At 39.7% G+C, this 144,179-nt stretch overlaps 2 protein-coding genes across 5 annotated transcripts; one reads left to right on the top strand and one right to left on the bottom strand.

Moving 5' to 3' along the window:
- The first annotated feature begins 51,754 nt into the window (after positions 1-51,754).
- Positions 51,755-94,305, top strand: SNAPC3 (small nuclear RNA activating complex polypeptide 3). Of its 2 annotated transcripts, XM_032392415.1 has the most exons (10): positions 51,755-52,143; positions 52,871-52,948; positions 68,303-68,387; positions 75,770-75,874; positions 77,954-78,103; positions 86,149-86,231; positions 87,521-87,685; positions 91,090-91,197; positions 92,399-92,564; positions 92,597-94,305. In XM_032392415.1, the coding sequence occupies exons 1-9, from the start codon at positions 51,827-51,829 to the stop codon at positions 92,544-92,546; spliced, it is 1,239 nt and encodes a 412-aa protein (XP_032248306.1). In that variant the 5' UTR covers positions 51,755-51,826; the 3' UTR covers positions 92,547-92,564; positions 92,597-94,305. The 2 variants fall into 2 exon arrangements, with proteins under 2 accessions (XP_032248306.1, XP_032248305.1); XM_032392414.1 differs by lacking the exon at positions 92,597-94,305 and having other exon boundaries at positions 51,756-52,143; positions 92,399-92,576.
- Positions 94,306-96,436: 2,131 nt separating this feature from the next.
- On the bottom strand, positions 96,437-136,479 carry PSIP1 (PC4 and SFRS1 interacting protein 1). 3 transcript variants are annotated; one of them, XM_032392315.1, is made up of 16 exons: positions 136,325-136,479; positions 135,578-135,791; positions 132,377-132,453; positions 120,249-120,387; positions 117,864-117,968; positions 116,911-116,973; positions 111,733-111,829; positions 110,724-110,799; positions 105,010-105,238; positions 104,049-104,167; positions 101,303-101,358; positions 100,640-100,710; positions 100,323-100,424; positions 99,991-100,204; positions 98,837-98,948; positions 96,437-98,029 (listed from the first exon to the last, which is right to left on the bottom strand). In XM_032392315.1, exons 2-16 carry the CDS (start codon positions 135,647-135,649, stop codon positions 97,969-97,971), a joined length of 1,593 nt encoding a protein of 530 aa, XP_032248206.1. In that variant the 5' UTR covers positions 135,650-135,791; positions 136,325-136,479; the 3' UTR covers positions 96,437-97,968. The 3 variants fall into 3 exon arrangements, with proteins under 3 accessions (XP_032248206.1, XP_032248208.1, XP_032248207.1); XM_032392317.1 differs by lacking the exons at positions 96,437-98,029; positions 98,837-98,948; positions 99,991-100,204; ... (1 more) ...; positions 100,640-100,710; positions 101,303-101,358 and adding an exon at positions 101,376-102,752 and having other exon boundaries at positions 136,325-136,477; XM_032392316.1 differs by lacking the exons at positions 96,437-98,029; positions 98,837-98,948; positions 99,991-100,204; ... (1 more) ...; positions 100,640-100,710; positions 101,303-101,358 and adding an exon at positions 101,377-102,672 and having other exon boundaries at positions 136,325-136,477.
- Between the last annotated feature and the right edge of the window lie 7,700 nt (positions 136,480-144,179).

Raw genomic sequence — 144,179 nt, 5'->3', positions numbered from 1 at the left:
AAGCGGATTAAATATTGCTCTTCTCTCATTAGGTTTTTAAAATTAAAATGACCTTATTTCTTATCACAAAAGCAATGTCTTGCATGATAGAAAAATCTGGAAATGCAGATAAGTAAAGTGAAGAAAAGAAAAATACCCTTGAGGTAACTGTACTTCTTGCTAATAGGTCAACCGGTGAGGCAGGGATGGAGATACACTGCTGGCTGGCATAGACAGAAATGTTTGTCAAAAAACACTGGGGATAGGGGCGCCTGGGTGGCTTAGTCATTAGGCGTCTGGGTCCTGGGATCGAGCCCCGCATCGGGCTCCCTGCTCAGCGGGAAGCCTGCTTCTCCCTCTCCCACTCCCCCTGCTTGTGTTCCCTCTCTTCCTGTGTCTCTCTCTGTCAGATAAATAAATAAAATCTTTAAAAAAAAAAAACACGCTGGGGATAAAGGTTCAGCAGTGAGTGTGCTGGCAATGTGTTAGGAATCTAGTCCTGGCTCACACGTCAGAACAGCTATCAGTCCCAAGACCAGTTTCGCCGCATACTAGTGGTTAAGAGACATCCAAATGAGTGTCTGCCTTTTCGAGAACTTTGCGATTTGTGGTGTATAGTAGACACCAATAAATGTCCCATGAATATTAGCCAAATTGTTTGTTTTAGGAGACAATGAACCATTTCTCATAATGTTATCACTGGTCCACTTACCCTTTTAATAATAATTTCTTTTCAAGATAACTCCCTTCAGATTCTGTCTTTTATTTCATAGCCTCAGGATTATTCATTTTGGATAAAGCCAAAAGTCACTCATAGCCGATTTTAGAAAATCCTGGAAGGGCCCAAAAAGTTTCGGAGAAGCCACAGTATGAGCCCAGGATGCCACAGTGCTTTTTTTTTTTTTTTTTTTGCATTACCGGTAATGTCATGGTACATTACATTACTCACACATGAAAACAGTGGGTTGATTACACAAGATGGTCTGTTCTGATGGATCACTTGTGCTACGGGGATGAATTCTCGATTGTCACAGAAGCTCTTCAACATAGGTTGTGCCTATGATTTTGACAACTTGGGGATTTGGAACAGTGTTCTGCCACAGACATCATTATATTTTTTTCCAGGTCATGGCAGAAAGCCCAAGCTTACTGCCTCCTATTAAAAAAAGCAGCACCAACAACAAAAGTCCCTTTTTTTCCACCTTCCTTTAAAATAAGAGAAGGAAGGGTGCCTGGGTGGCTCAATTGGTTAAGCGTCTGCCTTCAGCTCAGGTCATGATCCCAGGGTCCTGGGATTGAGCCGCATGTTGGGCTCCCTGCTCAGCAGGAGGCTCCCTTAATAGCCTCTTCCTCTCCCTTCTTCCCCTCCTCCTACTCATGTGTTCTCTCGCTCAAATAAATAAATAAATAAATTTAATTGAATAAGAGAAGGATATTCTTGGCTACTCTGTTCATCCCTCAAGTGAGTGGCCAAATCTTCAGAGAAATATTTTCCCACTCAAAGTTTTTTTTCCAAAAAAAAAAAGTTTCTTTAAATTTAGCTCTTATGGTTCATTTTAAATTATAATTATTTAGTGTTCACTCTTGTAGGGGAGGAAAAAAAAACTTTTCCCTCTTCCTTTTAGGTTCAGTAAACGGTGCCCTGCAAATTAGACTGAAAAAAAATAGGTTAATAGAAGAAAAAGATTTATTATGTATGCATGTGGGGATGGGTCTTATGGAATGCAATGAAAACCGCAAAAAGCCCTAGATAGTTATATACCATTTTTTTTTTTAAGATTTTATTTATTTATTTGACAGAGAGACACAGCGAGAGAGGGAACACAAGCAGGGGGAGTGGGAGAGGGAGAAGCAGGCTTCCCGCGGAGCAGAGAGCCCGATGCGGGGCTCGATCCCAGGACCCTGGGATCGTGACCTGAGCCGAAGGCAGACGCTTTAACGACTGAGCCACCCAGGCGCCCCAGTTATATACCATTTTAACAAAGGGCAATAAATTTTTGAAAAAGAGAGACCAAAAAAAATGACTGCTTCTAGGGACAGTAAATTGTGAAAAGGTAAATATACAGGGAAACTAATGGAAGATAAGGGTTATTTTATTTTTTTAAGATTTTTTTATTTATTTGACACAGAGAGACAGCGAGAGAGGGAACACAAGCAGCAGGAGTGGGAGAGGGAGAAGTAGGCTCCTGGCTGAGCAGGGAGCCTGATGCGAGGCTTGATTCCAGGACCCTGGGATCATGACCTGAGCCGAAGGCAGACACTTAACAACTGAGCCACCCAGGTGCCCCACGATAAGAGTTATTTTAATAAGATTTGTGTGTGCAGGTCCATCTAAGTGCCCACTTTCTATCTTCTTATGGCCATAAAACATCCCCAGGAGAGGGGATTTATGGCAATCCTCATTTCTCAGAAGTTTCTGTTCTCAGACAAAGGAAGCTCTGAGACAGCTTCTCTCTGCATCTATTGATTCTCAGCTGTCTTCAGCTCAAAATAAATATGCAAAGATGGCATACTTGGGGGTGGCATACTCTGATTCCTTTCACTCTCATAATTAATCATCTATTTGAATACCCTGAACCTTAGAGAATGGCTTTCTACAATGTCATAGACATCTTTCCCATCACCCTTTTAAAAAGAAGTTCCCTATTTTCTTTCAATCATTTACATTGGCTACAAACTTTTGCTTTTATTCTTAATTGTCTTCTGTTAAAATGTCAAGCGTCTTGCAGTTACTTTCCCACAGAACTGTGTATTCCTTCATTCAAATATCAATTACTCATGGAACTCAATTACTCATATCAATTATGCATGTCCATTCACCATAGGCTCTAGCACAACCCAGAGCAACCAGGGAGTGCCCCACTCCCACTGTGACCACACCTTCTTGGCTTTTATAAACCATGTTAGAAGATTATTTCTTCAGAGATACAACTTAAATTGGGAAACTTCAGACTATGTCAACAATTCTCAATAGCCTTTTTTTACTTTCAAAATATCTTCATTCAATTTCATTCCTACTACATAGTATTATGGGACGAAAATAGCCATGAAGGACAAAATAACAACTCTAGCCTGGGTTGAATTTGCACATAGCAAATCAGTTTGTAAGTAAGTTGTAGTAGAAGCAACAGTTCCTGATTACAATGATCATTTGTTTATGGACATTGCTCAAAACAAGAAATAACTTTACAGCTGTTCTTTGGTTGGCAGCATTAATAAGTGTGGTTGGAGGGTGGCAAGAAGGAGAACAAGTCTCATAAATCAAAAGGTTTATATAAATCTACTAAGTTAAAAAAGAAATCAGGATAGTGGTTACCTCTGTAGGAGTAGGGAGCCACACAATGAACTTCAGATGCATTATTAACTTTTATTTCTTTTTTTTTAACTTTTTTTTTTTTAAGATTTTATTTATTTGACAGAGAGAGACACAGCGAGAGAGGGAACACAAGCAGGGGGAGTGGGAGAGGGAGAAGCAGGCTTCCCGCGGAGCAGGGAGCCCGACGCGGGGCTCGATCCCAGGACCCTGGGATCATGACCTGAGCCGAAGGCAGACGCTTAATGACTGAGCCACCCAGGCGCCCCTTAACTTTTATTTCTTAAGCTCCATGAGAAGAAAGAGAAGAGCAAGAAGGAGGAGTTTGTTATGGGGACAGAAAAAGGGCCAAAACTGACTCCATCTCAGAGATTCTGATTCAATTGTTCTGGGTTGGAACTAGATTTGGCTTTTTTTGGTAACTATCCAAGGGCAGCCAGAGTTGAAATGGCCCGCTGACAGAATAGCTGTTAACTAGGAAGGAAAAAAATTGGTCAATGGTGCCACCATTTAAAAGACACTTTACTTGCCATTTGCAACGACGTGGACGGAACTAGAATATATTATGCTAAATGAAATAAGTCAGATGGAGAAAGACAAATACCATATGATTTCACTCATATGGAATTTAAGAAACAAAACAGATGAACATATGGGAGGGGGAATAAAAGAGAGAGGGAAATAAACCATAGAGACTCTTAAAAATAGAAAACAAACTCAGGGTTGACAGAGGGAGGCGGGTGGGAGATGAGGGAAATGGGTGATGGGTTTTAAGGAGGGCGCTAGTTAGGATGAGCACTGGGCATTGTATGTAAGTGATGAATCACTGAATTCTACTCCTGAAACCACTATTACACTGTAAGTTAACGAACTAGAATTTAAATAAAAATTTCAAAAATAAATAAAGTGATTTTAACCATCTGTCATTTTTGCAAAACCAAAGGCAATCAATGTGGTATTTGTTTTTCCAAGTGTTTTAAATACAGGGGCCCTAGTGGTCTGCATCGGGCGTTGTGGGGTTGGGGGGGGAGCAGGTCTAAATTGGATGCTTTCTAGAGTCACCCATGTGATTTAATACAACCAAAGCAAACAGTGTATGGAGCCCCTTGGACAAAAAAGAGTTCAACTCATGAGACATTAATCAGTGGGAAGAACTGCTGTTCAAGCAGTTCTTATGCTCAGGAGGCTCCCAATTGGTAAAAAAGGAAGGAACGATTATTTCCATGGACAGTGGGTTAGAAGGAAGACATTTTATAAAGTTTTTAAAAATGTACTTACCATTGGGCGCCTGGGTGGCTCAGTTGGTTAAGCAACTGCCTTCGGCTCAGGTCATGATCCTGGAGTCCCTGGATTGAGTCCCGCATCGGGCTCCCTGCTCGGCAGAGAGTCTGCTTTGCCCTCTGACCCTATCCCCTCTCATGTGTTCTCTCTCATTCTCTCTCTCTCAAATAAATAAATAAAATCTTTAAAAAAAAAAAAGTACTTACCATTTATGAGGCTTCCTAACATACAGAAAAAATGTGGGGAATAATGTAACATATATGTGGATCTAACTCCCAGATTTATCAAATCTTTACTTTATACTATATGTACTTCAAATATTGTTAAGAAATGACATATTACAGATATTTTTAAGGCCCCCTGGGTACTCCCACTAAAAATGTAACTACTATTATAAATTTGATGTTTGTACCCAGGCACTTCTGAGGCAGGTTCGTATTCTTTTACTATTTGTTTGTTTGTTTATATTTATTATAGTTTACGTATCCATAAACAATATTTGGTATTATTTTGTAACTTTTAAACTTTATATAAATGGTATCATGGGCCACATGTACATGATTCTTCATAACATTGCTTTGAGATTTAGCCACGTTGGGGCGCCTGGATGGCTCAGTCGGATAAGTGTCTGACTCTTGATTTTGGCTCATGTCATGATCTCAGGATTGTGAGATCGAACACCTTGTTGGGCTCAGCACTCAGTGGGGAGTCTGCTGGAGATTCTCTCTCTCCCTTTCCCCCTGACCCTCCTGCGGCGCTGGCATTTGCACACTTGCTTTCCCTCCCTCTCTCTCAAGTAAATAAATAAATCTTTAAAAAAAATATTTATCCATGTTGATACATGTAGCTATAGGCCATTCATTTCATCACTGTTCAGTATTCTTTTATATGAATGTATTATGATTTATCCATTCTCCTGTTAATGAGTATACAGATTCTTTCCAGGTTTTTGTGATTAACAAGGAACCCTTTAATGCACTTTTATGCACATGTCTCCTTGAGCACAGAAAGGAGAGTTTTTTCGATGACACATACCTAGAAATGGATTTTTTTGGGTTGAGGGATATGAATATTTTCAACTCCACTAGACATTGCCAAATTACCCTCCAAAATGGTCATACAAACTTACATGTGCCTGAGCACTGTGTGAGAGTACTTAATGTTCCAATGCAAGTTACCAACCTTGAAAAACTTTGTCTGGGGTGCCTGGGTGGCTCAGTCGTTAAGCGTCTGCCTTCGGCTCAGGTCATAATCCCGGGGTCCTGGGGTCGAGCCTCGCATCGGGCTCCCTGCTCGGCGGGAAGCCTGCTTCTCCCTCCCCCTCTCCCCCTGCTGTGTTCCCTCTCTCGCTGTGTCTCTCTGTCAAATAAATAAATAAAATCTTTTAAAAAAATAAAAACAAATAAATAAAAATAAAAATTTTGTCTAATTTTGCCTCTTTAAAAATGTTGCCTCTGAAACAGTATCAGTTGTTTTTGTGTGTGTGTGTGTTTTGTTTTGTTTTAATTTGCACTTTTCTGTTTACAACTGAGGCTGGTCATCTTTGCATACATTCATTTGCTTCTCTTGCTTCCTCTTTTAGGAATCACCTATTTACATTTTTGCCCATTTTTATATAGGATTTCTTTTCCTTTTTAAATTGATTTCTAGAAGTTCAATACGTATTTTGGATATTATCATTTTCTCAATTGTGTGTGAGTTGTAAATATCTTTGTTCTATTTGTGACATCTTTTCATTCATATTTGAGGTCTTTTTTGTCCAGAAGTTTTCACTTTAATATTCAAAACATTCAAAACTGGGGCGCCTGGGTGGCTCAGACATCTAAGCGTCTGCCTTCAGCTCAGGTCATGATCCCAGGGTCCCTTGATCGAGCCCCACATTGGGCTCCGGGAGCCTGCTTCTCCCTCTCCCTCTGCCTGCCACTACCCCTGCTTGTACTCTCTCTCTCGTCAAATAAATAAAATCTTTAAACAAAACAAAACAAAAGAACGTTCAAAACTGATCGTTACCAGAGGGGAGGGTCAGGGGTAAAATAGGTGATCGGGATTAAGGAGTGTACTTGTCCTGATGAGCACCGGATGTTGTAGAGAAGTGTTGAATCACTGTATGTACACCTGAAACAAATATACAAATATTACACTATATATTAACTAACTGGAATTTTTTTAAATTTTTTTTTTAAGATTTCATTTATTCATTTGAGACACAGAGATACTGAGAAAGAGAGAGAGAAAGCATGAGCAGGGAGAGAGGCAGAGGGAGAGGGAGAAGCAGGTTCCTCACTGAGCCAGGAGCCCGATGTGGGGCTCGATCCCAGGACCCTGATGTGGGGCTCGATCCCAGGACCCTGGGATCATGACCTGAGCCGAAGGCAAATGCTTAACCATCTGAGCCACGCAGGCGCCCCTTTTTTTAAATTTTTTTGAAGATTTTATTTATTTATTTGACAGAGAGAGAGCACAAGTAGGCAGAGCAGCAGAGGGAGAGGGAGAAGCAGGCTCCCCACTGAGCAGGGAGCCCAATGTGGGACTCGATCCCAGGACTCTGGGATCCTGACCGCAGCTGAAGGCAGATGCCTAACGGACTGAGCCACCAGGCACCCCAACCAACTGGAATTTAAATTAAAACTTTTAAAAAATATTCAAAATGTTCTTTCAGAAGTCTTTCCCTGGGACGCCTGGGTGGCTCATTTGGTTGGGTGTCTGCCTTCAGCTCGGGTCATGGTACAGGGGTCCTGGGATCGAGTCCCGCATCGGGCTCCTTGCTCGGTGGGGAGCCTGCTTCTCCCTCTGCCGCTCCCCCTGCTTGTGCTGTCTCTTTCTCTCTGTCTCTGACAAATAAATAAAATCTTAAACAAACAAACAAAAATGTCTTTCCCTATATGTTTTATGCTTATTGTGTCTCATCTAAGAAATCCTTTCCTACCCTGATGGACATTAATATATTCTCCTATATTAACTTCTAAATTTTCTTTTTTTTAAAAAAAGATTTTATTTATTCATTTGAGAGAGAGAACGAGCAGGGGAGAGAGGCAGAGGAAGAGGGAGAAGCAGGGAGCCAGATATGGGGCTCAATCCCAGGACCTGGAGATCATGACTTGAGCTGAGGGCAGATGCTTAACCATCTGAACCACCCAGGCACTCCTAACTTCTAAATTTTCTAAAGCTTTGCACTTAACAATTAAATCTTCAATCCTTCTATAATTTAACTGCTTGTGGTGTGAAGTGAGGATCTAATTTTTCCCACATACGTAACAAATTATTCGAGCACCATTTATGGAACAGTTCAATGATCTATAACAGTAACTCTGTCACATCAGGTTTTCATGAAAATAGATCTGTTTCTAGGCTCACTTTCCATTCTATTGGCCAAATTGTCTATCTTTGTGCCAATATCATACTTTCATACATAGTAGCAACAAATTCTCTCATCTTCCACAAAAAACATTAATTTTTTTTTTTTTTTTTTTGAGGGTGCCTGGGTGCCTCAGTCCGTTAAGCATCTGACTCTTGATTTCGGCTCAGGTCATGATCTCAGGGTTGTGGAATCGAGCCCTGCATCAGGCTCCGCACTCAGTGTGGAATTTGCTTGTCCCTCCTCCTCTGCTCCTCCCCCATTCAGTCTCTCTCTCTCTCTCAAATAAACAAATAAATAAAATCTTTTTAAAAAAATAATTTTTTTTTATAAGGAAAGCAATTGCCAAAGTCAGATTACATCCTGGAGTTTTATATCACATCAGGTGTCATACATTGTTTCTGCAGAATGCCAAAAGCTTGGATATTTATTGTCACCGAATGCAGTTCTTAGAGGTGGCCAGCCAATCTATCCTTTCATTCTTCAAATTCAGTGACAGGAAATTTACTTGTTCTATTTCTCTGAACTATGGACATTTCTAAATTTCTGTTTCTGCATAGATTATACAGTCACATGGTTCAAAAACTACAAAGTAAAATAAAAAGGCACATAGTCTCCTTCCCATATCCCCATCTGCCCAGGTTCCTCCCGTCCATAGGTCATTACTTTTCTTAATCTCCTTTGTATCTCTCCAGAATCTCTTTATGCATATACAAATATAAATATGGATCTTATTTTTCTTTTTTTCTCAAAAAGGTATCCTCCACCTTTTTTCATATACAATATATGAAAAAATATATGAAAAATAATATATGAAACAATATATTAAATATATTTATGAAACAATATATTGAATATATATGAAACAATATATGAAAAATAATTTAAGGCTCTTTGCACATCAACACATAGACAACGTCCTGATGACTTTCACATGTCATCTTATTTTATGTGTGTGTCTACGTACGTATGTATGGTTAGCCAATCTGTCACTGATAGACTTTGGGCTGTTTTCTTTTCTTTTTTTTATTTTTAAGATTTTATTTATTCATTTGACAGAGAGAGACACAGCAAGAGAGGGAATACAAGCAGGGGGAGTGGGAGAGGGAGAAGCAGGCTTCCCGCTGAGCAGGGAGCCCGATGCGGGGCTCAATCCCAGGACCCTGGGACCACGACCTGAGCTGAAGGCAGACGCTTAATGACAGCCACCCAGGTGCCCCTGGGCTGTTTTCTACTCTTTGCTTTAGCAAATAATGCTGCAATAATGAACCTTGTGCAAACATCTTTTTTCCCATGGGTAAGAATATCTGTAGCATAAATTTCTAGAAGTCGAAATGCTGGGTCAAAGGCTGTAGGTGGCTCTATGTGTCGGTCATTTTGGTAGATGTTACCAAATCCCGCCGTAGGCACTGTACCAGTTTACAACTCCCACCAGGCTGTATCACAATGCCATTTCCACACAGTTGCACCATAGAACACGTTACCAGACCCTGGGTGTTCTGCCAGTCTGAAAGATGTTCACATTCTTTGCTCCTTCTGTTGTGTTACTAGTCTTCATCTTCTCGATTTCTAGCAGGTCTTTATGTACTAGGGACACCAGTCCATTATCTACAATATAGGGTTGCAAATGTTATTCCCAGTTGTCTGTCTTTTCATTTTATGTACTTTTTTTTTTGCTTTTGCTTTTATTTTCATGTAAACTTTGCCTTTATGTAATCAATTTATGAAACTTTTCTTGAAATCTTCTGGATTTCAAGTCATAGGTCAAAAGGCCTTTCTCACACCAAGGTTTCAAAGGATTCCCTTCTGTTTTCTTCTAGAACTTTCATGGTTTTATTTTTCACATTTATTATTTTTTTTAAAGATTTTATTTATTTATTTGACAGAGAGAGACACAGGGAGAGGGAGAACACAAGCAGAGGGAGTGGGAGAGGGAGAAGCAGGCTTCCCACAGAGCAGGGAGCCCAATGCGGGGCTCGATCCCAGGACCCTGGGATCACGACCTGAGCTGAAGGCAGACGCTTAATGAGCCACCCAGGCGCCCCTATTTTTCACATTTAAATATTATATCCCTGAGGGCACTCGGGTGGTGAAGTGTTGGACTCTTGATTTCAGCTTATGTCATGAACTCAGGGTTGCGAGATTGGGCCTAGATCAGACTCCATGCTGGGTGTGGAGCCTGCTTAAGATTGTCTCTCCCTGGGGCACCTGGGTGGCTCAGTCGGTTAAGCGTCTGCCTTCGGCTCAGGTCATGACCCCAGGGTCCTGGGATTAAGTCCTGCGTCGGCCTCCCTGCTCAGCTAGGAATCTGCCCCACCCCCACCCGTCCCCCTGCTCATGCTCCCTCTCCCCCTCCCAAATAAATAAATAAAATCTTAAAAAAAAAGATCGTCTCTCACTCTTCCCCTACCACTCCTCACCCTAACAAATAAACAAATATTATATCCATTAAATATTATATCTAGGAATTTATCATGGGATAAGTTGTGAGGTACGGCCCTAACTATTATTTTTCAGATGCTAGTATTATGAGGCTTTATAATATGTTTAATATCCTGTATTGTTATCTTTTATCATTTCTTCTATTTTCAGGTTTTTCTTACTATTTTTTATATACAATTAGGATCAAGTTTTCCAAACTAAAATATTTTCAACAAAATAAACCTATTGAAATGTTTGTTGGGACTGAATTAAATTTATAAACTACCTTAGGGAGAATTAAGGTATTTATGGTACCAAGTCTTCTTTTACATCTTTAAGAATTTTTAAAAATTTTCCTCAGGAGCGCCTGGGTGGCTCAGTCAGTTAAACGTCTGCCTTCAGCTCAGGTCATGATCTCAGCGGCCTGGGATTGAATCCCACACCGGGCTCGCTGCTTAGCAGGGAGCCTGCTCCTCCCCCTGCTTGTGTTCTCTCTCTCTGAGACAAATAAATAAATAAAATCTTAAAAAAAAAAAAAGGTTTTCTTCATATAGGTCTTAGACATTTCTGTTTAGTTTATTCCAAGATATTTTAATTTTGTTATTGTTGCTATTGTAAATGGGGTTTTTCTTCCATTTGTTGGATTGCGATTTATATATATATATATATATATGTAAAGCTACTAAGCTTTTACCTAACTTATTTTATTGGGTAGTTTCTTTTTCAATTATCCTGGGTTTCCCATGTTTACAATCATAACATCCACAATCAGTGATAGTTTTACTTTTTCTTTTCCAGTTTTCACATCTCTAATTTATTTCTCTTGTCTAACTGCACTAGCTAAATTTCTGGCACCCTGTTCCATAACAGTAGTGATAATGCACATCCTTATCTTGTTCCTGACTTTATTAGAAATGTTTCTAAGTTCTGCCATGGAGCATGATGTTGGGTTTTCAGCTGAGATCAATCCATTTTGCCATGTTAAGGAAATATCTATTTATTCAATATTGTTATTGAGCATAGTTTTTTAATTTGGTCAAACGTATTGTCAGCACCTATGAAGATAATTATATAAATTTCTCCTCAAATTAATATAATGAAATATATTAAAATATTCCAATATTGAAATTTCTAGAATAAACCCTAGCCCAAATTTCTTTTCCTCTGCTTTCTGGCCACATCCTCCTTTTCCTCATCCAGCTCCTTCATAAGTTCTTATATTTCTGCTTTAGGTCTTCTTTTAGAGAGGCGATTTCTTGTATTTTAAAAAAATTCATAGCAAAATGTTTGACTATTTTCAACATTATCTTTTGTTGCATCTTCTCTGGTTAGTTTTGCTGCTATTTTTCGCCTTTCATAATTTCAGTATCTTGGTTTTGGTGTCATGCCAATTCCCTTTCTGTGACCCATTATGGAATGAGTTGAGTTTCCCTGGCCCAGCTATTTGTAGTAATTACTTTCAGGGAGTCTCTTTTTGCTAGCATTTTCTGAGGTGAGCTCTCACTGAACCATTGCATTATTTTCCACATATCTTTGTTGCACACCATGAAAACTTGCAACCCTCTCCAATTTTTTTCTTTCATTGTTACACATTTCATATTTATAAAGGCTAAACTACCTGGACTAGCAACATTAATATGAATGACACTACTTTTTTTTTGCATAAATAAGATGCCCAAATAATTATTTTCTGGTTTCTGGTTTCAAATCCCCACTTGATGATGGGTGGGGAATGGTAGACGAGAGTCTTGTTTCCTTTGACAAAGAGGAAATAATTTTTTTTTTCTAATTATAAAGTAAAATATTTTAATTTTTTTAATGCGGACAATATGGAAACTTGGCTCTGTAATTCTACCATGAATAATTTATTACTGTTCATGTTTTGTTGTTCTAGGCTTTCAAGCCTTTTTTCTAAGCATACTCTCAAAGTATACACGCTCACATGCATTGTTTTTTAAATGGAATAATAGCATGGATTCTGTTTTGTAGCCTGCTTATCACAGCCCTCTTTCTGGGTTAATAAATATAAACCTATAGCTTTTCAGTGGATACGACATCATTTATATCACCAATCTTCTATTGATAATTACTTAGGTGATCTCCCGTTTTTCACTACAATAAGTAATATTTCCATGAATGTCTTTTGCTCTTGTCTAGTTGTTTTCTTTTGTCTTTATTGAAGTATATTTGACATACAATATCCTATTAGTTTCAGGTGTCCATCATAGTAACTCGATATTTTTATACATTGCAAAGTGACCCCCACAATAAATCTACTCACCATCTATCACCATACAAAGTTATTACAATAGTATTGACTATATTCCCTATGCTGTACACTGCATCCCCATGACTTATTCATGTTATAACTGGAAGTTTGTACCTCTTAATCCCCTCCATCTATTTTGTCCACCCCTAACTCTCTTCCCTCTGGTAATCAATAGTTCATTTCCTGTATCTATGAGTCTGTTTGGGTTTTTTTGTTTGTTTATTCATTTGTTTTGTTTTTTAGATTCCACATATAAGTGAAATCATATGGTATTTGTCTTTCTCTGTCTGACCCATTTCACTTAGCTTCATACCCTCTAGGCCCATCCATGTTGTGGCAAACGGCAAGATTTTACTCTTTTTTATGGCTGGGTAATATTCCATTGTAATATTTCACACATCTTTATTGGTTCATCTATTGATGGCACTTAGGTTGCTTCCATATCTTGGTATTATAAATAATGCTGCAATGAACATAAGGGTGTATACATCTCTTCAAGTTGGTGTTTTTCTTTTCTTTGTATAAAAACCCAGAAGTAGAATTGCTAGATCTTACTGTATTTCTATTTTAACTTTTTGAGGAACCTCCATACTGTTTTCCATGGCAGCTGCACCAATTTACATTCCCACCAACAGTGTATGGGGGATCCCTTTTCTCTACATCCTCACCAACACTTGTGATTTTTTGTCTTTTTGATAATAACCAATCTAGTTATTTTCTTAGAATACATTAATAATTAAGTAGAAAAGTACTAGGTCAAAGGGTATAGCTATTTTAAATACCATGAGACATGGAGGTTAGAGGGGGTCCCCCACAACTCTCTGTATATCTGTATAAATAAATGGGATGTTAATGGAGCCCTGCCCCCCACCATGTCATTATCACTGTCTGATAGTCTGTGTCTCCTCTCCTGGCCCTCCACTCTCTTCCTCTATTTATTTCACTCTCTTTTTTGGGTTCCACCCTGAGTCCTCAGGTCCACTTCCAGATTCCTATTTATAAGCCCCCATCCTCTCTGCCCTGGACTTGGATGTGAAACTTGTCTCAATAAACCCTTTGGAGTAAAAAAAAAGGAGGGGTGGGCGCCTGGGTGGCTCAGTCGGTTAAGTGTCTGCCTTCGGCTCAGGTCATGATCCCAGGGGCCTGGGATTGAGTCCCGCATCGGGCTTCCTGCTCCCTCTCCCTCTCCCCCTCTGCACACCTCACCCCCCACTCGTGCTCTCTCTCTCTTGCTCTCTCTCTCTCAAATAAGTAAATAAAATCTTTTAAAAAATCACACACACACACACACACACAAAAGATGTACCTTCTTCAAAGACATAAACCATCCTAGTTTGTAGCTACGAATAAAGACACATTTACTTCAGTATTCTTGTCTGGCTTGTCCTTCACATGCCCATTTCCCCTTCTTCTTCACCAACCACACCCAAGTTTAGTAAGGGCAGCAGCGGGTCAAGCCATAGAAAACTACATTTCTTCACCAAGGATGACCAATGAGGTGTGAGGGATTGTGGGTTGGGGCTTCAGGGAAAGCCCATTAAAGAAGGCTGATCAGGTGAGACATGACATACCCTTTTTTTTCCCCCTTTGCTATGGGTTGTGTTTTGCTCCCCCTACCCCCATCCCCGCATTCATATGTCAAAGTCCTAGTTCCTAAAAGTGACTGTATTTGGGCATAGGGTCTTAAAGTGGTAATTAAGTTAAACCAAGGATTATTAGGGTGGCCCCTAATCCAATATGACTGGTGTTTTTATAAGAAGAGGACATTAGGACACAAACACGGATGAAAAGGGAAGACCGTAGGGACGCCTGGATGGCTCAGATGGTTAAGCATCTGCCTTCAGCTCAGGTCATGATCGCAGGGTCCTGGGATCGAACCCCACATCGGGCTCTGTGCTCAGCAGGGAGCCTGCTTCTCCCTCTCCCTCTGCCTGCCTGTCTGCCTACTTGTGATCTCTCTCCCTCTCTGTCAAATAAATAAATAAAATCTTTAAAAAAAAAAAAAAGGAAGACCGTGTGAGGACACAGGGAGAAGCCAGTCAACTATAAGCCAAGGAGAGGCCTCAGAAGAAACTAACCCTGCCCATACCCTGATCTCTGACTTCTGGCCTCCAGCTGTGATAAAATAAATTTCGGGGGGCGCCTGGGTGGCAAAGTCGGTTAAGCGTCTGACTCTTGGTTTTGGCTCAGGTCATGATCTTGGGGTCATGGGATCAAGCCCTCCCCCCCCCAGGCTTTCTGCTCAGCTCGGAATCTGCTTCTGACTCTCCTTCTCCCTCTACCCCCTCCCAAAAAATTAAACCTTTAAAAATTAAATAAATCAAAAATTAAATGTCTGTTGTTTAAGCAACCAAGTCTGTGGTACTTTGTTAGGGTAGCCCTAGCAAACTAACACACCTTTCCTCCACTTTCCTACCTCAAAGTCGATGTAGTGGAATCAGCTGCATCGTGGAACCATGAAAACCTTGTGCTTCTTGTTCAGAACGTAGGGCAGGAAGTTGGAAAGGAGCCAGGACATGGATGACACCATGCAGCACTCTAGCCTACATTGTCGACGGCTCTGTTGTTGCAGATCTTTGTATCAGCAGCCAAATGCAGAGCATACCTGCTTACCGACTGTGTACTCTTTCCTCAGCCGGATCTCTAGCCTTCCTTGCAAAATCCTCCGTCTCCCTCCTCTCTGATTTTCTGGGACTCCTCAAAAGAAAGCCTCACATGCAGCAACCTGCTGGCTCCAGGTCCTTCCTCTCTTCTGTCTTCCCCTGTGGACAGCCCCGAGTGTTAGGTCACACGGAGGACCTCCCCCACGGCCACTGCAAGTGGAAACCAACCCCAAATGCATTATCTCCCAAATCTAACCTTCTCGTGGCCTCTGCCCCCACCCTGTGCCATCCTCTGCCTTAGGCCCTGAAGACCGTGCCTCATGACCCTGGAGTCTCTAACAAATCAGCTCTTCCTGCCTCCGGCTTAGCCCACCTTAGAAAGCCAGGCAGGAGCGCATGCACCACACCATCCTCTGGTCTTATGCCCTTCTCTTCAACTTCCAAACGCCTCCCTTCAATTACAAAGTAAAGTCATCTTTGATTTGCTTTTCTCTTTCCCAGAATGTCTGCACCAGGAGAAGCATTTATGGAAATCAGTTGCACTTAAATCAAAACTCTCTGAAATTCCAAATACCAGGACCTGAACTATAGTATTCAGAAGAAAGCCTGATTTGAAAAGATCAGACTAAGTTGACATTGGCCCAATATCGCTAGTTAATGTAGTAACTCTAGTGGAAAGGTTATATCTGTGAGAGCCCGAAAGCATTTTGGAACAATCTCAAAGTCCACATTGTCTTCTGTTACTAAGAAATGATTCTGTCAGAGCAAGGGCAGAAAGCATTAAAAAATTTCCTAGCCTGTTTGTTCACCTTTCTCTCTTGAGTTTTGGGCAATCACTTCACCATCTAATTATTTTGCAGCAGGACTTTTTACATCTGAAAAAAAAACCTCTTTTCCAGGTTAAAGGGAAACATACACTAAAATTCACAGTGGCTCTCTCATGGAGGAAGGATTGTGAATTGTTATTTCTTCCTTATACTTTCCTGTAATTTCAGGTTTCCATAATGAGACCACGTGTGTGCTATAAAAAGAATAAGGTGCAGGGGTTTTTTTGGCTTTTTTGTTTTTTTTAAACACAGGAAAATCTGTCTTCCTTTCAGATTTATCTTATAAAAACCTAATTCAAACTATTAAACATTTCTATTATTTCCTTCCCAGATGGAAAAACGGATGTGCGGCTGCTGGAACTTATCAACACCGCTAACATGATCATTGGATTCTAACCTCCTTAGCACCAAAGAGTTGCCTTCCCCCATTTTGCGTACTTGTTAAAACGAATGTTTTAGACACTGTGAACATAATCTAAATAATCTAAATCAGACAATTCAAAAGTCTAAGACTGGAAGAAACAGGTGGTGACTACAGTAAGAAAGTCAGTCTCCGAAGTAGCTCTTACACAGTATCCTGGAGAAACTGAGCATTCGACAACATGGAACAGTTTGTAAGACTTTTCTTTTTTTTTTTTTTAAGATTTTATTTATGTATTTGACAGAGACACAGCGAGAGAGGGAACACAAACAGGGGGAGTGGGAGAGAGAGAAGCAGGCTTCCTGCCGAGCAGGGAGCCCGATACGGGGCTCGATCCCAGGACCCTGGGATCATGACCTGAGCCGAAGGCAGACGCTTAACGACTGAGCCACCCAGGCGCCCCTTTGTAAGACTTTTCTAAGACGGCCTAGGCAGGCATTTTTTATTACAAGAGATTTTTTTTTTTTTAAGATTTTATTTTTAGGGGCGCCTGGGTGGCTCAGTTGGTTAGGCGACTGCCTTCGGCTCAGGTCGTGACCCGGGAGTCCTGGGATCGAGTCCCACATCGGGCTCCCGGCTCGGCGGGGAGCCTGCTTCTCCCTCTGACCCTATCCCCTCTCATGCTGTTTCTCTCTCTCTCTCTCTCAAATAAATAAATAAATAAAATCTTTAAAAAAAAAAAAAAAAGATTTTATTTTTAGGAGCACCTGGGTGGCTCAGTGGGTTAAGCATCTGCCTTCAGCTCAGGTCATGATCTTGGGGTCCTGGGATCGAGCCCAGTGTGGGGCTCCCTGCTCAGCAGGGAGTCTGCTTCTCCCTCTCCCTCTGCCTCTCCCCCTGGTTGTGTGTGTTCTCTCTCTCTCTCTCAAATAAATAAATGAAATCTTTGGGGGAAAAAAATTTTATTTCTAAGTAATCTCTACAACCCAATGCGGGGCTCGAATTTACAGCCCTGAGATCAAGATTCTCACACTCCACAGACTGAGCCCACCAGGGGACCCCACAAGAGAATTTTTTAAGTCCAAAGAAGAAACATGCTGAAAGCCAGCTCTCTCCACCCTGCACAGCTTTCTTAAACAGCGGTGGGAAGTCATGCTTGACTTTATTTGAGATCATTTTAGAGAAATGTCTAGCTCTCCTCCCTTCAGCTTCCTCCTCTGTAAAGAAGGGATGGTAACACCAAGAGAGGTGTTAGAAGAATGAGATGAGATGTTCACCCATGTATTCAATTAGTAGTAATTTAATTTCAATGTGAATAATCGAGGAGCTGATTAAATAGGGTAATTCCCCACCCTTTTGCTTCTCATTTTTTCCTCCTACTGTCGGACCTGATAACTTCAATCCCTCGCATTTCTCCATCTATGTGTGTAGACAGTGGTATGATGGTAGGAAAATCAGTCAATTTTGCTTCTACTTCAGCAACAGCAGATTAGGGAGGACTACTGAGCAAATAAGGACTTTTATCCATGAGCTCCCCATTTCATTTATCCATGCTCTCCCAGTTTTTTCAAGCCTCTAAGATTCTTTATACTCAGTGTACTGAACCAGGATATTGGTTGGGGGAAAAAAAACCAAGAGGCAGCTCTACCAACAGAAGCCCAGAGCTGGAGCTGCTTCTGTGCCTTCCAGTGCGGGGCGGGGGCTGAGTTAAAAGCCCCATGGCTGCCTTTGGCTCCTCCTGGTCAGGAGAGCCTCAGCCTCCTGCCCAAGCCTAAACCTGATGGGAAAGATGATAGCCAGCAGTGACTGATAACCTATAACTACCTACATCCCGTCCACTTCTCACTTAATATCAGCTGATTTGGCTGAATCATATGAAAGAAATTGCCATTCCTGTAAACCAAAAATGGTTGAGTAGTTATAATTTCATGTGGCTCAATCTAATATTTGTCATTATTAGTATGTCTATTCTATAGAGAAGGAAACTTTTTTCCTGAAAAAGCCCTGAATCTTTCCACTCTTGCTCCTGTGTCACTTGAAGGTAAGAGTCCAGCCTGGGAAACACCGTTTTATAAAGGGAGGCTCTGTACAGAGGTGGCCGTTCCCACCGCTTTAACCCCAACCCACTGGCCCACGGTCCTGCTCCTTCCTGGGCCCTGCTGGCCTCCCAGCTTCATCAAACCCTGAAAATTACACTTCTGAATTAGCCAGTTTCAGTATGAACAAAGAATTACTCAAAGCATTCTTGTTTGCCACATACAATAAAAGTAATTGGATGGATATCCTGCATGTGTTCCTGTACCTAGATTTGTCTGATTCACAAATTCTCTCTTTCTGGGGTTCTCATGCTTACCTGCTCGATTAACAAAATGTGATTATTCTACTACTTGTTAAGATGGTCATAAGTTTGGAAATCTCTGCTAAAGCCCATTATTCTCTTCTCTGAATTTCTGGAGTACTTACTAGACATCTACTCATTTCTGCAACCTTTATTGAGCACTGTGATGGTTACATTTATGGTTAACCTTATGTGTCAGCTTGGCAAGGCTCTGTGCCCAACGGTCAGAGGCTTGTCTAGATGTTGCTGTGAAGGTATTTATGGATATGATTAATGTTTATAATCAGTTGGCTTTATGTAAAGCAGATTAGCTTGATAAATCCTCATCCAATCAGTTTGAGAGCCTTAAGAGCTAAGACTGAATTTCCCTGAAGAAGCAGTTTCTGTCTCAAGACTGCAACCCAGGGACACTGCCTGAGTTTCTAGCCTGCTGGCCTGCCCTGCGGATTTCAAACTCAGGACTGCAATAGCGCTGTTACCCGAATTTCCAGCCTACGAATTTCAGACCTGCCAGTCCTCACAATCATCTGAGTCGATCCCTTAAAGTAAGTCTATCAGCTATCTATCTAGTTAGCTATGTAGTTCTCTTATTGGTTCTGTTTCTCTGGAGCACCCTAACACAAGTACCCACTGTGCGCTGGACTCTGTGCTAATTAATGAGGATCCGGATAAACCTATTGATGAGACAGCCTCCCTTCAACACAGAATAAACATGTTAAGAGAAAAATTATAACATCTTAAGGTCAGGGCTATTAGAATGAGAATAAATTGGTGTGGAAACCACAAAGGAGATGACCTATTCTGCCTGGGGGTAATTAAAGAAGTTGTGCTTATGGAGAGAGGTGATATCTGATCTGGAGCTCAAAGGGCAAGAAGGCATTCCCAGGGTGTACAGGCGCAGAGGAGGTGTTATTCAGGGAAAGGCATTATGGGAACCATGCACTAAGCCCAGGGGCCTGTGAATCCAATATGGTGCCCAAATATTGCAGGTATACATTACGAAGTACTGGGGGGCCAGGATAGAGAAGATTGGGAATCTTTCTCCCTTGAAACAGATCAATGAAATTCCCATGTGAAAGCTGCCTTCTCTCTACCGGGAGAAGGAAGACGTTCTTATCACCAGAGACAGGGAATTTGGGGCTGACAAATATGGACAAACAAACCTTGTGCAACTAACCCTTATCTTCCAGTTATTTCTTCATGACTTACTCCTCCTAGCCCCAACCCCTTTGTCTTGTCCATTCTTCACAAATTAATTGTTCATTTGTCTAACAGGTATAAAAGCTTCCTGCTCTAGTCACTGCTTTGGATCTTCATTCCCCTGTGAAGACTCCCATGTACATGTAAAAATCCAATAAAATGTGTATGCTTTTCTCCTGTTCGTTTGTCTTTGTCAATTTATTTTTCAGACCCAGCCAGGAGTCCTGAGAGGGTGAAGGAAAACTTTTCCCTCCCCTACACTGGTGACTCCTATGATCATTCTGGGAGGTAACATGGTAGTACTTAATCAAATTTAATAAATATATTCCCTATGTCCCAGCAATCCCACTCCTGGTAAACTACACCAGAGACATTCTCACAAAGGTGACATGAGGCCATGTGGACAGAGATGTTCATTGCAATGCTTATGTGGTAGAGAGAAATTTTAAACCCTAGATCTGAAGTGGAAACAACTCTATGCAGCAATTAAAGGCAACATGCTAGATAAACAACAACATAGATTTTTAAAACTTAGGGCTGAGTTCTTAAAGATTTTTTTTTAATTTATTTATTTGACAGAGAGAGAGACAGCAAGAGAGGGAACACAAGCAGGGGGAGTGGGAGAGGGAGAAGCAGATTCCCCACCAAGCAGGGAGCCTGATGCAGGGCTCGATCCCAGGACCCTGGGACGGGCTGAGTTTTTATAAAGGTAGAAAAGAAAAAGGTGGGGCACCTGGGTGGCTCAGTCAGTTAAACGTCTGCCTTCAGCTCAGGTTATGATCTCAGGGTCCTGGGATCGAGCCCCACATAAGGGCTCTCTGCTCAGGAGGGGATCTGCTTCTCCCTCTATGCTCTCCCTCTCTCTCTCTTTCCCTCTCAAATAAATAAATAAATAAATAAATAAAATTTTTTAAAAAAAGAAAAAAGAAAGAAAAGAAAAATGTTTCTGGTAAAAGAGCATTTATGTGAACTGAAAAATATGCACACAAAAACACCACATATTATATGAGAATACATTCAAGTTCAAAGATACATGTTAAGGGCACTTGGCGAGCTCAATCAGGAGAGCATGCGACTCTTGATCTCAGGGTCGTGAGTTCAAGTCCCACACTGGGCATGGAACTTACTTTAAAAATAAATACATAGGGTGCCTGGGTAGCTCAGTCATTAAGCATCTACCTTCGGCTCAGGTCATGTTCCCAGGGTCCTGGGATCGAGTCCCACATCAGGCTCCCTGCTCAGCGGGAAGCCTGCTTCTCCCTCTCCCACTCCCCCTGCTTGTGTTCCCTCTCTTGCTGTGTCTCTCTCTGTCAAATAAAAAAATAAATAAATCTTTAAAAAATAAACAACAAAGATACATGTTAATACATTAAAATGGTTGCTGGTTGGAGGAAGAAGGAAATGAGAGTGGAGAATTCACCCATCAAAGGTGGACAAAGCTGGTATTTCAAAAATGAAGTTGTATTGGTCAGAGTTCTTAGTTGCAAATCACAGAAACCAACTCTGGTTGATTTAAACATAAAAGGGGAAAACATGTAAGGCTACTGGATAGCTCTCTGAATTACCTGAAGGTCCCAGAGGCTATGCAATCAGAATCATAACCACAAGGGTGCCTGGGTGACCCAGTCTGTTGAGCCTCTGACTCTTGATTTCAACTCAGGTCACAATCTCAGGGTTGTGGGATCAAGCCCCGTACTGGGCTGGGAGTCTGCTCGAAGTTCTCTCTCCCTCTTCTTCCCCCCGCCCCGCCTGGCTCACATGATCTCTGTCTCTCTCTGTGTCTCTAAAATAAATAAATAAGGATGCCTGGGTGACTCAGTTGGTTAAGCATCTGCTTTTGGCTCAGGTCATGATCCCAAGGTCCTGTGATCAAGTCCCACATCGGGCTCCTTGCTCGGCAGGGAGCCCGCTTTTCCCTCTGCTTGTGCTCTCTCTCTCTCTGACAAATAAATAAAATCTTAATAAAATAAAATAAATAAATCTTGGGTGCCTGGGTGGCTCACTTGGTTGAGTGGCTGGCTCTTGGTTTCAGCTCAGGTCGTGATTTCGGGGTCATGGGATTGGGCCCCAATTGGGGCTCCGCAATCCCGGCTAAGTCTGCTTGAGATTCGCTCTCCCTCTCCCTCTGCCCTTTCTGCTTGTGCTCTCTCTCTCTCTCTAAAGTAAATAAAATCTAAATAAATAAATAAATCTTAAAAAAAAATCATAACCACAAATTACACCACGGAATTGGTTGGGTGAGGCCACCACAGTTGTAGTCTTAGAGGACTACACTGCTTGTATTGCCTGAACAAGAAGAAACTGAAGGCTGTGGCCATGTTCTCCCTTCTCAGAGGGAAGTCCAATGCCCCATATTCTTTGTACCAAAGGATGGATTCAGCTATGGATTCATTGTCTGGGGCAGATGTATCAGAATGACCAAGCCTGGGTCACGGGAGGTGCCCTATCTACAAAAGAGGCTGGTGATGACTCTGTTTTTAGCTCCCCCACGTGGGATGTAGTTTCTGCCTCCCTCCAAGACTCACAGAAATGAGAGAGATTGTTCAGTAGAAGGGGGTCCTATGATGCTCAGTCAAAGGATAGCAAAAGCTTCCTAATGGAAGGATGGCCAACAATGGTAACTTCTGCACTGAGTTCAAATTAGAGTCCACTGAACTTTCCAACTAGAAAGCCACTGATAACATTTTCCAGAATTGTTTCACTGGAATGCTAGAGGTAAGAGACAGATGGTAGTAAGATGAAGACATAATCAGTGTCGACTACTAAGGAGCTTAACTGTGAATGGAAGGACAGAGGGGTTCATCTGTAGAAAACAAGTAGAATTAATGAAGGGATTTGGCTTTATTTTTTAAGATAAAATGGAACTGAGCACATTTTAGGCTAAGGGGAAGGAGCTAGCAGAAAAAGGTTGCTAGGGTTAGGCAGAGTCAACTGCTCCTCTGAAAGAGGAGGAAAAAAGTGAGGGAAAAAAAGTATGTGGTAGTTAACTGTGTGTTGGGTAGCGCACGGGGTGTCTATTAGATGGCTGTTAGGTAAGCAAGAATAACTGAGGGAGGCGGAGCTTGGGATGTTAACCTTGAAAATAAAACTGCCAATTATTTTGCCAGCAAAAATAGGTTTCGGGGGCTGGGGGCACCTGGGTCTTAGTTGGTTAAGTGTCTGAGTCTTGATCTCAGTTCAGGTCTTCATCTCAGGGTTCTGAGTTCAAGCCCTGCGTTGGACACCATACTGGGTGTGGAACCTACTTTAAAAAAAAATAAAAATAAAAATAAATAACTAAATAATAGGTTTATTTGGAATAGCAGATAATTGCAATCTTGGACAAGCAAGCTTGTTCAGAGGTAAGTCCAGAGAGCAAAAGCAATGAACTCCTCTTTTATAGAGGAAAGTGGGGGGAGGGGGGGCGGCGCTGGGAAGGCTGTTATAAACAAGTCCATAGGAGTAAACTGGGAGTTCAAAGTATGGTGGCTTTTCCTTAGCTGAGGTGTGATGGTCTCCGGTTGGCTGGGCTGTTGGTGGAGTAGGAGGAGAACTTTCTTCGTCCTGCTGGGATGGTAAAGCAGCAGTAAGGTAGCTTCCATTTGCAAGCTACCCCTCTTCCTGTTGGGTCTGCAAACTCACCAAGAGTGGTGGAGCGGGAGAGCTCCCCCTGCTGGCTCCTGACTCCGATTTAAACAAGGTTTCCTTTTATTATTTTTTATAAGGGTCAGTTAGAGGCCTTGCGGAGAATGATGAAATTTTTTAACTGCTAAATAGAAGGGGAGCTGACCATCACCAAGTTAAAATATATATATATGTGTGCGTGTATATATATATATGTTAAAAGATGGGTAAAGTTATCATTGAAGATTATAAATTGAAAGTGGTTCTGATCGGCTTACTGATTGGTTTTTCCTTCTGCTGCCCAGGTGAGGAAGCAAAGAGGTCAGTGCTGGTTTGGTTCCTGGGGAAGAACAGTAGGACGCCAGCCGGGAGCTGCCTGGTGAGAGAGTCGCAAAAGTGATAGTCCATCAGGCGACAGATGAGATAAGAAAGGAAATGTGAACAGGTAGATAGAGGGATGAAGGTATTTCAGAGTTCCTCTGAGCGGGAGGGTTAGGGGTTGTAGAAAGAGCAAGAGCTAGAAGGATGGGGTTTGTGGTCCGAGTGGGCTTTCAGAGTTTCAGATTTTAGAGCTGGAATTAGGTCCAACGTGTGACCATTAAAAAACAATAACCTCTGGGGAAAAAAAAAAACCCAACCACAATAACCTTTGATATGAGGTGCAGAGGACAGAAATCATTTAGAGATACATCTTGGCCTGGAAGCCTGAGACTCAGGGGCACCTGACTGGCTCAGTCCTTAAAGTGTATGATTCTTGATCTCAGAGTCATGAGTTCGAGCCCCACGTTGGGCATAGAGTTTACGTAATAAAAAAGAAAAGCAAAGGAGAAGAAGCCTAAAATGAAGGTGGAAGTGTTGCACTCAGTAAGAACGAGTCCCTAGCCCGTGGACCAAGACAACCTGATGCAGCCAGATTCCTGCTCTTTATCATACCTACATGACATCAGCCATTCATGTCATCCAACTGCTTTCCCTTGTGCTGATTCTGTGCTCGCCCTAGTAATCCGACTGGAATCTGGCTTCCCACGTGGATTTTGCAAATAGGACAAAAATGAGTTGGTTAGCAACACAACTATTTGGTCATGGTAATTATAGATGTACTGGTTAATTAACAAACAGGCATGTTAGGTTTTTATATATGGATTTGGTCAGAGTCAGGCTCCCAGACCCAAACACATCTGGATGCCCTCACAATTGAATTCCAGAGCCTCAAAAGCTAGGTATCATCCCCTGGAAAGTGGCATAAAATACTGGCACCACTTGAAGTTAGATTTGGCTGACACCAGTCCTTCCCGAGGTCATGCTCCTGTGGTCCATGTCCTTCCCACAAATCCATCACTGATTTCTGCAAGCCACCTAAGCAGGAATAACACTCATCTTCTTTCTTTCTTTCTTTCTTTCTCTTTTTCTTTTTCTTTCTTTCTTTCTTTTTTTTTCTTTCTTTCTTTCTTTCTTTCTTTCTTTCTTTCCTTCTTTCTTTTTGTTTTTTTTTCTTTCTTTCTTTCTCTTTCTTTTCTTTCTTTCTTTCTTTCTTTCTTTCTTTCTTTCTTTCTTTCTTTCTTTCTTTCTTTCTTTCTTTCTTTTTTCTTTCTTACCAGAGTGTACAGACCAAAATTAAACTAATGAAGTTGTGGTGATTTGTTCTATGGCACCACACAAATGTATAAATATTATACACCTGCAAGTCCGCGGTGTGGCACTTCTAAAAGATATAGGGCAAAGAAATGGGAAGGGAAAGACCTGTCTGGTCATAAAATGACAAGGAAACGAACAGGTTCATTGCCATCCCAGTGTGACAAGGTTAATGATTTGGTAACAAGGCCGGAGTTAAGCAGTTGTGCAGCTGAAATCTCAGCTGGGCTCCACCTCCATGACCTACGCCAGGCGAACAAGCCTTTCTAGAGCTGTGACTAATGCTGATACCACTGAAGCTAAGTAAGCATTCTATTGAGTAGCATGCCCCGGTACAGGAGAAGAAAGTAAATCTACCTTCTACTCTCCTTGTAAATATATTTGTTGGGGCTATTTTTCCTCTTCCCCTTAAAGCGGGTTCTGTGGCTTTTCTAATTATTCTCAGATAATACAAGGTACCCTGGTCAATTTTTTAAAAACTATTTATTTTTTACATATTTTATTACTTTTACTATTCCACCTCTATCTTACTATCTGTGTCCCTAATGTCTCCAGAAAAATTATTAGGGAGCAGGGAAATTATTCCTTGCACCATTATGCTTAACCAGTTGGCAGTCTTTGGAACTGCTGGACAATTACGTATTTCTCTTTCTCTAGTGAGTGCTTTTAGGAGTTCTGTGACACCTCTGATTAAGTCAAGGTACTCCAGAAAATAGCATTTGCCCCAGATGGTTCAAATAGACTCTAAGAAACGACCTGCTGAGAGAGGTGTGTGCTGGGCTCTGGGCCACAGAAGGCATAAGGTCATGGTGGCAAGCTGTGACCACTCCAGGCGTGAGAGGACAAGGGAACGGCACTGGAGCCCCGAGAGAGCTGAGGTTATGTGGCGTAGTCCTGGAAGGATTCCCACACTGCCAATAGCACAGTACCAGTGCAGGGAGGCAGCAGGGAAGAAACACCTAGAACTTCCCCCTCTTGGTCTCTGATTTCCTGCCAGGGCTTCACATTGGCCAAACCCATCTGGAGCTAGCCAGCAACAGAGCTCAAGTACTAGAGTTCTCCAGGGGACTGCCTCCTGGGGACAATGAAGGAGCTAGGTAAACAAACAAAATAACCAATCCACCCCCATCACGGGGATGCCTCACCTCCACGTCCGCTGATGACAAGTTGCTTACTCTTTCCTAACCCTCTAGGAATTAATCCTAGCGAAGCTACCACTCTCCTATGTAGAGAACCACAGAAAATACTCACACATCCTGTTACATATAATATTTACTATTCATTGAGCTACTCTGAGCCAGGCATTGTGCTAAGATGCCCTACGTGCGTTCTCTTTACACCCCATAATAGCTCATGGAAGCAGATAATATCTAACCAAAGAGAATGACTGAGAGGAGGGAGAGAGACCCAGAGTGGTCAAGTGACTCACTCAAGCCTTGAAAACGTCTTTCTGTACCAAGTTGTCTCTAGAAACAGCAAACGTACTTCTTTATTTGTTATCATGTGTTTTGCCCTTTACCCCTCTTTCTCATCCTTGAAGTTGGCATCAGTATATTTAGCTTGGACACTGCAAGCGGCTGACCTTGGCTCTGAGATCTGAGGTTTCCGCTGGGAATTGCTTTACGTCAAGCTGGTTCAAGAAACCAAATCCCATGTGCCCTCCTTAATTAGCTGGCTCATGCTTTCAGCTCACTGGATGTTTTATTTGGAGTCCTTTAAGGAACAACGGCTCTTCTTCTCCCCTGAGTAAGAGTTCTTTCATGCATTAAGACATAATTTTTAAAGGGTTTCTCCCAAGGGGTGTGAACAACATATTCTAGAGTTATTTCATTCTGGAAAATTCTGAAATGGAAAATTCGGCTTTGCAAAGAGATTGGTTTTCATCACAAACGGTCTTCTTTCCTGATCAGAGCTTTAGGGGACCTGAATCTGGGCTTCTTCGCTCGGCTAAGGAAACACGCCAGGGCCAGCCTGTGTTCCACTTAGAATAATGCTCCCTGGGACTGTTCCCAGTGTGGAGTGACTCATCACTGGCAACCCTCTTCCAATATCTTAACTTCAAAAAGCAGCCTTACCTTGACTGCCGGGTATGAATAATAACACACCGATTGTGATAGTGGTTAAACCAGCCGGTTGGCCCCTAGAACCCTCTATCTAAACAGTCTCTTTTTAAGTCTGTCTCTTTAGTAAGCCTTACAGAGTTTCACTCTGAGCATTATTAAACACAAATTGAAGCTTGCTTGCTTCTTCCCTTTCTTTCTTTTTTATTTTTTAAGAAAATGTGTAGTGCTTTATTTGATATAGTAAGTAAATAAGTAAATAGGGCTAACTGGCTGGCTCAGCATGCGACTCTTGATCTCAGGGTCATGGGTTCAAGCTGCACATTAGGCATGGAGCCTACTTTAAAAAAAAAAGGAAATAGGACTACTTCTTTCTGTAAGGGCAGTATTTTTTACCTACGAATTAGTTTTACTGAGATGTAATTTACATACAAGAAAACTCACCCATTTCAAGTGTATAGTTTGGTAAGTTTTGACAAATGTAGACAGTCTTGTAATCATGACCCCAAAAAAGATAAAGAACATTCCATCACCCTCGTGCCAGTTTGCGGTCACTCCCACCCCCCCCCACCCCAAGCCCAGGCAACAACTGATCTGTTTTCTTCAACAGTGGTTTAGAAATAGGAATTCTTTTACCAGCATAATGCTGTTGAGATCCATCAATGTCTTTGCTTGTATTGGCAGTCTGTTCCATCTTATTGACGAGTAATATCCCATTACATGAAATGGAACTGGGTTTTGTGATTTTTTTTAATTAAAGATTTATTTATTTATTGGAGAGGGAGACAAGCAAACCCCCGCTGAGCAGGGAGTCTGACACAGGGCTTGATCCCAGGACCCCAAGATCATGACAGAGCCGAAATCAAGAATAAGATGCTTGGGATACTTGGGTGGCTCAGTCAGTTAAGTGTCTGCCATCGGCTCAGGTCATGATCCCAGCATCCTGGGGTCGAGCCCCGCATCAGGCTCCATGCTCAGCTGGGAGCCTGCTTCTCCCTCTCCCTCTGCTGCCTGTCTGCCTACTTGTAATCTCTCTCTCTCTCTGTCAAATAAATAAATAAAATCTTAAAAAAAAAAAAAAGAGTAAGCTGCTTAACCGACTGAGCCATCCAGGCACCCTGTGATATTTTTTATCACAATTTGTTTATCCATTCATCAGTTGGTGGACATTTGGATTATTTCTAGTTTGGGGCTATTTTGAATAAAGCTCTTGTGAACATCTGGGTATAAGTCTTCGAGTGGACAAATGTTTCACAGCTCTTGGGTAAATATTTAGTATTGAGATTGTTGGGATGCATGGTAAGCGTATTTTAACTTTATTTTTTCAATGTCCAACTGTTTTTCAGAGTAGCAGTCACTTCATATACATGCCAAAAATTAGTATTATCAGTCATTGAAATTTATCATTCTAGTGGTCTGTAGCGTTATCTTATCATGGTTTTAATTTGTGTTTCCCTAGTGAATAATGATGTTGAGCATCTTTCCATGTACTTATTTGCCAGTTTTTTTAGTAGCGAGATGTCTGTTCTAATATTTCTTCCCATTTTAATTGCATTGCTTAACTTATTGTTGAATTGTAAAATACATATACAAGTTTTTTTTTTTTTAAGATTTTATTTATTTATTTGACAGAGAGAGACACAGCAAGAGAGGGAACACAAGCAGGGGGAGTGGGAGAGGGAGAAGCAGACTCGCTGCCGAGCAAGGAACCTGATGCGGGGCTCAATCCCAGGACCCCGGGATCATGACCTGAGCCGAAGGCAGATGCTTAACGACTGAGCCACCCAGGCACACCCATATACAAGTTTTTTTTTATAAGACGTGCATTTCATAAATATTTTCTCTGTGAGACTTGTCGTTAATTTTCTTAACAGTGTCTTTGGAAGAGCAAAAGCTTTTCGTTTTGATGAAATCCAGCTTATTAACTTTTCTTTTTAGGGTTCATGCTTTTGTGTTCTACCTAAGAAAACATTGCCTAACCCAACACTGCAAAGATTTTCTCCCTTGTTTTCACCTAGGAATTTTATAATTTTAAAATGTTTATATTTATGATGCATTTCAGGTTAATTTTTTATGAATGGTGTAAAGGTCAAGTTCTTTTTTTATATGTATATATTTTCAAGTTCATCTAGCACCTTTAAGACTATCCTTTCCTGCACTGAACCTTGGCACTTTCGTTAAAGATCAATGACCATATATGTGTGGGTCTATTTCTGAACTTGATAGTCTATTCAACTGCTATCATTATACAAATATTACACTGTCTTAATTACTGCAGGTGTATTGTTGGGTCTTAAAATCAGAAAGTACAAGTCCTCCAACTTTGTCCTTCATTCTCAAGATTATTTTGGCTATCATAAGTCCTTTGCATTTGCACATATATTTGAGAACAAAATTATTTTCTACAAAAAAGCTGCTGGGATTTTCATAGGGATTTCATTCAATCTACAGATAATTTGAGGGGAAGTGGGATTAACATTTTAAGAATACTGAATCTGCCAATCTCTGAATAGGTATACATCTCCTAAATGTGTCTTCTTTAATTTCTCTTAGCAATGTTTTGTAGTTTTCAGTGTTTAGGTCTAATTTTATTAAATTCATCCCTAAGTAATTCATATTTTTTGATGATACTTTAAATCATTGATTTTTAATTTTAACTTCCAATTATTCTTTGCTATATGTGGAAATATAGTTTATTTTTTATTATTCATCTTGTGTCCTACAATCTCGCCAACTCATTTATTTCTAAGATTCCTTAGAAATTCCTATGTAGACAATCATGTTCTTTGTGGCACTTTTACTACTTATTTTCCAGTCTTTACACCTTATATTCCTTTTTCTTGCTTTATTAAACTAGATAAGACATCTAATACAATATTGAATAGAAGTGGTAGGAGTGGGCGCCTGGATGGTTCAGTTAAGTGCCTGACTCTTGATTTTGGCTCAGGTCATGACTCAGGGTCATGAGCTAGAGCCCCCTGTCAGCGTCTGTGCTCAGTGCAAGTCTGCTTGAGATTCTCTCCCTCTCCCCCTTCCTGCACGTGTGCGCGTGTGTGTGTGCGTGCACACGCACACTCAAATAAATAAATAATAAGGAAAAAAAAAGGTGGTAGGAGTGGGCATCTGCCTTAGTCAGTTTGGGCTGCTATACCAAAATACCATAAACTGAATTGCTTATCAGCAATAGAAATGTATTTCTCACAGTTCTGGGGGCTGGAAGTCTGAGATCATGGTTTCAGCACGGCTGAGTTCTGGTGAGAACCCGCTTTTGGGTTGCAGATGGCTGACTTCTTGTATCTCACATGGTGAAAAAGAGGAAGCAAGGTCTCATGATTCTTTATAAGGACACTAGCCCCATACATGAGGGCTCCACCCTCAGGGCTTCATCTAATCCTAATTACCTCCCAAAGACCTCGCCGCTTAATACCATCACATTGGAGAGTAGAGTTTCAATAGAAGCATTCATTCCATAGCAGCATCCTTGCCTTGTTCATAACCTTAAGGGGAAAGCATTCAGTCTTTTACTATGAAGTTAAAGTCAGCGATAATTGTTTGTAAATGTTCTTTATCAGATGAAGGGAATTCCCTTCTTTTTGTAGCTACCTGAAACTTGTCATAAATCGATGTTGAATTCTGTGATATGCTTTTTCTGTATGAATTGAGATGCTATAACTTTTTCCCCTTTATTCTGTCAATGCAATAAATTATATTGATTGATTTTTGAATGTTCAACCAACCAACCTTCCATTTCTACATAAGCTTCACATGGTAATGATGTATTTTCCTCTTATGTATGTTTCTTGATTCAATTTCCTCATATTTAGTTGAGGTTTTTGTTTTCTTCATGAGAGATATTGGTCTGTAGGTTTGGCTTCTTAAAATGATCTGGTCAGGCTTTGTTCCCAGGGTTTAGTTGGCCTCATAAAACAATCTGTTATGGAGACATATCTTATGGCTCAACATAAAGTCTGTCTTGGTGAACATTCCATGTACATTTGAATGTGTACTTTGTAGTTGTTGGGTTATTGTTCTCTAAATATCAATTAGGTCATTGACTAATAGGCTAATTGACAAGTTGGGTGATAGCACTGTTCAAATCTTCTATGATTTTTTTAAAGCTTTTATTTAAACTCTAGTTAGTTAATATACAGTGTAATATTAGTTTCAGGTGTATAATACAGTGATTCAACACTTACATACAACTCCTGGTGCTCATCACAGCAAGTGCCCTCCTTAATCCCCATCACCTATTTCACCCATCTCCCCCACCTCCCTCCAGTAACCCTCAGTTTGTTCTCTATAGTTAAGAGTCTGTTTCTTGGTTTGTCTCTTTCTCTCTTTTCTTTTTTTCCATTCCTCATTTGCTTTGTTTCTTAAATTACACATATGAGTAAAATCATATGGTATTTGTCTTTCTCTGACTGACTTATTTCGATTAGCATAATACTCTCTAGCTCTATCCACGTCATTGCAAATGGCAAGATTTCATTCATTTTGATGGCTGAGTAATATTCCATTATATATATACATACGACCTCCTTTTTATCCATTCATCAGTCAATGGACACTTGGGGCTGTTTCCATAATATGGCTATTGTAGATAATGCTGCTATAAACATCAGGGTGCATGTATGTCTTTGAGTTAGTGTTTTTGTATTCTTTTGTATATTTTGTATTCTACCTAGTAGTGCAATTGCTGGACCATAGGGAAGTTCTATTTTTAACTTTTTGAAGAAACTCCATACTGTTTTCCAGAGTGGCTGCACCAGTTTGCATTCCTACCAACAGTGCAGAACGGTTCCCCTTTCTGCACATCCTCGCCAACACCTGTTATTTCTTGTATTGTTGAGTTTAGCCATTCTGACAGGTGTGAGGTGCTATTTCACTGTAGCACTGATTTGCATTTCCTTGATGATGGGTGATGTTGAGCATCTTTTCATGTGTCTGTTGGCCATCTGGATGTCTTCTTTGGAAAAATATCTGTTCATGTCTTCTGCCCATTTTTTAATTGGATTATTTAGTATCTGGGTGTTGAGTTTTATACATTCTTTATAGATTTTAAATACTAATGCTTTATCAGATATGTCAATTGCAAATATCTTCTCCCATTTCATAGGTTGCCTTTTAGCTTTGTTGATTGTTTCCTTCACCTTGTGGAAGCTTTTTATTTTGATGAAGTCCCAATAGCTTATTTTTGCTTTTCTTTCCCTTGCCTCAGGAGACATAGCTAGAAAGAATGGCCGAAATCAAAGAGGTTACTGCCTGTGTTGTCTTCTAGCATTTTTATTGTCTTTCATCCATTTTGAATTTATTTTTGTGAATGGTGTAAGAAAGTGGTAGAGTTTCATTTTTTTGCATGTTGCTGTCCTGTTTTCCCAACAGCATTTATTGAAGAGACATTCTTTTTCCTGTTTGATATTCTTTCTGCTTTGTTGAAGATTAATTGACCATATTATTGAGGGTTCATTTCTGGGTTTTCTATTCTGTTCTATTGATTTATGTGTCTATTTCTGTGCTGGTCCCATACTGTTTTGATTACTACAGCTTTGTAATATAACTTGAAGTCCAGAATTGTGATACTGTGATGCCTCCAGCTTTGCTTTTCTTTTTCAAGATTGCTTTGGCTATTCAGGGTCTTTTGTGGTTCCATACAAATTTTAGGATTGTTTGTTTAACTCTGAAAAATGCTGGTGGTGTTTTGATGGGGATTGCATTAAATGTGTAGATTGCTTTGGGTAGTACAGACATTTTAACAATATTTATTCTTCCAATCCAAGAGCATGGAATGTCTTTCCATTTCTTTGTGTGTGTCATCTTCAATTTCTTTCATCAGTGTTTTAAAGTTTTCAGAGTACAAGTCTTTCACCTCTTTGGTTAGGTTTATTTCTTTTTTTTTTTTTTTTTAAAGATTTTATTTATTTGACAGAGAGAGACACAGTGAGAGCAGGATCACAAGCAGGGGGAGTGGGAGAGGGAGAAGCAGGCTTCCTGCGGAGCAGGGAACCCGATGCGGGGCTCGATCCCAGGACCCCAGGATCATGACCTGAGCCGAAGGCAGACGTTTAACGACTGAGCCACCCAGGCGCCCCTGGTTAGGTTTATTTCTAGGTATCATATCATTTTTGGTGCAATTGTACATGGGATTTTTTCTCGATTTCTCTTTATGCTGCTTCATTATTAGTGTATAGAAAGGCAACAGATTTCTGAACGTTGATTTTGTATCCTATGACTTAACTGAATTCATTTATCAGTTCTAGTAGTTTTTTGGTGGAGTCTTTCAGGTTTTCTACGTAAGGTATCATTTCATCTGCAAGTAGTGAAAGTTTGGTTTTTTCCTTGCTGATTTGGATGCCTTTTATTTCATTTTTTTGTCTGATTGCTGTGGCTAGGACTTCCAGTTCTATGTTGAATAAAAGTGGTGACCATGTACATCCCTGTCTTGTTCCTGACCATAGAGGAAAAGCTCTCAGTTTTTCCTATTTTTTTCAAAAGATTTTATTTATTTATTTGACAGAGAGAGACACAGTGAGAGAGGGAACACAAGCAGAGGGAGTGGGAGAGGGAGAAGCAGGCTTCCTGTTGAGCAGGGAGCCCAATGCGGGTCTCGATCCCAGGACCCTGGGATCATGACCTGAGCCAAAGGCAGCCGCTTAACCGACTGAGCCAACCAGGCGCCCCCAACCTTAGAATTGTTTATGGTGGAAGGGAAAGTATAGAACCAGTTACTCCAGGGCGCCTGGGTGGCTCAGTCGTTAAGCATCTGCCTTCGGCTCAGGTCATGATCCCAGGGTCCTGGGATCGAGCCCCGCATCGGGCTCCCTGCTCCGCAGGAAGCCTGCTTCTCCCTCTCACACTCCCCTTGCTTGTGTTCCCTCTCTCGCTGCCTCTCTCTCTGTCAAATAAATAAATAAAATTAAAAAAAAAAAAAAAAAGAACCAGTTACTCCTCCAGACTGTAAATTATGTAATAACACATAAATACTGCATATTATTACCAGCAGAAGTTAATGCTACATTTACATTTAGGGGTTTGTTTATTTGTTTGTTTGTTTATTAAATATAACATCTTTTAATAGCAAAACTAAAACAAATTCAGGAGGAAGACAAAGAAGAGAAAGCATAGCTTGCTACTAGTTCCAAGTTGTCACCCCAATGATTAGACTCCTATTCGACATGAGCAGCCATATAGGACAGTGGCTGAGTAAGAAATGGGCTGTAGGATCAGGCAAATCTGAATTCAACTCCTACCTTCACTACTAGCTCCCTGGGTAACTTTGTGTAAGATATGAATTTTCTCTAGACTTTAGTTTTTGTTGTTGTTGTTGTCGTTGTTGTTTTTAAAGATTTATATATTTGAGAGAGCGCACACGTGAGCTTGTGGGTGGGCGGGGCAAAGGGAGAGGAAGAGAATCTCAAGCAGACTCCCCGGTGAGTGCAGCGGCTGACACAGGGCTTGATCTCATGACCCTGAGATCATGACCCGAGCCAAACTCAAGAGTCAGTCAGTCGCTTAACCCACTGAGCCACGAGGGTGCCCCTAGACTTTACTTTTAATATCTCTAAAACAGAGATTAATAATAGTGTCAACAAGCCCTCTTGTTCAACTATAGACACCAGCAGTTATTTCTTACCATACTTTCTTGAGACATTGAGGAAGATGTTTTATAATGACTGGAATATTCCAACTCCCAGGCCAGAAAAGCCCTGATAGCAACAGAATACCTAGAAGACCACACCCCTTTCCACACCCCTTTCCCTGCCCATCATGTGCTAAACACATACCAACCCCCACCTGTGATCACTTGCTCTCTGCTTGCTCTCTTGCACACACACCCCTAAACAGCTTCCTGTAAGGACCCTAGGTGTCCATCTTGCCAGCAGAGAGGTCAGTTGTTAAGGCTTGAGCCTGCCACCTCCCCTGGCTGTCAGCACCCAATATCAATCTCTCCCTTTCTCTTTCCAAACCTTCATCTCTTGAGTTATTGGCTTCTCTTGCAATGAGTTTATCCAAGTTTGTTTGGCAATGGTGTCAGCAAACTCAGCCAGGAGCTATGCTTTTGATTTGTGCAGCCCCCTTGGACTTCCCCTGGATGGAGCAGTTGGCCACAGCAGTGCGTCAGGAATAACCCGTTCGTTTCCTGAGTTAGTGGCTATGATCGATCGTTGGGTAACAAAAGTACCTAGTCCCTAGGGTTGTCTAGAAGACTAAATGTACCAAATATAGTGCCTGGGACTTAGAAGCACTTGATAAATGATTGTTTCTGCTCCCAGTAAATTAATTTAGTTTACGTAGAACTTAGTTCTATTCCTTATTTTTTACCCCCATCTACCTACCAGACAAAAGCCCCACTCATACAAGGGTGTGTGTGTGTTGGGAAGTTGTAGAGTTGTTTAAGATTTTGTTCTATTGGCCTCACCCTGTTGATAGTGACACTATCTGCTAGGAATGCGTGGGAATTCACCATTGCCCATACTACTTGTGGTGACCCCCAGCAGATATTTCCCTATCAGAGCCAATATTGTGGCTGGACTGGCCCTGGTGGTTCTTATTGTGATTGCAAGATGCGTCTAAGCAAAAAACCATCAGGAAACTTTGAGAAACAAGATGTATTACAAATCTGAGAGGGTACATGGTGTGTCTGAAGGCCACAGTGAGGTCACAGGTAGCAAGACGGGGGTGGGGGGGCAAGCAAAGATCTGGGGCTCTGCCTTTATTAAGGTGGAAGGTGAGGTGCCCACAGTTTTGAGATTCACTCTATTGGTGAATTTAAAACATAAGAGCTGGGGCGCCTGGGTGGCTCAGTCAGTTAAGCGTGTGCCTTCAGCTCAGGTCATGATGCCAGGGTCCTGGGATCCAGCCCCACATCGGGCTCCCTGCTCCGCGGGAAGCCTGCTTCTCCCTCTCCCACTCCCCCTGCTTGTGTTCCCTCTCTCATATGTCTTTGTCAAATAAATAAATAAAATCTTTAAAAAAAATAAAAAATAAATGAAACATAAGAGCAAAAAGTAGGGTGCAGGAAGGGAGAAGCTGGATCCCTTGAGTGGTCAGTTATCTGGGTTACCCAGGGCTTTCTTTTTATTTATTTACTTATCTTTATTTTTAAAGATTTTATTTATTTATTTGACAGAGATAGAAAGAGACAGCACAAGTAAGCAGAGCGGCAGACAGAGGGAGAGGGAGAAGCAGGCTCTCGATCCCAGGACCCCAGGATCATGACCTGAGCTGAAAGCAGATGCTTAACTGTCTGAGCCACCCAGGCGCCCCTACCCAGGGTTTTCTCATAAGAAACTTCATGGGTGGGGCCAACAGAGTTTCTTCCCTAGTTGTTTTGCTCATAGCTGTGACAAAGCTGGAAATATGTTTATTCTAGAGTGACGTCTTTGGAATGGATGCCTCAGCAGTCAAAAGCATAAAGTCAGGCACTTACATTATGATCAGAAAGCTTAATGTCAGGCACTTAGAATACAGATTTCATCACAGAAAACTAACACTATAAAACTGAATATTAGATACACTCCACTCTTAAAAAATTCCTTCAGTCAATTTCAGGGGCCTTGAGCCCCAGCCTACGACTCTGTTACTGAGCCCTTACGCCACTCTCTTTCATCAATCCCTCCACCTCCAAATTTTCTGTTCTTTTTCTAGTGCACAGAAGTTTAAACCACACTTTCTACCCATAGAAGTCTTTCCCAATACAAAAACCACTTTTTTCCCAATAGGATTTCTTTTCTCTGCTGTTGATGTAGTTAACTTTTTTCACACCCAGTTACATTTGGTTTACATTTTGGAATTCTAAATAAGAATTTCAATTTGAAGAATGATATTCACTACTAAAAATAGGGGAGAAAGATTTAAAGTAACTTTTATGGGCCAATCCTAAAAAGTAAAGAAGGCAATATACCTTATGTCTGAGAAATTGTCGCGTGAACCAGACTAACACCCATGTTACACAAATTGGCAATGGCTCTGTGACCTGGAACCTTCTGGAGCACAGGTCCTGCCCTCCACATTCTTTCTTTTTGTTTAACCATACCCTTAAGTACACCTTCGGGGCATAGCATCCTTGATCCGCTCTGGAGATAGCAGTTCTTACAGGAGATGGGGTTTTGGAGATCTACTACTCATCTTGTAGCTGCCCAAGACCTGCTTTTGTATGTAAGTGCCCTACATAAACCATTTCTTGTCAGCCCTTTTCTTCAGTCTTCCAACTCCTTTGGCCTTTGGAGGTCATTTTGCATACACCTCCCTTTCAAGGAACAACTGTGTAGGTTAAGTTCAAAGTTTCCTGAGAATGCCAGACCATACTGATTGGTATTCAGTTCTGCTCCATTGAATCATACATCATGTGAAAAAAATTAGCAAAGGAATAAAGAAGGTCAAGAATAATACCATAATCTTTAAAGAGGCCAACAAAATGTGGCATCATCTTGTGAAACCATAGCTACAGAGCTAATTGAAGTTCTCTAAAGCAAAAGTGATTTGCAATGGCCTCAAAGGCTATGAAATCAGAGGCATGGCATTTTTAGAACAATGAAAGGGCCTCCATCGTAAGCTAATTCAATCTCCTCACTTTATAGGTGAGTAAACTAAGCCACCACTTAATTAATAACACAGCTGAGCTCAGAGTTGAGGTTTCCTGACTCCAAGTGCATTCTGTAGTCCATGACATCATGGCGGCCTTATAGTCCATATCAATACAGGCCTCCAGGAGCACGTGATGAGACCTAAGAGAATCTAGAAGTTGCTATGAAGAGGGAAAAATGAGCGTTGGGTCTGAGAACACTTTGTTCAAGTTACTATGCCCTCTGCTATAGTCTGAATGTTTGCGTACCCCCCATATGTTGGAAACTGCCCCCCAAAGTGATGGTATTAGGTGGGGGAGCCCTGGGAAGGACTAGGTGTTGCAGCAAAGCCTTTATGAATGGGATTAGTGACCTTATGAAAGAGACCTCAGAGGGAAAGTTTTCCCGCCACGTGAAGTTAACAGTGAAAAGATGACTATCTAGGAAGTGGACCCTCACTAGATACCTAATCTGGTGCCGTGATCTTGGACTTCCTAGCCTCTAGAGCTGTGAGAAATAAATGCTTATGGTTTAAAAGTCACTCATTCTGTGATATTTTTAAAGAGTTTCATTTATTTATTTGAGAGAGAGAGGGAGAGCACAGAGGGAGAGGGAGAAGCAGACTCCCCGCTGAGCAGAAAGCCCAATGTGGGACTTGATCCCAGGACCCTGAGATCGTGACGTGAGCCGAAGTCAGATGCTTAAGCGACTGAGCCACCCAGGCGCCCCTCTGTGGTATTTTGTTATGTCAGCTCAAACAAAAACAACTTATCTTCCTTGGCCTAAGTTAATTCATCTATAAAAAGAGGACTAATTCTTCCCTCAAGTGGCTATTTTGAGGATATTTTTAAATGTAATAATGCATATGAGATCACTGTCACTATGTCTGGGACACAGGGGGCACAAATGAACACTAGTATCCTCCCTTTTCTTAGTCACACTAGCACGCAAGTTGGATTCAAGGCCAAATAACATGAACAAAAAATCCCAACAAGCCCCCATAGTTGAGAGACAATGAAATACATAAGTTGTTGGTACACTTTGTTGGGATCAAGATAGGCTGGGCTTGTCCTTCATAGTGTCAGTTGGCTGATGAATGAAGAGAAATGCCTAGGTAACTGTTCTGAGATCTGCATGGAGCAATGGTGCATGCCAGGCCCAGCCTGGTTTCCAGTCTGTACATCCTTCTTACTGGCTTCCCATTCATATCCCAAGGGCAGACTCAATCCTCTTCTAGTTCCCAGAACCAATCTTGACCTGGGGCCAGAAGTGCTCAGATGACTCCAACTCCGTATTTGGCTGCCAGTCTAATTCTGACCTACTGCCCAAGTCTTGATGGCTGGACTTCTGTGTGTGCTCCTATTGGATTCCTGGCCCTACTGACCTGATTTCTACTTGTCCCTGGCCTCTTTATAATTTTGCTGTACACATCTGATAGAAAGCCCACTACCTTGTCACCTTGGCTGCTCTTGCAGCCAAAAATTATAATGGCTGCCTAAAACATCATGGTTACCCAAAAGGCCATGTCTATGTTACCATGCCATCATCTTGTCCTTAAGCTACATCTAAATGATCCAAGGAAAGGGAGCGGTAACCTAACAGGTTCTTGCCTGCAAACTCTGAGAACTTAGAGACAGAATATGGTAGGAGCTGAGTCACCCTGGCAATGTTTGGGAGAAAAGCCCACAAGCTCTTCCTGTTTCTGAAGGACCAAACATGTGACTACCCTTCCTGAGACTTGGCCTTTTAGCTTTGCCTTCTCTTGGGAGCTTGCACAATGAATCTAATTTCTGTTTAAGTGATAGAAGATCAGTTTCTGATGCTTGCCTCCATATGAGCTTTAACCAGTACACATCTCAGCTATTGACTATTTATCTGAATGCAGTGTGTTCTGCTGTGAGCCCAGGACTTCTCCTTCAGTCAACTGTCCCAGCCAGGCCAAATCTTAAAGCATAAAAATACACACTAGTATTTCACACTGATATTTGCCCCAGCTTCTCCATAGGATCATAATTTTTGGGAACTTACTTTAGTAATAGCAATTTCTTTGGTCATATTCATTTATTCATCCACCCACCCATCCATCCATCCATCCATCCATCCCTCTGTATGGAGCATCTATTGCACACAAGGCACTGTCCATGGTTCTGGGGTTACAAAAATACTGGGGCACCTGAGTGACTCAGGCGATTGAGCCTCCCACTCTTGATCTCAGCTCAGGTCTTGATCTGAGGTTCTTGAGTTTAAGCCCCACCTTGGGCTCCACGCTGGGTGTGGAGCCTACTTAAAAAATACAGATATAGATATCCATATTTATCTATAGCATTCCTGTTTTTCACCATTATAGACCAGTGAAGGTAACTGCTGTAACAATAAATAATCTCAGGACAAAGGGCTAAGGACTGTAGCGGAGGTACAAACATGGGCAGTGAAAGCACCAAGCTGGAAATGAATGTCTGTCTTCATGAAAGGGGTCAGAAAGTCTTCACAGAGTAGCTAATGTTTAAAATGAGTATTGGAGAAAGAACAAATTCACCAAGAGAAGAAGGGTAGTACTGCTTTAGGAAAACACTGTAAGAATGACAAATGTGTTAACCATTTAACTTTGCAATCCCATTTTGGAGATTTACCCTACAGAAATATATGTACTTGTAACAAATGACTTACATATAAGATTAACAATTGCAGGGGCTCCTGGGTGGCTCAGTCATTGGGCGTCTGCCTTCGGCTCAGGTCATGATCCCAGGGTCCTGGGATCGAGCCCCACATCGGGCTCCCTGCTCGGCGGGAAGCCTGCTTCTCCCTCTCCCATTCCCCCTGCTTGTCTTCCCTCTCTCTCTGTGTCAAATAAATAAATAAAATCTTAAAAAAAAAAAAAAAGATTAACAAATGCAGCATTGTTTGTAAGAGTTTGAGATTAAAAGCAATCCACATGTTAATTAATGAGCACTGCTTAAATAAATATGGTATAGCCACTTGGTGGAAGACTATGAAGCTGTAAAAAATAATGAAGAAGCTCTCTATTTATGAAAGCTCTATGATAATGAGAGATCTTTTTCTTTGAGATTTTTTTATTTATCTGAGGGAGAGCACGAGCAGGGAGAGGGGCAGAAGGAGAAGGGGTGGGAGAAGCAGACTCCCTGCTGAACACAGAGCCTGATGCAGGGCTGGATCCCAGAACTCTGAGATCATGACCTGAGCAAAAGGCCACCACTTAACTGAGTCACCCAGGCTCCCCTAATATGAGAGATTTTTAAGATACAGCGTTAAGTTAAAAAAAAAAAAAAAGCAACATTTAGTATAATACTGTTTTTGTTTTAAATGGGGTAAAAGAAAAATACACATTCATATTCACATTTATATGAAAAAGCTGTACACATAATATACATCTGATAAAAGTGGTTACTATTGGGTCTGGGGACAGTGGAAGGGGTGAGAATGAGACTTTTCATTGAACACTTTTTTTTTTTAACTAAAATATTATCTATTAAAAATGTGAATAAGGGGCGCCTGGGTGGCTCAGTCGTTAAGCGTCTGCCTTCAGCTCAGGTCATGATCCCAGGGTCCTGGGATCGAGCCCCGCATCGGGCTCCCTGCTCCGCGGGAAGCCTGCTTCTCCCTCTCCCACTCCCCCTGCTTGTGTTCCCTCTCTTGCTGTATCTCTCTCTGTCAAATAAATAAATAAAATCTTTAAAAAAAAAATAAAAAAAATAAAAAAATAAAAAAAAAATAAAAATGTGAATAATTTGGGGCACCTGGGTGGCTGATTGTTAAGTGTCTGCCTTCGGCTCAGGTCATGATCCCAGGGTCCTGGGATCAAGCCCCGCATCAGGCTCCCCGCTCGGCGAGCCTGCTTCTCCCTCTCCCACTCTCCCGGCTTGTGTTGCCTCTCTCACTGTGTCTCTCTCTGTCAAATAAATAAATAAAATCTTTAAAAAAATAAATAAATAAAATAAAAAATCTTTAAAAAAATGTGAATAATTTTTCAAAGAATACATTACAGGGAAACACTGAAGTTGGATATAAGGCTCAGAAGACTACTTTTTTTTTTTTTTTTAACTGCTCCATGAGTCAGAAACTTTCTGGCAAAAGGAAATCAAAAAAGAATGTCTTATTTCATCTCCCTCTTATGTGGGTAGTAATACTCTAACAGCAATTACATAATATGAGAATAGGCACCTTTAAAAACACAAACATGAGTGGAGACTTATGGCTGGTGAGAAAGCAAAACATTGTTGGCAGGGAGGCCTACCATCTAGATTTGGAAGCAGAATTTTGATTCCTTCTTATGTGGGTGTATTCATTCCGTTTAAACAACATTCCTTCTGCCTTATTCCTGAAAGGATGTGAAGGCTTTTCATTTAAAACACTGGGAAAATAAAACAAATAAAACTGTATATGCTGAAATAATCTCCCAATTAAAAAAAAAAATCCACCGAAAGTTTGGGCTTTAGAAGCCTCCCTTGTGGAGAGGGGAGGTTACAAGGCTAAAAAGTCTTTACCTACTCCAGGCAATGGGCCAGTGAATGTCATCCGACAGGCTTTTTTTTTTTTTTTTAAGATTATATTTGTTTATTTTTGAGAGAGAGAGGAAGAGGGAGCACGAATGGGGAGAAGGGGCAGAGGGGGAAGCAGACTCCCTGCTGAGCAGGGAGCCTGATGCAAGACTCTGAGGCAGACGCTTAACCGACTGAGCCAGGTTCTGCCTTAAACAGGCTTTTTATATATTTTTTCCATCCTTTCAAGCCTCGGTGCACCCCTCTTTAAAAGAAGAACAATAGGGATGCCTGGGTGGCTCAGTCGGTTAAGTGCCTGCCTTCGGCTCAGGTCATGAACCCAGGGTCCTGGGACTGAGTCCCGCATCGGGCTCCTCGCTCAGAGGGGAGCCTGCTTCTCCCTCTGCCTGCCGCTGTCCCTGCTTGTGCGTGCTCTCTCCCTGGCAAATAAATAAATAAAATCTTAAAAAATAAAAAAATAAAGAAAAATAAAAGAAGAACAATAATTCCCTCTTAGCCATTTCATACCACCTGATTATTATAATGTTCATTCGGACACTCAAATGAAAGAAGATATAATTAAGTAAAATCAGTGTCATTCAAATTAGAGTCTTGCCTAACATTTACCATTACCTGGTAATGAGAGTTCAGTCCTCAATTTAATAGTTTCAAAACCTTTGTTTTCAGTTCCCTAAAGGATGACCAAATTTGAGGGGATTGGGTCATTCTACCAAAATTCAGGAGAATCTTGGTTGTTGCAGACAGCTGTTGTTTTTGCCTGCCCATTGCTGACTGCCTTTCTTTGGGAGATTATTCTTCTCCGGTCCACTTGCCAACTCTGATTTGGATTTCGGTGGAGCTGTCATTCACAGTATCTAATCATGTGGCCACAGGGTGACCTACATCTGGCCAAACATAGTAGCTCATTCCTCTAGCCTCAGTCATTGGTTCCAAGGAATGGGACACTCTGTGGTGGGCATGTATTCCAAGCTGGATTAATCACCCTCTTGGGTTGTTGCTCTGGAGCTAGATGAGAGGGGGCCTTACCTCTCAGATCACAAAAGCCAGCAGCCATATGAACTATATGTGAATATTATAAAATTTGGAAAGCTACTCAATTTTTTTAAGTCATTTGCATTGTTGCCATTATGTGTGATTAAAAAATGTTTAGTGCTATGATTTTGCTTTGCAATTAAAAAAAAAAAATCATGGGGGTTTTGCCTGGGTGGCTCAGTCGGTTAGACGCCTGGCTCTTAGTTCCTGCTCAGGTCGTGGTCTCAGGGTCCTGGGATCCAGCCCAGCATCAGGCTCTGCACCCAGCAGGGAGTCTGCTTGGGATTCTCTCTCTCTCTCCCTCTTCCTCTGCCCCTCCCCTTTCAAATGAATGAATAAATCTTAAAAAAAAATCATGGGGATGTATAAAAATATCAAATCACTGTGATGTATACCTGAAACTAATAGGATATTGTATGTCAATTATACTTCAGTGAAACACACACAAACACACACACAAAAGAAACAGGCCGATTAAACTTTTGAGGTGGTAAAGTATACAGGACACCTTATAGAGTTTGGATAGAGCAGTACAGATTGGAGTGGGAAAGACTTCACAGGACTAAAGCACTTTAGTTGAATCTTACATGATCTGGATGAACAGAGGAATGGTGACCAAATTTTGTGCAGCAAAGAGAGCAAGCAAGAAGATAGACCTAATAAGAGCAAGGAGTGGGTGTCAGTAGTAGTGAAATGGGCCAAAATACCTGAGTATCCGAGAGTCTCAAAACTAAGGGAGGAGAAAGACCAGCACTGAGTTGAGGTAAGGGGTACTAGAAAAGGAGCCTCTTCCAGCCTGAGGTAGAAAAGGTGCCAAGGAGCAGGACGGGAGTGAGGTGCCTATCTCAGACTTACATGCACTAGACATAACTACATTCCTTCTTTTATTTATTTATTTATTTATTTGTTTGTTTGTTTGTTTATTTATTTTTTAAAGATTTTATTTATTTGAGAGAGAGAATGAGAGAGAGAGAGAGAGAGCACGAGAAGGGGGAGGGTCAGAGGGAGAAGCAGACTCCCCACCGAGCAGGGAGCCCAATGCAGGACCCGATCCTGGGACTCCAGGATCATGACCTGAGCCGAAGGCAGTCGCCCAACCAACTGAGCCACCCAGGTGCCCCTACATTCCTTTTTTTTTTTAATTTTTAAGATTTTATTTATTTGAGAGAGTGAGTGACAGAGAGAGAGAGAGAGAGCACGAGTGGGGGAAGGGGCAGAGAGAGAGGGAGAAGCAGGATCCCTTCTGAACAGGAAGCCTGATGGGGGACTCCATCCCAGGACCCTGGGATCACGACCTGAGCTGAAGGCAGATGCTTAACCGACTGAACAACCCAGGCGCCCCCATAATTACATTCCTAACTCCTGCTATCTACATAAACAAACTGTGTGTAACCTTACACCCCCCAGCAGCCCATCACCATGGCCACAACAGGTTAGAACAGAAATAGAGAAAGGACAGGGCTGTCTGCATGCTGACCAATGGCCTAGCATGAGCTGGTGTGCGGGGCTTTTCCCAAAAAGGGAGAACTGGGCCAATCCTCTCGCCTTTCCTTCTCCCTCTGGCTTTTGCTTTCTCTCTCTCAGGAGAGGCAGAGAAAAGTTTCTTATAACTCTAGGGGCTGATGTGAAATTTTATGAAGTAGACTGGAGGCCAGGCATAGGTTTGCCAGATAGAATAAAGAACAGTTAAATCTGAATTTCAGATTAACCATAACAACGACCATGTTTTTATAAGTATGTCCCAGGCAGTGTATGAGACATATTTATACTAAAAAGTTAAAATAACCCACTGAGCCACCCAGGCGCCCCTTCTTCTTCTTCTTTTAAGCATCTACTTATCTATTTATTTATTTATTTATGAGAAAGAAATTGAGAACAGAGATGAGGGTGGGTGGGGGAAGGAGCAGAGGCAGAGGGAGAAGCAGACTCCTTGTTGAGCTGGGAGCCCGATGCGGGGCTCGATCCCAGGACCCCAAGATCGTGATCTGAGCCAAAGGCAGACACTTAACAGACTGAGCCACCCAGTCACCGCATGTGGTTTTCTTTTTAACAGGGAGCAAAGCAGTGTAGATCTGTCTTTTTCTGCCCTAAGGGGGAAGGCAGTCCAGCTGTCTCTGATACTGGGAGCATCTGCCCCATGCTGCTGGTGGGTCTTTCGTCCTCTCTCTGCTGGAGCCCCACTAAGCCATTGGAGAGCACTTATAGTTCCTTCCTGGGAATCTTAGCTGCCCCATCTTCCCTGACCAGACACACAGTGTCCTAGGAGTGAGGGATAGGCTACCAACACCAAGGAGTCAGGCTGTAACTGTATTGGACTTTATTCTTTATCCTCCTTCATACCAGGGAGAGCCTTCCAGACCAGGTCTTCAAAAAGAGGGCATCTGATGTATATGTCTCCTCTCTCCGTCCTTCTTCAAACCCTCTCCAGCTAATATAGCCTCTCTTTGAAGCCCCAGATTAGGTGCCCCCATGCCCTTCCCACTCCCTCAGAAAACCCCTGCCCTCCCTGTCGGAGGACATTCCTCCCCTCGGGCTTTTGTGCGGACTTGCAAACTTGAGCACGTGAGAGGTTGCACTTTGCTTACTCACAGCTGACTTCTGGGAGGGTAAGGATCATCCCCAGTGTTTGATGTACTTGACGTCCTTAGAAATGTACCTAACAAGCCAGGCACACCTCTCTAAGGAGAGTAGTTTTTTCTCAGCTACAATGTCTAATCACAGACAAGGGAAGGATATTCTTCCTGAAAATCGTACTTCTTTGGCAAGTTGCAAGAGTAATTGTGTTGAGAAGAATAGCTTCTTTTTATTTTACTTATTTGACAGAGAGAGAGCATGCACACAAGCAAGGGGGGGGAGTGGCAGGCAGAGGGAGAGGGAGACACAGGCTCCCTGAGGGCTTGATCCCCAGGACCCTGGGATCATGACCTGAGCTGAAAGCAGACGCTTAACCAACTGAGCCACTCAGGCTCTCTGAGGAAGAAAAAAAAACCAGTTTCTTTTCCCTGGGTCTAGCTCACATGACCAGAGGTGTATATGGCTCTCTTTACCATCCTAGGGGATGGTGCCAGCTCTAAATAGATTCTTCTTTATTACATATCTCCTGCCTTCTAACCTAGCTAGAAGGTGAAGGTTCTTCCGACAATTTAGCAGTCTACAGAGAGAGGCAGTGAGAACCACCTGATAGAAAGGAAAGCAATGGAGAAGTGCACAATAAAAGCCAAAAAACCATGAGAGAAAATGTAGTGTTGATTCCTAGTATCAGATCCTATGTTTTGGACTTCCATAAAACCTCTACATGTATTTCTAAAAATAAGTACAGCAACCACCTTCATCTAGAAAAGGGGTCAGCAACTTTCTGTAAACGACCAGATAGTAAAGATTTCAGGCTCTGCAGCCCATACAAGCCTCTGGCAACCACTCAACTCTGCTATTGTAGGTAAAAGCAGCCACAGGCTATGTGAAGATGAATAAGCACGACCATGTTCCAATAAAACTTTATTTACAAAACCCAATCACAATACCATTCTCCGGTTTAAAAAAAACAAAACAAAACCAGGGCTCCTTGGAGAAATGGCTCATTCTAGACACTGGGCAGGGAATCCATGAGTCAGGAGTATCTTGTAGTGCCAGAAGGTAAGGGAGTGCTCAGAAAACAAGAAGACAAGGAACCTGTTGGAAAGGGACCCGGGAGACACAACCCGGAAGAGCTTCCCATGGCCAAAGCGAGAACTGTTTCAGCAACAGAACAAGTCAGTACTTTTAAAATGTAGGTTTTATTGTTATTCGTGTATGGTGAAGGCTAACAGAGCAGGAGACAAGTGGGAGTGGAAGACAATGTTGCACACAGTTCCTGAGAGGTGGGGCAAGCCACCCCATAGGGGCCACACAAGAAAGCACCAGCGCAGACTGGGAGCCAGAGTGAGCAGGGGGGAAATACGGGCAGGAGCCTTTATTGTGGAGTATGGAGGGGGGAAGAGAGGGAAAAGATGTTTTCATCCAAGATGAAGGCAGAATCTTGTGTCAGAGAGTATTTCATGATCTGATCCCACACACCTAGCCTTCAGTCATTTTATACCATTTCCAGGATCTACTCCCCTTACATGAGTGAATGTGTCTTATAGAGGAGCTAAGGTAACTTAAGCAGATAGAAGAATATCTGGTTGCAGAATCTTAGGATGATGCCAGTCTCATGTCATGGGAATCAGAAAATGCCCAAGTTCCCTCCAACAAAAATGGCCGCTTCTGGGGCGTCTGCCTTCGGCCCGGGTCGTGATCCCGGGGTCCTGGGATCGAGCCCCGCGTTCCGCTCCTTGCTCAGCGGGGAGCCTGCTTCTCCCTCTCCCAGTCCCCCTGCTTGGACTTTGTGTGTGTCAGGTGAATAAATGGATCTTTAAAAAAAAAAAAATTTTTTTTAAATGGCCGCTTCTCCCAAATCTGTTCCTCACATCACAGAACATTTTCTGACTATATTTTTTTACCACTGGACTTTCTTACTCTCTTTGTTCACTCACAAGAAATAGTACAGGTATTCTAAAGCAATTAGTTGGGGGCAATTTAGAGAATAAAAAGAAAGTCATTATGCAAATACATATTAACAGTTATTCAACCTTGAAAAGCATTGTTTCTTCAATGAAAGGGGATGCTAGATTCATGTTTTCCGCCTCAGTTGTTAACATTCCTTGTAATTAATGTCAGGCCTCTGAATGGTGATCTTATTCCTCACTAAATGGTTATTATTCTACCAACTGCCTTTATGACTAAGAGCCCTCCAGCTGTCTTTCCCAGTCACATCATTCCCTTTCTGTCCTTCCACTACTACTTTCTTTGGCAGAGAGAAACCCCCACGTGGTCCCCTGGCTTCAGGAAAGCCATTTTCCGCCTGAACACACAATCAGTGGAAGCAGAGAATCCAGGAACAGTAAGTACCAAGCAAAAGATTTTCTCTTCTTTGTATTATCTTTCTTTCTTTCTTTTTTTAAGATTTCATTTATTTATTTGAGAGAGAGCAAGAACGAGAGCCAGAGAGCACAAGTGGGGTGAAGGGCAGGGGGAAAAGCAGACTCCCCGCTGAGCTGGGAGTCCAATGTGGGGCTTGATCCCGATCCCGGGACTCCGGAATCATGACCTGAGCCGAAAGCAGATGCTTAACCTACTGAGCCACCCAGGCGCCCCTCTTCTTTGTATTTTCAGTGAGGAGTCCCCAACCCTTTTGTGGAAAAGAGCTGGCTAGTTATTTTCCTAAAGCCTCGCAATGTCTAAAGGGTTATGGGTGAGGACTAAGCTTCTGCCTCTACCCCTTCTCACTAGAAATGCCACATGCTTGGCTGTGGCCTTTCTTTGAATCTGGTGGGAATCCCTGCCCCACAGAGCCTGAAGGAAAGAAAGGTCAAGCACTTTGTGATTGTCATTTAAATTTCGAATTGAGGTATTCTTCCCTGCCAACTGTGGCTCAAATGTAAATGTAAACAACTGTAAAATCAATTGGCTTAGAATAAGATCACAAGCAGCTTTGGTAATTCATCAAGAGAGATTTATGCTCAATTGAGGTAATAGGTTGCAAAGGAGTATTTTTTTAGAGACACAATTTCTATGACAATTGAGTTCTTTGGGGAGGCTCTGCATTTAGGCAGACAGCGGAGTTCAGGGGGAAAAATGCCTATTCTCAGTTGCCTTCAGCTCAAAATACTTTTTGTTCTGCAGCGGCTACTATGGACCCCTTCAGCCTTATTCCAAGGAGAGGCTGCTTGCTGATAATAAGACTCAACTGAGTGCCATGTTGTGACTGCTGCTGGTGCTCACCACTAACCCTTTCCCCACTAATCTTTGGAATCCACACCCCTCAAGCTGCTGTTCCCAGTACCACACCTTACAGTGTCAAGAACCACCTTTCTCTGACATGCGTATTCTGGTCCTGCCCCTACCCACTGCTGCTCAGGAACCATTTGTGGTCTCCACTCCTGAAGCCAATGTTGCTAAATCCCCAAATGTAGGTTAGAATTCTTTCACCTGAAGTGTGACCTCATTCTCTGGAGAGAGAGCGCCCCCTGTTGAGAGGTTTGGACCAAGTCATTAGGTTGCAAGACTCCAACTCATGGGGCACCTGGGTGGCTCAGTTGGTTAAGCCAGGCTATGATCTCAGGGTGCTGGGATCCAGTTGGCTGTCCGCTCAGAGGGGAGTCTGCTTCCCCCGCACCTGCCGCCCCATGCGCCCCGTACCCCCTTGCCCCCCACCCCCCTCCATGCTCATGCTCACTCTCTCTCAAACTAAAAAAAAAAAAAAATCCAAATCAAACTAGCTTAAAATAAAAACAATCACTGGCTTACATAATGGCAAGTGGAGGGGGGGGGATAGATGGCCTTAGCACAATATTCTAATTCACATGACTTCTCTCCTTCTCCACCTTCTGACTTCGCTTCTTTAAACTCTTGGCCTTCCTTAACTCTTCCTTTGGCTGATATAGGCTATCTGGGGCACATCTTTAGGTCCTCAGAATAGAAGAGTTTCTTAGTTTATAGATAAATGCCCAGAGGAGGATTCTGCTTGGTTCTAATTGAATCCACTTACTCATCCTTGAAGCAATCACTGTGGGAAGGATTCTATGATTGGCAGCCCCAGGAGGACCAAAAGGAGTAGGGGTCAGTTCTAAGAAACAGGAATCGTGGCAGACAAAAATAGCAGATGTTTCCTACAACAATATATTGATAAATACCAGAACTCTTATAAAAAGACACATAACCTAATTAAAAATTGGCAAAGGTGGGGTGCCTGGGTGGCTCAGTCGGTGGAGAGTCTGCCTTCAGCTCCTGGGATCAAGCCCCGCATCAGGCTCCCGGCTCAGCAGAGAGCCTGCTTCTCCCTCTCCCTCTGCTACTCCCCCTACTTGTATGTTCTCTCTCTATCAAATAAATAAAATCTAAAAAAAAATTGGCAAAGGACTTGGATAGACATTTCTCCAAAGATATACAAATGGTCAATAAGCCAAGATGCTCAATATCATTAGGTATGATATGCAAATCAAAACCACAAGATACTACTTCACACCCACTAAGATGGCTATAATCAGATAATAACAAAGATGTGGAGAAATCTGAATGAATCCTCATACGATTTTTGGTGGGAGTGTAAAATGGGGCAGCCACTGTGGAAAACAGGCAATTCTTCACATGGCTTAAGGTAGTTAACATATATATATATGTATATATATGAAAGAGATGAAAATATATGTCTGCACAAAAAACTTGTACATGAACATTCATAGTAGCATTATTTATAATAGCCAAAAATTAGAAACAACTTTTTGATGAATGGGTAAACAAAATGTGGTATACTACACAATGCAGTATTATTCAGCCATAAAAAGAAATGACGTAGATACAGGCAAAATATGGATAAACCCTGAAGACAGTATGCTAAGTGAAAGAAGCTAATCACAAAAGACCACATAAACATGCCATTTATACTAAATGCCCAGAATCTGTAAATCTGTAGAGACAAAGATTAGTGGTTGGGTAGGGCTGGAGGAGTTGAGAGGATTCAGGCGATAGCTCAAATGGAGTTTCTTTTTGGAGTGGTTAAAATATTCTCAAATCGATTATGGTGATGTTGCACAACTCTGTAAATATACTAAAAGCCATTGAATGAGCACTTTATACGGGTTAAGTATATGATGTGTGAATAATATACCAATAAATAGCCAACCAGTGTTCCTTCTATATGTCCTGCTCCCTCCTTTGGGGTCTCTGAGCCATGGGGAAAGCTCCATCTGAAGCTAGACAGACAGTTCCAATCCTGCTTCTATTTCCTTACAGTTAACTCCTTCCTCAATAGTACCATGGGCATGATAATCCCTGCCTGGGAAGGTGATGATTTTTAAAAATACACATTAGGATTAATAATGTACAGTATCTGATACATAGTTGACGCTCAATAAACACTACTGTGAATGTGTACAGCAATGCATATGTATATACACAAGAACATGGGGGCTGTTGGGGAGATTTTTTCGTATCGGTGGTCTCAGCCCTCCCTGCCCATGTCTCTCAAGCTCTGGGACACAGGCAGCAGCGCAGAGCACGAACCCCGGTGCCAAGGAAAAGTCCCGCATCCCGGGCCGAGCAACGGCAATGAATGGGCTCGAAAGGCGTCCAGAGGCCGCCCTACCGAGCAGAGAGCGATGCCACGTAACCGCGGGGGAACCGGAACGCAACAACACAGGTTAGGTTACCCGGGACTGAGAGCCAACCAACCGCTCGCAGCCTCGCCGAGAACAATGCGCTCAGCCCTGCGCGCGGAAGCTCGCGGTGCCGCGCCCGGGGGCGTACCCGGCCTGGGGCCTGCTGGGAAATGCAGTATCTGAAGCTCTCCCACGCAGCCCCACTGCTCTTCGGAGCGAGCCCAGTGCAACTACAAGTCCCATCACGCTCCGCGAGGTCTTGATCGCCCGGCTTTTGCAGGGAAAGGAGTGGGGCGAACATGGCTGAAGGCAGCCGGGGCGGCCCAACGTGCCGCGGGATGGACGGCAGGCAGGACCCGGTCTCCAGCAGTGGGAGCTGCAACTTTCCAGAGTACGAGCTTCCCGAGCTAAACACGCGCGCTTTCCATGTGGGCGCTTTCGGGGAGCTGTGGCGTGGCCGGTTGCGCCGGGAAGGGGACTTGTCGCTGAAGGAGCCACAGGCAGCCGCGTTGCCTGCGAGCCAAGGGGTCGCCGACTGGGGCCAGGAGGATGCTGCGGTGGCCCGGGATCTGGGCTGCAGCCTGGAGGCAGCAGCCGAGCTGCGGACGGTGTGCGGGTGAGTGCGGGGCCGAGGGGCTCTTGCTGCTTCGAGCTAACCTGGGTGCAGCCTTGCTCCTGCGCTCCCCTGGGATTCATCCTTGGAAGGGCCTGTGGTTTACTCCCAGGGGTAGGAGGACCGCCCTTCCAAAGCTTTCAACCTGCTGGAGCTTTCCTGGAACCCCGGGAGAAGTCCCGTGATCGGAATGCATAATTTCGGCGAGTTGGAGTGAAGGGACGAGAGAGCTGCATAAAAGATTAATTTTTCTATTGGTTAATTTTTTAAGTGCTTGTTAATGTTGAAAAGCAGTCATGTGTAGCTGCCATTGACAAGACACTTTGACAATGGAGGAGCCTTAAGTAATGATGAGGCTGGAAGGAGATTTAACCAGAGGAGTGTTAAAACCTTTGATTAATTGTGGTTTTTTTCGGAGGACCTCCAAGTATGCTGTTACCGAAAATTTCCCCCAAAGTGCCTTTTATGGGGTGAAAATATTTTTTAAAGAAACTTTTAACTATTTCTTTCTCCGTTTAACAGTATGGGCCACCATACATCAATCGGCCATGTATCCTTTTCTCTGTAGGAAATCCGCACTGGTATCATTGTCTTGAATTCCGGCCTCCTGTGAATCCCGCCTGCTGGATTTTATCTGACTTCTTAATTGCTTAATGATGTATTTAGGACACAACCCTGACTCGCTGTGGTCAAGATGGGTGATTGCTTTTCCTTTGCATTTATGTTTTAGCCTTGATAAACTGAAGTGCCTTGAGGAGGGTGAGGATCCAGATGTCGTCCCAGAGAATACCGACCTAGTGACTTTGGGGTATGGAAGACTTTACTTTTATTATGTGGTACTTATTTAAATGTTTTTCCAACATTATATTGGAAAAATACTTACTGTTATCACCCCACCTCCTAAATCCAACCATTAACATTCGGCTTAATTTGCTTTAGCTCTGTGTGTTTGAGATACCTGCTGCAAGTCTTTTTGTTGCTGAACTGTTCAGTAAGTTTCAGACATCGTAACTTAGACCTGAATACATCAGCATATAGTTCCCCTAGGTATCAGTCTCCTACATAATCAGAGTGGTGTGATTGCACCTAGGAAAATTAGCAGTAAATACATAACTTCAGGAGCGCCTGGGTGTCTCAGTCATTAAGCGTCTGCCTTCGGCTCAGGTCATGATCCCAGGGTCCTGGGATCAAGTCCCACATCCGGCTCCCTGCTCAGCTGGGAGTCTGCTTCTCCCTCTGCCTGCTGTGTTCTTTCTCTCCTCTCTCTCTGACAAATAAATAAAATCTTAAAAAAAAAAACCACATAACCCCTAATGTCCAGTCTGTATTCAGATTTGTGTTTATTTTTGTTTATTTTTACTTATTTTTGTATTTATTTTTAAATAAATGTGTTTACAAAGGTCAATTAATCTACTTAGATTCCAGTGCAAGCTGAATACTGATAGTGTCTTTCAAACTGTTTTCTTTTGTTTTCAACTTTTAATTTTTGACAGTCATATTTTTGTGAAATAGGATACCAATGAATTACTAGGAAAATAGGATTAAAAGACAAACACAATAATAAAAGTCCTTTATTTTAAAGATTTTTATTTATTTATTTGTCAGAGAGAGAGAGAGAGAGAGAGCACAAGGAGGGGGAGCAGCAGAGGGAGAGGAAGAAGCAGGCTCCTCACTGAGCAAGGAGCCCGATGTGGGACTTGATACCAGGATCATGACCTGAGCCGAAGGCAGACAGTTAACGACCGAGCCACCCAGGCGTCCCAAAAGTCCTTTATTTTAGAACAGAGGTTATTATTACTGTTATTTTTTGAAGATTAAAAAGACTTCATTAAAGATAACTTCCCCCCCCCAAACTTCCAGACTTCCAGGTCATTATGCTTTTTATTTTTTCATTTTTTGAAGTATATCATTGTCTTGATTTTTTTTTTTTTTTTTTTTTTTTTTTTTGGAGAGCATTCGTGCAGGGGAGGGTGGGGTGCAAAGGGAGAGGGAGAGAGAGAATCCTAAGCAGTCTCCATGCTCAGGACGGAGAGCTGGGGGGATGGAGAGCTGGAGCTCGATCTCATGACCCTGAGATTATGACCTGAGCTGAAATCAGGAGTTGGCTGCTCAACTGACTGAACCACCCAGGTGCCCCTTGAATTTGTTTTTATTGAAGTATAGTTGACATAAAATGCTTCATTAGTTTCAGGTGTATGGCGTGGTGATCTGACAGCTCTATATGTTCAGTGCTTACCGCAAGTGTAGCTACCATCTGTCACCACACAAGGCTATTGATAATACCAGTTACATTAACACTGACTATATTCTTTATGCTGTCCCGTTATCCCCATGACTTACTTATTCCACAATTGGAAACCTATACCTGTCACTCTACCCATTTTGCCTCTCTCCCCACCTTTCCTGGCAGCCGTCAGTTTGTTCTCTGTATTTATGGGGCTGTTCTCTGCTTTTTGTATGCTTGCTTGTTTTCTTTTTTAAATTCCACATATCAGTGAAATTATATAGTATTTGTCTTCCTCTGTCTGAATTATTTCACTTAGCATAATACCCTCTAGGTCCATTCATGTTCCTGCAGATGGCAAGATCTCATTCTTTTTTTATGGCTGAGTAATATTCCATTACACACACCACATCTTTATCCATTCGTCTATCCATGGACACCTGAGTTGTTTCCATCTCTTGGCTGTTGTAAATAATGCCCTAGTAAACATAGGGATGCATTTATCTTTTGGAATTAGTGTTTTTGTTTTCTTTGGGTGAGTACCTAGTCATGGAATTACTGGATCATATGGTGTTTATATTTTTATATTTTTCAAGAACCTTCATACTGTTTTCCACAGTGGCTGCACCAATTTAATTCCTACCAAGAGTGCTCAAGGATTCCTTTTTCTCTACATCTTCGCCAACACTTGGTATTTGTCTTTTTGATTCTAGCCATTCTGACTAATTTGAGATATTTCTTGGTGGTTTTGATTGGCATTTCCCTGATGATTAGTGATGTTGAGCATCTTTTCATATGTCTGTTGGCCATCTGTATGTCTTCTTTGGAGAAATGTCTATTCAAGCCCTCTGGTATAGTCCCAATAGTTTATTTTGTGTGTGGTTTTTTAAAAAAGATTTTATTTATTTGTCAGAAAGAGAGAGCACAAGCAGGGAGAGCGGCAGGCAGAGGGAGAAGCAGGCTCCCTGCTGAGCAAGGAGCCCGATGTGGGACTCGATCCTAGGATCATGACCTGAGCTGAAGGCAGATGCTTAACCAACTGAGCCACCCAGGCGTCCCATCCCTTGCCTGAGGAGACGTTTTGAAAAATATCTCTAAGACTGATGTCTAAGAGATTATTGCCTATATTTCCTTCTAGGCGTTTTATGTGTCAGGTTTCACATTTAGGTGTTTAATCGATTATTGAGTCTATTTTTTGTGTGTGGTGTGAAATAGTGGTTCAGTTTCATTCCTTTGCATGTAGCTGTCTAGTTTTCCCAACACCATTTGTTGAAGAGACTGGCTTTTCCCCATTGTATATTCTTGCCTCCTTCATAGAGTAATTGACTGTGTAAGTGTGGGTTTATTTTTGGGCTTTCTATTCTGTTCCATTGGTCTGTGTGTCTGGTTTTGTGCCAGTATGATATTCTTCGATTACTACAGCTTTGTAGTATACCTTGAAATCTGGGATTGTGATACCTCCAGCTTTGTTCTTTCTCAAGATTGCTGTGACTGGGGGCGCCTGGGTGGCTCAGTCGGTTAAGCGGCTGCCTTCAGCTCAGGTCATGGTCCCAGGGTCCTGGGATCGAGTCCCGCATCGGGCTCCTTCCTCAGCAGGGAGCCTGCTTCTCCCTCTGCCTGCAGCTCCCCCTGCTTGCACTCTCGCTCACTCTCTCGCCTATGCTCTCTCTAGCAAATAAATAAATAAAATCTAAAAAAAAAAAAAAAAGATTGCTGTGACTGTTCTGGGTCTTTTGTGGTTTCATACAAATTTTTATATTATTTGTTCTAGTTCTGTGAAAAATGCTGTTAGTATTTTGATAGGGATTTCCTTGAATCTGTAAGTTGTTTTGGGTAGTATGGATATTTTACCAATATTCTTCCAATCCATCAGCATGCAGTATCTGTCCATTTGTTTGTGTTGTCTTCAGTTTCTTTAACAGTGTTTATAGTTTTCAGAGTACAGGTCTTTCACCTCCTTGGTTGAGTTTATTCCTTAGTATTTTATTCTTCTGATGCAATTATAAATGGAATTGCTTTTTAAAAAATTTTTTCTTTATGCTATTTTATTATTAGTGTCTAGAAATGCAATCAATTTCTGTATATTAAGTTTGGGTCGTGCAACTTTATTACTTCCAATTACATTTTATTATTAAATTCAATAGTAAAATTACTATTCATATTCAAATTACTACTTCGTATTGCTGTGAATGTTTCTGAATGTTTACTCATGGTCTGTACTGATTGAATAACACATAGCTCTCAGATCAGTGTTGGTCTGCTAGTCACACTTTGAGAAACACTGTGCTGTGATAGTAGTATAGAGAAAATGTGTAATGGTGACATTTATAATTTCCAGTTTGTAGCCCGCTTACTTCACACCACCTCATCTTTTTAAATCCTTGATCCTACCCTTTCTGTTGTTCCCTTTGAAAATTTAGGCGTTTCAATTCCACCTTGGTTTCTTTTATAATAGCTGCCAAATCTGTTTTCCTTATCCCCACTGCTAATGTTTACATTAGTGATACTTGGAGCACCATGAACACCTCCCATCTCTCCTAGGTCCGGTTTTTTCCTCTCCTGATTTATTCATCTGTGCTACCACCTGAGCATGCTCATTTGCTGAGAAATTCCCCATGGCTCTTCCTCTCCTCTATGACAGATTTCAGATTCCTTACGTAGACATATGAAGCGCTCCACCTACAGTCCAGATCTGCCTTTCCGGATTTATTTTCAACCACTTTCTCTTTCAGATGGCTCAGGAGGCCCCTCTCCCATCTAAAACGCCATTATTTGAGGCCATAAGATTCCTTTCCACATTACTACAACCTATCTCCTCCCTTAGGAAATATATTCACTTATAATGTCCAGAACTCAAATTGTAATATTTCTAAAGTTTTTGAAGGCTCATTGAGAGTCAAGACCCCTTCATCTTTGTATTGCCCTTAAGCCTATTGTGCTGTTTTGTTTCCCTTGGTGCTCTTTAACTACATTGATTGATGGGTTGGATATTTCTAAAATGCACATCTGGTTGTGTCTGTCTTAAAACCTTTCACTGGCTCTTGCACAAGTCCTGAGTTACTTGGTGGCTCACAGGGGCCTCTATAGAATGGATCTTGCAGATCTTTTCAGCTCTGTGTCTGCAATGCTTCAACCACACTACAGTTTTCAGTTCCTGGAATGTGCGCTCACTCCAGGTCTTTGCCTAGAACTCTCACGCCTCCTTATACTTCTGGGTCTTGCGGACTTCTACTCATCCTTCAAGGACTGAAGGACTGTGGACTCCCATTTAGGCCCTTTTATGTTAATGTAGCACCCTGTACTTCCCTTTTGAAATACTCATCACGCTTATGATATACTTGTTTAATTTTCTGTCTTCCTAGCTAGACTTAAAAGTTCCATGAGCTGGGGCGCCTGGGTGGCTCAGTTGGTTAAGCGACTGCCTTCGGCTCAGGTCATGATCCTGGAGTCCCGGGATCGAGTCCCGCATCGGGCTCCCTGCTCGGCAGGGAGTCTGCTTCTCCCTCTGACCCTCCTCCCTCTCATGCTCTCTGTCTCTCATTCTCTCTCTCTCAAATAAATAAATAAATAAATAAATCTTTAAAAAAAAAAAAAAAAAGTTCCATGAGCTATGTCTGTCGTACACACTGTTGTAGCCCCAGTTCCTGGAACTTTGGCAAATAATAGGAAGTCAGTAGATATTTGTAGAGTGAGTAGAATAAGTGAAACTTTCATAAACTTGAGAAAGTAGTTTTTAGCAATTGGCTGAAAAAAGATTGATTATTATTATTATTTTTTAAGATTTCCTTATTTATTTTTGAGGGGAGGGGCAGGAGGAGAGGGAGAGAGAATCTTTTTTTTTTTTTAATTTTTTATTGTTATGTTGATCACCATACATTACATCATTAGTTTTTGATGTAGTGTTCCATGATTCATTGTTTGTGCATAACACCCAGAGCTCCATGCAGAATGTGCCCTCCTTAATACCCATCACCAGGCTAATCCATCCTCCCACCCCCCCTCCCCTCTAGAACCCTCAGTTTGTTTTTCAGAGTCCATCGTCGGGAGAGAGAATCTTAAGCAGACTCCCCGCTGAGTGCGTGGAGCCTGTCGTGGGGCTCGATCCCAGGACCCTGAGATCATGACCTGAGCCAAAACCAAGAGTTGGACACTTAACCAACTGTGCCACCTAGGTGCCTCGAGATTGATAATTATAAACAAAGAAACTTTTTTGCTATAGTTAATAAAATACCAATTGGCTTGTAATGACTTTTTTGGGCACTTATAATGATTTTATTAAGCCATGTTGAATAGTAATTTTCAGGTCACTTTACACATTGTTTCACCTGGCTGTTTTCTATTACTAGATCAACTGAATCTCCTTGGTTGTCTTCTAGTCCCTTCCAAATGTGGAAGGAAGTTTATATATGATCTAATGTAAAAGGAGTCAGTACGGCATTATTCTGTGGGGATTATTTAGATGTACTTTGAAACTATTACATTTTAAACATGACTAACATTAATCTTAACAGTACTGCAGGTAAATTAGACTTGTGCCAAATGCTAAAATCTGTATCTCTATGCTTTCTCTAAACCTTCCTTTCTTCTCTCCACCAATAACTTAAAACTAAAAACAAAATCTAAATACATGACCCCTTTATTATGACATAAAATGAATACACTTCTAGCACTCCCCCCCCCCCCCCCGTCTAATAAAGGAGCTACTGGGCTCATTTCGTGCCTGTAAGGTGAACAGAAAGCACTTGAAAGAGGTTGATTCTCCTCTGATACATGCTGCTGTCTTTGGTCCATACCAAGCTTGTCATCAGCATTTCTGAAATGTTTTAATTGCTTGAAGATGGTAATTCCTAGGAAGAGGAGCAATAATTGCTACTGCGTGGGTACTACTGAAACTTACCTGTCATCCCAAAAGCTCCAGCAACATTAGTTTGTTTATTTGTTTGTTTGTTTAAGATTTTATTTATTTATTTGAGAGAGAGCGAGAGAGCGGGAGGAAGGTGGGGAGGGAGAAGCAGGCTCCCTGCTCAAGGAGCCGACGTGGGGCTCGATCCCAGAACCCTGGGATCATGACCCGAGTTGAAGGCAGACGCTTAACCGACTGAGCCGCCCAGATGCCCCAGCAACATTACTTTTTTTTGTCTTTGTTTTCCCAAAGATTTTATTCATCCATTTGACAGAGATATAGCGAGAGAGGGAACACAAGCAGGGGGAGTGGGAGAGGGAGAAGCAGGCCTCCCGCTGAGCAGGGAGCCCGATGCGGGGCTCTATCTCAGGACCCTGGGATCATGACCTGAGCCGAAGGCAGACGCCCAACGACTGAGCCACCCAGGCGCCCCAGCAACATTAGTTTTAGTACAATAGCAATTCCATTTAGTCTGCCCATTCCTCTCACTTCGCTGGCAAACAAAGCACTCCTCAGTGCACCATTTAAAGGGTATAAAAGGGAAACCTCAAGAGTCCTGCAAGAAAAAGAGAACCACAGAAGTGAAGGACTCAGCCGTCCCTACCATCAAAACAAAAACACTCTAGTTTACCTGGGCTTTGTTAGAATGACAGAAAAGAGTACCATTAAAGTAGGAATCTTATAAACCCTCTTCCACCACAAATATCACAAAATGAGTAAGTAGAAATAAAATTTATAGGGAATTTATTGTAGAAAATCAGGGAACAGCTATTTATACAAATCAACTGAGGAAATCGCTCTCCTTCTCCCAGGAAATAACTAGGAAACGAGAACTAAGCCTGCATTCCAAACAAAATTGAATATACTAAAACAAGCATTTGAGGATAGAAAAACACTTTGGATCTGAAATTTTGAAACTAAGAACAGAAATGATGAGAAAAAGGAAGAAGGAAAAAAAGAGTGATGAACTCAGAAAATGGAAGAAAAAGACAAAAATTTCTCAAGTGAGTTATGAGATAACTAAAACAGAATAGATGCAAATGAAAATTTAATAAGAGGCAATGAAAGGACGCCTGGGGGGCTGAGTCGGTTAAGCGTCTGCCTTCGGCTCAGGTCATGATCCCAGGCTCTTGGGATCGAGTCCCGCATCGGGCTCCCTGCTCAGCTGGGAGCCTGCTTCTCCCTCTGCCTGCCGCTCCCCCTGCCTGTGCTCTCTCCCTCTCTGACAAATAAAATCTTTTTTAAAAAAAGAAAAAAAGGCAGTGAAAGACATGTATACAGTTAGGAGAATGCAAGTGATGTAAAGAAAGAAATTGAGAGAAAGTGGTGGGAATGGAAAACAAGACAAAAATATATGAGTCCTTAGAGAAGGAAAACAAAGCAATTGAACAAAATTAATAGTTAATATAATCTAAAAAAAAATTCCAGATTGGAAAAAAATCTGAATCTACAAATTAAAAGGGCTCACTGGGAATCTGGGAAAATTAACCCAAAATTATCAATTTTCAGACATATCCTAATAAAACTGTTAGATTTCAGAGATAAAGATAGAAAGATCAAGAGATAAAGATCAAGGCAGTAAGGCAAAAAGAACACCTAATGTACAAAAGTGAAAGAATTAGAATGGCATTAACTTGCAAAAGTAATATACAAAGAAGGCAACAGTGGAGCAGGATTTTTTCACAAAAAGCTCAGTGAAAGCAAGGATTTTATATCCAGTTGAAATGTCTTTCAATATTGAGGCTATAGAAAAATAATTTTAATATATAGGATCTTGGGTAATATGTACCCACCAGCTATTTCTGAGTAATATACTAAAGAATGAGTTTCATCCAACCAAATGATGACTGGGAAATTTTCACCAAAGGACTAGTAGAGTAAGGATGAGGGTGGAAGGCTACTGTACAAATGTTGTATATTGTAACAAATTAGAATGTTGTAGCTGAAAAAATGGGATGAGAAAAGAGGAAGAAGATAATGTGTAGGCAATAAGTAGATCTTAATACTGACAAAAAACTTGAAAACTTAGTAATACATTAAATAAGAAAATGGGTAATGAAGGGTGTTAAGAATCTATAAGTACAAAGGTAACCACTGGAACAAAAATACACATAACAGACCCTCCTCAATTTCTAAAAACAGACATGCAAAAAATACACATTTCATAATTAACAAAACAGCTAATCTAACAAAATACATAAATGAGAAAATGTGATAGAATTGAGACCAATGGCATCAGTCCTATACAACCTGTTAAAACGGGTTTAGATTTGGGTCACAAAATAAAAACCTTGCGTAGACAGTAGATATATGTAAAATAAAGTGATTCAGAGGAAAATAAAGGATTGGACAAAAGTATACCAGATAAATGGGAAGAAAAATTGAGCAGCTGTAGCCGTCCTGATATGAGACAGATTTCAAGCCCCAAAATATTAAATGTTACAAAGGTCACTTTTTTAAGATTATATTTATTTATTTGACAGAGAGCAAGAGAGCACAAGCAGGGGAGCAGCAGAGACAGAAGGAGAGGGAGCCTTTTGTGGGGCTCGATCCCAGGACCCTGGGATCATGACCTGAGGCAGACGCTTAACCAACTGAGCCATCCAGGCGCCCCTATTTTTTATTTTTTTAAAAAAGATTTTATTTATTTAATTTAGAGAGAGAGACAGCATGAGCAGGAGGGACAGGGAGAGAGAGGGAGAGAATCAAGCAGACTCCATGCTGAGTGCGGAGCCTGTTGCAGAGCTTGAACCCAGGACCCTGAGATCATGACCTGAGCTGAAACCAAGAGTAGGACGCTTAACTCACTGAGCCACCCACGTGCCCCCAAAGGTCACATTTTAATGGTAAAAGCCACAAACCCCAATTGAGATAGAATACTTAGAGAGAGATATATATTCACATATGTATGTACGTATACACACACATACCAAATAACATAGTGATCAACTTTATAAAACAAAACTATAGGAGATGCAAGATGCATAGCTAGGAACTCACTAACAGTAGGACACTTTAATAACAATGGTAAAAAAAAATAAGAGATAAAAGTTCTAAACAACATAATCAACAGGCTATGTCTTACGGAGATCTATATACTTAAAATTTATAACCTGATATTAGAGAATACATGGCACATCCACAAAAGTTGATTGTATATTAGATCACAAAGAAAACATCAGTAACACCCATAAAGTAGAAAATACTATGAACAACACTCTGTGATCACAGCATAATAAAACTAGAGTTTAGTAAAAAAACAAAAACCAGGCCATACTAGGGGCACCTGGGTGCCTTGGTCAGTTGAGTGTACGACTTGGTTTCTGCTCAGGGTTGTGAGATCAGGCTCCATGTTGGGCCTTGCTAACGGCTGGGAGTCTGCTTGAGATTCTTTCCCTCTCCTTCTGTCCCTCCCCCCCATCCCGGCTTGCTTCCGAACACCCATTCTCTCTCTTTCTCAAATAAATACGTAAATAAATCTTTAAAAAAAAAAATCAGACTGTTCTACCTGGGAATTTTAAAACTCATTAAATACAGGGATACCTTGGAGATCTTGTGGGGTAGTTCCAGACCACAGCAATAAAGCAAATATTGCAATAAAGCGAGTCAGATGAATTTTTTGGTTCCTCAGTGCCTATAAAAGTTACGTTTATTTTTTATTTTTACTTGTTTTCAAGATTTTATTTATTTATTTGAGAGAGAGAGCACAAGCAGTGGGGAGGGGCAGAGGGAGAAGCAGATTCCCCGCTGAGCAGGGAGCCCGATGGGCTCAATTGATCCCAGGGCTCTGGGATCATGACCTGAGCCAAAGGCAGATGCTTAACCTTAACCTACTGAGCCACCCTGGAGCCCTAAAAGTTATGTTTATGCTATAGTCTATTAAGTGTACAGTAGTTTAATGTCTAGAAAAGTATATACCTCAGGTGAGCACTTTATTGGTAAAAAATGCTAAAATTTGAGCTTTCAGTAGTTGTAATCTCTGATGACAGATATCCATAACAAATATTATAATAAAGAAAAACTTTGAAATATTGGAGAGATAAGAGTAGATAAAGAAGAAAAACTAGCTCTGTCAATGATATGATAGTATACCTGAAAAATTCCGAAGAAATCAATGCTAAAACAAAGAAACAAGAAAAACCAGAATTTAATGTAAGAGCAGGATACAGAATTGATACATATTTTTAAAAAATAGCCTTCATATATACAAACTAAGCAATTAGAGGATATATTGGTAGGGAAAACTCCCATTGATAATAGTCAAAAAGAAGATTAAATACTTAGGAATAAATTCAACAAGAAATATGTAAAACCTAGGTAAGGAAAATTTTAAAACAATCTGGGAAGACTTGGAAAAAGACTTGAAAATAGTGAAAGATGTCCTCTCTTCTTGGATAGGAATCTTAAAAATTATTATGCCATCAGCTCTTTATTTTTGTAAGATTTATTTATTTATTTTAGAGAGGGAGAGCAGGGGGAGAGGGAGAGAAGCAGACTGCCTGCTGTGTGGAGTCTGACACTGCGCTCGATCTCACAATTCTGAGATTGTGACCTGAGCCGAAATCCAAAGTCAGAATCTCACAATCCTGAGATTGTGACCTGAGCCGAAATCTAAAGTCAGGCACTTAAATGACTGAGTCACCCAGGCACCCCTATGTCAGTTCTAAGTTAATTTATAAATTAAGAGCAATCACAGTAAAAATGCCAGATCTATTGGTTATTTTAGGAAGTTAGACAAGTTGTGATAAAGTTCATAGGGACTATATCTGGGAAAAACCCCTGGGGGGGGGGCTGAAGAAGATTGTGAGGTGTACTAATTTTACCAGATATTAAAATATACTGCAAATTCTTTGTAATTAAAACAGTGGCTACTAGCTCATGAAGAGACAATAGACCAGTGGAGTAGAAGAGAAAGCCCAGTTAGATTCTAATACTTGTGGACATTTAGTATGACGCTATTTACACAAGAATAAACTCCAAAGGGATTAGGGATTGAAATGTATCGAATAAAACATACACACTTTGTTATAGTGAAAGGCTTTCTAACTATGATTTAAATCCAGAGGTAATGAAAGATTTGATAAAATTGACTACATAAAACACACCATAAACAAAAGATAGCTGTCAAACTTGGAAAAAATATGTACCACAAAAAACCAATAACCGTCATATAGAAGACCTTAAAAGTTGAGGGACAAAGACCAAAAACACAGTGGAAAAATGTGAAAAAGATAAACCAAGAGTTCACACACAAAAAAGATATAAAAATGACTCACAGACATGAAAAAATATATTCATAATTTGAGAAATGCAAATTGAAATGACACTAAGATACCTTTTCTCACTTATCAGACCAGCACAAATTTAAAAATATGTATTCTTTTGATGAGGCCGTGAAGAAACGGGCATTTCTGTACATTGCTGATGGAAATGCAGATTGGTACAAGCCTTCTCTAGGGCGATTTGGTAATGTCTGAGACAAAATACATAGGTGCTTACCTTTTCATCCAGTCAGTCCCACTTCTAGCAGTCTATACTAAAGATACACCTCCAGCAGTATGAAATTTACAGGGTTATTCATTGCAGCATTGTTTGTAATTGCAAAATATTTGAATTGCCCTAAATATACATGCATAGGAGAGTGTTGAACAAACCGTAGGACATCCACACAGTTGAGTGTTGTGCAGCTATACTAAAGGATGAGCAAGGATGAACCAGTAGGGTGATTTCTAGGAGATACTGTTACAGGAAAAAAGCAGAGCCCAAAAGCATATGCTACCTTCCATGTGGAAAGTAGGTTTGCAAGTTATCAGTTTGTTGGCTCTCATCTATAAATTGGCTTTTTTTTGCCTGCTCTGTAAAAATGGGCCTTGGCCCTTCAAATAAATATTTATCCTTTGTCAACTGGCGCAGTGTAATGCTTTGTCAGTGAAGATGGAGAGGGAAGGGTTGCCAGAGGGAAGGGTGTTGCTTCCTGGTCCAGTGGGCAGTGTGTCCGGGGCCTGCAGCACCCGCTGCCCAGCAGCTTCCCCACCACTCCTCTCCCCTGATGCTCCTCTTGCACAGCTTTCCTGGTACCCTAGATTTCCACGGTTCCGCTGGTGGAGAACCATAGCCACTTTCTCTGCCATGCAGTGAGTCCCAGCCGTGGCCTTCCAGCAAAGGGCAGATCTCAGTCCTGGGCGGGAAGAGGAAGACTTGTTGGGTATGCTTTCTCCGCCCAAATGGTAGGATACTCCTTATATCTGCTATTCCTATGTTGTAGAGTTCTCTTGTTATGTGCTAATCTCTCATTACTCTAATCCTCTGTTAAAGTTAATCTTTGCATTAAGCTTTCTCTGTTCTAATTACTGTTTAGGTCTCAGAATGATAGAAAAATTTAGGAAAATCCACAAGATATTTGCTTATTTGAACAAAAGAAATGGAAAGGATAAACAAGAACTGTAGAGATTGGTTGCCTACAAGGGGTGGGTGGGAACAGGATAGGAGGTAAGGAGGGAGTATGAACAAGTTAGTAGGGATAAAAAGGGAATGACACTTCTTTGAGTGTGTTTATATATATGTTTGTAACTCTGATTCTTAGAACCATAGTGATGTTTCACCTGTCTTTTACACATCCCCAAAGCAATCAAAACCAACCAGGATATGGGTGGGAGAACCCAAAATAGAGTATAAAAACTAGCACATGAGGGATGCCTGGGTGGCTCAGTTGGTTAAACGTCAGCCTTCCGCTCAGGTAATGATCCCGGAGTCCCGGGATCGAGCCCCGCATCCGGCTCCCTGCTCAGCAGGGTGTCTGCTTCCTCTGCCCCTCACCTTGCTTGTGTTCTCTCTGTCTCTCTCACTCTTTCTGTCTCTCAAATAAATAAATAAAATCTAAAATGAATAAAATTTTAAAAAAACCACTAACACATGAGCCTGTGTCACAACATAACAACACTGGAGAGAATGGGGAAGAAAGGACTAACCTAAGTCCTACAAAAACGTATCTTGATTCAGTGTTACAAGACTAAAAACAAAGAGTGCTATTCATGTTTTAGTGTTTCTCACAGGGTATAGATCAGCAATGCTGAAACTCTGTTTTCTAGACTCAAACAAATAATTAATAGATGATGGGAGCGGGGTTTCTCACTTGTGGAGAAAAAAGTTACAAGGAAAGGTTAAAGGCTAAAATGAGTGATTTTTAGTTTGGGACTAGAAGTAGCAGTATAAACTCATGGTTTTAAGTATATAACAGAAAAATACAGAAGTGCAGATATTCGTACATGCGTGGAATAATACACAGAGGTATGTTTTCTGCCTTTCTCTCCCGAGAGGTCTAGAAGAAGCGCTGACTGCAGTAACAGTAACCCCTAGCACTTAGCTAATGGCCTCTGAACACCTGTCTCGGGCGCCTGGGTGGCTCAGTCAGTTAAGCGTCTGCCTTCAGCTCAGGTCATGATCCCAGGGTCCTGGGATCGAGTCCCGCATCGGGCTCCCTGCTCAGCGGGGAACCTGCTTCTCCCCCTGCTCGTGCTTTCTCTCTCTCTCTCAAATAAATAAAATCTTTTTTTTTTTTTTTAAAGATTTTATTTATTTATTTATTTGACAGAGAGAGAAACAGCGAGAGAGGGAACACAAGCAGGGGGAGTTGGGAGAGGGAGAAGCAGGCCCCCCGCCGAGCAGGGAGCCCGATGAGGGGCTCGATCCCAGGACCCCGGGATCATGACCCGAGCCGAAGGCAGACGCCTAATGACTGAGCCACTCAGGCGCCCCTCAAATAAGTAAAATCTTTAAAAAATAATAATAAACACCTGTCTCATTGAGGCTCTTAGTACTTGATTTCCGGACTGAGACAAGGAAGTGCAAGGTGAGCCTGGAGCTCTTACGGTGCTAGAAAGTAAGGAAATGCTCAAAAAAAGGATGAGGGTTTGTTGAAAGACAGGAGCCAACTCAAAGGAGTGCCTAACAGCCACAGGTAGAACAGTTTGATCAATAGAATAATGATAGTATTAGATTTTAACCTACAGAATGAAATAAATACGAGTTCATATTAATATAAATGATCAAATAAATGGGAGGAGAGAGATAGGTCTTCCTCATAATACCAGTGAATAAATGTAGAAGGAGGGAAATAGAGAATCGCCCTTAGGCATATTCCACAGTAATAAATGTTGCAGACAAAATCTTCTGAATGCTAAAAACCCGGGTGAAAGTGAGGAGAAACAAGATTTGCATGGTTTCAAAGTATCTTCCCCTAAATACTTAGTGAGTACAAAGGAAAAGAAAAGAAAGTATCTTTCTAGCGTAGGAATCTGGCAGACAGGAACTTAACCAAAGTAAACATCACCAGTAACAAGACATGTTAATGTCAACATCATGAACCTCTTGGTATGACACCGTGCGGACATCATTCTTGTGGTATTCATGCCAAAAATGCGCAGCATTACTCCAGTCTTGAGGAACCAGCAGTCAGTGCAAATACAAGGGCATTCTACAAAATAACAAAGTAGAGCTCTTCAGAAGTGTCAAAGTGATGAAAGATGAGGAAAACTGCCGTACTGCAGACAAATGGAGGGAATGCAGTGTTGTGTCCTACAGAGGATTCTGGGGCAGAAGAAAAGGCATTACATTTAAAAACTTGTAAAATTCAAAAAAGACTTAGAGTTACTAATACTGTATTAATGTTAATTTTCTGATCTTGATAATTATGATCATGTAAGGTGTTAATATAGGGAAAACTGGGTGAGAGATATAAGGGGACTCTACTATTTTTACAGCTTCTTTTAGCTATAAGTCTAAAATTAGTTCAAAATTCGTTCAAGGGGTGCCTGGGTGGCTCAGTCAGTTAAGTGTCCGACTTGATGTCAGTTCAAGTCATGATCTCAGAGATTGCTGGGCATGGAGCCTGCTTGGGATTCTCTCTTCTTCTCCCTCTGCCCCTGCCTCTCTCTCAAAAAAAAAAAAAAAAAAAATTAGTTCAAATAAAAGTTAAGTATTAAAGATGAAGACCCAGTAAAGGTATTGAAGTTTAATTTTTCTTGTTCCTCTAACAGGGTTAGAAAGAAACTTCTGGAACAGCGGGAAGAAACCATAACAATAGATCGGGTTTGCAGACAAGAAACATTTGCTTATGAGATGGTAAGAGTCTCATCTTTCTTTTTTTTCCCCATGAAACAGTGAAACACTCTGTCATTGGGTGTTAGTGATGACTGTAGGGTGGCTTTATATTGGATATGCTTAGCTGAAAACAAACTTAGAGAAACCTCATTGGGACTGGGAACTGGTAGGAGAAAAAGACCCACAGAACTCAGGTGATCGGGGGCACCTGGGTGGCTCAGTCGGTTAAACGTCTGCCTTCGGCTCAGGTCATGATCCGCCATCGGGCTCCCTGCTCACTTGGGAGCCTGCTTCTCTCCTCGCTCCTGTGCTCTCTCTCACTATGTCTGCCTCTGTCTCAAATAAATAAATAAAAATCTTGAAGAAAAAATTCAAGTGATGGCACATTTGACTCTTTCAGATCTCTGCCTTTATTCTTGCATTTGTTTGTTTGTCTGACAGAGAAAGAGCACAAGCAGGGGGAGCAGCAGAGGGAGAGGGAGAAGTAAACTCCTTCCTGAGCAGGGAACCTGATGCGGGGCTCAATCCCAGGACCCTGGGATCATGACCCGAGCTTAACTGACTGAGCCACCCAAGCACCCCTTTATTTCTGCTTTTGGTTTGGTTTTGCTCTCTATATTAGGCTAAATTCATGCCTTTTCATCTCCCTATCGCTGGTACTTTTGTTCTGCTCCTGATTGTAGTTTAATCACATTCTTAATCCACCATCTCTTATGGAAACCCTCAGAAAAATTTAAGTTGATAAATAATGAGGAATTAAGTGTTAGACATGATGGGTTCATTCAGTACATATTCTTGAAGACCTACTGTGTGTCAGATGGTGTGTTGGTCACTTGGTAGTACATAAAGGCATCTGTTTTCTCTCCCACTTATTTTTTATTGTGGTAAAATTCACATAACATAAAATTTACTATTTTAACCATTGTTAAATGTTCAGTTTAAGTGGCCAGTTTAAGTGGCATTAAGTACATTGACTGTGTTATGTACCCATCAGTATTTCCAGAACTTTTTCATCATCTCAGACAGAAATTCTGTACTGAGTAAATAACTCCCCATTTTCCTTTCCCTCAGCCCCTGGTAACCTTTATTCTACTTTCTGTCTCTCTGAATTTGCCTGTTCTAGATACCTCATGTAAGTGGAATCATGCAATATTTGTTCTTTTGTGTTCAGCTTATTTTACTTAGTATAATGTTTTAAAGGTTTTATGTGTGACTGAATAATATTTCCTTGTATGGATGTACCACATTTTGTTTATCTGTTCATCTTCTGATGGCCATTTGGCTTATTTCCATTTTTTGGCTATTGTAAATAATGCTGCTGTGAACACCAGTATACACGTATCTGTTTGAGTCCATTTTCAGTTCTTCTCAGTATATACCTGGGAGTGCAATTGCTCAGGCATATGGTGATCTAGGTTTAACATCTTGAGGAACCATCAAACTTTCCCACAGCAGCTGGGTCATTTGACAGTCCCACTAGCAATGCACAAAGGTTCCAGTTTCTCCACGTCCTCTTCAACATTTGTTATTGTTTTTTGAGAATAGCCATCCTAGTGGGCATAAAATGGTATCTCATTATGATTTCAATTTGCATTTCCCAGATGGTAAGTGATGTTGAGCATCTTTTCATGTGCCTTTTGGCCATTTGAATGTCATCTTTGGAGAAATGTCTATTCAAGTCCTTTACTAGTTTTTTATTTAATTGGGTTGTCCCTTTGTTGAGTTGTAAGAGTTCTTTGTATATTCTGGATACTAGACCCTTACCATATGTGTGATTTTAAAATGTTTTCTCCCATCTACAGGTCATCTTTTCACTCCCTTGATAGTGTCCTCTGATGTACAAAAGTTTTAAAATTTGATTAAGTTCACTTTATCTTTTTGTTGTTGATGTCTGTGCTTTTGGTGTCGTACTTAAACTATCTGCAAATCCATTGTAGTAAGGAAGCTTTCCCCCATGTTTTCGTCTAAGAGTTTATAGTTTTAGCTGTTAGTTCAAGTCTTTGATCCATTTTGAGTTAATTTTTATATGTAAGGAAAAGGTATAACTTCATTCATTTGTATGTGGATATCCAGTTTTCCCAGCACCATTTGTTGAAGAATGGTGTGTTGAATGGTCTTGACACCTTCGTTAAAAGTCAGTTGACCATACAAGATTTATTTCTGAGTTCTCCATCCTATTCCATGAGTCTGTATGTCTGTCTTACCTTCATCCTAATCCTGTTTTGATTATTATAGCTTTGTGGTCATTTTTGAAATTGGGAAATGTGAGTCTTCCAATTTTAATTTTTTTCAGGATTGTTTTGGCTGTTTATGGTTCCTCGGAATTCCCTAGGGATTTTAGGAGGGTGGTTTTATTTCTGGGTCAAAAAAAAGAAACCCCATAGTGATTTTGATAGGGATTGAATTGACTCTGTATAAGATTTGGTAGTGTTGTCATTTGAACATCTTCTAATCCATGAACAAGCCTTGTCTTTAAATTTATTTAAGTTGTCATTAATTTTGTTCAGTAACATTTTGTAGTTTTTAAGTGTAAAAGCCTTTGATTTTTCTTTTTTTTTAAGATTTTTTTATTCTCTTAAAGTAATTTCTACACCCAACATGGGGCTTGAACTCACAACCCTGAGATCAAGAGTCACATGCTCTACCGACTGAGCCAGGCAGGCACCCCAAGTCTTTTCATTTCTGTTAAGTTTATTCCTAAGTATTTTATTCCTTTTGATGATATTTTAAATGGAATTATTTTCTTAATATCCTTTTTAAGTTGTACACTGCTGCTATATAGAAATATAACCAGTTTTTGTGTGTTGATTTTGTAGCCTGCAACTTTGGTAAATTTATTAGCTCTAATAGGTTTTTTATGTGGATTCTTTAGGATTTTATACATAGAAGATCATGCCTGTCATCTGCAAACAAATAACTTTATCTCTTTCTAATTTGGTTGCTCATTCATTCTTTTTCCTTTATTCCTTTTTTAATCTCATTATTCTGGCTAGAATTTCTAGTACTATGTTGAACAGAAGTGGCAACAGTACACATCCTTATTGTTTTTCACCATTGAGTATGATTTTAGCTGTGGATTTTTCGTATATGTCCTTCATCATGTTGAAGAAGTGCCCTTCTGTTTCGAGTTTATTCAGTGCCTTTGTTGTGAAAAGGGATTGGATTTCCTCATATTTTTTCTGCATTTCAGTGAAATAATGATGTGGGTTTTTTCTATCCTCTGTTAGTGTGGTGTATTACATTGATTGATTTGCGTGTGTTGAACTACTCTTGCATCCTGAGGATAAACCCCACTTGGCTGTGGTATATAATCCTTTTTATATGCTGCTGAATTTGGTTTGCTAGTATTTTGGTTTTAAAGATTATTTATTTATTTATTTGAGATCGAGCAAGAGAGAGCGAGAGCTGGGGGGGAGGGGCAGAGGGAGAGGGAGAAGCAGGTTCTCCCCTGAGCAGGGAGCCCCAATGTGGGGCTTGATCCCAGGACTTTTGAGATCATGACCTGAGCTGAAGGCAGATGCTTAACCGACTGAGCCACCCAGGTGACCCGGTTTGCTAGTATTTTGTTAGGGAGTTTTGCATTTATATTCATAAATGATACTGGCCTGTAGTTTTCTTGTGGTGTCTTTGTCTGGCTTTGGTATCAGAGTATGTTGATCTCATAGAATGAGTTAAGAAGTAGTATTCCCTCTGGGGGCGTCTGCATGGTTGGGCAGTGCCTTCCAGTCAGGTCATGATCCCGGGGTCCTGGGATCGAGCCCTACATCGGGCTCCCTGCTCAGTAGGGAGTCTGCTTCCCCCCCGCACCCTAAATAAATAAAATCTTAAAAAACGTATTCCCTCAGGATGTCCGGCTGGCTCAGTTGGTAGAGCATGTGACTCTTGACTTCACTTTGGGCATAGAGCATACTTTTAAAAAAAAAAAAAATTCTCTCCAGACTTCTTGGAAGATGTTGGGGAGGATTGATGTAATTCTTTAGTGTAGTTCACCAGTGAAACCATTTAGTCCTGGGTCGGTTGGTCGGTATTTATTTATTTATTTATTTATGTGACAGAGACACAGCGAGAGAGGGAACACAAGCAGGGGGGAGTGGGAGAGGGAGAAGCAGGCTTCCTGCTGAGCAGGGAGCCCAATGTGGGACTTGATCCCATGACCCTGGGATCAGACCTGAGCAGAAGGCAGATGCTTAACGACTGAGCCACTCAGGCGCCCCTTGAATTCGTTTTGATTGTTACCGTCCTTCTGCTAGTTTTGGGTTTAGTTTGCTCTTCTTTTTCCAGTTCCTTAGTGTATACAGTAAGGTTATTTACTTGAATTGTTCTTTTTTTAATGCAGATGTCTACAGCTGTTAAGTTTCCCTCTTTGTACTGCTTTTGCTGCATCCTGTAAGTTTCCATGTTCTGTTTTCGTTTTCATTTGTCTCAAGGTATTTTCTAATTTCCCTTGTGATTTCTTTTTTGACCCATTGGTCACTTAAGAGTGTGTTATTTAATATCCACTGAATTTTTAGTTTTGTTCCTATTACGATTTCTAGTTTTATTCAGTTATAAACAGAAAATATACTTTAATTGATTTAGTACTTTCAAATTCATTAAGACTTGGTGGTCTATCTCAGAGAATTGTTCATGTGCACTTGAGAAGAATGTATTGTTGGATGGAGTGTTCTGTATATGTCAGTGAGATCTCATTGGTTTGTAGTGTTATTTCCTTATTAATTTTCTGTGTGGTTATTCTACTCATTATTGGAAGTGGGGTATTGAAGTTTCCACCTATTATCATAGAACAATGTATTTCTCCCTTCAGTTCTGTCAGTTTTGCTTCATATATTTTGGCATTCTGTTGTTAGCTACGTATGTATATAATTACTGTATCTTTTTGGATTGCATATTTTATCAATATACAGTGTCCTCCTTTGTCTCCTGTAACCTTTTTTTACTTAAAGTCCGTTTTATCTGACAATAATATAGCTTTCATTTGGTTACTATTTGTGTGGAATACCTTTTTCCATTTTTTTACTTCCAACCTCTTTGTGTCTTCACGTCTAAAGTGAGTCTCTTACAGAGAGTGTATAGATGATGAAATTTTTTTTTTTTTTTTTAAAGATTTTTTATTTATTTGACAGAGAGAGACATAGCGAGAGAGATAACACAAGCAAGGGGAGTGGGAGAGGGAGAAGCAGGCTTCCCCCGGAGCAGGGAGCCCGACGCGGGGCTCGATACCAGGACCCTGGGACCATGACCTGAGCCGAAGGCAGACGCTTAACGACTGAGCCACACAGGCGCCCCGATGATGAAATATTTTTAATCCATTCTGCCAATCTTTGCCTTTTTAATGGGAAAGTCTAGCCCACCTGTATTAAAGTAATTACTTTATTTCTGCCATTTAGGTATCTGTATGCCATACCTATCTTTTGTTCCTTGGTTCCTCTATTATTGTCTTTTTTGGTATTTAGTTGAATTTTTACGGTGTATTTTGTTTTCCTTCTTTCCATATGTATGTGTTTTACTTATTTTTGTAGTGGTTACCTTGTGGATTACAATTACCATCTTAAAACTATAACAACCTAATCTTAATAATACCAACTTTGTTTCAGTAGTACCTTCAAGGACAGCTAACTCTGCTTTTATACATCTCTGTCCCTCTCCCTTGATGTCGTTATTGTCTCATCATCTCTTTATGTGTCTGTTAACATAAATTTATAAATACTGTTTTATGCATTTGCTTTTGAGAAAAAAGTTATAAACTAAAAGTGGAATAGCTTTGGCTTTTATATTTGCCTATGTAGTTACCATTACCAGTGTTCTTTATTTCTTCTTACGGATTCAAGTTACTGTCTAGTGTCTTCTCATTTCATCCTGAAGAACTCTCTTTAGCATTTCTTATACAAAGCCTACCGGTAATGAACTCTCCCCCCTCTTTTTTTTATCTGAAAATGCCTTAATTTCTTTTTCATTCCTGAAGGATAGTTTTGCCAGGCATAGAATTCTTGGTTAATGGTGTTTTTTTCGTTCATGACTTCAAATACGTTGTCCTACTCCCAGCTCACTGAATGCATTTAAAACAGTTGATTTAACATCTTTGACAAGTAACTTCTGTATCTGGGCTTCCTCGGGAGGGTGGCTTTTGTCAGATTTCTTTTTTTTCTTGTGAATGTGACATATTTTCTTGTTTCTTTGTGTGCTTTATGTTTTTATTGAGAACAGCGAATCTGTACTGGACATTCTGAGTAAATTTTTTTACTTGTTGATTGTTGGAGCTGTGTGTACTCCTTATTGTGTATGGTTATGGATATTTCTGTTTTATTATCTCTATGGACAGCCAAGAGTTCAGGATTTCCTTAAATGTCTGCCTCCACAAATTTAAAAAAAAGAAAAGGCCCTGTTTCTAAATTTCCCAGTAGCTGCTGCTGTGGGAGCCACTGCTACCAGGAGACCAAAACCCAGGCAGGTGTCTGCACCGGGTCATCAGGACATTACCAGAGCAACCAAAACCCCCAGTTTTGGGAGAACAAGGTCGCCATTGCTTGTCATGGCATCAGCCATCTATTCAGGAACATAGGCCCCTATTTCCACATCTGCAGTGGGGCTGAGGAATGGGGGGTGGCAGTTGGTTTGCACTCTGTGCTTACTAATGAAAGATTATCCTTTCATCAAACACTTTCCTAGTCGATGTAACTGACTGATCAGGTTCCAGAATTCCAAAATAGTTGGTTCCGATCTCTCTTTCCATCCTGCTGGTTGCTTTGGTGGAGGGACTGGAGGGACTGATCCCTAGAGCTGCCTACTATGCCATTTTGCGTATTGTCACTCCCTCTTACTTTTGCACTTGTACTTCTTAACTAGTCTGCTCTGGGGGCTTTTATTTTATAGTTATTGTGCACACATAATAGAAGTGTGAGGTATTACAGATGTGAGAATGTTGTAAAAAGCAAGACTGTGTTGGTTTTAGAGCCAAACTGATCTGCATCCAGACTTGCTGATTTACCTTGGGTAAATCTGAACCTCTGTGCATCTGTCAAATAGCTCTTGTAATAATGTGAGAGGAGGTATGTACAAGTGTTATGAGCAACTGTAAATGCCAGTGTTATACCAGCATTAGTTGATATTCCTGTTTTATCATCAGTTGCTAAGCATTTAGTGCCAACCATTATTAGATACTGTATGTACACGTTCCCAGCAATAGTTCTGTAAAATGAGTATTTTCTGTTTGTTTGTTTTTTTTTTTTTTTACAGAAGATGAAACTAAAGCTTAAGAGAGGTTTTAACAATTTTCTTAAAGCAAAATTAGGAGTCAAAGCCAGGGCTGCCTGACTCTAGCCCTTGCTTACAGCTGTTGTTCCACACTGCCTCTTTGCTGAGTCACACTGTGATTTTAAGGTCTCTTACTTGTTTTTCTCCTTCAGGAGTCACATGCCATAGGAAAAAAGCCTGAAAATCCAGCAGACATGATTGAAGAAGGGGAGCTTATTCTATCTGTGAATATCTTATACCCTGTTATATTTCATAAGGTCAGTAGTAAAACCTTTTGAATTTCACAGATAATATGGGTGACTTTTGTCAAAGGGTTTAATAATTTGAATAGTCACAACCTTTAGGGTTCAAAATAAATGCAAACATACACTGTTTTATGTAACAGTTATAATATTGGAATTTATTTGTAATTGCTGCACTGGAAGCAACTGAAAGTATATGTAAATCCACAGTGATTGTAATTATGTGAATTCTTGGGTTTGTTTCTTAGGTGTTTTTTGTTTGTTTGTTTGTTTTTTACAGAATCGGTGACTGGTAAAGGAGTAGGGTACCCTTTGTTCACCAATTCAGAATACTTGGGAAGCTGTCAAAACTAACTAAAAACAGCTCTTCTTTGATGAAAATGCAGAAAGTTAACAGGAGTATTCAGAAATTTCTTAGAGGTCTCTGATAAAAAGAATTCTACCGTAGCCCCTAGTGTGTATGTTCTTGATTCCCCAAATAGATGTCACAAACTTTGATAAGGTTTAATTGAAATATTACTATACATGAATTGCACTTGTGAATAGTCAATAATGAAGCAGCTGGGATATAGTTAGTACTAATTACCTTGTTTGATTAAGATCTGAAATTACCAGTCAAACCAAACTAATAAAACGGAACCTCTGGGTCTATAACATGAGAGTAGTGTATAGATTGTTTGGAGGAAATTTTAAAACACACTGCTGCTGGGGCATCTGGGTGGCTCAGTCAGTGTAGATCATCCAATTCTTGATCTCAGGTCTTGATCTCAGGGTTATGAGTTCAAGCCCTGGGTTGGACATGGAGCCTACTTAAAATAATAATAATAAATAAAACAGTGCTGCTAGATGAGGTTATATTCCAAAGGTTCTTGGTAATTTCATTTTAGTAGCATCTTTATTATAAACTTTAGCTTATTTTGTTTCTTTAAAGATTTTATTTATTTAACAGAGAAAGAGAGAAAGAGGACAGGCAGGGGGAGCGGCAGGCAGAGTGAGAAGCAGGCTCCCCGCCAAGCAGGGAGCCTGATGTGGGGCTCGATCCCAGGACCCTGGGATCACAACCCGAGCCGAAGGCAGGCACCTAATGACTGAGCCACCCAGGCACCCCATAAACTTTAGCTTAAACTTAAGAAAGTTCTGTTGCCAAGTGTCTTAGTCCTTTGTGGCCGCTGTAAGAAAATACTGCTGATCGAGTGGCTTATAACCAGCAGTTTGTCCCAGTTCTGGATGTTGGGAGTTCAAGCTTGGGGCTAGCACAGGCAGGTGAGGCCCTCTTCCAGGTCACAGGCCTCTCAGGTGTCCGAAGGAGCGAGGCTTTCTGTGGGATCTTTTATAAGAGCGCTGACCCCATTCATGAGGCTCAGCCCGCACCACCTCATCACCCCCCCCCCCCAGAGACCCAGCCTCCGAACACTATCACTTGGGCGGTAGGGTTGCAGTATCTGAATTTGGGGTGGACAAAGACATTTAGATCATAACACAAGTGTCTCAGTTGTCTGTGGGATTCTAAGTTATGGAGGTGGCCGAGCGACTATACTAGGGGCCAGTGCCATTGAGAGATGTTAATTACTTACATTTCCTGAGAGGAGCAAGTCGACCACAGCCGCAGGGCCACAGAGGAAAGCACCAGTGACAGTTGGGCACGAGAAGGAGTGAGGAGAAGCCAAAGGCCACAGCCTTTATTGAGGTTTCCATGGGCAGGGCGAATGGTTCGGGCTTGGCTAGGTTGAGTAATTCCAGCGGGTTCGGGGGTCTAGGGACTGTCCCTAGTTGTCCACTACCTGACCTTACATTGATTTAGGACGAGCAAATACTGGCTTGGTGTGTGAGAATGAGAACAAGGAAGTGGCTTCAGAGACCACGCTCTGGATCACGGGGGAGATGTAAACAGTTCTGGCCATTAATTTGGCCCTGTTATTAATGGATGCCAGATGGACAAATACAGAATCTAAGAAAACACAGAACACTAAGTTATGGGGATAACTTTAAATTCAGAAAACCAGTAACTTCATCTAGATCTGGTCAGGACAGGATGTACAGTTTAATTGCTTCGTCTCTAAGTGGACACTTACCTATTTACGATTTGAATTTTAGCACAAAGAACACAAACCATACCAGACAATGCTGGTGTTGGGCAGTCAGAAGCTCACGGAACTGAGAGATTCAATTTGCTGTGTCAGTGACCTCCAGATCGGTGGGGAATTCAGCAACACTCCTGATCAAGCTCCTGAGCACATAAGCAAAGTAAGGTGTTGTGTTTTCTTTTTTTTCTTACCCCTCATAAAACAAGAAGAAATAATAATAGTAATAACAATAATAATAAGCTAAATAAGTAGTGATTACTCTAGCAGACTACTCTACTCTAGCAGACTCATAAATGTTCCAGTAAATCCTTTCTTCTTTTATGCCATTCCATCAAGTTTATCTCTTCCCTTCTTTTTATCATCAAGACATTTTCAGGGGCGCCTGGGTGGCTCAGTCGTTAAGCGTCTGCCTTTGGCTCAGCTCATGATCCCAGGGTTCTAGGATCCAGCCCCGCATTGGGCTCTTTGGTCAGCGGGGAGTCTGCTTCTCCCTCTCCCTCTATGCTCTCTCTCTCTCTCTCAAATAAATAAATAAAATCTTAAAAAAAAAAAAAAAAAAAGACATTTTTCAAAGATGAGGCTGTGCTCAGTTTTGATTTTATATCTCCCCTTCAGTTCTCAACCATTCTATTAGTATATACTCTTCCTTTTAAGGTCATAGTTGCCACCTAATTGTCTAATCTCTTCTCCATGTTCATACAACTTGACCTCACTAGCATTTGAATTTGCTGTTCACTGTCTCCTCTTTCAAACTCTGAGTTTCCATCTGTCCTAACTGCCCCCAGCAAAGGGTGGGCGTCCACCTGAGAGCCTCACTGCCCATAGAAGGTCCTGTCATTCAAGGCGCAGTACCAAGCAGGGACACAGAGAGCATCTGATGTTGGTCCTTACAGCTGTTTCCCATGGAGTTGCTCTCAGAAGGACAGAGAAGTTTACATATCCATTGGATAAAGATAGAAAGGGGCAAAGTGGTAGACTGGCCGCCCACAAAGTTTTCCGAAGGGATTGCTTGCCCAGTAAAGTAGTAGGGTCTTGATCCCTCTGTATTTCATGGTAGGGCAGACTTGAGCTAATTCTGTTACTCGGTACACCTCTGGTAGAAGACGTCAGGTTTACTGGCCCACTTAAAAGGGGCGGCCTCTCCGGTAGATCAGGAAAGGATATTCGGGTCAACTAGAATGGAGAGGGCTTGGGTGAGAACCACCACAGTCACTATTTTGCTGGTTCCTGTGCCACCAACCACATAACTATTGCTAGCATATAGGCTTCAGGGCGCTTAGGTGGCTTAGTTGGTTAAGAGTCTGCCTTCGGCTCGGTTCATGATCCTGGAGTCCTGGGATCGAGCCCCACATCAGGCTCCCTGCTCCGCAAGAAGCCTGCTTTCCCTCTCCCACTCCCCCGGCTTGTGTTCCCTCTCTCGCTGTCTCTCTCCCTCTCAAATAAATAAAATAAATAAAAAAACCATAGACTTCATTTTGGCAGTTCTTATGAATCCTCCCAGTCTTTCCTCCATTTTCATGGTTTTAAGTGTACTCAAATCTTTGTTAGTGTCTCTCGCCGCGTTCTCTCCTGATTTCCACATCATTGTTTTGACTGCCTCCTGGACATTTCCATTTAGCTTCAGTGCTGCCTGGCATTTTATTCGAATTTCTATAGTCGATTCACTCTGCCCCTTTTCAGGGGAACTGTGTGATTCATTCTGAAACTGCCTACATCTCATGGCTTACCATCAGTGGAAAACCCTTGCTGTTTGTTTCATGGAGAAGATAAAGTTACCAGAAGAGAACTTCCCATCACCTCTCACCTCCATATAGCCATCTGCCCGTGTACCCTGCCCTCCCACGCGGGACAGTGGCTGGACTAAAGCTGCTGCCACCTGAGGCCAGGCTGCCTGCCCATGGGATCCCATGTCCTCACCGTGCTTGGCCTCACATCATGGTTCCTTCCATTCTGCCAGCTCACCCTTCATTGCAGACGCGCTGTGGTAGCTCCCTTCCTAAAACCTTGTCTCGACCATGCATCTTCCCCTAGCCACCACTCAGAGTGAATAACAGCAAGTAGGAACAATAATAGTCAATAATAGCCCCTAAATTCATTGTTTCTCTTTTTCTGCCGTCACCTTGTCTTACACTCAACGTTTATTCCCAGCACTCCTGGAAAATCACTTTTCTTGATGGCACCATAGACTTGGTTCTCACCTTTTCTGACCACTCATCGGCACGTCACACCTTTGAATATTCCTCCTTCTTTGCAACGTTTTCTTTACTTAGCTTTTAGGACATTACATCCACCCGATATTCTTTCTGTCCGACTGACTTTTAATTAATTCCTTTGCTGGATGCTTCTCATTTTCCTGACTTGTATTGTAAAGCCCTGGGTGTCAGTCCTTCAGACCTTCCCTCTATATCCTCCCTAGGTGATCTTACCCAGATTCATAGCTATCAATACTGGGACTTCCAAAATTATATCTCCAATCTCAGCATCTTCTCTGACCTCCAGACTTCTATATCCAGCAGTCTCCTTGACAGTTTTTTTATTTAAGTAATGTCTAACCCAACGTGGGGCTGTAACTTACAGCCCTGAGATCAAGAGTTCGCATGCTCTTCGAACTGAGCCAGCCAGGTGCCCCATCTTTGACAGTTTTTATTTTTTTATTTTACTTTTTTTAAAGGATTTGTTTATTTATTTGACAGAGAGAGAGAGAGAGCACAAGCAGGGTGAGGGGGAGAGGGAGAAGCAAGCCCCCCACCAAGCAGGGAGCCCGATGTGGGGCTCGATCCCAGAGCCCTGGGATCATGACCTGAGCCGAAGGCAGACACTTAACCGACTGAGCCACCCAGGCGCCCCGACAGTTTTTATTGGATGTCTAATAGCCATCTCAAACTTAATCTGTTCAAAAGCAGACTCTACATCTCCACCTCATTTTATGCCCTCCCCAGTGTTCCTATCTCAGTAAATATGCCTGTTCTGCATCTGGTTACTTGGGCTAAAAACCTGGGAGTCCTCCTTGTCTCCTTTTCCTCCCACATTGAAGGCATCAGCAAGAGCTTTGGCTCTACTTTGAAAATACATTTAGGCTTTGCCCCGCTCTTGCTTTCTCTGTCTCTAAGAAAAATAAAAAATAAATCTTTAAAAAAAAATTAAAAAATAGTCTTCAAAAATAAAAAGAAGTTGATCCTGTCCTTCTCCAGTTTAAAAATCTAAGTGGAGCTCTGTAGGCTGACATATAAGGCCTTTTGTAACGATGATTCCCAAGTTAACTTTCCATACTATCCACCCCCTACTTCTGCACCTTATGCTTCAGCCACAGATAATTTATGTTGCTCAAGCATAACACTTTTTCATGCCTCCGAATGTCTGAACATGGTAGGAAGCCCTTTCCCTCCCTCCATCCATCTGGTTCATATTCATATTTCCAAACCCAGCTTTAAACTCACTTATTACATAAAATTTTTCCTGACAGTCCTCTCTTTGCCACCCTGGGACCATTTCGTCTGGCTATTATAGTGCCTATAATAATCGGCTGGTGCTATTTGATAACGTCTCTCTGCCCCACAGGGCGGGCAGTGTTCTAGTCCTTTTGGTGATTGGCAAGGAGACCAGTGTCCTATGACTCACATAGATTTCACTTAGTTTTCTAGTTATACCAAAAATGGTTTTAAGATAATTGGTTTCTTCAGGTTTGGCATCTCGCTGCTCTTGGAAATAAACATTAGATTAAAGAGAAACAAATGGAATTTCAAGGCTGTGTGCAGACCAGGAAATAAAAATTTATCTTTTAAAGGAGAAGCAGGAGTCTTCTGCCATTTCTCTACCCTACCAAAAAAAAAGAAGTGTAATTACAAAGTTTTTATAAATTCACTTTAATAAGCAAAATCTGAATTCACTCTGATGGCAATCATGTTTTCACGGCTCAAGGCAGTTGGGAATGAATCTCAGTGCCAGGAACCCCGGAGAGGGTTTTTAACCGGGCATAGCTAGTTCGTTGTGTTTGTACATCAGTGCTGATGCGTTCAGCAGCTTTCTAAGCCAGGGGTTGGATGACCCATCGTCCTATTTTAAATACTTAACACACGTGCAGTTGTATTGTTTCTGCCTCTTCCGTCTCTTTATTAAAATAGTATCCTCTGGAGGCACCTGGGTGGCTCAGTTGGTTAATTAAGCGTCTGCCTTCGGCTCAGGTCATGATCGCAGGGTCCTGGGATCGAGCCCAGCATTGGGCTCCCTGCTTGGTGGGGGGCCTGCTTCTCTCTCTGCCTGCCACTCCCCCTGCTTGTGCTCTCTCTATCTGACAAATAAATAAATAGAATCTTAAAAAAAAATAATATCCTCGGATTATTGAGCACTTACCATGTGCTAGACAGAAGTACGCTTTGGACAGAATTATCACCGTTTAAAGATACGAAGAAGTTGGGTTAGAGCGCTGTCATGCGTTGCCCATGTTTGGTAAGCAGAGTGGAGGCTGCATTCAGACCGTTGTCAACTTGCCTTCCAAGCCCCACATTCTTGTTTGCCGTGTTGGCATGATGCCAGGCGTGAGGTGAGGGTCTTTCCCTGCCTTTTTGTTTCCTTGCTGAATAGGCAGCAAATGAAAACTCGAGCTGTGCTGAGAGTCGCAGCAGCTTCTAAACACATGGCCTCTGGAATCTCTGCTAACATTTGTCTGACCTATGGAAAGATTTTTATTTCACTGATTGGCATTTGTATTTTATGGTTTGGTTTTCTTTTTAATTTTTGCTTTGGAATTTTTTTTTCCCTGTTTATCTGAGTCCTCGTCTTTCTTGATGAGTCTGGTCCCTTGGAAAATTCTGACCATACACACAAGAAATAGTATGAGTCCTTATGTATCCATTACCCACCTTCACCAATTCTCAGCATTTTGCCAAATTATTATTTTTTTAAGATTTTATTTATTTATTTGACAGTGAGAGAGGGAACACAAGCAGGCAGAATGGGAGAAGGAGAAGCAGGCTTCCCGCTGAGCAGGGAGCCTGATGTGGGGCTTGATCCCAGGACCCTGAGATCATGACCTGAGCTGAAGGCAGACGCTTAACCGACTGAGCCACCCAGGCGCCCCTTGCCAAATTATTTTATCTGTTCACCTCATGCCATTGTCAAACTTAACAAAATTGAGAATTGGTCTGTAAGTTAATAATGCTTTTTTGGACAGATACTTGGCATGTATTCCACTGGTAATCATGGGAAAAAAATCAGTGAGTTGCGGTTCTTGTAGCTGAGGAAAGGAGAATCTTTATTTCAACCAATAAGCAAGAATTTTGAATATTAACTTAGATGATTTTAGTATGTGAGAAGACTGGGAGCATTGAGCCAGTATATTTCAATCTATTTTAAAGATTTTATTTATTTATTTGACAGAGAGAGACACAGCGAGAGAGGGAACACAAGCAGGGGGAGTGGGCGAGGGAGAAGCAGGCTCCCCGCGGAGCAGGGAGCCGGATGCGGGGTTCGATCCAGGGACTCCAGGATCATGACCTGAGCCGAAGGCAGTCGCTTAACCAACTGAGCCACCCAGGCGCCCTATTTCTGAAATTCTAATATAGCTGATTTGAATGTTAACAAGAGAACAAACTACTGATGCCTAAAATTATATCTAAATGACTTTGTTCACATGATCCTATTAGTTCTCGATAGTTACTTTGTTTATAAAGTGGAAATAGTACCAGTAGACTCTGGGGCTGCATTAGGTACATAACAGAAGTAACTTCTTACGCTAGGTTTTCCATTTTGGTTGACAGTCCTCCCCTCCCCAGAGTTGGTCAACTCAAGTAGCTGACAAAATAGGGAAACTAGTAGTGAGGATCTCTGGTTGCCACTGAAAATCAAAATTACCTGGTTTTGAGATTGCTCACATCTTCTGTTCTATTTGTATACTGACACAAGGAAAAGTTATTAATGGATGACTTCGGATTTAGATGCAAAACAGTACCCCTTCTAAATAATTATGCCAACCAAAAGCATTAAGTTGCCTAAATCACCTCAAGTTCTGTAGAAGCATTTTTTTAAAAAAAGATTTTATTTATTTATTTGACACAAAGACAGATGGCGAGAGCAGAAACACAAGCAGGGGGAGTGGGAGAGGGAGAAGCAGGCTTCCCGCCGAGCAGGGAGCCCGATGCGGAGCTCGATCCCAGGACCCTGGGATCATGACCCAAGCCGAAGGCAGACGCTTAACAGCTGAGCCACCCAGGCGCCCTGTAGAAGAATTTTGTAATGAAAAAATGAGACTTTTGTTTTTATTTCCAAAATAAGGCAGTATTCTTTCAGAACCTTTATTTTAGATCCTAGCTTACCTCTTTGAGTGTCCAGAAGTATATTTAGTGGCAGTGTTTGTGTTAATGGCAGCTAGATACGGCGTTCTGGTACATGTCATCCTTTTGTCTACAGGTACCTGGGAAGGAGGTAATCCTTTACTCCTATGTTACACGAAGAAACAGGGTCAGGGGAATTGAGGGACGGCCCAACGGGAAACAGCACGGCTAGTCTCATAGGGGTGTCTGACGCCATTGCCCGATAATAAGGAAATGAGGGAATGAAGAAAGAGAAATAGAAGCTGCGAAGGAGATACATTTGGTTATTTTAGAGTAAGATGTTTTTAATACCTGAAACTTACATATGTTTCATAGTTCATAAAGTGCTTTGGGGTTTTACAGTCCTGTAAGATAGTGTGACAGATACACAGGTGAGGAACCCAAAGTCTGAGGAGTACTTATATATAGATTAAGGAAAAGAACACAGGTCTTCTGACTCTCCCCCAGGGGTCTGATTGTAAGGATATTGTGAAGAGCAAATCTAACAGAGTGCTTCTCAGCACTGCTTGCCCATTTGAATCTCCTGGGGAGCTTGGGGAAACATTAGTGCCTGGGCCACATCCTGAGAGATTCTCATTCAGTGGCTCTGAGGTGAGACTTGGTCTTTTGGTGTTTCTAGGATTCTGTTATGCAGTGAGGATCAAGAGACACCCCTCTGGAAAGTCTGGTAGGCTGAAAGTTAAGAAACCTGACGATGGTTCAGACCAGTTGTGTGACTACTCTGGTCCTCTGGGGCAAGACTGCTTGAGTAAGGGGACGCCTGGGTGGCTCAGTCGTTAAGCGTCTGTCTTCGGCTGAGGTCATGATCCCAAAGTCCTGGGATCGAGTCACACATCGGGCTCCCTGCTCAGCGGGGAGCCTGCTTCTCCCTCTGCCCTTCACCTGCTCATGCTCTCTGTCTCTCAAATAAATAAAATCTTAAAAAAGAAAAAAGGACTGCTTGAGTAAGAATAGATACCAAATTCTGCCTAAGAATTATTGAAAATTTGAAGGGAGAATTTTTATAAAAGTACACTGAGGGCACCTGGATGGCGCAGTTGGTTGAGCATCCTAATCTTGGTTTCAGATAGTGATCTCAGAGCCGTGGGATCGAGCCCAGCATTGGTCTCCACGCTCAGTGTGGAGCCTGTTGGAGAGTCTCTCTCCTTCTGCCCCTCCCGCTTGTGCTCTCTCTCAAATAAATAATCTTTAAAAAAAAGTACACTGAGGGATACCTGGGTAGCTCACCTGGTTAGGTGTCTGCCTTCACCTCCGGTCATGATCCTAGGGTCCTGGGATCAAGCCCCACATCGGGCTCCCTGCTCAGGAGGGACTTCTGCTTCTCCCTCTCCCTGCTCATGCTCTCTCTCGCTATCTCTGTTTCTCTCTCAAATAAATAATCTTTTTTTAAAAAAAGGTATGCTGAAAATATTAAAAAATAACAGAAAAACATAACTCTGTAATCACCTATCGCTGGGGAAATATCAGATGTGACTTTTGGTTTTTACTTCTAGTATCCAAAAGAACTCACTGCTGTGTATTCATATAATAATATAATATTGTTTATTTCATTTCTAATTAGGTTCCTTTCACAAGTCTCAGAATACATGAATTTAAATCAGACCTAGTGATTAAAACAGCAATAGGATAACATTGAAAATGGCAGCAAGGATCAGATGTTTACACTTTCATCCCTGGTAAATAGCATAATACTTGTCACAGAGGAGGTTCCCATCAAATAGTAAACAAATTAATGAGCTGAGCATATTTTGTGAGGTTCCATAAAGTTACTGTAAAGCATATTAGTGTGGTTTTATGACCTATAGATTTTGAATTGGTAGCAATTTCCTAATTACTAATAGAGGACTCTCTTTCAATGCTATCTATTTCCTTATAGGACCTGTACAAATCAGCCTTCTTTTATTTTGAAGGGACATTTTACAATGATAAAAGATACCCCGAGTGCAGAGATTTGAGCAGGTACAGTTTTCAAAAATCTTCTCAGTTTTTCCTGTTTCTAGTTCTTGAAATAGTGAGATCTCCACAAATCCTATTACTGGTCTGTTAAGGGTCTTTGCTAAGGAATTGTTTTATTTGTTTTGGGGTCAGAAATACCAGTTTTTAAAATATATTCAGTTATTTCATCTGGTTGGCCTAGGTATTATTAAGTTAATCAAAATTTTTACTTCAGAAAGAAAATTTTCCTATCAAAGACCTACAGACTATTTCAAAATCTTTGTGTTATCTACTGTCTTAGCAATTCCAGCAGATCTTGGGGCACTTGGCTGGCTCAGTCAGTAGCGACTCTCGATCTCGGGGGTCGTGAGCTTGAGCCCCATGTTGGGTGTGGAGCCTACTTTAAAAAAAAAAAAGAAAATTCTAGCAGATCTTGTATTGAGCCATAGATACGTCTAAGAAACTTTAAATCCCACTTAAACACGTTATTAGTCTCTTTCATATTTAGGTGATAGCAGTACATTAATCTTACTGTTTTTTTCTGCTTGTCCGGTATATACTGTTGTTTGCCCTAGATGAGTATGTTAAATATACGGTTAAGTATATAACATGAAAAATCTATAGCTCATAGTCATGTTCATTAGCCCATACTTCTATCAGTGTCTTAGCAACTCGAATATATATGTGTGTTGTTTCTGAGTGTTTATATACATTCTCTTCCATTTTAGCCATTTGTATCTGTATTCTAATGTAGCAGTTCTCAAACTTGCTGCTTTCAGCATTCCTTTATACTATAATTGAGGAGTCTAAAGAACTTTATGATTATGTGGGCTTTAGCTATCAGTATTTACCATATTAGAAGTTGAAACTAAGAAATATTTTAAATATTAACCAATTTAATCCCATTACATGTTAACATTAATAATTTTGGGGAAAAAAATAACTTTTCCAGAACAGAATGAGGCGAATGTCATTGTTCTACATTTTCCATTCAGTCTGAAGTGTTAAAACACATCATGTAGCCTTTAGAATACTGGTCATTTATGAGAGAATAGGAGTTGAAAAGGGCAAATGACATTTAATCACAAAGATCACCTTGACTTCCAGAACCACACTTTGAGAACTGTTTCTCTAATGGATAAAGACACATTCAGAGTTCTTAGTTTCTACCTGTGTCAGCCACTAAGATGGTCTCCTCAAGGTGGCAACTGTCCAGTTACATTGAGTGATACTTGCAGTCACAAACCGTTTTCTGTCATTTTTAGGTTTTTGTGGCATAACGAACTACCCTTGTCTTTCTCCCCTCCCTTCAGAACTATCATTGAATGGTCAGAGTCCCATGACAGAGGCTATGGAAAATTTCAGACCGCTAAAATGGAAGATTTCACCTTCAACGACCTGTATATTAAACTGGGTTTTCCTTACTTATATTGTCACCAGGGAGACTGTGAGCACGTTGTTGTCATTACTGACATAAGGTAAGTGGCAGCACTCAGAACATGGTATTTGTTCTGTTTTCCTTTTCTTTATTTCACAGTATAAAAGCACAGGCAGTTTTTTTTTTGTTTTCAATTAGAGGAATAAAAGTAGTCCCTGCAGCTTGGCTTGGGAGCGGCAAAATCATGTTAGCTTTCCATGGACTGACCAACTCTCCATCCGTTTATATTCTGTCTTTATTTGGGGGAGTATCTATAATAGAAATACTTTATTAGAGGGTTAAAAATCTGTAAATAAGTGTCTCCATTTGTAGATCAGGCAGGCAGTAGCCATCCGCTTTGGAGATCACTTTGTATATCTTATCATGCCTTTGCTTAGCCAGTTTGCAACTATGTATCTAGGTTTCTTGTCTCTTTGCCAGAATTTTAAGGAGATCAAAGGGAACTGGGGGAAGAGAAGGGTAATTCTAGTATTTGACAAATGTGAAGTCTTAATGCTTTCATCAAGTATAAAGTGAGAAGGACTAGTTTAAAATAAGATTTTGTTATAATTTTGTATAGCTTGGGTGTCTTTCTCATAAGGCTCTTCCTTATTTAGGAAATCTCAATTTGTGAAGGATCAATATATAGGAATAAGCCCTATTCCATCCCTGCTTTAATTCCGAGAGACCATTTTTATGTTTGATGGAGTTTTTTTTATACACCCAGGCTTTTTATTATACCAGTAGTAGGAACTGATGCCTTCGGAAAGTCCCTGCCTCCACTTTTCTTGGATCTTAGTGACCAGTCTCCAAAATTCTGCCTGGCGTGCACTTATTCTCAGGAGGTTTCCCAAGGAAGGACTTCACACTTACTGCTTAGGAAACCTTGAAATAGAAAAACATGAATGCAGGGGCGCCTGGGTGGCTCAGTCGGTTAAGCGTCTGCCTTCGGCTCAGGTCATGATCCCAGGGTCCTGGGATTGAGCCCTCAGTCGGGTTCCTTGCTTAACAGGGAGTCTGCTTCTCCCTCTGCCAACTGCTGTCCCTGCTTGTGCTCTCTTTCTCTGACAAATAAATAAAATCTTAAAAAAAAAGAAAAGAAAAAAAACCATGACTGCAAAGCAGAAGAGAGAATGCTGGTAAAGGGAAATCCCAGCATGATGGCCATCTAGGCGATTCGTCCCGAGACGGGAGCACAGCAGAGAACTCAGGAAGATGTCTAGAACTGCCAGGCATCCCGCTGGTGCATAAACACTCGGAGAGCATGCTTCTCATTCTGTCGGGAAGTACAGAACTAAATTAGCGACAGGTACACACTGCAACCTAAGCAGATGTGAACCTGAGAGAAGTCGTTAGCTGGCAGCTTCTGGCTCGTAGCTAAAAAACCGTGTGTTACACAGTAAAAGGAATCTGCAGTCAGTTGTGGAGTTGAGGTGTAAGTAGTAATATTAATTTGGCATCATGTAAACATTAAATATTTAATCAAAGTTATTTTGGTTCTGTAGATGGATGTTGAGGTAAATTTATTTTTTTTTAGTTTTTTTTTTTTAAAGATTTATTTATTAGAGAGAGAGAGAGCACATGAGAGGGGGGAGGGTCAGAGGGAGAAGCAGACTCCCTGCTGAGCAGGGAGCCCGATGCGGGACTCGATCCTGGGACTCGAGGATCATGACCTGAGCCGAAGGCAGTCGCTTAACCAACTGAGCCACCCAGGTGCCCCTTGAGGAGGTAAATTTAAAAGAAACAGTTAAGTACGCGAAACAGTGGCCCTTAGGGAAGAAGATTTGCTGAAGCAAAGGGCCAGGGGGTCAGGAGAGCTCATAAACCCCAGTTTTGTAGGACTTAAAATTAGATGTATTTCTTTGATAATTTTATATAAGCTATTCTGCCTGCTCTTTCCCTGAGGGGAACGTGCCTGAGAATTAGCGTAAGATGGAAGACAAACCACTTTCCTCTGATTTTAGTTTAACATTTCTTACTATACTGCAGTGTCAGTCCTTAAACTCAAGGCAACGTGGGAAAACGACGCTTATTAAACATTTGCAGCGTGGGATGTTCCTAAGGAATTTTTAGTTTTAGCTTTTTAAAAAGATTTTTTAGTTTCACTTTTTAAAAGATTTTATTTTTAAGCAGTCCCTACACCCAGTGTGGGGCTTGAACCCACAACCCCCGAGACCAAGAGTCACATGCTCTACCGACTGAATCAGGCGGGTGCCCTTTAAAGAATTTTTAAATGTAATTTGGACTACAAGTCATTTTTTACAAAAGATTTTACTTATTTATTTGAGAGAGAGAGAGAGAGCGGGCACATGAGCAGGGGGGAGGGGCAGAGGCAGAGGGAGAAGCAGGCTCCCTGCTCAGCAGGGCTTGATCCCAGGACCCTGGGATCACGACCTGAGCCGAAGGCAGACGCTGAATCGACTGAGCCACCCAGGCACCCCTAGACTACAAGTCATTTTTATCTTCTAGGTGGACTTAATCATTCAGTGCCATTCCATAGTCTGATAGTTGGTAAGTTGGGGCGCCTGGGTGGCTCAGTCGTTAAGCGTCTGCCTTCAGCTCAGGTCGGGATTCCAGGGTCCTGGGATCGAGCCCCGCATCGGGCTCCCTGCTCCGCGGGAGGCCTGCTTCTCTCCCTCTCCCACTCCCCCTGCTTGTGTTCCTGCTCTCGCTATCTGTCAAATAAATAAATAAAATCTTTTAAAAAAACTCATAATAGTTGGTAAGCTTACAAGTTTTATTAATCATTTTCTGATACGAAGTTGATATATTGCTACCCTTTCTTACTAAAGGACAAAAAGTAAGAATCAAATTTTAAAATGGTCATGGACCTTTAGAACACTCTGGTGTAGTCCCTTCATTTTTTGGATGAAGAATCTAAGGTCCAGCATGGTTAAGGAATTTACTCACACCCAGTCAGCTGATCAGTCGCATAGTAGAGACTGACTTCCACTTACAATTTACGAATTCTGACACCTAAAACTGGAGTCCTCTATCAGTTCACATTATACCAGGAGTACAATTTAGATTTTAATAAAGAGGACGGTAAACAAGAGCCACATGACACATAACCAAATAGATAAAATAGTTGCTCAAACTATGTTTCATAAGAAGGTATTAAGTGTTGAGTAAAGCAAGGACTCTCTGATGGAATACATTCAAGATCTGCTGTACGCAGATCTCCCTCTTAGAGAGTCACAGAACACATTACCATAAAATGCTTTGGGAAGTTTCATAGGAAAGAAAACATTGTTTAATCCCAAATGATCAGAGTGTTTTTGTAGAACACAGGTCAGACCTAGTGTAACAAGTGATTTTATACCTAAGTCTTTCATAAGAAAACAATTGAAAAATATACCTACTATGTTAATGTTGAGGTACAGATATATTTCTTTACAGACCACAATTTGCATTTTTTTAACAACTTGCATTTTAATATCTTCGTTTACGTCTCATGTACAAAAGGCTTGCGCATTGTGATGACTGCTTGGATAGGACACTTTATCCCCTTCTTATCAAGAAGCATTGGCTGTGGACCAGAAAATGTTTTGTTTGTAAAATGTACACAGCCAGGTAAGTGATACGTATTTCTTTCTTCAAGAATTACTGGTTTTCAGTAGTGAAATACTTTCGATTTTTGGTATTTCAGTGTTTCCTATTTTGATTTGAATCTGAGAACTTAAACTTTGGGGGTATAAATAATAGAAATGGTTTTATCTAGTAGGTAAGTGCTGCAAAGTAGGTTACATTTAAACAGTAAGGAAATGAATTCTATATAGTGGAAGTCCAGAACTGGGTCAGACTTTGGATGAGTCAATACTCAGTGTCATCAGGGAGCCATGTCATCTTTTTCTCTGCAGCTTTACAAAATCAGCTTCATCCACGGCTCCTCCATGTAAAAACAACACAGCATTCAATATATGTATAATGAGGTCAAAATATGGTTCCATAAAATTTTTTACTTTATGTGATACTTCACACTTAGTTTGTGGATCAGAGTCAAAAAATTCAGAGGAAAAGAGAATAATTGTTTATCAGATTTTGAGGGGGGGGTTCTCCCCGCCCCCCCCCCAATAGGCTTTTCTAAATGGTAAGTAGGAAAACATGATAAATCAGTTATCAAACTGGAAATCAGGGAATGTTAAAATAGACCATGAGATGCAGATTCAAATAGACTGAAAACCAGTCTTTGATCTTCCCGAAACCAGTAACATCTCAGGCCAAAAAACAAAAGTATCAGTTGATTGTTGCCCATATTCCCATTTGTGTACACTCTATAACATTTTATCCTGAATTCTAGATCAAACACCTGGAGTTTTCAAATTAGCCAGGATTAATTTACCAGTTAAAAAGATAAGTTACACAAAAGTTCATCAGGTTTGTAGCATCTAATATATATTATGGTTTTTCAAGATGGCCTATTACATTTTAACAGTTACTTGGAGGATAGGTAAGTCATATCAAAAGTGCAGAATGCTTTCATGTATGGATTTACATTTTTCTCTACTTACCTTTAAGAAGTCTTTCAGAGAAACAGCATTCTGCAGGGTTTCTGTTAGTTGCCCTTTTGCCCTGCAGAGTATTGGTAGTGATATGTCTGTATCTATCTATATACACACACAAAATTGTATAAAGGATTACGGTATATTAAGATAGGATGGTAAGACAATAGTGGGAATGTTATGTTTACACATTACTACAGGTCATAACACATTAAAGCTTGAGAAAGTTGATTGTAATGAAGTACATCTTTTTTTTTTTTTTTTAATTACAGATGGGTGACGAACAATGACAGTTTTGCACCAGAGGACCCGTGTTTCTTTTGTGATGTTTGCTTTCGGATGCTCCACTATGATTCAGAAGGCAACAAACTAGGAGAATTCCTTGCTTATCCTTATGTTGATCCTGGAACCTTTAACTAATAAAAACAAAAAATGTACTTTGTGAAGTAACTGTCCTCTTGGATGGTTACTTTATTTCCAGAACATGCCACTGAGGAACAGGATCCACCTGAAATAATCAGCTAGTTACCCACACCCCTGCAAAAGTTCACATCACAGGTTTTTTTTTTTTAAATCACAGGTTTTCTTATAAAGTAACTTGTGTTTAGAAATCTTTTAGTATTTATTTCAAAATAGGGTTTTTATTTAGTGTGTTTGCCCATTTTTAAGTGTGTTTATCATACTAAGTTGTAGGAGTACTTTATATTTTTTTGAATACAAATCCTGTCAGATTCAAGTATTCTGGTTTTTAGCCAGTCTGTGGCTTGCCTAATCATTCTGTGTCCAGAGTACTTTTTGCTAATCTATAGTTAGAAAAATTCAGTTAATCATACATCAAGTGGTGGAAGTATTTTGAAAATTCTTTGAAGAATGTGAGAGCTATACCTTGTACCATGAGGCTTCCAAGGTAAAGATCCTTTAAATATCTGTGATAAAAATGAGGGAGAAGAATAAAAGTAGATTTAACAAATACAGTATTAAGAATAGCTATTCTGTAATCTGATCCCACGGTGGGCTCTTTTTTAATACTAGGTTTTGTTTTTGGTAGAAACTAGCAAGCATACTAATCATTTTAATGAGACTCACTGCATGAATAATGAATTGTAAAAAGATCTTCAGTATATACTCATACCTTCACAAAAGTAATGTTTAAATTGAAGCTTCATTTCTTGATGAGAACTTTTTCAGTTTAATATTATGATTAAGAAAATAGATTTGGGGCACCTGGCTGGCTCAGTTGGTAGAGCATGCAACTCTTGATCTCAGGGTTTTAAGTTTGAGCCCCACACTGGGTGTAGAGATTACTTAAAAATAAAATCTTAAGAAGAAAAAAAAATAACAGATTTTATGTAATATGACCACTGGGACATGGAAAGTCAAGATCGTGTGGATTGCCAGCTCTGGTTCACTCATTCTTGCACAATAATACCCAGTATTCTATATGCAAAAACAAGAGTTTTTCTGGCCCAACTCTTCCGTTCCTCCAGCTCCCTCACCCTGACAACCCTTAGTTTATTCACTTCTCATTCTGGGCAAAAGGACACCTTAGATGAATTCCAAGGTCTAGATCATCACAGAAAATTACAGCTATCTATATTGAAATGTTTTACCAAAATCTTTTTTGGTGGAAAATTTAGTTTTAAGACTTTAAGAATGCTGTAAAATAGTTCCTTTTAAATGTGTCATTATTTAAATTCCACTTTCTCTCTCCTAGGTTATTTATTTAAATTCAACTGAGTTCCACATTCCCTGGATGGCTAAGAACAGACATTTACCATACAAATCAAAAACTGATGAAGCCTTTAAGCCTGTATGTTTAAAAGGTTGGCAGTGAAATGTTTTATGGACTTAGATGACATATCCAGTTAAGTTGATTGGTGTGCTGAGGACAAGCACCTGTTTCTGGTATGTGTAGTGATGGTCTCATTCACGGATTCAATAAATACACCAGAGGATCAGTAAAAAGAAGAGGTGTCTCCCCTGGCTGGCTTATGTTACTGTCTAAATTTCTACTTTCATGTTTCCAATGATGCTAAATTGAACAGATTAAAAATTCTGCTAGAAAACCACGTTTACCCAATTCCTGTAAGTTCTACAGGTAAAAATGTGTTTCTGCTTTTTAAAAGATTTTTTTTTGTTGTTTAGAGAGCGAGTGAGCGTGCGGGGAGAGGGGCAGAGGGAGAGAATCCCAAGCAGACTCTGATTCCAACACAGAATGCAATCCCATGACCCTGAGATCATGACCTGAGCCAAAATCAAGAGTTGGACACTCAACTAATGGAGCCACCCAGGCGCCCCCTGCTTCCTTTATTTTTAAACTGTATTCCTTGTAGGTCTTGCATTAGTATGCAAGGGTCTGTGTTTGTTCTTTTTTTCTCTCCAAATTACTTAAATTCTACTTAGTTAATATATAGTGTAATATGTTTAGGTGTTTACTTTGATTCATTTTCATTTCATATTCTCAAAACAGCAAATTCCAAAACATGCACTGTACTGTCCTAACAAAAGCATTAGTCCACGTGTGATCAATTCATTTTAGTGGACAAAGAAGACTGTCAATTAAAACATTACTGCTAGTGAAATTCTATCATTTTTTTTTTTTAATTTAAAGAAAGATTTGATTTGTCAGAGAGCACGCACAAGCAGGGGGAACGGCAGGAACAGGGAGAAGCACAAGCTCCCCGCTGAGCGAGGAGCCCGCCGAGCAAGGAGCCCGATGCGGGACTCGATCTCAGGGCCCCGGGATCATGATCTGAGCCAAAGGCAGACGCTTAACCGACTGAGCCACCCAGGCGCCCCTTATTTTATCATTTATTAAGAATCTCATCCTTCTGGTTCTTGAGGGTAACTTTTCCAGCAAAGTTACAAAGGCTCAAATGTCTTTGTGTTATCCTTTCCCCTTGTGAAATCTAGAGGCAGACAGACTAACCTAGCCACTCCCAGAAATTTTGCCCATGTTTATCAGTTATACAGGTGTCCCTTCCAAGTTTAAAACAGGCCTAAAAGAGGTCTTGAATTAAGTATTTTATAGCTATAAATTTCGATATTATACATGACCTAAATTTTATACATATGTCATTTTATCTAATGAAGAAAAGCAAATATGGTAATGAACTTATAAATCAGCATCCTCTGTAGTTAGAAATGAGATTTTGATATAATAATGGATGAACATGCACAAAAAGCACTATTTAGAAAAGCAATACCTGTTTCTTTAGGTATCTTTTTCAGCCTTTGGTATCCTGGTAAGGATAATTTTACCTTCTCCTAATCAAATCATCATGTCTTTATTATCTCTAAGGTTAGAGAATTCCATAGCACAAATATGAAAACATTTCTACCTATATAGCAACTTCATTTCTTAAGGTTTGTAATTATGGGTTTGCTATTTCCAATAGATCATCCTTTCTCTGACCAATGGGACACAATAAGGTGTTTGTTAGTGAAGCCCTCACAGAGCCTTGTAAGCCTTTGCTCTTATATAGGATTAGTGGGCAGACCTCCTCCTGACCTGACATCCTCGATCAGGTAAGTGAGTATGCCAGCAAAAACTGGGTAAAAAAGATCATCCTATTTGAAACTGCAGGATGTAACAGAAGGTTTAATTAAGATCATCAAGTTGTTGATAGTTCCTCCAGTTCAGAGGACACCTCTGCGATCTCCAGAGCAGCTAAGAAAGCTTCCAGCAATTCATTCTGCAGGGCCATCCACAGCTTACTCTTAAATGTTGGCCAGGAGGTTTAAATAGCACAAAACAGGTGGTTTATACATGCCCCCCGCAAAGAGAAGAAAATATCTTCTCTTTTGCTATTTCGTTTAAATTATCTTAGTGACTTGTTCAGCAGTGGAATTTTGATCAAATACGCAAATAAAATGGAGCAAATGCTCCTGAAAGTTTAGTATTTATGACTTAAGAGTTCGGAGAGTGGTAGTTACCTGTGAATCAGCTTATGGCCCAACAGAAAATGGAAGGCCAGTTATATTTTCACACTGTATTAATCAACTGTTTTGAGCAAGGTCAGCCCAAACAAACCATACATAAATTATCAGAATGCTGCTATATATACCTCCTGAAGTTGAATATTCTGTGGTTTCTTAGTAAACTATATTGCTGTGTTGGGTTATAGAATAAAAGAGGAGGGTGAACAAAAAAAATAACATTTTTAGCTTACTATATTTAGTTACCCTATCTATCTCCCCAGACAACACAATCTCTATACCAAGCTAACCAAGAAATTACTCCCTTGGAAGCAAATCCAGAATTCCAAAAACACTTTTGTAAATAGCAAAGAATTAATTTACTAGTAGAGTTTGATAGAAAAATCCTTTAATCAAAACAAGTTTACAATGTTGACACTTATGGCTTAACTAGAATAAGTCTGTCCAAATTTAAATTGTATTAAGGACCAGATAAAATGTAGTATCAATAGTTCCCTCAAAACAGTAGGTCCCAGTTCCATTGTAAGACCTCTCAAAAAGCAAAACTCCAATTATTGAAATAATTCAAACTATTCATTTATAGATGAAAACCATTATCTATCTGAGAGGTCAAAACATACAATGCATGTCACATGCAAACACTGGTATTAAGCCTGTTCTCCATATTCATATTTTCAAAACATGAGAAGTCTTTTAGCTACTGAAACCACCAACTGACCTAATAATCAAAATATCTTAAAAATGCTATCTGTTAAGTTACCCTTAAATTTTGTTAACCTTGGTTTACCCTGATTTAGTCCATATATATGAATATACAGACTACCAAAGTACTCCTTTACTTTAACTGCCTCGGAGCAACATATATTTTCTACTTACAATTCTGTCACATGGGGGATCTCTAAGAATCCCCTTCTGATAGAGCCATGTTTTCAAATAGGTTAGTTTTTCTTAATATAGCATTTACTTCTACTATTTACTGCATAAGAATCACGGAATTTTTTTTCCCAATTAAAAAAATACTTAGTGACTTCCTTAATGAGTGTGACTTTTTAAAAATTCAGAAACGTGAGACAGTTCTCAAAAATAAACTTTTATCATTTTTTAGTTTCAGCTACTAGTGCTTGTAAAGGATCTCAGATGGCTGAACCCTAAAGCCAGATTCATTCCTAAACATACCCCCTTCTGCTTGCTGTAGAAGTCACGTGACCTCACTGACTTCCCAGCCATAAAACTAAGTTACCTTCAAAAGTTAGCATGAGTTTTGTACCTTGTAGAATTGTCAGTTGGATATCTCTAGTTGTCATACAAAAGGCAAACAGACCACAAATTGTTACAAAGCAGCAGGATGATGTAGCACAATGTAGACTGTGAAATTAAAATTAACTTTTGATAAAAGGAGTGAGTACTTGTATAGAAGTAACATTTTATCTACCATAAAAATGCGTAACTTCTACAAAACCCACAAACAGTGAAAAGACAGTCTGGTAAATCCAAGGTTTGTAAAAACTATGCACAAAACCCACAGTATTTGGGAAAAGAGGAAAGGTTTATACAAGTAGCAGTTTTAAAAATTAACTTTTTTCTACTATCAATTACACATTAACATACACACACTAATTGAAATTATGCTACAACCAAATGTCTGGAAAAGCAGTTTAACATTTCCTAAATGGGTTTTCCCTCACATTTACTGAATAGTGTAGCTGTTAATACTGCACAAGTACAATTAGCAATAATGTTTAATTACTTTTAAACAAATATAAAGGGATTTTTCTCCCTCAAAACAAGTTTTCAACATCAAAACCTATGCTTATAAAAATTTAAAACTTTCAGCAGTCTAAATATTTCAAATGAAAACCATTACAAACTCTTCAAATGTTCTTTATATTCCAGGTATGTCAACCTAATTATCTAGTGTAGAATCCTTCAGAGATATTTCAGGCTCTCTCTCTTCACTGGATGGCCTAAAGGAAGGAAAGAAAGGTGTGTCAACTGGGATTAGGGGCTTTTCTCCTTCATGGGGGTCAGAGAACACATTAAATCCGTGCATTGTTTTTATTTTTAAAATAATTTGATGATCATCAAAGTATTTTTTAAAATCCTGACTTTTTGTTCAAAATTTAATTTTCCATGTTGTATCTTCTTCCTAAAGTAATATTCAGATCAAGCAAATTAACTCAGGGAAGCATCATGGCTCAGGCCCTTTCCATCATTTCCAGCTTTAAATAAAAAACATGAAAAGGTTGTATCTGTGGTACCAACATATTACAAACCTCAATAAGGAGAGGGTCGATGACACAGACACAGGTAAGATTTCCCTGAATTTCAGAATTAGAAGGGATGCTTGATTCCAAGTCCTTCAAACGTGCAGCGGCACAAACCAAGACTAGGATAACTACAGTCCTATAACTAGTTATTTAGAGGCTATAATACAAAACAGCCTGTGATTCTAGATCTTATTTTTGTATTACCCAGTCACAATGCAATAAAGTATGAATGTAAATCACTATTAAAGCTGTTATCAGTGAAAGAAGTCCAAAGATGGATAGTTATTTTAAACTGGATTCCTACTACCTAGCTCTATTCCCTTTGAGTACAGGCAAATTAAATGTAAATTATAGTTTTTTGCTTTTTGCCTTTTTGATTTGTATCTTGCTTCCTGAGTGAACAGGAATTGAGTGATCAAAATACAATCCTATATAAATAACCTTGGAACAGCAATGTGATTTAAAAATTAAAAATATACATGACCCATTAAAACATGTCCTCACTTTTTCTTACTGCTGGCCTCGTGGTTGTCTTTGCTTTCTTCACTGCTGTCTCCATTATGTTGTGGTTGATTACTGTCTTGAGCATCGGAGCCTCCATTTAGAGTCTTTGAACCTTTAAAAAGGTTCCAATGGAAAAACTGTTAGAGCTTCTAGTACTTTAAGATGTCCTCTAAAGAGCCAAAATAAAAAATAAAACATGGCCCTAAAGTTTCTAATACTTAATACACCTTATTTGAAATTACACTGTAATCTTTTGGGTAGCTGAGGCACACTAAATAGCAGGGTTACTATATATGGGTACAAGAAAGGGGGGCTTTTTAAAGATTTTATTTATTTTAGACAGTATGTGTATACAAGCGGGGGGGAGGGCCAAAGGAGAAGAGAGGATCTTAAGTAGACACCGTGCTCCATCTCACAATCTTGAGATTATGACCTGAGCCGAAATCAACAGTTGGACATTCAACCAAGCCACCCAGGCGCCAAAAGCGGGGGTGGGGGGGCCTTTTAATCTGGTCATTCCCTTTCTTATAAAAATGTGCATCATAGTAAAATTTTATATCTTTCCTTGATATTTTACAACAAAGTGTCAAAAGTACGATTCTTAATTAACACGATTTTGTGTCCTACCTAAGTAAATAAGGAGGGCATCCCTGTAAATCTTATTTCTAAGAAATCTCTAAGGAGACCTATATCATCATTCCCTAATAAATAAAATATCCAACTCCTAAAGACATTTAATAAATTGGAATTGGGGGGAGCCGATAATGAATGACACTATGTTTTATTTAAGAATCCATCACAGATACATCTAACATATTTGTGGTTGAAATAGCGTATCTGGAATTTGCTTCAGAGAAACCTGATAAGGGTAAAAAAGAGCAACGATCATTTACTGATAAATGCAGGAGCTGAGTGATGGGAACACGGGAAGTTCCTTTCTTGTCTACTATTGTCAGAAATTATTCCTAATTTAAGTGAAAAGAGAACAGCAACTGCTAATTTAAACTTGATTTTAACTGATTTAAACAGAAATGCTCAACCTTAGCTTCTGTTTTTCTAAGTGCTTTATGAAACCTTAGATAAGGTATTAATGAAATTATACATCAAAGCCATTTTTTAAAAGCAGTCCCAGCAAACAACTTATTATCACATACCTGTTTGTTCCTTTTCTAGCTTTTTGTTTGGCCCTTTCTTCCCTTGATCTTTGGTTTTATTTGCTTCCTCATGCTGTCTTTGTTCGGCAAGAGATTTATTCAGCACTTGTGTGATCACAGAATCTCCTTCACCAACCAAAAACATATTCTTAAACTTGTTATACAGCATTGTAGACTTTTCCATGATAACCTGACTAACTTTGAATCGCCGTATCTGAGAAAACAAAATAGACACTCAACAATTGTTTTCTTCACTGATTTGTAAAATGGTACTTCTCAATGAACTGTTGATGAGGAAATTTTCACACTCTGCACGACTCTGGATCACTTACTTTTTTCAGTGTTGTAATCATTTCTGTGTGCTTCTGAGCTTGCTGCATTGTGACCTGAAGTGAAGCAAGTTCATCCAAGGCCTCAATACATCTGTTCACATCCTTCATGATAAGACAGTAATTTCATAGCTGTTAATCACCACACCCTATATGATCTAGTCCTAAAGATTACTTTTAAAATCTCAAAACAAGGCAGTACGAAAGAACCAGTAATAGTCGCATTTTTCTTAAATTTACACATACTTATAAAACATGAGAAAAAATATGAAGCTATAAAAGGAGTACTATATTTTTAAATGAGGTATTTAAAGACTTACAAGATTATCAATTTTGAGTGAATTTTTAATTTCAGCATGTATCCTTTGAAGTCGAGAATCCATTGATGTTTCTATAAATTAAAATTTAAAACACAGTAAATAGTTTTTCCAAAACCAGTATTTCTGTATAAATCTAATAGGCAAAGCACAATGACAAGATTTGAATTTTTAAAAATGTTCTTCATAATCTGCCTGGTTCACCAAGAAGTTATTTGCCATTTTAAGTATTTAGGAAAACAACATTCATCATTTGAAGAAAAAAATCACCATCTAGCTACATAAGTTTCTAAAATAAGCGGTCTGTATCCAGTTAATAAACCCCTCTATTCCAATCCTTAAACATCTGTTTTACCTTACTTACACATGTGACCAGAAATAGAAACTCTTATCTGAAACCATGAGATTTGTCAAAAATGGGAAAATATCTAGCTTTTGGCAGTGTTACAAAAATGTGACCATTAGATAATGAGCAATAAAACTAGCCTGAGTCCTTAGCAAATGCACCTAATCAAAATATAATGTATACAGAATTCATCAGGGATTTGAAAAAGCACTTTTGTAGGATTTAAGAACATAAAATGACTGATTTTAAAACCTATACATGAAAAATTAAGGGTATAATTTCCTATTAATTTAAACATCTTAGAAAGTGAAATAACTAACCTCGCTTCTTCTCCACTTTCTTAACTTCTGGCTTCTTTCCTTCATCTTTATTCTGCCTATCAAATGTTAACACAAATATTTCAAAACATTGGAACTTTGTGACTGATTACCAAATGCCCACAATCCCTTAGGTAAAAGCTAAAAATTTTTTTAAGATAGAAAATCAATAGCCTAGGTCATAAGGAATTGACTATAATTCATAGAACTCTGGAATGCCACAGCATTAGTATTAATTACTAAAAACACATGTAAAAATTAACATGCTAAAATCTAATTTTTCAGTGGCATCACAAATAATTTTAACACTTGTCATGGTGAAATTTTTTTCCAACAGTACATAGTGTTAGTTTAAAGACCCAATTTCAGGGTCAGTGGACAAGCAGACCATAGTGGGAAAGAGAATGCCTATAAACATTTCATGAGTTCTACATCACAATTATTTTTAAAAGTAGCGTGTCAAAAACACACTAATTTTTCCCACATCTCCAAAAGGGTAGATAATTGGAGGGGTTAAGTTTCTAGATTAAACAGACTGTTCAAAGATGATACTACTGTATTAAAATGGGTTTTTTTGGCTAATATATCAAACTTAAATGACATTCACTGACATTTACATACCATTTCACAAAAGAAAAGGTACCATTTTACTGCAAATCACAAAAATAACCATTTAAAAATGAGTTCTTAATTTCTAGTACCTTGGCTTTGAGTTCGGGCCCTATTATAAACCAACTGAAATAGACAAGAACAAAATAATATCTAAAAATCAGGTTTTTTTTTTTAAAAAAACTTTATTTTAAAATTTTGGTTACAGTTTCATTTTTGTTTTCTTAACAAGTCTACTGTTTAATCTCTCAAGATTAAAAAAAACAATTATTAAGAGTCTAAAGAATTAAACAACAAAGGAATGTCAAGGGAGGGGCACAACTGCCCCATTCTCTGGGGTATAAGAGCTATTCCAGTTTAACACCTAGCTTCAAAACAAAATGAATTTTTATATTTTCTAAATGAAATAATGTACAACCACCATCTTCTAACTTTCAAACACAAAGCTTCATCTTAAGCTTGGTAAAAAAAACTTTAACAGGAATGATGGCCGACCTTAGTATGTAGTGTGTACCTTACAGGAATTTTTTTTTTTTTTTTTAACAATCATAACACAGTAATAATGCCATTAATGAAGTCCTCAATTTAGAATCTGCAACATTCTTCCATCAAGGGGGGGGAGGGGGAAATTCAGTCCAATGAGTCTGTCTCAAGATCTTCATCTCTTGTTTGCTCCACTTGTATTCTCTTTTCAGTAACTGGATTAATGCTTTGAGCCCAAAATGAGATATATTTTTTATTACTGTAGATTACATGTTGTTTGGCTGGGAATACAATACAATAAACTTTATTTTGCATAATGCATTTCACACAAGCTGCATCTGAAATGCTTTACAGAGCAAAACTGTCCAAGTACAAAGTTTTGTAATAACAGGAGAAGGAAAGAAAACACAAATATTAGAATTTGAGAAAGTTACATTCGGAGGACATTCAAAAAGAAACTGAAACACAAAGGTAACTTTGAGATACTGAAGAAGGGTTGGGGCTAGATTTACTAAGCAATGACTAATTTTATATCCTAATTTGGGGAGCACAATAAAGTTAAAAGCAACAAACAGTCCAACAACTTTTCAGTGAAAGGATAGGAAAGGATAGGTAACAAAAAATAACTTTAATTTACAGAAATGGTCAAAAGTCTAACAGAATAGAGGGAGTAACATTTTTGAGCTTTAGATCAATTTTTAAATTACTCCCCTCAAGCAGATGAAACTGCTTATATAATCATCCTCCAAACAACTAAGAAAGCAGAATAGTCAAATGCTATACTTGTAGAGAGACTTTTGGCTTACAAATGTATTTTATAAAGAAAAAGTACAAAATTACTTAACGAATTCACTACTTATCATTAAGTTTGTCTTAGTGACCTACAGCATGTGTTTAAAATCACCTCCATTAACAAAAAAAAAACAACACCAAGTTTAGTTAGAATAATGCAAGATGCTTCACAAAACGCTTTTCAAAGAATTCGGAAGTGACAGTCTCGAGATAACTAGGAAAACAAATGTAATAAGCACATGAAGTGTAATCATCGCCAGTGCGATTTTCCTTCTAATAAAACTACTTTATAGAATAAAACTGAAGGGGAAAGAAATTCCCCATGGTCTGTATATACTGTCTCCAGGTATCAAAACTTAAATCAACTTTGAACTTGATTTATATTACACACACTTAATGCAAACCCTGTCAGCCTTTAGATTTACTGGCCTTGGGTTTACAACTGTGCTGCTATTATTTTTGCTGGTCTTTTGGGAGTGGCCTGCTGGTGGTATGTGACAAATAAGGATATTTAATTCTCCACCAACATATTATCACCACTCTTCTGTATTTAATACTTAACAAGTGAATAGTAGAGGATGAGGACATTTTCAGCAAAGCCACTAACAGTTAAATCCTATCTGCACTTTCAGTTTAAATTAAAAATAATTCAGAGTGATTACCTCAGTGAATTTCATCCTCTTACTCAGCAAAGAATGAAGCCTAAAACATGATTATCATCATATAATGAAGATTTTTTTTCTAACACCTGGGAAAAGTCACTTCTCTAAAAGGCTTCATATGGTCCGGAAAACGAGATTCTGTCATTTAAAAATTCATGCTAGCTTAAAAAGGAAATCAAAATTTAGAATAAAAAAATACTTACTGCTCAGTTTCCATCTGTTCCTCTTGCTTGCGTTTTCTATCTGCTGCTTCTTTCTCATGCTGGCCTTTCAGCATATTCCTTCTATGAGGATTTTGAAAGTTCCTTCCACCTTTTCTCTTCTGTTTTGAGAATTAGGATGAATTTAGTTAACTATCAAGTCAGGGACAAGTGCTTCTAGGATTACAATCTTGGGAGGAAAAAAAGCAACCAATACTTAAAAAATCTCAGAATTATACATGTTGCTGTCTGAACTTGCCCTCGATGACTCGGGGAATAAAAGTATGTCAGGCTATTTGCCACTGTACTGTGGTTCTCTATACTATGGTTCTGACCTGTTTGTTTACTGACAAGTACCTGTTACTGACAAGTATATTGCTCAAGCTATCCAATTAAAAATTTTTGGCTTCTAAAGAAAGTATTAAGAAATAAGAAAAAAAACAAAGATACATGACCTGGGTCTGTAGATCTCCAAGGCTATACACTATACTTGTGTTTCTCTATATAAAAAGATGTATAGCTTTAATCAAATTCCTAAACAACTGTGGCATTCAAATAAAATACCACTGATAAAATGTACACTAAAATAGGCCTGAAGAATGCTAAGAATTTCATTGTAGTAAATAATAAAAATGTATAAATGCATCTCTCATATCTGTCTTCACTGGTCACAGTCCATTTGGCTTAATTTCTACTTTTCTAGAATAGGTGGGTTATTGGAAGTTTATTATATAACATTTGATTTCCACATTATAATTGTGAAAAGGTGACAGATTTAGAATGTCCAATAAAGTTTCAAATATGCTTTTTAAAACAACTAGTTCAAGCTTACAAAGGTAGAGAAATTCAGTTTTACTTTTAATCACACTCATACTTTGAGATACTGAAAGCTTACTAGGTAAAAAATAAGAACTACAAAGGCAACTAAAAATAGAACAAATATTTTACTTGATAAACACTGTACCTTTTCACTTTCTTGATCATCTCCTTCCTCTTCAGAATCAGAGGTTGATGTGACCCCTGTTTTAGCTAAATTTTTTCTTTTGGATTCAACTTCTTTCTTCCCTTCCTTTTTGTCTGGCTCTTTTCTTGGTTTATCTTCTTCCTTCTGGCTGTCTTCATCCTTTTTAAGCTGCTTTTTAGGTTGTTTTTCTTCTTGCCCCTTTTTCTTACTTTTGTCTTCTTCAGTTACCCTATTTTAGAGAATATAGCAATGGAAAATGATTTTTTAGGTATCATTATTAGCTGTCTTTTAACCATACTCTCCTAACCAGATAACAGGAAGTAATAAATTTTTACTTAAAGACAAATTTAATGTATCTTCTAGTAAAATATAATGGAATGTCTTTACCATCCAATCATAAAAGGAAAAAAGAACATCCTTTTCATATAAATTAGAAAATACAAAAATTACAGTGGCATTAGGGTAATAAAAAAGTGATTTTTTCCCTTTGTTTTCCTAGCTTTTTGTAATGTTCTGTATTTGCTGAAAAAATTACCTAATATGATCTTACGTCCCAAGGTAATTCTTCACTGTGGGGATACAGCAATACAGAACATGGGTGAGACACTTGGATCTTATATTCCACATAATTGTAAGAATAACATGTTTAAAAAGTACACAAATTGGGAAAAATACAACTGCAGAAGTGAACTGCTTATGATCAAATAGGATCACTTTAGAATTCAAAGAAATACTTTGCAAGGTAAAAGGCTCCCAACTTATGCATACAATGATAAAATATATGGTAATTAAGCATAATATGTAACAGCGCTGAATTCACTAGCACTAAGCATTCCCATCACCAGTGGAATTACAGACATCACTAAGTCAAAACTACCAAAATTGCTCAGTAAGCCTAATGTTACTATTGGATGATCTTTATGGTAACTAGTACAGCAGAAATAAATACAAGTATTTATGGTATGATGACAGGCTCTAGGAGAACCAAATGATGCCATTGCTGACCATATAATTACTTTCATGGTATATACATTCAACTAAAGCCATCCCATAAAAAAAATACAACTTGAAGCTTGGACAAGCTGTTTAAAAAATTAATCTTTTTACCAATCTAGTAATTTCACTGAGATTTTCGAAGACTATACAATTATATCAATGGATCTGAGAGGTGGAAGAGACTTCAGATCGTTAGTCCAACCCATTCCATTCGACGAAGGAGAAAATGATGGTGTGAAAGGTCAAATAATTAGCCCAGTATCACGGTTCCAAATCCAGTGACCACCTACCAGACAACTGCTTCCTTGAACCTTTAAGAGATTATTAAATTGGAAGAGAAAAAAATTGATTCTTTAATCTCTTTAGAAATTTCCTTGTCACATAACCATCATTGGCTATGCTTATTTTCAAATGTCACATGGGTTTCCTTGTTAATTTCTAATCGATAGAAAAGGCATGCATGTAAAATCATTTTAACTTTCTTCAGTATTTTCACAAATGTGAGTATTTTGATAATTTCATGGAGATGAGAATACCAAGTCAAATACAGAAAGCATTTCCATGGCTCTTAAGAGATACTGACCAATTCCTCGCCCAAAATATCCCCTCCATGGAAGCAGATATTCAAAATCCAAATACCCCCTGAACTAGCAAATTTGCTTCCAGCAATGTATTCTAACCAGTATATCTGCACATGTACAGAATAGATGACAGTGTTTTTAAAAGGATGTATCCATACCTGAGACAGATGTTAAGAATTGTACGTACAGTGGAATACCATGCAGCTTTTTTAAAATTATTAAACATAGATTAAGAAGTGTACCATAAGGTCCTAAGAGATGGGATTAGTATTTCAAAGGCTTTTGAACAATACCAAAGCAGACTGCCACAGCCTTAACTATCATGGCTTGCTACAAACAAGTATTTTCCCAGTGGTCCTTCATGAAAAACAGACTTCTCCATAGTGACAATTTCCCTTTTTAATAGGTGAAGGCACAGTAGGAAACTATTAGTAAACAGTTAAAAATATGTTAACATAAGCAACAACTAATGCAAATACAACTCCAAATATCTCAGTGGCTTGTACCAAATATTTCTTACTTTACATACAGATTATGAGATGGTTTCAGCTTTTCTGGGCTCTATTCCACTATCTTGTCATTTCAGGACTCACTGCAAAAAAGCTATCACTAACACATACATCCTGTTCTCAAGGTGGAGAACAAAACTTTCAGAAGGGCTTCTATAGTTTAGCTCTGTACTCCAGAGTTTGTGCTCAGGTACATGGCTGAGGATAGCCATGGCCGATGCCGAACCTATATATAACATGGATACAGACATTTATGTAAAAACTTTAAACATGTGACACTGACTTTGGGGCTGAGAAATGGAAAATCCTAATATATTTTTATACAATGGGTAACACGGTCACCTGCGATAATGTGAAAGAAAATTCAGTGGCTTTGGGTGAAAAGGCTTCAAGATAGAATGCTAGCATCTTGAGTGGGTTGTTAGCAGGATAAATAGGGCACTTCAAGAAAGAAACAAGTTTAAAAAAGAGCAAAATGACAAAAGGAGAACCTAAAAATTCCATGCATTTCAGTGTTGAAAGTCCCCTCCATCTTGTAAAAAATTTTCAAATTCAGAAAAAGACTGGGGTCAAAGATCCATCAAAGGTATAAACTGCCAGCCTTTCTTTAGTAAGTCAAATTGGGCTACCTTGGTCCTTCAGATGAACAGTTTCTAGGGAAGAGGACCAAGGTGTTCTCAGGAAAACCTGTAAACTAAAGGGAGTGTAAATTAAGTATATAATAAGATAAGCATGTCTGGGGGGGGCGGTGGGGGAAAAATAAATTTAAAAAAAGCAAGTCTGAGAAAATCCTATGAAAAGACCACTAGACCACTGGGCATGAAGTTGACTAAAACCCACAGGCCATAAGGTATTATTACCGAAGGTAACACAGCCTCCATCAGGAGAAATTAATGGAGATTAAAAAAGGAACCTTGGGTCCCCAACACCCTATAGCCTGAAAGCAGACACAATACTACCCAGCTGATGAGGATATTTTCCATTGACCTTTTCAGATACAACTAAGGAGGATACTGAAAAGTAGACAACTGTCACAAGATTAGCTAAAAGCCATGAAGAGAAATGGTTTAGAGCAAGACAAACTGGGCCTAATCAAGGGAAACTTCCTTATACATGAAATAGGGAGATCTCACAATATTTTCCAGAATTCTAGATTTCTTAGGGAACAATGACTGCTGTATGGCTTTTAATATTCCCCTTTCCAAATAGGAGCATTTAGTTCTTCTGGATCCCTATCCTAGACCTAAGTGTGTGATAAAGGGGAGAGGGGAGCAGATAACTGGTGTTTTCAGTTCCTAAGTCTCCAGACCAGGGCCTTACAGCAATCATGAAATCCTAGACTTTATGCCTGATGCCACGATTAGATTAGGCAGGGAATGAGTGAGAGCTATTTGTGGTGTGGTTTTTTTTTTAGTTTTTTAAAAATCCTTTTAAAAATTTTTATTTATTTGAGAGAGAAGGAGAGAGAGAGCACGCACACGAGAACGCACGGGGGTGGGGGTGGGGGGGACGGGGGAGGAGCAGAGGGAGGGAGAAACAGACTCCCTGCTGAGTAGGGAGCACGATGTGGGACTAGATCCTGGGATGACCTGAGTCAAAGGCAGAGGCTTAAGCAACTGAGCCACCCAGGCACCCCTATTTGGTATGTCAAAAAAACAAAACAAAACAAAAAACCCTCACCTGCATGTACCTAATTTCTTAATTTCACTACAGTAGTTAAAACCATGTTGTAATTCTGTGCCACAATATTTGAGAATACTTTAAAAGCTAGCTTGGCAGTAAAGTAAAACTCTTAAAGTTGAAAAGTACCAATGCTTCAGTGTTCTGTAACTAAAATCTCCTATAAAAATGTTTCATTCAAAACACTGTAAATCCCCTCTTAAATGACCTACTTGCTTGAGCCTTCTCTATAAAATCTTTAAACACAATAGCTAAAAAGAGTTTTGCCCTTTGTCTAAATATACATTCTCTCCTTCCTGGTGAAGTTTCTACCCAGAAAAGCCACATAAACAATACCCATCTGTGTTGCAATGATGTGGATAGGACTAGACAGTATTATGCTAAGCAAAATAAGTCAGAGAAAGACAAGTATCATATGATCTCACTGATATGAGGATTTTGAGAAACAAGACAGAGGATCATAGGGGAAGGGAGGGAAAAATGAAACAAGAAACCAGAGAGGGAGACAAACCATAAGAGACTCTTAATCTCAGGAAACAAACTGAGGGTTGCTGGAGTGGTGGGGGGGGTGGGAGGGATGGGGTGGCTGGGTGATGGACACTGGGGAGGGTATGTGTTACGGTGAGCGTTGTGAATTGTGTAAGACTGATGAATCACAGGGGCGCCTGGGTGGCTCAGTCGTTAAGTGTCTGCCTTCGGCTCAGGTTGTGATCCCGGGGTCCTGAGATGGAGCCCCGCATTGGGCTCCCTGCTCTGGGGGAAGCCTGCTTCTCCCTCTCCCTCTGCCTGCTGCTCTGCCTACTTGTGCGCTCTGTCAAATAAATTTAAAAAAAAAAAAAATCTTTAAAAAAAAAAGACTAATGAATCATGGACCTGTACCCCTGAAACAAATAATACATTATATGTTAATAAATAAAAAAAAACAACACAATATCCATCTATGGAAAAGGTGGCAAAAAAAACCCCACATTATTTTGATTAAGTAGCTATACCAAACTTTAAAATTTTAAATTCACAAAAAAATAAAAATAAAAATAAAATTTTAAATTCACATTACAAAAATAATTTAGTAATTTTTTATTTTTAAGTAATCTCTATGTCCAACGTGGGGCTTGAACTCACAACCCTGAGATCAAGAGTCACATGCTCTACCGACTGAGTCAGCCAGGTGCCCCTTAGTATTTTTTTTTTTTTTTAAAGATTTATTTGAAAGAGCATGCCTGGGGGGGGGGGGGGGGGGGGGGGGGGGGGGGGAGAGAGAGAGAGAGTCTTAAGCGGACTCCTTGCTCATAGCAGAGCCAGACGGTAGACTCAATCTGATCTCACAACCCCAAGATCACGACCTAAGCGGGAACGAAAAGTCAGATGCTTAAGGGACTGCACCACCCAGGTGCCCCACCCCTTAGTAGTATTTTTTTTTTAAAGTTATTTTGAAGGAGCTAGAAAGGATTTGTGGAAATTGCCTCAAAAATACTTTGTCTAAACCTTCCTTAAACATATACCCTGCCCAGTTTCTCTATTGCACATTTTACCCTGTATTATCTAAGTATCTTCATATCCTGATATACCAAGAAGACGTCTTAGATTAATGAAATGATGATCACATCAGATTTTTTGTAAAGTAGGTACCAGGCCCAGCATGGAGCTCAATGGGGAGCCTGAATTCAGGACCCTGAGATCAAGATCTGAGCTGAAATTAAGAGGCAGACATTTAATTGACTTGAGCCATCCAGGCGCCCCTCATCATATTTTTCTTGATTCCCCATCAATTTTTACTTTCTATACAACAAAAAACTTTTCAATAGTTTTTCCCCATAATTTTTAGAAATACAAAATAGTAACAGCAAATATCCTATAAAACTGACATAAATACAAAGACATTTATACTTATTTAAAGTCAAATACTTCATTCAGTGTATAACTAACTATACATTAAAAATAAACTCACATGTCACTCTCTGAAGGACAAGGCTGTTTTACCATTTTGGGTCTGCCTCTTGGTTTCGGAATCTTCACTTCTGTAGCTAACATTCAGAGGGAAAAAATTAGTAACTATCATCTTTCAAGATGCAATTCTCACATATAAAGATTACAAATGATATATACTAAGAATATTAGTTAGTGGTTTATTACAGACATTATCTTTATTTTTTAAGTTTTAAAGATAATATCCTCCAATGATTCAAATGAGCAACAACAGAATATTTAAAAGTGGTAGAGCAACTGAGTAATTTTCATTCCCTCCTTAGTATGACTGAGAGGGCTTAAAAGAACGTTCCTTAAGTATATATTGTACATTCACATCTTTGAAAATCTGTACAGAATTCACTGAATTTCCTAACACTATTAATTGATCCATTAAAAATTAAATTCCAAGTAATTATGGAAACAAATCTCAGGATTTTTCTTTTCTGGGTATTATTCATCTTCCCCCCTTTTCAAAGAATATTATGAGGCAGAAAAACATTGGCTCTATTTTGGTTAATTGTCTTTGGTTTACTTTGTATTAGAGGCATATCCTTCCAAACCATTTCCAATTTCCCAAATTAGCACAATACTTTCTATAAGCAATGCTGAAGATAGCTGCACACAGCAAAGGTCACAGACAAAGAATGCAATAATTTCCATTTGGAAAACTTATGCTTTCTACAGTGAGAGGTAAGGTAAATCCATCATTCATGGAATTTAACCTCACCACAGCCTCAATGCGCCGCTATTAGGGAAAAATATGAGAGAGAAAACAGAAGATAAAAAAAATGTCCCAATTACTTTAAATCTAAAATACTTTATCACATAAAGCAGAAACCATGTTTATCTCCTCTGAAATTTGTTTTATGTATATATATATACATAATACATAATCAATTGCCTATCCACCTATTCCAAAGTATCTGAGGCATATCACTGTAATGGGAGTATTATTCACAACTCGGAGATTTAAACAATAATAATCATACCTGCGGGTCGTCCTCTTTTAGGACTCACTTTTAGATTAACAGATGCTGTTGCTGTTGTCACTACTCCTGCCTCCTCGGTTTCTACTTGTTTTTCTGCCTGAATCACAAAAACTTAATTAACTTACTTAAGCAAATAAATAGTAAGCATTCCAGATTTAATTCAACAACTAAGATATGCCACCCTAAAGAGTTTGCATATAAGCATAATTTGTACATATTGTTATTCTTTCTCAATAGTGAACTCGTCAGAGTAACATCCCCAAACACAGCTTATAACAATTTATAAGAGTGAACAATTTTTTTTTTTAATTTATTTGAGAGAGAGAGTGCGCAGGAGAAGGGGCAGAGAGAAAGGGAGGAGAGAATCCTAAGCAGGCTCCCCACTGAGAGTGGAGCCTGATGCGGGCCGGGCTCAATCCCACGACCCTGAGATCCTGACCTGAGCTGAAATCAAGAGCGGCCACTTAACTGAGCCACCCAGGCGCCCCTCTAGCAAATAATTCTAACAAACAAAAAAAATCACTTCTTAGATATCCTCGGCCTAAAAAAATCATTTGTAAAAACAGAGCTAACATGCTTGATGCAAAATGGTGACCCAAGTATAATTACACTTAACCCACACATTGCTTATAAATGTACTTTCACCAAGTATCTCAAAATGCGAATAACACTTCACACTCTGTACTTATGAGAACCTAAATTAATATTCTAATATTAGTAAAGGCAAGAAATTAAGTTGGGGATATTTCTTATTCTTTTACTTTGTTAATATATACATGTTTTATTTTTGAACTAAGACTGACATCTGCTGTTCTTCTCTAGGAGTTATTCTTATTTTCCATAAAAAGTGATTTACTACAGTAAAGTAATAAATTCCAGTGACGCTTTGCAGACTAAAATGACCCCTGAAGAGACAAGAGCCCCAAATGAGAGTCAGTTTGATTAAAGCAGTAGAGTAGAACAAAGGTTAAAACCACCAATTAGAAAGGAAATGCAAACAACTCATCATAATTGAAATGGGAGGAAAGAAACAGTGAAGAAAGAGAAGGATGGGAGGACCACTATAAGCTGCTTCCCTATGACCAATTATTTCAATTCAGCACTAACTAGATCAACAAAAATAAAGGCAATAAAGCATGTAAAAACATGCATAATCCAATCTTATTGATAAAAGACTTAAAAATCTTTTTTTAAAAGATTTTATTTATCTGAGAGAAAGAGAGCATGAGTGGGGGGAAGGGGCAGAGGGAGAAGCAGACTCCCCGCTGAGCAGGGAGCCACACACTGGGCTCGATCCCAGGACCCCAAGATCATGACCTTAGCCCATGGCAGACACTTAATTGAGCCACCCAGGTGCCCTAAAAACTTAACAAATCTTTTAATCAACAATCTGATTTGCAAACATTTAAGAGAAAATGCCCAGTATTGGTAAGGAAAAGAAGAATCATATTATTACCAATAATCAGTAAACTGGCAACACCTTTCTGAAAGATTATCTTTATGAATATCAGCAATTAAAAATATGCAAATTTTTGATTTAGCAATCCCACGTCTAAGAATGTATCCATTTTTAATCTTTAAACATTTTTGCTTTTATAGTTGGAAAATAATAATGCATATTCAAAGCATTATTAAAAGTCAATAAACTCAGCTAAATTCACCCCTGAACTGTTCGCAAGGAACATTACAAAAATTGCTCTGCTAAACATTAAGTTTGTATTTCTAGAATTTTAAGAACTTCCATAGCACCCCCAATCCTGCACAAATCTTGATTCAATAGCTCCCCTGGTGGACAGTGTTTTTTCCAAGTTCCCCAGGTACCAAAGGTTGAGAACCCAAGACTGTATGACAGCTCTTCTCATACTGAGGTGTTTATGAGGGCAACGTTCTCTAGGATTCAGTTCAAACTGGGGCGCCTGGGTGGCTCAGTCGTTAAACATCTGCCTTCAGCTCAGGTCATGGTCCCAAGGCCCTGGGATCGAGTCCCACATCAGGCTCCCTACTCAGCGGGAAGCCTGCTTCTCCCTCTCCCCCTGCTTGTGTTCCCTCTCTCGCTGCGTCTCTGTCAAATAAATAAATAAAATCTTAAAAAAAAAAAAAAAAAAAAAGATTCAGTTCAAACTGATGAGCTCTTCAGTGCAAAAAAAAACAAAACAAAAAAACCCCCATACATCTCTTCATTTACATTTTCTACTTTTGGAAGTAAATCAAAACATTACATAAGAATTAAAGGTAGAATGGATGTTTTGGAGGAGATAGAGTAAGAGGTAACAAATTCACCAATAATTAGTATCATAAACAAAAATAGAATACTGCATCAAAAAACCAGCCCTCCCCATGGATATGTATTCTTGACTGTTAGAAAAATCAGACAAGTCAAAAGCATTCCTCATGAAAATAAGTATTTCATCCAGACAAAAGACAATTAAGTTATGTCGAATATATATATTTAAATCTTAAATGCAAATAGTCTACAAATTTCTTCTATATTTTACTTGATCTCCCTGAGGCCTCTAACCCTTTGATACCTCTACTCCCCGTTTATTACCCCACTTTCTAGCACTACTCCCTTCATGATCTTACCTAAAGCACCCCTGCCCAAACCTCATGGGACTACACTATTCATATGCATATCCTCAAGTCCTCTGCATTCTTGTTTTGCTGCACCCTTCCCACAAATCTCCAGAAGAGAATTACTATAAAACTCTACCTTCTCTGCTCTATTATTCCCTGCTGCTGAGACCTGAGGGGGGTAAAAATGATACTACTACATTCATTTTATGGTGATCTCAGTTGGGAACTCAAAGCCATCCATTAATATCTTTACCCTGTTGTGCGTGCCTTTTCTCCCCTCACCAGCATAAACTTTCAATCCTTTCTTCCTGCCTTAGATCATATACAGAGTCCTCCTTTGAACTGGGTGGTGGAGAAAAGAGAGACTGAGGCCAGCAGGAATTCCCTTAATTCCCAATTCTCCCTAGAACTTCTAAATAACCTCCTCCATCCTTCTCTTTAGTGTATGAAATGTCCACCTCCTTCTTCCTGTTAAGTCTCTTCCTTCAAATGTGCCCCCCTCCCTTCTCTCATCCAGCATCTTCTTACTGCAATTATCCATATTTTCCACATCTTCAATCTTTCCCAGTTTTGCAAAGAAACAGTTAAAGCCATCATATTTTTTCACTTTAAACCCTCTCCTTTAACCATTTAACCATGCAAATCCCTGTTGCTGCATTCTCTCTCCTTCCCTTCAAAGATTTCAGAACAGTGTAACTTTAACATTAAACATTTTATTCTGCAACCCCCTTCATTAGCCCTTACTGTCTGACTTTAAAGTATCCTGGGGGAGCCCAACTGTCAAATACCTTCCAGGATCTTCTCCGTATCAGGACACTACTGGCCATTTAAAAAAAATTCTCCCGACATCCTCTGTTTGCTCCTGATAGTTCATTCTCAGCCTTAACTTTACAAAACAACCTCTCATCTCCGTTAAGTTCCCTCAGGATTCTGGTTTCTGCATTCTTCCCAGTAAACTTTCTCCCTTGACTACCTCACCTACTGTCCTATCTTTATATCAGTGACTAGATTTTTAACTTTTACCTTTTCCCCTTTTGATGTTAAAACACTATACCTGCAGTCTAATTCCCCTAGATGTTTTACTTTCTCCTCCCCATGTCTCTGGTCCCAAACCAAACCAACCTTGGAGTCACCCTACATTCCTCCCTCCCTTCACACCCACTTCCAATCAACCATCAGCTTTATCCCTGAAGTGCTCTTAAATCCTATCTCTGATTCTACACTACTAAAAACCTGCTAGAAGGTCCCTTCCTTCCAATCTCATGCTAACTCCTTAGATAAGCCTTTCATGACTTAGTTACCAAGTCACTATCATAATGCCCCATTTTAACTCTTATGTATGTATTGTCTGTCCCACAAAAATGTAAGTTCAACAACAACAGAGACCTTACTTCTTTATTCACTGCTCCATGCTGTGCCTGCACCAGTCATGTTAGTACTAAAATTCTGAATGAATTAATCTGTGAACTTGTCTCACCACCCCAATCCAGTCTCCATCATTCACACTGCTTTAAAAAAGGATGCATGTGAAATTTAAAATGATTCAATGGCTTCCCATCAATTCTCTAAGTTCAAGGTTAAGTTTAAGGTGTTGTGCCGTTTTCCCTCAAACTTTAATACTGAGACACAATGCTTGAAACAAAATTTTCTCTACACCTATGTATATACTATTCAAATTGCCTCACATGTTCTTCCCCTCCCTCCTTCATCTGCCTGACAAGACCGCCTATGTTAAAATCTTGTTAAAGTTATCAAAGCCCCTTCCATACACATCCCACAGGAAAAAAAAAGCCACTATAATTATTTGTTTTCATATTTTACTTCCTCATGAGATACCGAAGCCTTAGTTTTCCTTGAATCTTTGGCATATAACAGTCTGAGACATAAACAGGTCAGAAAAAGGTGATGAACAAAGCATATAGGGGAGAAACATTAATTAAAAGCAGAGGGTGTACCTCCTCCTAAAATGTCACATATTCTCATTTAATGCAACAATGATGCCAATAATAACATTAGAATGGACAATATTGACAGCAATTACTGTGTACCAGGATTTACTATGGATATTTAATGTGGTAACTCATTTAAGCCTCTCAACAACCTTATGAGTATATATTATTATCCATTTTACAAAGAAAATTTGAAGAAGTGGCATTAAAAGGAATGAAAGCTGATGCATTTCCTTTCCTTTACCAGTCAACGTATCTTAAGGGTGCTGTATCACAAGAAAAGAAACAGTTTTCCTAAATAAACATAATCTATCCTTTAAAAAAGTTAAGGACTTGGGGGTGCCTGGGTGGCTCAGTCATTAAGCGCCTGCCTTCAGCTCAGGTCCTGATCCCGGGGTCCTGGGATCGAGCCCCGCATCGGGCTCCCTGCTCAGCGGGAAGCCTGCTTCTCCCTCTCCCACTCCCCCTGCTTGTGTTCCCTCTCTCGCTGTGTCTCTGTCAAATACATAAATAAAATCCTAAAAAAAAAAAAGTTAAGGACTTGGGAGTAAAGGGCCAACTTTAAATTTAGTAAGGTTTCATTATCTCTAGTCTTCTTCAATCTGACCAAAACAAAAATTATTTTACAATCCCTGTGGTTAAGCAGCAACATTACCTTTCTCTTTCTCCCTCTTCTGGCAGCTTTTGGAGTGGTTATGTCAATTGCTTTAGTCACATCCTAAAATTGAAAAAAATATATATACACACACACGAAACTGAATAAATTATGTCAAAACTTAAAATTTCTTTAAAAATAAGGGCATATTTCACTAAAGACACTAGGGAAACTTGTTTTAATTCTCTGAAGTTTGAAATTATCAACATTAGAAGTCTTATCATTATAAAGTGAAAGGAATACCTAGTATCTTTGTCTACAAAAAAAAATTATTTCCTCTGTCAGATGAAATACAAAATTCATGCTTGCTAGTACACAAGGAAGTGTGTCTTTTCAAATTTATAAAACCACTTTTTTTCTACAGTAGAATCCTGAATTTTAGGGTTGTAAATTTTAAGAAGTGGCTTAGACTTTGGAGATCATCTAACAACTATTCCATGAGGCCTGAAAAGGCTCAATGAGATAAATCAAATTCACAGATGGAAGTAAATCTAGAAAAATTCAGTTCAATGCCCTTTCCAGTACCTCCATCCCACAATACCTTGCTTTAAAAAGATTCCTAACAAATAGTAACCCACTCTCCTATATGTGGACCTCATATATTGCAGAGCAGAATAACTTCAAATAAAAACATCCATGCTTTTAAAAAAATTTTTATAAGTAATCTCTATTCCCAATATGGGGCTCGAACTCATGACCTCAACATCAAGAGTCACATGCTCTACCAACTGAGCCAGCCAGGTGCCCCAATATCATGCATCTTAAAAATGCAAAAATTATTTTACAATATAGTATTTCATATTCACACAAGGAAATAAGCCTTAAATATTTTCTCATTCATTACTCAACTACTTTAAAGATTATTTTCTACTTAGCAATCAAAGGACGAACCCATCTTACAATTTCTTCCTTGAAACAAAATGGGTTTAGAATGCAAGAGAAATTAAACACACCTCATTGCTGGCTTTTTCCTCATGGTCAGTATCTTCCTTTGAAACACTTGTTTCTTTTTCTTCAACTTCAACATCAGATGATGCATTTGATTGTTTAGTTGATGCCTATAAACAACCAGGTCTATTAATCACAATTTACCCCAATTTAAAAATTTTCTACCCATGAAAAAATTCAAAAGCCTGTCTGCAAGTTACAAAAGTACTCTCATTTGTGTTCCATAAGATGTTTTTTAACATACACAATTTAAAAACAAGTTTTAAATTCTGTTTTTTTTAAAAGTCTTAAAGGGATTGTATTCCTGTAATTGAAGGTATACAGAGTGTAAAGGATAAAACTGTAAGGCAGAAATGGAAGTATAATTACAAAGAATACCATTCTGATGTTCTGACCAATAAATATCCAACAAGATATAATGTAACTTGATTTAGAATAGCACTGTTTATTCAACTATTGACATATTCTAAAGAGAAACTTACTCCAAGACACAGAGCCTTTTAGCAAAGGACATATATAACAGCTTTATTTAAAGACTTTGATTTATATCTCATACTTAGTTTATTTAAAAGGCACTGAGTGGGAGTCCAGTAAATCATCATTCCCCCCCCCACCCCGTATTCGTGGATGGTAATTCAATCAGGCAGTGATTCATTCCTCTGGGTTCCGGGTAGGGGTGAGAACCAATCATCATTAAATTTTAAAAGTACCCCCCAGATGATAAGATACACAGATGATCTACTAGGGGCCCAAAAAGATGAGTAACAGAGGTAACACAGTACATATTGGGAGGAGGTAAGCACAGGTCTACAAGATGACAGCATTGCAGTCCAAACTGTGCCCCTAATGATTTCAAGTCTAAACTGTAAACCCATTTCTTCTTTGGTAAAAACCCATAAAATTATGAAGTCCCAACAGAAAAATATAAAAATGCCCCCAAAATTACTTAAATTTTTGTAAATCATGATGGCCAATTTTTTTGTTTTGCATGTTCAGGGTTCACTGTTTTCTCCAAGTCCTAGGAATGTGCCACTGGGGACGTTTGGGCCGGAACACAAAGTACATCACACCAGCACAATCATTCATACTTTTGTTAAGGACAGAAAATTGCTAGGTTTCATGCACACAACCTACCAAAAATTTCATTGTGAAATGGAAAATACCAAGCATATATGGTAAAAACTACCTGGAGATTAAGTAGGTACATAGGAACACAGGATAGGGTGACCATGCTGGGCTGTCTGGAGGATAAAAAAGTCCTTGAAGGTACAATCTCAGGACACATGATCCAAGTGAAGTTACAAATTGTTGGCTTCAGGAAATAATGAATTCAGTCTCTCTGGATTCCCATTATACAACTGAGGCAACGATGGGAAACCATCTAGCCTTACATTCATGCAACAATATTTAGTGAATACCTATTCTTGCCACACATATAACAGTAACAGGCACATACAACACACAGCTTCTTCGTTCATGGAGCTAATAAACTGTGGCAGTTAAGTACAGAAGCAAATATGATATGGTATGATCAACAAGTAAGTTTTGGGTGGTAATGAAGGTATTTAGGATCATCTAATGCAGCCAGGGAGGATCAATATAAGATTTAAGATCCAGGGAGAATAGCACCTGAAAAGTTCTCAAAGGTGAGAAAAAGCATGGCACATGCAAAAAACAAAAACAAAAACAAAAAAAACAGACTTCAAAGTAGAAAGTTGTAGAATTTTTGGTCTGCTGCTAACTCCTTTAGTTTTTACTACCTCAGTCTAATTTATTTATTTAAATTTATTTTTTTAAGCAAGCTCTACACCCAATGTGGGGCTTGAACTCACAACCTGAAGATCAAAAGTCACATGCTCTACTGACTACCAGTCAGGTACTCCTACACCTCAGTCTAATTTAAATGAACAAAACTCTGAACACGTGAAAAACAATAAAAAGGAAGGTTAAGGCTACTCTTCTAGACACCAAAAACATTAAGCATAAATTGCATTGTGCTATAACTACTTCTGTCACATATTTAATTTAACCCATGTGAGGTTTGTATTTTAATACAATTTTATGGATTTAGAAATTAAGATGAATAAGAAAAAAACATACATCCTTTGAGTTAATACCTGAATTTAAGAGAACAGTACATATGATGTAATGATACATCAAACTATCAATCAGGACTTAAATAACTATTTCCCAGTTTTCTGATATCTGTTTAACCAGGCAGGGAATATTTTCATCATTTCATCTAGCTATGAAAGATCAAGTTTCAACCTCACAAGTAAACACAATTTAATCTGAAATTCACAAGGCTCTTAATATTTACTTTCCTACAGCTAGCATAGTGATTATCCCCCAAGACTGAATAATACTAAATTTTATGCAATGTAACGCACCTGTTGACTTGAAAATTTCACTTTCGGATTATTATCTATCTCCCATAAACCTTCATTAAAGCCTTTTCGTTTATTTGGTTTGCCGTACTTTTCCTTATTTTCTGAGTAAGGAAATATATCCTTTGGGCCTAAAAAAGCACTAAAAAAGGAGAAGGAGAAAAATGTGAGTGCAAAGCAATTTCCAATATGTGTCATTAAATAGCATTATGCTATGATGCAATTATAAACAATTCTTAACCCAAAATTTATTTAAAAAATCTTAAAGGGTAGACACAAATAACTCATTAAAGTTCAAATGCTTTTATTAAATTCAATCACAAGCTCCTAGAATCCAGTCCTATATTAAAAAAAATACTCAAGTTGCACAATGTGAATGTACTTAATGCCACTGAATTGTACACTTGAAAATGGTTAAAATAAATTTTATATATATATAATAAAAAAATGCCCCCAAATGAAAAGAACTGTGACACAACTGCATTAATCAATCCATTTAAAATGCACTCCAAATATAATTTCATTTCAAAGTAATCTGGTATAATACACAACTCATAAAATACTATTAATAAGGTATATTACTATATGTATATATACATAGGTTTTTGGAATAAAATGTGTTAAGAATTTTACTTTATTCAATGAAGGAATGAGAGGTTATAACTGGTTCGTTTGTTCATTCCTATATTCATTAGGGTCAGTCTTGTATTTGTGGTAGTTATGTCCTATAAAATCACCACAAACACTGATTAGTGAATAACACACCACTGCCCCAGGGAAAAAACAGGGTAGGGTTCCTGTGAGCCTCTGGTCGGTCACATTTTCGTCAACCAATCAATACATAATCTTGTTTTTTTGTGTGTTTCTGTTTAAAGACACATCAACATATGTTAGGGACTCATTCACATTGAACTCACAGTCAGCAACTTATTATAACACATACCCTCTCCATACAGCACAGAACTGCCTTCTGGCACTTAGGAATGCTAAATAGCACTTCAGCACCATATTTGGGGGCTATAACAAAGTGCAAAAGGACCAAGAACAAAAAAAGGACAAAAATGAAAAAACTATAGCACTACCTAGGACTGCAAAAAGGACAGTTTATAGAATAAGAGCAAAAACAAGAAGGCAAAGTACTGCCCTGGTCAGCCTCAGCTAGGAATGTGTGCATCAAATCACTCAAAATTTTTGCCATTCTGCTTGCACATGAAGGCACGGTGAGTACTGATTTGGGTATATTTTTAGTGAGCAGGCGAATTCACAAATACAGAATCTGTGAATGATGAGACTAAACGGTGTGCGTACTTGGAGATATTTTCCAGAACAGACACTCTATATCTCTTACATCAGTTGGTCCTGCAGATGTCTGTCAATTCTATAAAGGAATTCATGCACTGTACCTATGAGTTTTTTGGTTATGCTGCTTGATATACATGTATTCTCCAAAGGAAAAGGAAAATGAAAAGCAGATTACTCCTCCTCTAAAATGTGCTATGATTTAAGATTATAAATTATTAATTAGGTATATATCACAAATTCCTTATCTGGTGAAATTCTTTAAGAATTAAGACCTAATGACTACAGTTAATACTCCAGTTAGAGTATTTTAGAAGGCTTTAGGATAAAATTTTAATTAAAAAGAGACTCAGAGCTCTATTTAAATATAACCAGTGCATATAAAAGTCAGCTTTATAATTTAAATTCTATAATTTAGAAATTCTCACTGTATACATGTACTTTTAACTGCACATTGATTAAAGCACATTTAAATCATCATTATCTCATTTGATTCCTAGTAAAAGGCTGAATTTCTGAATCATTCATTCCTACCCATCTCAAATTAGAAAAACTAACACATTTAGTTAAAATAAGTTAAACAATTCTTCCTACATAATGTTTCAAATTCCAAGTAAATAACTTGAGTTAAATATCCATCAAAAACAAATATACTTCTAGTTAGAACAAACCAATTCAACACAAATTCTTGCAAAACCGCACAAAAACAACTCAGGCCAAAGAGGACAAGAAACACAGTACCAGCAGAGACCTAGAAGCTGGAAAGAAAACTGAAGAAAGGTTGGATACTAAGCAGCAATGTACAAACACAGCACCATCCTACAGTTCAAAATGCCCAATGGGCTCCAAATTTGTGGCATCAAGAACTTCCAAAAGTGCAAGGGATCTTAAATACTTAATAAAATCACACAAGAGTATTTTAAAACTTCAAACATGGGCATTTTTAGATATGACTCTAAACCTATAAGCTATTCAAAAGAGAAGACTGATTCTACCACGATGTTATTTAGTGTATAAAGGTTTGACAGTTCATTTTACGTGGGTTATTTTTCTTTTCTTAAAACAGATAGTCCTTACTTTGCATGACAGCATGAGACTATAAAAATGACCATGCAAAAGGGCCCTGGATGGCTCAGTTGGTTAGGCGTCTGGTTTCAGCTAAGGTCATGATAGGTCAAGATCTTAGGGTCCTGAGATTGAGCCCTCTTGTCAGGCTCCACACTCAGCAGGGTTTCTGCTTGAAGGTTCTCTCCCTTTGCCCCTCCCCCCATTCACACACACAAATAAATAAATCTTAAAGAAAAAAAGACATAGCAAGGCAATCTAAATTAACAAGGGGAAAAATTATGGTCGTTCCATAATTTGAAATTGTCAAAACATTAAACTCTATTATTGACAAAGACATGAAAAAATATTTATTTAGTACACTGTAATGTAAAACATTAGAAAAATTGAGACTGAAGTTTTTCTTTGTAAAAAAAAAATGTGACTCAGGAAGAATAGTTTGAACAGTGCTTACTTTCTTCTGATCATATAACTCATGTATGGAGCGAGCATATTTTCTATGCCTTGGCAAATTGTCATATTCCTTTCTAAGCCTGATCAGCTTCCAACATTTTATCCTCTGCACTTTGAATGTTGTGAAATATCTGTAATGCTTTTTGTTGGCATCACTGCCTCTGAGACAGCTTCATCCTTTGTATTACAACCACTTTCCTCATTTATGTTGCTAAGCTTGCCTTCACCAAGTTCCTCTGGCTGCATATGCAGTCTCTCCAGATGCAGCATGTCTACATTTGAAGATTAGCTGTTCTGTAACTCCACTTACATTCAGTTCAAATTTCACTTCTAGTGTTATTAATTTGTTTCTTTGCTGCACTTTCATCTTTGTTGGCCAATTCCCTGTATTGTTTTTTAAAAGTAACCTGACTGGGTATATCATTGAGATAAAAATGCACCACCACCACTACACACTGTCATCTATGCATGAATAGAAAGCACACTGACCAATCACTAAGAGCCTTTGAAAAAAGTGACATGCTATGCATCTGTTATTTATATTCTGACTTGTGGACTGAAGAGCTAGCAGCAAATTTTGTGGTTTATGCAATTACAGTTAATATTCCAGGGCATGTGAAATTTGAACCATGTTATTGGGGGACTGGTGTTATTTAACTAAAACTTGGTAACAAAATTCATGCATACTGGGCCTGTACCCTTCTCTCCTCTTCATGCTTTGACTTCAAAATTCTATTTTTATTAGATAGTAATACTGCCACTCTTGCTTTCTTTGTGACTATATTATATCGTTACTTGGTCATGTCTTATTTGAGCTTTGTCTCACAAAGAAAGACACAGCTAGATTATTTATTCCCATCTGAAAGATTTTTTCCAATCTGAAAGTCTTAACAGAATTCTATTCATACAATGTAATCATTTATATTTGGTCTCATTCACACCACCTTGTTTTACATATACCTTTTGATTATACTTGGATAACTGTTATTCTTACTTTTGCTGAATAGGTTTTTAAAAAACTCTCCCCTGATCCTTCCCTAGATTCAGATTTCAAGCTCTACTTTCTTTTATTTTTACTATTATGTTCACAGTTTAGCTGACTCTTGAACAAAACAGGTTTGAACTGTGCAGGTCCACGTATGAAGGGGATTTTTTTTTTTTTTTTGGCATTGTAAATGTATTTTCTCTAGCTTACTTTATTATAAGAATACAGCATATAATACACGTACCATACAAAATATGTGCTAATTATATTATCGATAAGGCTTCCAGTCAACAGTAGGCTAGTAGTTAAGTTTTTGGGGAGTCAAAGTTATTTGCAGATTTTCAACTGCATGGAGGGTCAGCGCCTCTAACACCCACACTGTTCAAGGGTCAACTGCGTGAGTCCTACTTAAATCTGCATCTTTATCAACATACCAAAATTTAAATAACAATGCTTTTCCAAGTGAGAAAACCTTTATAACTCTAAATAGTTCACATGATGTACAGAAGGTTAAAAAATATTCACACATGAAAAGATGCTCCATATCATTAGTCATCAGTAAAATGCAAATCAAAACCACAAGATACTACCTTCACACCAACTAGGATAGCTATAATAAAAAAGACAGATAATAACACATCTTGGCAAAGATACTGATAAATTAAAATCCTCATACATTGCTCGTAGGAATGTTAAAATGATGCATGGCTGATTTGACAACGGTCTGGCAATTCCCGAAAGGATTAAACATAAAGTTATCATTTGACCCAGGAATTCCACTCCTACGGAAGTAAAACCACGTCCATGCAAAAACTGGTACACACAAAACTTGTATTCATAATAGCCAAAAGTAAAAACAATCCAAATGTCTATACATTGATGAATGGATAAATAAAATATGCTAGATTAATACAATGGAGTATTTGGCAATAAAAAGTAATGAAGAACTATCACATGATACAATACAGATTAACCTTGAAAACATGATAAATGAAAAAAGCCAGTCATTAAAGACCACATGTTATACAGTTCCATTTATATGAAACACTCAGAACAAGGAAATAGATTAGTGACTGCCATGGTAAGACAGGAGACAGAACTGGGGAGAAATGGGAAGTATCTGCTAAAGGGCACCGGGTTTCTTCTTGGCATGATGAAAATGTTTTAAAATTGTGCTAATGGCTGCACTCCTCTCTTGTATATACTATGTACTGAATTGTACACTTTAAATGGATGAATTGCATAAGATATGCATTATATCTCAATAAAGCTGTTGAAAATATTCTTTAGTAAGTACACATCCTACCGAACAAAAACAATCCATAATTTTACCAACTATAGATAGCCACTGTTTCAGCCCACTTTTTAGCTGTATGTATACATATTAATACATAATTTAGATGTATATGCTACATATTCAGCCATCCTTTTTCAAATTAAAATGAACATCTCTTCATGGCAATAATTACTAATAGCTACATATTATTTCACTGAATGGCTATCTCAAAACTGACTTGCCTATTGTTGGACTACTTTCTGTAACATATTTTCTATTACAAATAATGCAGCCATAATAAATATAATATTGCTCAATCTTTGCACCTATCTTCATAACATATTCTCAGTAGAATTGCTGGGTCAAGGAGTATGTTCAAGACTAAGGAACCCCTTAATGAGACTCAAACCATGGAGGAAGAAAGAAGAATCCTCCCGCATTCTCATTGTAAAAAAGAAATGATAATTATGGAACACGATGGCAGTGTTAGCTATTGCTATAGTGGTAATCGTATTGCAATACAGAAATGTATCAAATCAATACACCTTAAACTTACACATTTTTTAAAGATTGTTATTTATTTATTGAGAGAGAGGGAGAGAGCAGGTGCTAGTGGGGGGGGGGGGAGCAGCAGAGGGAGAGGGACAAGCAAACGCCTTGCTGAGCTCCAGAGCCTAACATGGGGCTCTATCTCAGGACCCTGATGATCTGAGCCAAAATCAAGAGTCAGACACTCAACCAACTGAGCCACCCAGGTGCCCCAAACTTATACAATAGTATATATGCCTACTACATTGAAAAAAAAAAAAAAAAAAAAAAAAAAAGAAAAACAACTACAAGCACATGCCCACGCGCCCACACACACATACATAGAATCCTCCCTGGGGATGCAATCCCATAGGTTTAATGAAGAGGGTCTTGATTATTGTTTAGACAGCCATCACTAGTCCCCAAGGGCACAACCTGATGTGGCTATGGCTCTGACTCATTCTTCAAGGCAGCCCATTTTAAAATGACATACCAAAAATAAATTAATAAAAAGTTTTAAAATTAAGATTTAAAAAATAAATAAAATGACCTACAAATCTCAAAGAAAATACATCAAAACCTTAACAGGTTTTGGGGTCATTTCTTAAAAACAGGAATAAAAATGACTTGTTTCCTTTATAGAAAACTTTTTAACAATGAAAAGATACACGTTAATTCAGAGTTACCCATCAAATTCCAGAGGTGAAAAGGAACTTAGGTATCACCAAAATCCTCACTTGAAAGATTAGAAAACTGGGGGCGCCTGGGTGGCTCAGTTGGTTAAGCAACTGCCTTCGGCTCAGGTCATGATCCTGGAGTCCCTGGATCGAGTCCCGCATCGGGCTCCCTGCTCGGCAGGGAGTCTGCTTCTCCCTCTGACCTTCCCCCCTCTCATGTGCTCTCTCTCATTCTCTCTCTCTCAAATAAATAAATAAAATCTTTAAAAAAAAAAAAAAAAAAAAGAAAGATTAGAAAACTGAAGACCAGAAGGATTAACTCATTGAAGCAAGGTCATCTAGCTATTAAACAGCAGAGCCTCAACTTTGTACAGTATTTGTTAAGAGGGTTTCAGGGTTTCCTCTATTCACTGTAATACGGTCTCTGAAACACCTACTAAAATACTGATACCATATCCCTGTATATATCAACTCTGACTTTAAATACCAATGTCCTCGCCCTTAAGAATCAAGGCTAACGTAAAATGTCCTAAGAAAATAGCAAATCGGGGCGCCTGGGTGGCTCAGTCGTTAAGCATCTGCCTTCAGCTCAGGTCATGATCCCAGGGTCCTGGGATCGAGCCCCACATCGGGCTCCCTGCTCAGCGGGAGGCCTGCTTCTCCCTCTCCCACTCCCCCTGCTTGTGTTCCCTCTCTCGCTGTGTCTGTCAAATAAATAAATAAAATCTTTAAAAAAAAATAGCAAATCATTAACAGTTGGCCCTTGAACAAGGTGGGGGTTTGGGATGCTGACCCCCCATACGGTCAAAAATCCATAACTTCGTCTCCCCCTAAACTTAACTACTAATAGCCTACTGCAGACCAGAAACACACATTTTATATGTTACATGTATTATATACTATATTCTTACAATAAAGTTAGGAAAAATGAAACATTATTTAAAAAATCATAAAGAAAAAATGTATTTACAGTACTGTAAAAAAGTCTGCATAAGCAGACTTGCGCAGTTCAAACCCATGTTGTTCAAGGGTCACCAGATGTATCCCTCACCAAAGCTCAATTATCACACACCTGGGGCTCTCTCCCTTTAAGGCAAAGCAGAGGTCATATGTAAAAAATGGGAAAGCTTATCAGAGCTGAAGATACAAAGCTCAAAACTTACTTAACTGTTGCCAAGTAGTACTACTAAACAGCCCTATTTCCGAAAACACTGATTCTTACTTGTTGCTTCATTTCTCCATTATTATTAAATCACAAAATATGAAATATACTGTTTCATAACTAGGTTTTATTTTTTTTTAAGATTTTATCTATTTGGCAGAGAGCGAGCACGCGCAAGTGAGCACAAGCAGACAGAGCGGCAGGCAGAAGCAGGCTCCCCATTGAGCAGGGAGCCTGACACTGGGTTCGGTCCCAAGGTCCTGGGACCATGACCTGAGCAAAAGGCAGACGTTTAACCACTGAGCCATCCAGGCGCCCCTATAACTAGGTTTTATAACAGCATGCATTCCTTTTTTTTTTTTAAGATTTTATTATTTGTCAGAGAGAGAGATAGAGCAAGCACAAGCAGGGGGAGCGGTAGGCAGAGCAAGCAGAGCAGGCAGGAGAAGCAGGGAGCCTGATGAGCAGGGAGCCTGATGCAGGGCTCGATCCCAGGAACCTGGGATCATGACCTGAGCTGAAGGCAGACGCTCAACTGACTGAGCCACCCAACCGTCCCAGCATGCATTCTTTCTAACAGCAAACGATTCAAGAGACAACTCACTATATATCTACTATATGCCATGAGCCCGCTGGTATAGAGATGAATAAATAGTATAAGGCTTATGAGAAACTATACTGTATAAAGTTCCACACCAACACATGCAGTTAATTATGGGTAGAGTACAGAAGTTGTATAGAAGAACAAGCGAAGACGGTAAAATCCCAGCCTATGATTTCATTTCTTTATTCCTTTCTTGTGGACAGGTTATACAAAAAACTGCCACCTCCCCATTCATCCTCACTCCTAAAACTATGTATCAGGCTGGTTTTAAAACAGCCTGTGATGGATATTTTTGAAGCTCCTAGAACTGAGCCTCCAACCTCTTTGTATTAAGACAAAAATCAGTAAGGAGATAAATTCAACAAAGTAACATCTTCATTTAAATTTTCTAGACTTTAGAGACAGACCTGTGAGAGTATTTCCTAAGTAAGCAATAGCAATCAGCAAAACTCAAACTGCATTTCAAACAATTTAACACTTCTAAGTATTAATTTGTCTTTGAAAAATAATATGCTAATGTTATCTTTAGTAGCTGACATTTATTAATACATGCAAAACACTGTTCTAAGCATTTTTCATGTAGTATGTTGTTTATACCCCAAAATTCTGAGGTAAATTATTCCCATTTTACAAATAAGGACACAAGGCTAAGTAACCTACCCAAGGTCATGTAGCAGGTAAATGGCAGTCAGAATTCATAAACGGTCTTCTGATCTAGTTGTCTTAAAACACTATATAAATGTTGGTTAATGGACAGCAAATTCATAATCAACAAATGATTTTATCTAGGGTGTACACTTTCAATCTATCACCAAATATTTATTTAACAGCTACTATGCACCAGGCACTTATGTAAATGATGACAAACAAGATAAATAAAGGTCTCTGCTCTCCAAGCTCTTCACTTGGGGGCGAAGGAAAAAAAAAAATATCAGTCATCATAGCAATGAAGAAATTAAGTATGAAAAAGAGGACGTGAGCTAAGATCTAAATGACTGAAAATCTGAGGGCGTTTCCCAACAAAGAAAAAAATAAGGAAGGACCTAAGACAAGAGAAAGTAGATTTATGTAACAGTGAAAAAAATATGAGGTTGGAGAGGTAAGCACAGGCTAATTCATACAGTTCTTAATAAACAGCATTTATAGATAAATTTTGGGGGTCCTGTTTGTTGGTAATGTTAATTAGGAAGCCACTGAAGATTTCTGGACAGGGAAATGACATGATCTGACTAGGATATGAAGATCACTTTGACTATATATGAAGAGTGCAAACTGAAACCAAGATAGGGTCAGGACACTTTTTAAAAAAAGATTTTTTTTATTTATTTATTTGTTAGAGAGCGAGGGCACGAGGAGGGGGCACTCATCCTAGGACTCTGGGATCACGACCTGAGATGAAGGCAGACGCTTAACCAACTGAGCCACCCAGGCGCCCAGGTTAGGACACTCTATGGGCTGAAGCTGTAGTAGAGGAGACAGAGAAGGGTGGACAGATCATAACGCACTCTAAAAGAAAAGAATAAAACTTGCTGGCTGACTGCTAGTGGGGAGGAAGGGAAAAGACTATAATATGTAATCAAAGATAACACCACAAATTGGCTCCAGCAAAGCACTGGGTCCTTGTCAGTCTCCTTTACTAAGAATCTGTCTTGAATGTTAGTTTTAGGATACCTAGCAGATGGTCACAGTTGGTATACATAAGGGCTCATTGTTGTCTAATATTCAAAATTTGACTGCTAGATGAATTTACTGTGAATGTTGTAAAATGCTAAGAAAAACCAAAGTTTCTAGGTCAGAGCAAGAATGAATGAAGCTCCAAAAAGGTTCTGCACTAAATTCACATTTAAAAAATATCTTTAAAAAAACTTACTCTATAAATCAGTTATGAATAAGTATAGTTTTCCAAATGGCCATTTCTTCTCCCATGTTCTTCCTTTCCCATATCCCTAACTATAGGCTGTTAGAATAAACTCTCATTTATGCAAAATCCACACTGAAAGGCTCCCAATAAACACCATCCCAATTTGGTGGGGGGAAGGGGGTACCAAGGCAAATCATCAGAGACCTAGTTTCTAAAAATTAACCTTAAATACAAAAAAAAATCAAGTCACCAGACCAATGGAGACACAGCAGCGCTGCCTTTCTGAAGATAAATGTTATACTTATGACAACACTAAAGCACAAAACATCAGATGTTGAAATGAAAATTTAATATTAGCTTAATTTTATATTCTAAATCCTTGAACATATTCCAATTTCTTAAATATTAATTCATTGTCTTCCCTAATCATTCAATATTTTGTTATTTTGTTATTAACCAAACAACGCTTAATGAAAGTTTGGTTATTTGGTGTTGTTTTAAAATTTACAGATATTTACAACATAAAAATCTTCATTTTCAAATGCTAGGGGAAGGTATAGTCATTCCTCTAAACATAATATAAACTATGTGTTCTATGAAGCTGTAAGGCCACATATGAAAGTATAGAAAATCTGTTCCATTTCAGAAAAATCACATTTAAAGAATCCTAAACTTACAAAACTGAAAAAAATCTAAGGAACATCTACTCATATTACTACAGTGTTTCCAAACCTCACATGCATCAGAATCATCTGGGAGCCTTGTTAAAACAGATTGCTGGGCCCCACACCCCAGTTTCTGATTCAGTAGTTGTGAGGTGGAGTCCAAGACTTTGCGTGTCTAAAATTCCCATGTGATGCTGGTGCAGCTTGACCTAGGACCACATTTTGTAAACCGCTACTCCAATAGCGAGTTCACAAATTTTTCATCAAAAGATAGCTTTTCCTATTAATTTTATGGGAATTTTTTAAATGGTAGATTACCCTACTGAGTCAGAAATGCATCATTTCTTACTGAGTCAGAAATGCATCATTTCAAAACTTAAGTTTTGACGTTTAGGATATACCTAAACCCGACTCAAAGTAATTATGAAAGCTGATCCAATTCTAGACTCAAAACTGCATTCAAAAAAATAATAATTATGCAACATTGTATAATACCATTAATATGACACATCCAGAATTGGCAAATCTACAGAGCGGTTGTCCAATTCTTGGGAGGAGGGAATGGAGAATAACTGCTAATGGATATGAAAATAAATGTACTAAAACCCACTGAATTACAGACTTTAAACAAGTGAAACTTTATGATGTAAACTTCATCTCAATAAAGCTGTCAAAAGAAATTATGTGAAAGTTCATACGTTAGCTAACATCAAACCAACTGTTGCCTTTGTAGACACTGTTAGGAACACATAATTCTAATTAGCTATATCAACAACTTTGTTTCTCCTGGTCCAAGGTAAACAAGCCTACTCTACCAAAATTATTGCAAATTTTAAACTTCAAGTCCAAAATCAGCAAAATTATATAAACAGTACTTCTAAGACTATTAAATTATAGGTATGTAGGATGTCATACACCAAATCAACGAAATAGGCCTTGGAGTAGAGTAGTCCTATGCACCTAGAAGTACCAGTTCAACAATATTGGGTTGCAATTTTTGAAAGAGTAATTTGCTCTACCAAATTGGTCCTCTGCCCACATATCCACCAGGGGCAGCAGGGTAGTCCCAGTGGCTCTCAGGACCACATAAATACACACGAGAGAGAACCATCCAGACTTCTTCTCACTCTTCCCATAATATACCATTTGTGTGGCTAATATCGCCAAAGCCGAAAACAAGGTGCTAGGCTGTCCTTATGAAAAGCATTTATTATACTAAATATCAATACCAAATGCCCTGTTAAGAACTTTCTTTACACACTTTTATCTATGAGTCATTCTTCAGGTAGCTGAGGGGATCCATATATATCCCTCTTTTATAATTAAGGAAACATCTATTCCAATGAAAGTTAAACCTGCAGCGTCTAATTTTTCTGCCCTAAAAATAAATTTTAAAAGGGAAACTTGAAGACTTTTTCCAAAATTCAAAGATGATCTTAAAAGTTTCCTATTATTACTCTACTATTTTCTCTTTGAAGTAGTCTCTACTTTTCATTTTATGCTCAATGACCCTATGAAATTAACTCTGATTTGCCTTTAGAGCTAAAAGGACTTACGTCTCATGAGTTCCAAAAAAGAAAATGGGTAGTTTGTTTGTGGGTGGTTTTACAGCTCCATCAGGAACTTCATCTACCTAAAAGAAAGATCAGAAAAATTAAAATCTTTTAAATCACACACACCTCAACACACCAGAATAAAGTGAGAACAAGACATCCAAAAAGGGTCTTATAAAATTAGACCAGTTCTATAGGTCATAATCCCTATCCCAGTTCTGAAACCCAAGAAGTTTTGAAACCCAAAATATTTCTCAAAATTCATTTGATGACAAAACCTGGACACTGAAGCTATTTTGTCATTTCTTTTATCCACCAATGTTTCTACTGATGCTTCTCTGCAAAAATACTCTGTTAGATTACCATGTGCTATTCTAGAAGCCTAGAGGGAGCAAAATATATACTGTATGTGCCATGGTTACCTCGAATTTTGGTTTTTTAAACATATCTAATCCCGAGCATTTCAGATAAGGGAGCCCAAACCCGTTCAAAAATCCTAAATGATATTTCTGCAGGGAGGCTACACAAATACCAGAGAAATGTAAAAGCAGACATTAATGAAAGTTTCAAGCAGTATTTCTCAAAGTTTGGAACACATGTTCTAGAAAGATCTTGTACCTACATGGCGGAATCAGATGAAGTTCTATTCCTTTTTCATTTCTCTTTCAATCATTCTAATTAAGTAATGAAGGAAGTATCAGGTTCTATCATGTCTAACATATCTGTAATACTTGTTACTTTCTCTTAACAATAAAGGAAAAGCAGACCTCAAAGGTAAAGCCATCAGGCAGTAATATCAAGCCAGAATTTAACATTTCAATTTTTTCATTACTTAACTTCATAATAATATTTCTGTGTCATAACCTTCCTAATTTCAAAGATATTTTAAAAAATCAATTAGCTTTGTTAAGAAGGGAGCAGACCATCTGAGGACCTACTACGCTCTGTATGCATTACCATGTTGAAGAAAAGACGGTGAAAGTGATTTGACTGTTTCTCATTCTGAAGGTTTCAGACATCAACAGAATCATTATCACCTAACACTCTTAGGGACTTTAATTTCCTCACCTATACCATCATTATACTGGTCATTTCAACCTCATGAGAAGGCCCCAAGAACTGTGAAAATCCTTAGGGCCCTTAAGGGATATTTTCTGTCAGCCCAGTTCATATGCTTCTTTCTGCTAGCAAACAGTTTTAAATGTGGAGCACCTACGGAGTTTAATAAGTGTTAGGCAATTTTTAAAAAGTTGACTGTAAAAACAATTATTACTGATAGAGGATTATAAGAACATGCAAAACTTAAAATTAAGGAAGTTTGAAATATAGAGACAAAACATTAAAATCAAAATATGGACAACTGTCATCTTCATAGATGATAATAAATACCCTAATCTCTCTAAAGCAAAGACATAACTTGTTAAAATTAGAGAAGATAGAAAAAGGAATATAGTTCTCGGACACAGAATATCAAACCAAATTCAGCTGCTTCTAAAGAAAAAAAGAAGAGACAAAAATTTCCCATTCCAAGTGAACTTGTTGAATATAGAACTTATTAAAGAAGGAAAATACTCTGGCCCTCCTAAGGCTATTTATTCTGCTTGCAGTATCAACTCTTAATCATCTAACACAATGAAGCATGTGAAGAGAACAATTTGTAAGAAAAGTAGGTAACTTTTTAAACGTTTTCATTTGGCTTTCAACTGTAGTGTAGCACCAAAATGTGAATACAGATATACCCTATAACCTCAGATTTTATAACAACTCAAAATAAATAAGGATGTTAAAACCATGAAAAAAAGTATCCTGGAGAAGCCTTAAACCTGCCCAGTTTCCCTCTCCTCTATTCAAACAAGAAATCGTGTTGTATAAGTACATGATTACATACTAAGGACTGTGGGGGACATGAAGAAATTCAGTTTATGTCTATTGCCCTCAAGAAGCTTACAATCTAAAAAAACAAAAAACCCTTATAATCTATTTGGAAATCAAAGCATGAACCTAAGAGTTAAAATGTTATCACAAAGGAAATAGATTAGAGTGTCAAATATATAGGTAAGAATTAGGAGTAAAGATTGTTCAAGATAAGACTTCAGTAAAAAGGTAGACTTAATAGACTGGGGAGTAAAATTCTTTCCAGGTTTAGGAAGGAAACCTGTAAGCAAGAACTGGATGGGAAAAATCAAGAGAACAGTAAACATTTTATACTTGCACAGCAGTGAGCAAACACACTACATGAGTCTCTGTAACCAATGGCTATGTTTTCTCCCAGCTGACGTAATTAAAAATACAGGATTTAATTGTCTTTAAGAAATACACTCCTCAAAGAAGAGTAAATTGGTGGAAATTACAACTTCAGAATTTGTATTTAAAGAAGATCTTGAGCATTCTAATCTAATAGATCTCAACAGTTTTTTGGTTCTATCGTGATCTTAGAACCCAAGTCCTACCATAAGCTAACAAAAAGACCTCTTTTTCTGAAAATGGCGTTTATGTATTAGTCTCAATTGTTAAATGTCACAAAAATCCTGGGCTTTAATTACCTCTCTGTACCACTAGATGTGAACCTAGGAATCTGGGTCTACTGCTCTTTTGCCTATGGGAAACAAAGAGGTAAAACAACTTCTTCAAGGTCATAAGGCAAACTTCACGAATACAAACGTGAAAATAAATTTACAAAAAACTTATTGTAAAATTTTCAAAAATATCCAGTCCTGAATCTCTGTATTAAACAAGCAAATCCACAAGGCCTCATCAACCACAAAACATAAAAAATCCCTATGAAACCAATTTAATCACATCTTTGACATCCAAGAGCCTGCATAAACTCCAGATACTCTGCCTTTTACTTAAAATTTTTAAAAAGTCAATGTTTCATTAAACGGTAAACATAAAATCCAACCTTGATTATTTTCACCTACAATGGAACATTATTAACTGGCATCACGTTTAAGTATTTCCTATTAAGAAAACCTGCCTAAGTCTGTCAAAAACAAACCCACAGGGAAACGCTTAAGTAGAAACACCTGGATTTTTACAATTCCACAGGAGATGCCTGGGCAAAAAGCTAAAACGAAAGGTTACAAATGAGACCAAAGGAAAGCAAGGGGGGAAAAGGACACGAGAACAAAATTAAGAGAAAGGGTAAGAAGTAGGCCCCTGAGGAAGGTAGCACCGCTAAATGCGAAAGCTAAAATCACTTACTCGAGCTGGCCAATGAGGGTAACCTTTCATCTTGGCGAAGATGAGGTCTCCAGGTTTGAAATCGCGAGTCATGTTTCGGGGGCGAGGCCGGGGGTCTGAAGCCCAGGGAGGAGGCGCGGCGGTGCGGACGGCGAGGGGATGCCGGAGGGCGGACGGGAGCCGAGGCTCCCGGGGCGGCGGGAGGGGGAAGATGCCTCCGGGCGTTCCGACGCGCCTGCGAGGGAGAGCACCGAGGGCGGTTAATGCTCAGAAACCCGAAGGGAGGGGCCGCACGGGGAGGCCCGGGGGAGGGGGAGGGGAGGGCCGGGGAGGGGTGGGGGTGGGAGAGTGAGGGGAGAGCCGCCTCCCGCTCCTCCCCCGCGAGTGCGCGGCCTCCGCAGCCCGGTAGCTACCCCTCCAGGCTTCGGCAGCTCCACCGCTCGACGACCGAAAAGACGCCACCACCTGAGGCTGAGATGCTTCTCAGCCCCCAAGTCCCCTTTCTCCCGCCCCATCTTTCCTCTGGCTTTTTTCTCCGGGCTTAAGCCCCAAGAGGGAGGGGGTCTGGGGAGAGGGAAAAAAGATGGCATAGGAAAGGGGAACGTCCCCCTCCCATCCACACCCGACATCTCCCCCAACCTGCTTCCCGACGGTCGCAGCCCCGGGCCGCCCCTCGGCTCTCCCCGGCGGGCCGCGGCCACTTCCCCGCTACAGCCAGGAGCGAGGCCACTGAGGGGGGGGCGGGGCGAGTCCCCGCCGCCCGCTCACCTGCCGGGGCCGCGGGCGCTGAGGCTGCGGTGGCGGGCCGGCCGCCTCTGCCCGCGTCCACGCAAGCCACCTGCGCCACCAGCTGCCGCAGAGGCGTCTCAACGGCTCCGAATCGCAACCGCCGCCGCCGCTGCCGCCGCCGTCGCTGCGCTGCTCCCGCGCGGCTCCCGCTCGGCGCCCGCTAGCACTGGGGCGGCACCAACTGCTGGCCGAGGCAGGGGGGGGCAACGCAGCACCGGCCTGAGGTGCGTGGCTCGGAAGCGGAACTTCAGAAGCCGCTAGATCTCCAAGTTGGCTTTTGCCCAGCAGTTACAGCCAAGTGCAGAGAGATACTGGGGCGAAGGAACAAATGAGTGGGCGAAAACAGCTCGGCCTGCGGCGGCTCCCCCCTGCGGCTTGCAGAGTGGTCGGGCCCGGCCCGCCCCTGCTGGCTACTCTGCGTGTGTGTATTTGTATGTGTACTGTATGTAAAAGGCGGGGAGGGAGGAAACGATTGTTGTGGACCGGGTTTGGGGGCGGGTATCCGGGCCTCCAGCCCTTGGCTGTGTGTTGGGAAGAACCTGGCAGCCTAAGCTGCATGTTCTTGCATCGTTTCCCAGGGTGGGGAGGCTTTAATGCTGCACTTGAGCGGTTTGCACCATCCATCCAAAAAACTGTACAAAAACCGATAGATGCAATCGGAGCATGAGGCTGTTGCAGGGTGTGCAGCTTGTAGGCCTCTCACACCTCGCTGAATGGGCCTTTTCCTTGAAATTGTAATACGAGAAAGTCCTATTTCTTTTCTTTTAAATTTGAAGCACCAAGGACTATTAAAACTGCAATCCTAACGAATGCAAAATGTGAAGGGAAAAAAACAATAACAGGAAAGCATAAGTCTTTCAGATAGGATGTGGGTTTGGGCCCAGACTAAATTTTAGCTGCATCTAAATTGTATTTCTTTGGTAGAATTGTAGCTGGGTGGTGGTCAAGTGTAGAAGTGTTGCTAAACCTCACATGTTTTGTCTCTTAAAATACTCTTCAAGGGATTTCTAAAATTATTTTATTTTTTGATCCTTCAGCTAATACATTTTTTAAGACGTTGGTAGTAACATGCCCAGCTTTCTAATATGAATTGATACTTTAATATTTTTACTGTACCAGAACTATGTTACTAGAATTATCTAATTTTACTTAACCATTAACATTCACCCAGGTTCCCAATACATGTAGTAAATAAAAAGGCATTTTGAAAATTAATAAAAATTAATCTTAAGTTTTGTTTCATGCTTCACTGAATCCCCCCAAAAAGTACCTACTGTGTGTCAAGCATTTTTAAGTGCTGGGGATACAACCATGAACAAAAAGCATAAATACTTCCTGTCTAAAACAGAATGAAAATATGAAAAAGCTTAAAAATATTAAAATATATAAAGAATGGTATGTAGTGCATACTCCTTTAAATGAAGAACTCACAACTGGGAATAAATCAGGGAAAGCTTTATTAAAGTAGGTAAAAATTGAGAAGAATACTTTGAAAGAGATACTTCCTTAAAAGGGATGAAGACATCCCCAATGCAAATTGTCCTGCAGGGAATTTCAAGAGACTAAATCATACCTCAGCAACAGGCTGAGGGTTCCAAGTGTTGCAAAAAGAGAAATTGACTAGCAATGAAGAGGGAAAGGTTAGAGAGAGGTCCTGAAGCCTCTCATCCCAAATGAGTTTGATATGATATATGCTAGGGAGCTACTAAATGTTGCTGAGCAAGAAAGTAAAGATGATTCTTTAAAAAGTTATTCTTGCTTGTTACAAAGTAGATGACAGTAGAAAGAGGTTGGAGGTTACCGTTGTACTCCCAAAGTGACCCATTTCTAGATGAGACTGGTGACTGAAAAAGACAAGAAAGTGAACAACTAAGTACACAAAAGAATGATGACCAGGCGTTAGCCATAAATCATGCACAGGAAAAGTGGAGAACGATGTATTGAAGAAAATTCCAAGACACTGAGTAGGAGAGACCAAGGCATCATCCAGCTACCATTTCTTGCACACCTCCTTCGTTCTAAGCCTTTAAAGGCTTTGCAATTCCAAGTATGGTCCAGGGCCCAGCAGCATGGGCTGTATCTCCCCAGACTTGCTAAATCATAATCTGCATTTTAACAAGACCCCCAGGTGATTCTTATGCATATTCAACTTTGAGAGACTTTTGCTATGGAGGATGCTACAGGAACATTAAACCAAGTAGGGAAAACACATACGATAGATGAATTATAATTAATATTAAAAGATAACATTGTATTAGTGCTAAATGATAGAACAAATAAAAAAGGAGTGATTACTGTGAGTGGGGGGTGGGCCTCAGAAAAGATGAAAATAGAGGGAAAATGGAAAAGCATTGATGTTTCCGTGTTAATGTCAAAAATAGAAAGTACAAACTTAGCTCTTGGTGTCTTTAAGTTTGGCAATTTCAATTTGTGTTAGTCTATAGACAACAAGCAAAACCCTTGAAAACAGTAAGTCAGGGCAAAACAGGTGGTAGTTTAAGCCTCCAGAGAACAAAAGCCCAGGATCCCTGGGAGCAGCAGTTCGGAATGGGAGGAAAAGGGGGAGTGGTGAGGGAGGAGGGAGGGTTGCACTCAGCAGAGCCACTTGGAGAGCTTTTCTGAACTATGGAGAGCCTGTTCCCCTCTCCAGGCGGGCTTGATGCACCCGGCCCCCGTACTCCGTCTTCTTAGGGAGGTGATGCCAGGAAAAGTACAGCAAGATAGAGATTAAAGGGCAATGAGAAAGTTGTAAGGAGAGAGAATACAATTTCCAAAACAACTGAAGCAAGGGGGCGGGGTAGCGGGGAGGTGAGGCGGGGAAGGAGATCTAAATGAATTCAGGAAGGAACTTGATTCACAGTCTCTCATTTTATCAGGGTGCTCCTATCCCCATTTTACAGATGAGAAAACAAGCTCACAGAAGTTCAGCAACCTGACCCAAATCACACATCTAGTCAAGCAGCCAAGACAACGTGCCAGCCGGTCAGTTCTCAATTCTCTTGTGCCTTGGTGTGGTCCCACACCACCTCTAGGTGGAGCAGGGGGTCAGCAGTGCCAGAGACCAAGGAGCTCATAATTAGAAAAAGATGCTGGAAGGAAAAGCAGCCAGAACTCCCTCTTCCACCTTCTGTCTTTCGACTTGAAAGTATTTCCAGCTTCAAATTTCCTAACGACCTTCCTCTACCCCACCCCGTTCCCCAGCTGGTCCCTACCATCAGCCCATTCTATTTAACTCCCAGTTTTAAGAGACTTAACCCCAAAATCACCCCTGGAAAGGTTTCCAACCTCATCTTACTGTGGCATAATTTCTCATTTACAGTCCTTCAGACTAATATTTAAGCTGCTTAGAAATAGGCACCGTGGGCGCCTGGGTGGCTCAGATGGTTGAGCATCTGCCTTCGGCTCAGGTCATGATCTCCAGGTCCTGGGATGGAGCCCCAAGGCTGGCTCAGCGGGGAGTCAGCTTCTCCCTCTCCCTCTGCCTCTCCCCCTGCTAGTGTGCTCTCTCTCCCTCTCTCTCAAATAAATAAATAAAACTAAAAAAAAAAAAAAGAAAGAAAGAAATAGGCACAATCTTAGTCATCAGTGCCCAGCATTTAGCGGGCACTAAATAAAATTTTTTTTCTCAATAAATACTTGTTGAATAAGAGGAAGGGGCAAGTAGAAAACTCCCTAGTCCCTTAGTCTGAGAAAACAGATAAAAAGACACTTTAAAAGACATTTGTTTTTGTTTTGACTTTGTGAATTCTTCATGTACTTAAAGGTTAACCTTTAAAAGCACTGACATGTTTTCATTGACTAAAATACATTCCACAGATTTAATGGAAATCTTTCTAAATGAGATTTGGTGCATATCCCCAAAATTAAGTAATGATAATCCCTTCCTTCATATCTTTTACATAGAATATACATAATTCCCTACCTCAATATGCAGTATTTATAACATACCTTAAGCTCATGAGTAGGAACCCCAATTCCTGAACTTTTCTTATGTGTGATCCTTCAAGCCTCGTGATGGGGAAGTTAGCAAGAATAAGAGGAAGATGAAGGGCATTAATCAAAGAGCTTGCGCAGTCAGAGATGCCATAAATCTGGCCTAGGCTTATGTTCCCCTGGCTTCCCTTAGCTTCAATAAGCATTTAGAATTTGGGCCCTTTGGATGGGAGAAACCAACACATGCTGGTTTGTAAGACAGCGGCTAGAGATACCACTGAGCTGGTTTAACAATGGGTAGATGAGAGTCATTCTCAGACACATGGGCTAAGAGAAGCCTTAATGAGTCTGAGTGCTAGGCCACATCCAGTCTTGGCTAAGGCTTCTCTCATCCCACATGTCCGTGAACCGTGCTCCTCTTTATCTTTCTGCCTGTGTCTTGTGCCTTTTTTCCTTTTTCATCCTCTTCTTTCTCATCCATTCTGCCTCATTTTCCTGCACGCTCTCACCTTCTGATTTGGGTAACTGAGAAGTATAGCTTTGAAAGTGGAATGATCACTTGTTCTGGTCAATAGGCCTACCAATGTGATATCTTTTATTATCTTTGTGCCCTTGGTTCTTCTAGGGGTGGAGAAATGAGTGGTGATTGCCAAAAGTTAGGAATTGTAAGAGGGAGAGGATGGGATGACTCTAAAGTGGTAACACTAGGGAGATATTCATGGTGATGGAAGAGTTCTGTATCTTGATTGTGGTAGTGGCCGCAGAAATCTATGCATGTGACAAAAATAGTGTAGAACTAGACATTGTACCAGGGTCAGTTTCCTGGTTTTGTCATTGTATCATAGTTGGTTAAGATGTACCCACGAGAGGAAATGGGTGAAGGGTTATACAGGACCTTTCTATAGTACTTTTGCAATTTCCTGTGAATCTATAATTATTTCAAAATAAAAGTAAAAAAACCAGGTATATATATTAAAGGTTCAAGAGAAGTTTTTTGTTTAAGGCAAGGAAACTCTGCTTGTGTTTATAGGTATTAGGAAGTTAGGAATGGGGCCAGGAGAAGGAGAGAAATACAATATTTGTAGTGTCTTCTCATCTGTGTGTGTATGTGTGTATGACCCACGTCTCTACAATGCTTTCTTTTTCACTTCTGCATGACCATGAATATCTCCCTACTGCTACCAGCACTTTAGAGTCATCCCAACCCCTTGCCCCTTGCAATTCCTAACTGTTGGCAATCACTAATCATTTCTCTATCCCTATAATTTTGTCATTTCGTTTCATTATATATATGGAATCACGCAGTATATGACCTTTGCAGATGGGCTTTTTCCATTCACCTTAATGCTTTTAAAATCCATTTAAGTTTTTTTTTTTAAATATTTTACTCATTTATTTGAGAGAGAGTGTGATCATGAGCGGAGGGAGGGGCAGAGGGAGAGGGAGAGGGAGAAGCACACTTCCCACTGAGCAGGGAGCCCAAAGCGGGGCTCAATCCCAGGACCCTGAAATCATGACTGAGCCAAAGTCAGACGCTGAAGTGGTTGAGCCACCCAGGCGCCCCCATTTAAATTTTTCTGTATATCAAAAGTTCATTACTTTTTATATCCGAGTAGATTCCATGGTATAGATTTACATAGTTTGTTTAACCATTTACCTATTGAAGGACATTTTGGTTGTTTCCAGATTTTTGCTATTACAATTGAAACTGCTGTAAACATTCCTGTACATGTTTTGGGTAGATAAAAGTTTATGTTCCTCTGGGATGCATGCCCAGGAGTACAATTACTGGGTCATATTGCAGTTGCATACTTAGGATTTTAAGAAATCGCCAAACTATTTTCCAGAATGGCTGTGCATTTTACATTCCCACCAACAATGTATGAGACATCTAGTTTTTCCACACCTCCACCATTTGGAATTGTCAGTAGTTTTTCTTTTTACTGCTCTAACAGGCATGGTCTTAATTTTCATTTCCCTAATGATTCGTGATAGTAAACATCTTTTCATGTGCTTATTTACCATCTATATATCCTCTTTGGTGAAATGTCTCTTCATGTTCTTTGCCAATTTTCTAATTAGATTAGTTTTTTACCGTTGAGTTTTGAGCACTCTTTCTATATTTTAGGTAAGAATTCTTTGTCAGATGTGATTTGCAAATATTTTCTCCCAGTCCATACCTTGTCCTTTCATCTCCTTTACAGGATCTTTCACAGACTAAAAGTTGTTAATATTGATGAAATCCAATTTAGCAACTTTCTTCTTTTATACATTATGTTTTTGTTGTCATGTCTAAGAACTCTTCACCAAGCCCTGGGTCATGAAGGCTTTTCTCCTATGTTTTCTTCTGAAAGTTTTACAGTTTAGTATCTCATATTTAAATCTATGATCAATTTTGAGTTAATTTTTGGGTAAGATGATGTTTAGATGGAGGTTCATATTTTTTGTCTATGGATATCCAAATGCTTCAGCACCTTTATTGAAAAACTATCCTTGTTTCATTGAATTGCTTTTTTACCTTTGTCAAAAATCATTTTAACATACTTGTGTGAGCTTACTTGTCTATTTTGTCCAATTGATCATTGTGTGTTTCTGTCGAGTCATGGTCCCAGCGTCCTGGGATCAAACCCCGCATCAGGCTCCCTGCTCCGCGGGAAGCCTGCTTCTCCCTCTCCCACTCCCCCTGCTTGTGTTCCCTCTCTCGCTGTGTCTCTCTCTGTCAAAAATAAATAAAATCTTAAAAAAAAAATCTTCCTGAGATTTTAATAGGAATTATTATTTTTTTTGAGAGAGAGAGAAAGAGAGAGAGGGTGGGGGAGGGACAGAGGGAGAGAGAGAATTTTTTTAACTTCGTTATTTTATTATTTATTTATTTATTTTAAAGATTTTATTCATTTATTTGACAGAGAAAGAGAGGGAGAGAGCACAAGCAGGGGGAGCAGCAGACAGAGGGAGAGGAAGAATCAGATGCGGGGCTCGATCCCAGGACTCTGGGATCATGACCTGAGCCAAAGGCAAACACTTAACCAACTGAGCCACCCAGGCGCCCTGGGAGAAAGAAATCTTAAGCAGGCTCCATGCCCAGTGCAGAGCCCATGTGGAGCCTGATCTCACAACCCTGAGATCATGACCTGAAGCAAAATCGAGAGCTGGGTGCTTAACCAACTAAGCCACCCAGGCACCCCAGATAGGAATTATGTTAAACCTATATATCAGTTTGAGGAGAATTGATATCTTTACTAGGTTGAGTCTTCTAATCCATGAACACAATTTGTCTGTTCACTAATTTAAATAATCTTTAATTTCTTTCATTAGCACTTTGTAGTTTTTAGCCTACAAGCCCCATATGTGGTTTGTTAGATTTATAACTAGGTATTTAATTTTTTGTATAGAATTGATTTTTGTATGTTTATGTTGTATTTTGAAACCTGGCTGAACTAATTTATTAATTTTAGGAGGGTATTTTGTTTTTGTTTTTGTCTCTCGGTTTTTTGGTAATTTCTTGGGATTTTCTACATAATCATGTTATTTGCAAATGGGGACAGAAACAGTTTATATAATTTTAGTTCTTTAAAATTTTTTTAAAGATTTTATTTTTTAATTTATTTGAGAGAGAGAGAGAGGGCATGAGTGGGGACAGAGGCAGAGGGAGAGGGAGAAGGAGACTCGTCACTGAAAAGGGAGCCAGATGCAAGACCCCGAGATTATAACCGGAGCCAAAGGCAGACACTTAACCTACTGAGCCACCCAGGTGCCTGATAGTTCTTTTAAATTTTTTGAGGATTGTTTTATGGCCCAGGATATGGTCTATTCATATGTTTGTAATGGCTGTGTACTCTGCTATTTCTTTTTTCAAGATTTTCTTGTTTTTAAATAATCTCTATACCCCATGTGGGGCTCG

Source organism: Phoca vitulina, unplaced genomic scaffold (assembly GCF_004348235.1).
Source record: "Phoca vitulina isolate PV1807 unplaced genomic scaffold, GSC_HSeal_1.0 scaffold67, whole genome shotgun sequence".
Lineage (NCBI taxonomy): Eukaryota > Metazoa > Chordata > Mammalia > Carnivora > Phocidae > Phoca > Phoca vitulina.
Note: the sequence above shows the minus strand (reverse complement) of the source record. Positions and strands in the feature narration are given on the sequence as shown.

Bases quoted from the DNA above. Each gene is read 5' to 3' on its own strand.
- SNAPC3 (XM_032392415.1), top strand. From the start codon at position 51,827: ATGGCTGAAGGCAGCCGGGGCGGCCCAACGTGCCGCGGGATGGACGGC. The intron at 52,949-68,302 runs GTATGGAAGACT...TTCCTCTAACAG, and splicing joins ACCGACCTAGTGACTTTGGG to GGTTAGAAAGAAACTTCTGG. The intron at 87,686-91,089 runs GTAAGTGGCAGC...CATGTACAAAAG, and splicing joins GTTGTCATTACTGACATAAG to GCTTGCGCATTGTGATGACT.
- PSIP1 (XM_032392315.1), bottom strand. From the start codon at position 135,649: ATGACTCGCGATTTCAAACCTGGAGACCTCATCTTCGCCAAGATGAAA. The intron at 132,454-135,577 runs GTAAGTGATTTT...TCTTTCTTTTAG, and splicing joins ACCCTCATTGGCCAGCTCGA to GTAGATGAAGTTCCTGATGG. The intron at 111,830-116,910 runs GTAATGTTGCTG...TTTGTGATTCAG, and splicing joins GAAGAGGGAGAAAGAGAAAG to GCAGAAAAACAAGTAGAAAC.